At 52.1% G+C, this 115,767-nt stretch overlaps 4 protein-coding genes across 24 annotated transcripts; 1 reads left to right on the plus strand and 3 right to left on the minus strand.

The window, feature by feature from the left end:
- Positions 1-266: 266 nt before the first annotated feature.
- On the plus strand, positions 267-47,271 carry CROCC (ciliary rootlet coiled-coil, rootletin). 9 transcript variants are annotated; one of them, XM_073233267.1, is made up of 38 exons: positions 270-479; positions 6,197-6,332; positions 7,498-7,652; positions 12,313-12,498; positions 12,596-12,679; positions 12,753-12,814; positions 12,898-13,063; positions 13,513-13,619; positions 18,662-18,898; positions 19,369-19,459; positions 20,114-20,197; positions 20,564-20,797; positions 21,420-21,619; positions 23,103-23,285; positions 24,190-24,334; positions 25,022-25,168; positions 25,583-25,813; positions 26,581-26,774; positions 27,050-27,177; positions 28,320-28,489; positions 30,057-30,236; positions 31,005-31,139; positions 31,514-31,657; positions 32,071-32,309; positions 32,874-33,033; positions 34,679-34,846; positions 36,053-36,425; positions 38,580-38,630; positions 39,549-39,718; positions 39,828-39,948; positions 40,248-40,411; positions 41,856-42,071; positions 42,733-42,957; positions 43,403-43,552; positions 43,874-44,074; positions 44,292-44,423; positions 45,101-45,280; positions 46,064-47,271. In XM_073233267.1, exons 1-38 carry the CDS (start codon positions 285-287, stop codon positions 46,148-46,150), a joined length of 6,231 nt encoding a protein of 2,076 aa, XP_073089368.1. In that variant the 5' UTR covers positions 270-284; the 3' UTR covers positions 46,151-47,271. The 9 variants fall into 9 exon arrangements, with proteins under 9 accessions (XP_073089374.1, XP_073089368.1, XP_073089369.1 ...); XM_036999864.2 differs by lacking the exon at positions 270-479 and adding an exon at positions 5,429-5,610; XM_073233268.1 differs by lacking the exon at positions 38,580-38,630.
- Positions 47,272-47,401: 130 nt separating this feature from the next.
- On the minus strand, positions 47,402-54,622 carry MFAP2 (microfibril associated protein 2). 8 transcript variants are annotated; one of them, XM_073233279.1, is made up of 9 exons: positions 54,358-54,622; positions 51,016-51,090; positions 49,901-49,987; positions 49,673-49,699; positions 49,489-49,569; positions 49,321-49,365; positions 48,456-48,543; positions 48,176-48,249; positions 47,402-48,026 (listed from the first exon to the last, which is right to left on the minus strand). In XM_073233279.1, exons 2-9 carry the CDS (start codon positions 51,050-51,052, stop codon positions 47,833-47,835), a joined length of 633 nt encoding a protein of 210 aa, XP_073089380.1. In that variant the 5' UTR covers positions 51,053-51,090; positions 54,358-54,622; the 3' UTR covers positions 47,402-47,832. The 8 variants fall into 8 exon arrangements, with proteins under 8 accessions (XP_073089380.1, XP_036855766.1, XP_036855768.1 ...); XM_036999871.2 differs by having other exon boundaries at positions 49,901-49,990; positions 54,358-54,614; XM_036999873.2 differs by lacking the exon at positions 54,358-54,622 and adding an exon at positions 53,392-53,522.
- Positions 54,623-56,203: 1,581 nt separating this feature from the next.
- On the minus strand, positions 56,204-74,830 carry ATP13A2 (ATPase cation transporting 13A2). Of its 5 annotated transcripts, none has more exons than XM_017655061.3 (29): positions 74,625-74,830; positions 68,664-68,758; positions 68,395-68,577; positions 68,058-68,116; positions 67,808-67,922; positions 67,468-67,547; positions 66,214-66,291; positions 65,935-66,004; positions 64,940-65,047; positions 64,785-64,851; positions 64,573-64,704; positions 63,800-63,955; positions 63,201-63,311; positions 63,071-63,117; positions 62,800-62,988; positions 61,574-61,780; positions 60,975-61,070; positions 60,728-60,887; positions 60,518-60,638; positions 60,223-60,347; positions 59,336-59,496; positions 59,102-59,218; positions 58,901-58,980; positions 58,428-58,580; positions 58,247-58,343; positions 57,198-57,421; positions 56,971-57,122; positions 56,698-56,867; positions 56,204-56,610 (listed from the first exon to the last, which is right to left on the minus strand). In XM_017655061.3, the coding sequence occupies exons 1-29, from the start codon at positions 74,632-74,634 to the stop codon at positions 56,482-56,484; spliced, it is 3,492 nt and encodes a 1,163-aa protein (XP_017510550.2). In that variant the 5' UTR covers positions 74,635-74,830; the 3' UTR covers positions 56,204-56,481. The 5 variants fall into 5 exon arrangements, with proteins under 5 accessions (XP_017510550.2, XP_017510551.2, XP_017510549.2 ...); XM_017655062.3 differs by having other exon boundaries at positions 56,971-57,041; positions 64,940-65,074; XM_017655060.3 differs by having other exon boundaries at positions 64,940-65,074.
- Positions 74,831-79,545: 4,715 nt separating this feature from the next.
- Positions 79,546-103,699, minus strand: SDHB (succinate dehydrogenase complex iron sulfur subunit B). 2 transcript variants are annotated; one of them, XM_017655066.3, is made up of 8 exons: positions 103,541-103,699; positions 93,756-93,883; positions 89,259-89,344; positions 87,073-87,209; positions 86,337-86,453; positions 83,594-83,695; positions 82,222-82,344; positions 79,546-79,774 (listed from the first exon to the last, which is right to left on the minus strand). In XM_017655066.3, the coding sequence occupies exons 1-8, from the start codon at positions 103,610-103,612 to the stop codon at positions 79,697-79,699; spliced, it is 843 nt and encodes a 280-aa protein (XP_017510555.1). In that variant the 5' UTR covers positions 103,613-103,699; the 3' UTR covers positions 79,546-79,696. The 2 variants fall into 2 exon arrangements, with proteins under 2 accessions (XP_017510555.1, XP_036855749.1); XM_036999854.2 differs by lacking the exon at positions 83,594-83,695.
- Between the last annotated feature and the right edge of the window lie 12,068 nt (positions 103,700-115,767).

A 115,767-nucleotide genomic window follows, 5' to 3' on the forward strand; every position in this document is an offset into this window, starting at 1 on the left:
GTATTGCTCTGTGGGCTCCAAAGGCGCGTGGGCAAGGCCCCTCAGTCGGGCTGGGCGCCGGGGCTAGACCAGAGCTTCGGAGTTTACGGCCCTTAAGGCCTGGCCAGTAAACCCAAGCCGAGCTCCCAGTGGGACCGGGCGGCTGGGTCTGGTTCCGATTCTGCTCTGCCACCTTGCAGCTTCGAGACCTTGAGCCACTCGCTTACTCTTCCAATTTTCCGTTAGGCAAAGGAGCTGCCAGTCCCTGTCTGCCGGGCTGTCCGGAGCGGTAAGTAGGACCGCGAATGCAGAGCCTGCAAACCAGCCCCGGCCACCAGCAGAAGCGCCCGAAGCAGGGCCCGCGGCCACCCCGCCCCGGCCCCGAGGGCGCGCCCTCTGCCGGCGACGCTGGAGCGCGGCTCGGCCCCCTGCCCCGCCCGGCCCGGCCGGCTCGGCCTCGGCGGCGGCGGCGGCGGCGGCGGTGGCGGCGGCGCGCAAAGGTAGGAGGCTGGCCCGGGGCGCGGGCGCGCGGGCGCGCTCCGGCCAGGAGGGGGCTGCGGGGCTGCGGTGGCGGCGCGCGCGGGCGGGAAGGCGGGCGCGCCCCAGGGCCGGGCCGGAGCTGCGGTCCCGGGGCCTAGGAGCGCCCGCGGCGCCCTCGCGTTGCTCCCGCCGCTGCCGGGCCTGGCGGCGGGGAGAGCGCGCCACGGGCTGTGGGGACGACCTGCCTGCCGTCCTGCTCCAAATCCTGCCCGGATTCGCGGGCTGGGGGGCCGGACGCGGTGGGGACCTGCCCGACGAGCGCCCTCCGTCCCGGGAGTCCCCTCGCCCCGCCGGGCTGTGCCGCCGTGGGAGGCGCTTCCCAACAGCCACCACAAACAGATCCCGTTCTGCGGCTTCCCGTGGGCCAGGTGCCGTCCCTTCCCTCCTCGTGTGGGGGTGTCATTTCCCCCTCAGGGCCACCCTACAGAGTGGAAAGCAGCTCCATTTTACCGACGAGGAAACTGAGGCCCAAATGGGCAATTGAGTTGCCCAAAATGTCCCGGCCTGAGCAGGAATTTGGGCCCTCCTTGGGTTTCTCAAAATGGACCCCGAGGCCCCCTGTACCCGTCTCTGGAGTTGGCATTTTGAATAGGCCCATTCGTGATTTTTATGCAGACCTGAGAGAACAGTGTCTGCCCGTTGCTGGCCAGTTTCCCCATCTCCTGGGGCAGGACTTTTCTGGGGCATTGGGATGCTGGGGGAGGCCTCCATGAGGGTGCCGTCTGTCTGTTCTCATCTGAGGTGTCTCATATTCTTACACTTACAGCAGGTGCTTAATGCATAAACGAGTTCCGTGGCAGGAGCAGACCTGAGGCTAAGGCCAGGCTGGGCTCCTCAGTCAGGAGCAGGGTTCAGGAAAGACCTCGGGAGTCAGAACCCCTGCATCTTGGGGTTTTTAGAACTTAGCTTCTCCTCTCCCCAGGTCTTCTCTCAAGCCCTGGGGATGGGGGTCAGGTCTTGGAGTCTAGGCACCCTTCCCATCCAGGAATCCCCTGTGGGGTCAACTGCCCGGTTTTTACCCTGAATTCCTGGGATGTGGCAGTTGCTTCATAGATGTTCACTGTGTATCCTTCCTGGATCCCAGTCTGTGGGTATGTCAGCCATGGCCAAGACTTGACCAATGTGACCCCCACCTCCACCAAAGCCCAGGAGCATTGTTTCTTTTTCTTTTCCACTTTTCCCATTTAGTTTCCTATATCATTACTGGTATATTAGCATAATATTAATGCTGTATTAGCCTTCATCCATTCATTCATTCAACAACTGTTCCTGGAGCCTTGGGTCTTGGACACTGTGGAGACGTCAGGGAGCAAGGCTGACTTGCTCCTTACCCATGGAGGAAAGAGACAACATACATGTTGGAGAAACTAGTGAATGATTACTGGCAGGGACAGCTTTAGCCAACCTTCTCCGGTGACATTTTTGAGCTAAGATCTGGTTGACAAACAGGAGTCAGCCATGCAGAAGAAGAGGGAAGAGCATTCCAGGTGGACAAGATGGCAGGTGCAAATACCCTGAGTTAGGATCCTGATGTGTTTGAGAATCAAGAAGGCCAGCATGGCTGGAGTGGAATGAGCAAGGGGGTGGGGGAGGAGAGATGAGGTAGGTGAGGTGGGTCAGGGCCATGGCAGGACCCTGAGCTCTGTTTTGAATGTGATGGCCGAGATTTGAACAGAAGAGGGATGTTATCTCTACTGTGTGAGAATAGACTGGGGTTGGGGGACAAAAGGGGAAGCAGGGAGAACCTGAGGAGCCATCTCAGCTGTCCAGGCAAGAGATGGCAGTGGCTTATATAATACACATCCGAGACCTAGGGTGGTGCTTGGCACACAGTAAGTGGCCCATAATGGTAGCCATGGCTGTTATTGTCTAAGACCTTAGCACCAGGCATACCTGGGTCTTAGCTGGGGCTTCAGCTCTTTATGGCTGGGTAGCTTTGAACAAGTCATTTAACTTCACTGAGTCTTATTGTTGTCATCTGTGAAGTGGGTAGAACAGTGCTGGCATCCCACGGCTGTCAAAAGGGTTATAATGGAGAAGGTACAGATGCAAAGTTTTGGCACAGGGCCTGGCTCATAGTTGGCTAAATATTTTTATTATAATTTCTAGTCAGCAACTGGAAAAGAAAGAAGGGATAAGGGATAAGAGCGCCGGTGTGTCTGAAACTCATGAGTAACCTTGGATGGACTTTTTTGGCAAGTTTCTACAGCTAGACTCGGCAAACAGAGGGCTTGGAGGGTGGGCAAGAGCCAAGCAGGGGTGAGGAGATGTGTGCAAAGGGTATCTCCTCTGCACTTATTCGCCCCACAATGGCTGAGGATCTACTGCACACAAGAACTTTGTGGACTTGGAAGAGCCAATAATACTAGTGATAGTAATGATAACACTGATACTGGCCAGCACTTGTCCACTATTTAACAGCATGTAGTAATTAAGGTAATACTAGCTGATATGATAGTGAAATTTGGAAATCTCAGAGGCCTAACACAACAAAAGTGTGTCATTCATGCAGAGTCCTCTTGGGTGTGGGCAGGTGGCTTTTCTGCATGGTGACCCCACAGACCCAGACCCCTTCCATCATGTGGCTCTGGCATCTGCTAGGACCTCAGCATTATTTCCTTCCAGCCGGTGGACAGAGAAGGAGATAAACAGTTCCTCAGAGAAGGTTTTTATGGGCCAGGTCTGAAGTGGCACACATTCTTTCTGTCTAAATTCTACTGGCCAGAAATTGATCACATTGGCCATACCTGACTGCAAGGGAATCTGGGAAGTGGCTTCTAGTTATTTTCTGAAGAATTGGAAATGTTTTTTGGTGAACACATAGGAATGTCCACCATATCCGGGCACACAGTTAAGCATGGATCATCTTATTTAATCCAGACACCATTATTATACCATTTTACAGATAAGGACACAGGCTTCCTAGCCCAGGGTCACACAGCTGGTGGGGAGGCACAGCCAAGGTTGGAGTCAGAGGCTGAAGCTGTAACACTCATCTTTCCCATGAGGAATTCAGTCATTGTTTTGAGACCTGGATGGATGCTGCTGATGCTGGAGAATGGTACATACACACAGGGTTTAGCGTGATGTCGTGGGATCTATAGAACCCAGTAGAACTGTAGGGGAAGAACTTTGTGGACAGATCCAAGGGTCAGGATCACCCGGTGCCCAGGGTTCTGGAGTCCTGCGTCCTCCCTGCTGTCCTCCAGGGCACTGGCTGGGGAAGCATACAGTAACTCAGTTCCATTTCCAATCACATCTGCTCTCTCTGCCAAGCTGGGCAAGCCGGCTGGAGACCCGGCCTAGGGATGTTTGGAACCTCCCTGCTGCTCTATGGGTGTGCAGCCTGCAGAGGGCAGCCTTCTGGAGGCTGTCTGGGGATGGGCAAATGGGGGTTGCAGGGCTTTGTTGTGGCAGCTCTGCCCTGGCCGGGTTTAGTTTTGCTTAGATCGGCCTTGGTTGCCATGGCAGCTTGGTTGCACTTATCTTTAGGCCTGTTTCCTGGTTTTCCATTTGCAGAGCAGATTCCCTAGTTTGGAGTGAGAGGCCCAGGCTGAACTGATGTGCATTTATGCAGCACCTGCTGCATTCCTGGGCCTGACCTAGACACAGTGGTAGAGTCTTAAAGTGCAATGGCCTGGCCTTGCCCTTGAGGCACTTATTGGGAGGCTACCTGCCTAAGTGGAATGAGCTTTGGCCTAACCACTTTCCTGTGGCTTTGAACTGGTAAGAGCCTCATCTCTCTGAGCCTCAGTTTTCTCATCTGGAAATGGGTTGAGGTAGAGATTTAATGAAATTACATGAAAATGTCTTCTATGGGACAAGATACTTCAGCAGAAGGCATCCTGAGGCTGAGGGTCAAGAGGTAGCAAGCAGGTACTTAGACACATGATGCTAATGATGACAAGAATAGCAGCTGCCATTACTCACTCCATACCAGCCGCAGTTCTAAAGCCCTTACACCTTCCCACCCGCTTAATCCTCACCACAGCTCTATGTAGTAGGTGTTATTACTAGTCCCATTTTAAAGATGAGGAAACCGGTTCAGAGAGGTAACTTGTGCAGAGCTGGAACTGAGATGCAACCTCAGATCTGATAATGACGCCAGAGGTTCTGGCCCAACCATTATGCTGCACAGCCTCCTTGCTGCAGGAAAGGAAAAATGGGAGGTGGGGGGTGGGGCTCTGAGCCCCGGGAGCCCTGGGCTGCAGAGTGTGTACATTTCCGATTTTCAAATGAATGAAATCAATATCAAATGGACACTATGAGCCTGGTACGGAGTCACACACTCTTTACGCACATACAATGTTTTGTTTAATCCTCAGACAGCTCCAATATTCTCTTCATTTTACAGAGGACACTGAGGCTCGGAGAGGCAAAGTTGCCTTCCCTGGGGCACGTGGGAGCAGGGGTGAGGGAGATTCAGTTCCTCGCCTGGTCTTGGCAATTTCACAGCCTGAGTTCTTGGCTGTGCACCTGATGCGGGAAAACATCATCCCAGCACCGTGTAAATTCATTCTTAACAATGCATCTGACCCCTGCTCTGGGTCAGCAAAGATGGTCTTGAAGATTCTGGCCTTTCCGGCCTCCTGAATGCTGACCCCACTACTGGGCTTGGAGGGCTCTAGGACCCAGCAGCTAGGGAGGGGGACAGGGGGAGGGGAGAGGCGGGGGAAGGGTGTGTGTGTGTGTGTGTGTGTGTGTGTGTGTGTGTCTAGGGGGTGGTCCTTACCTCCAGGTCCCGCCTCCCGCCCCTCCCCCCCTCTTTCCCTTCCTTCCCCACCTCCTCCCCTCCCCCTCTTCATCCCTTGTCTTCCCGGTTCCCCTCTGCCTCGCTTCCCTCTCCCCTCCGGCCCGCCCCTCCCCCTCCCTCGGCCCCACCCCCTCCGTGGTCACGTGAGGGCCCCGCCGGATTTAAGCCTAATCTGCCTGGTGCTCAGCACAGCGGTCCTGCTGTGGAGGGGGCAGGCTGAGCCAGTCTCTGGGGCCCTGGAGAAGGGCCTCGAGAGAGGGGCCTGCAGCCTTCCCCCCATGAGCTTGGAACCGGAGGGGTCTTTGGAGGCCCAGCTGGCACTGGAGACAGTGGTCCAGGTGGGTCCTGTGGGCTGTGCCCACCCTGTGCAGGGTAGGGGGAGTGTGGGCCCAGCAGGAGTGGGTGAGGAGTGGGCACATTTTGGGGGTAGAGGAGTGGGAGAGGTGTGGTGGTGGTGCACAGGGCCCCCAACTTACAGCTGCCGACCAGATCGGGGGTGGACGGGGCCACCTGGCTCTTGTGCTGGGCCTCTCTCATCCCAGTGCCCTGCGGGCGGAGGGAAAGGGCCCCTGGATATATTGTTGTGGTCACCTCTGCTGGCACAGTGGGGTCCTCACTCATCTAGGGCCAGAGCTGTATTGGTGCCCCCAACACTCTGTGATGCCCCAATGGGCTTTGCGAGTGGGTTTAGTTTGCTTCTCTGGCCCTTGAGGGGACCTCCTGCCCAGGGTAGGGGGATGAACAAGAATGTCCTCCCATGGGGCTGTTCGCTGTTCTAATTCCCAGGCTTCCTTCCATTTGGTGGATTTCCTGACAGTCTTCTGGGCATCCACATCTGGGGTGGCCCGACTTTGCCCTCTCCCACCCAGACCAGGGAGCCCTGGGTCCCAGGTACCCTGCAGACCCTCTTTTTCCTCCATGCAGACACTGGAGGGCAGCCTCGTGGGCCAGGAGAAGGGCCTGAGCGTGCAGGACCCGGCCCAGGACTCTCAGCCCACCCGCCTGCCTGCCCACATCAGAGAGATTGTCACCCGCAACCTCTCCCAGCCCGAGAGCTCAGGTATGCCGGCCTGTCACCTCCACAAGCACTGCCTACATCTCAGCTCTCTTATACCTGCCTCTCCAACAGTCATAATGACAAGGATCGCAGCTTCCATTTCCTGAATGCTCACTGTCAGGCAGGCACAGCCCCACCGTGCAAGGACCCATTTTACAGATGAAGAAATGGAGGCTCCGAGGTGTAATTTGCCCGGACTTGTTCCCCATGTGATGCCGCTAGAAGGCAGGGATGAGTATCTCTTCTTGCCTGCCTGCAGCCCGCTGTCCCATTCTCTCCCAGGGAAGGTATGAGGTGGCTGACTCTGAGATTACAGGTCAGGGCTTTGCAGAAGTCTGAGGGGTGGTACTGTCCAGTCCCTGCCTAGGCAGGGAGGCTGGCAGCCCCCTGCGCCTCCTGGTGGGCGGCACCCATGACCTCATGTGTGGTTTGAGAGTCTGGGAAGGGCACTCGGTTGCAGCTGGTATGTTTGCAGCTCTCCTTGGTGGTGTTCCTGGCACTCCTGCTACAGTCCTTGTCCAGCCTCAACTGCCTTGAGAGGACCAGGGATTTGAGAACCCTGGGAGCCCTCACCTGAGGCTGGAAAAGCCTAGAAGCCCATGGGGTGTATCTAGCTCTACTGGAGTGGAGGGGAGCCTGCAGGATGGGGGGGACACTTCTCCCTTGGCCTTTCTTTCCCTTCTTCTCTTCTTCCTCCTGCTCCTCCTGACCTACACAGTCTTAAGCCCTGGCCTCAGAGGTTACATGAAGCTCTTGCCTTAAGTGAGGTTTTCCTGCTCTCCTGGCAGGGGCTGGTTACTGTTCTACTCTTATTATAGATCAGCAAAACTGAGTCCCAGAGAATAGTAGCAGTTGGAGAAGGAACGAGCTAGAACCTGGGGTTTAGTGTCCTGACTCCTGGCCCGAGCCTACCCTCCTGCACCCCCTGGGCCTGCCAGGGCCGGCCTCCGGCTCTAGTTGTGTCTCCTCCAAGCCTAGCTCCAGGCCTGGCTCATTGTCCATCTTCCTGTTTCCTGTGAGGTCTGGTGCTGCATCCACTCCCACCCAGGCTCCTCCCGGGGGCCTGATTCACCTTCCTGCCTCCAGTGATGTTTGTAGGGTACCTGTTGAGAGAGGACAGCCCCCTGGACCCAGGTGTGAACTAATCATGTGCCTACTGTCACTCTAGCCCCACCACCAGCCACAGAGATGGCATCAATGCTGTCGCTGCAGGAGGAGAACCAGCTGCTGCAGCAGGAGCTGTCCCGCGTGGAGGACCTGCTGGCCCAGAGCCGTGCTGAGCGTGATGAGCTGGCCATCAAGTATAATGCGGTCAACGAGAGGGTGGGTGCTGCCCCAGGGCTGAGAGCTGGGCTCCCTTGCTTCGAGGACGGGGAGACAGCCAGGCCAGGCCCATGCACTGTAGGTGGATCTGGAGTCAGGCTGGCCTGGGTTCAAAATTATGGCTCTGCCAACTTGAATAGCCTTGAGCAAATCACTCCACTCTCCAACTCTGTTTTCTGTGGTTGGATGGTAATATGATGTGGAGTTGTGAGGAGTCAATGAGGTAATGGAATAAAGTGCCTGTCACCAGGGCTATCTCATTCCCATCTGTCCAGGCCTGCTTGGGGACTCAGAGAATAAGACCCCTAGACACCCCTGCCACCCCTTGAGTCTCTAGGCATCTCCCTGTGCTCCCATTTACATGGGCCTTGGGGTCCACCCAACAGTGCCTGGACACTGGGGCAAACTGGATTAGGCACAGGTCATCTGGCACAGCCACAGGATCTGCCGCCCCTGACCGTGGTGGTGAGGCTCAGCCAAGGAAGGAAGGAGAAACCAGGCCTGCTTCCAAGTCCAGATAGGATTCACATCCCCCAGGACCTGTACTGCAGGCTTGCAGGGGTCCCAGGGCCTGGAGTGGGATGTGGTGTGGGCCAGCGCTGGGGTACAGGTTGTTTTGGTGCACTGTCTCCTTTGGGCCTCTGGGCTCCTGGGAGGTAACCCTGGCTTGTTGATGGTGGCTGAAGGTTGGTGGGAGGGTTGCATGAGGGAGGGAGTCTGTGTGCAGATGGGAGATGTGTGAGTGGTAGTTACAGTCATAATTGCTGCTGCCATTTATTGAGTAGCTGCTGTATGCCAGGCACATGCTGGGTGCTTTACATTTAATGCAGCAAAGTTGGGACCATTTTATGATGCTCCTATAAAAGAGGAGATAACAAAGGGTTCAGAGAGGGAAAACATTATGCTTGAGGTCACACAACTGGTTAAGGCTAGGTCTCTTGACTCCCAGCCCAGGGCTCTGAATTGCAGTTTTGTTTTCTGGACATGGGAAGAGAAAAAACTGAGCTAGGAGTTCCAGGGGGCAGCTGGCCCCTGGAAAGCTGGAAGGACCTCAGACATGACCTTCTGATATTACAAATGGGAGATTGAAGCCCAGAGATTGAAGTTGACCCATAGTCCGCAGGGTGGTATTGGCAGAGCCAGGGTTAGCTGAGGACCCCTGAGCCAGGCTTGTCCATGCAGGGGCTTGCACACCCACGTTGGGATATGCATTTATGCATGTAGTTGTGGAGTGTGCCAGCGTCCTGGTATCTGCCCGCCTGGACAAGCCCCTGACTTGTTGGGACTTGCAGAGGAGCAGCATGGGGAGCCCACAGTGGCCCCTAGCACTGGGGACGGTGCAAAGCTAGCTTTCCCAGGGTTTGCAGGGGGTGTGGAGGGTAGGCTGGCCCGAGTCCCACATGGTTGATGACAGGCCCGTGAGCCAGCCCCCTCCTAGTTTAGACCTCTCATTTTTTGGCCCCTGGCATAATGTCAGGCCCCTGGGGGCTGCCTCTTAAATGCCAGCCTCTGATGGACAATGAGGCTAACACTGTCCGGCTACTGGCAGGGGAAGGAAAGGAGGGGATGAAGAGGTGGGAGGTAGCAGGTCCCTTTTCTGCTAGGACACAGTTGCCAGGGCTGAGGCTGTAGCGTGGGGGTGGGGGGCTGTGTTAGTCAAGAAAATTCCCTCCTGCGTCTGAGGAAGCCCCTGAATAGCAGGTAGGGGAGCCTGGTGTTTGTCCTTTGTCTGCTGTGGTGTGAGTGAGACACCCCTGGAGACAGGGATTGGTTGAGGATAACCTCGAGGCCTTGCTGGGGGTGGGTCCACAGAGAACATCAGAGCCTGGAGATCACAGATGGGAGAATAGGCCCAGAGAGGGGGCACGCAAGGCCCCAGATCAGTGATGGAGCTGGGACAAGATCCCTGGTCCAGGGCTCTGGGGTCCTGCAGCACCATCTCTCCTTGCTGCCCACCTGTCCCCATGCTGCAGGTGGTGCCCGCCCCTGTGGCCAGAACTGTGGCATGTGGGCTGGGCCGAAGGGCAGTCAGCAAAGTTGTTCTGACCCTTTAAACCCCACAGTATCTGTGGGGAAAGGGAGTGGAGGTGAGATCAGCATCGGTGTCCTGTTGACGGCATGCAGGGAAACTGAGGCAGGGGATCTCAGTGGCCACCTCCCAGGTCAAGAGGGAGGACCTCAGGGTCCTGTGGAGGCCTCCTCCTTCCCTGTCCCTGAGGAGCAGGTGTTGGGCATGGCATCTGGGAGTGGAAGGAGGGAGTGGCCACAGGCCCCCTGAGCCCCTGCAGTGTCCATGGCAACCTGGACAGAGTGAATCAAATGGTGGGCACAAGGGCAGTGGTTGCTCGGGGAGACAGTAAACTTTTTTCATCCCTAGTTTGGTGCAGCTTCCTTCCCTTTTAAATTCCAAGTAAAATTGAAAGGCTCTTTTGTGAGCGGCAAGGTTTGTAAAAAGGAGTGAGGTATCGCTGGAGTGGCCTGGGTCCTGCTGTGAGCACTATGGGGCCAGGGTGGACTTCCTGGTGACTGTGGGAACCCCTCTAAATCACAGAAGCAAACGGCACCTGGTTCACACAGATGTGCAAATACAGCACGGGGCACAGTCAGATACCCCCACACCTACATGGATGCACAAAACATGTCACACAGGAACACAAGCCCACCCAAGGGGTGCACTCGGGTTCACGGGTTGGTCGCCCCATAAGCCACACCCACAGCCAGAGACCACATTATCTCACCCAGATGCAGAACTTGTCACCCAGATAGATAGTCACACCATCGAGAAATACCCTTTCTGCAGACAGCACGACACGCCCCACATCTGAGGGATGCACGCAGCTAATGGCATGCGCAGGCACACAAAGCATGGAGATGCTACCATGCATAACAGAGACACATGCAGAATCCAGACATGCTCCCAGCCCACCCACTTCAGGTCATGGGCACAGACTGAAAGCACATGGACACAGGCGTACCCAACGCTTGCACAACGTAGACCTGTGACCACAGATGTCACCTTACCCTGGTCCCTGTGAATGCCTAGACACAGAGACACACAGGGTCCCATGTGGATTCAAATAACAAAACACACCCACACCCAGTGAGGTACCCCACACCAGTGCACAACTCCCAGTATCTTGGTGCCACCACCATCACACTCAGATGTGGACACCCTGCCCATCACTTAACTTGGCTGGACTCTGTGCAGACACTGGTTGTGGGCTGCAGCCCACCCTCCAGGCAGAGACCCCTACCTACTGCTTTCCCCCTACCCTCAGACCATGTTCCCCTTAACAGGAGGTGCGGCCCCCAGGCAGCCCCACCAGCCCCTCTTTATGGGTGGCACCCCACTGGCCACCATCACCCTGCCCAGCACTGACCCTTAGGAATGGGGTCGGTGGGCAGGCATGGGCTTGTTTTCAGCATGGTCAGTGGCTCATGGAGCGTCTGCCAAGCATACTGGGGTGAGGTAGGCCTGTAGGGCTCACGTGACCAGGACCCGTTATTAGCATGAGCTAGAGTGGTTGTCCGTGCTGTTGGCTTCCTTGGGACCTGGTGTGGGTGGGCATGTGAAGGCCCTGCCCGGGCCGTAGCTGGCCAGGCACTGGAGAGGCAGGTGGAGAGTGTGGGCAGGGGTCAGAGCCAGCTCTGCTGGACTGTTCTCCCTGGGGGCTGTCACTCCCGTTAGCCTTGCTCGTCCTCAGCTGTCCACTCCCTATCTCCCTTCCCCAGCAGCTTGAGGAGGCCCCCTTCAAGCTAAGGTACCTAAAGGATTTGGGGGTTGAATGGCTGGTCGGGGGGCAGCAAGAGCCAGGCAGGCATTCTGCCTGTGCCCACCGGATCTGAGAGCGAAGGGTCTACAAACTGCCTGGAGGTGGAGGGAGGCACTAAGCAGAGGCTTCCTATGTGGTAAGGGGGAGTGGGGACCCGAGGCTGGGCTGAGACTAAGAGGGCATTAATAAACCATGCTATCCATTAGAGTATCTGTGTGCCCGTTGCAAATCTCAGCACTCTGAAGTTGAGGGTGGGGCTGGGAGGTCATCTCTGTCACCTTGGGGATGTTGAGACTGCCTGTGTGTGAGTTACGTGTGTGCGTGTCTTTAAGCTCAGGTGTGCATACATGTATTGATGCCTCTCTGTTTGAATGTATTCACATGTGCTTGTGCCATTAATACATGATCTCAACAAACATGCCACTGTCAGTCTTCTAGGTCTAAGATACAATGGGGAACAAAACTCCAGGCTTTCCTGAGCTCACCTTGGGTGGGGGTGGGGAGACACAAGCATGAATCTAGAAATCATCAACCACAGCAGGGTTAGTGTTTCAGAGGAGAGGCTCATGGTACACTAAGAACCTCCGAGGTTTACCCCCAGGTACAACTTTGAGTTCTGCATGCACATGTGTGTGAGCCCACTTACATGTGTCCGTACACACCCCATCTGTGTGTCTATGCAGGCCCTGTATTTGTGTCCATGCATACTAAGTCTGTGTGTCCATGCATGGCTGCATTAGCTCTTGCACAAGTGCACTGCATCCTGAGCTTGTCCATATGTGTCTGTAAGACATCATGGGTTTGGGCCCAGCCTGGCACCCCCTGCAGAGGCCTGTGCCTACCTTCCTGGGAGGCCCAGCACTCTCACCCAGAGCCCTTCCCTGCAGCTGGAGCAGGCTGTGCAGCTGGAGTCTGGGCAACTGGAAACACAGGAGCCCAGGGGGCTGGTACGGCAGAGCGTGGAGCTGCGGAGGCAGCTGCAGGAGGAGCAGGCCTCCTACCGGCGCAAGTTGCAGGCCTACCAGGAGGGCCAGCAGCGGCAGGCCCAGCTTGTGCAGCGGCTGCAGGCCAAGGTCAGGGCTACCCACTCTTACTCCTGCCCACCTATGTGCCCACTGTGCCCTGCCCCCTCCTCCTGGGGCTAATCATCTGCTCCCCACCCCTCCCCAGGTTGTCCAGTATAAGAAGAAGTGCTCTGAGATGGAGCAGCAGCTGCTGGAAAGATCCACAGAGCTGGAGCAGCAGCAGCTGAGGGTGGGTGCCAGGGTGGGGCAGGGCAGGCCCTTCCCTATACTGGCAGACCTGATGCCCCCACTTCTTCTGCCAGGACACAGAACACAGCCAAGATCTGGAGCGCACCCTCATCCGCCTAGAGGAAGAGCAGCAGAGGTGGGGCACAGCAGGGAGGGTGCATGGCTGGCAGGGCAGTCCTCTCTGGCCATGTGCCCACTGGTCCCTCTTGCCCTACCCAGGAGTGCCAGCCTGACCCAGGTGAATGCTATGCTCCGCGAGCAGCTGGACCAGGCAAGCTCAGCCAACCAGGCTCTGAGGGAGGACATACGCAAGGTGACCAGCGACTGGAGCCGCAGCCACAAGGAGCTGGAGCAGCGGGAGGTGGCGTGGAGGCGCGAGGAGGAGGTGGGCACGGGAGGATCGCTGGCCCGAGGGGAAAGGCCTTTGCAGAGTGATGAGGGCTCGGATATGGGGAGAGGGGAGGAGAGGTCCTGCTGGCCAGTGAGTCCTTTAGAAGAAGTAAATCGTCGTCATAGTAAGAGCTGGCCTTGATGAGCACCAACCGTGGGCCAGGCATAAACCTCATAACTGTAGGTGCTCCCATCCTCACTGAAAGGGGTTAAGTAACCTGCCCACAGTTGTGCAGCTGACGGCTGGGACGCGAACCCAGGTCACCCGCACTTCCTGGCCTGTGCGCTGCCTCTTGAAGCCAGTGGGGCATTGAAACCCAGATCTCTGTGGGAGGCTGGGGGTATGAGTGGGGCAGCTTCCACTCCCTGGGCACGGTGCCCGCCGGATGGTCAGGGACTGGGGGAGGAAGCAGCCAGCCCTCACTCAAGCCGCCTTCCTTCCAGTCCTTCAACGCCTACTTCAGCAACGAGCACAGCCGCCTGCTCCTCCTCTGGAGGCAGGTCGTGGGGGTCCGACGGCTGGTCAGTGAGGTGAAGATGTCCACCGAGAGGTGAGGCCCAACTGGTGGAGGGGCCGGCTTGCAACAGTGGGGAGACAACTCCGCTTTTTTTTTTTTTATCTTTAATCTACATTTATATGAAGAATACTATGTTTACTAGGCTCTCCCCTATACCAGGTCCCCCCTATAAACCACTTTACAGTCACTGTCCATCAGCATAGCAAAATGTTGTTGAATCACTACTTGTCTTCTCTGTGTTGTACAGCCCTCCCCTTTCTCCCTCCCCCCCTATGCATGCTAATCTTAATACCCCCTTTCTTCTTCCCCCCCCTTATTCCTCCCTACCCACCCATCCTCCCCAGTCCCTTTCCCTTTGGTATCTGTTAGTCCATTTTTGGGTTCTGTAATTCCGCTGCTGTTTTGTTCCTTCAGTTTTTCCTTTGTTCTTATACTCCACAGATGAGTGAAATCATTTGGTATTTCTCTTTCTCCGCTTGGCTTATTTCACTGAGCATAATACCCTCTAGCTCCATCCATGTTGCTGCAAATGGTAGGATTTGCCCTCTTCTTACGGCTGAGTAGTATTCCATTGTGTATATGTACCACATCTTCTTTATCCATTCATCTACCGATGGACATTTAGGTTGCTTCCAATTCTTGGCTATTGTAAATAGTGCTGCGATAAACATAGGGGTGCATCTCTCTTTCTCAAACTTGATTGCTGTGTTCTTAGGGTAAATTCCTAGGAGTGGAATTCCTGGGTCAAATGGTAAGTCTGTTTTGAGCATTTTGATGAACCTCCATACTGCTTTCCACAATGGTTGAACTAATTTACATTCCCACCAGCAGTGTAGGAGAGTTCCCCTTTCTCCACAGCCTCGCCAACATTTGTTGTTGTTTGTCTTTTGGATGGCAGCCATCCTTACTGGTGTGAGATGATATCTCATTGTAGTTTTAATTTGCATTTCTCTGATAATTAGCGATGTGGAGCATCTTTTCATGTGTCTGTTGGCCATCTGTATTTCTTTTTTGGAGAATTGTCTGTTCAGTTCTTCTGCCCATTTTTTAATTGGATTATTTGTTTTTTGTTTGTTGAGGCGTGTGAGCTCTTTATATATTTTGGACGTCAAGCCTTTATCAGATCTGTCATTTACAAATATATTCTCCCATACTGTAGGGTCCTTTTTGTTCTATTGATGGTGTCTTTTGCTGTACAGAAGCTTTTCAGCTTAATATAGTCCCACTTGTTCATTTTTGCTGTTGTTTTCCTTGCCCGGGGAGATATGTTCAAGAAGAGGTCACTCATGTTTATGTCTAAGAGGTTTTTGCCTATGTTTTTTTCTAAGAGTTTTATGGTTTCATGACTTACATTCAGGTCTTTGATCCATTTTGAATTTACTTTTGTGTATGGGGTTAGACAATGGTCCAGTTTCATTCTCCTACATGTAGCTGTCCAGTTTTGCCAGCACCATCTGTTGAAGAGACTGTCATTTTGCCATTGTATGTCCATGGCTCCTTTATCAAATATTAATTGACCATATATGTTTGGGTTAATGTCTGGAGTCTCTAATCTGTTCCACTGGTCTGTGGCTCTGTTCTTGTGCCAGTACCAAATTGTCTTGATTACCTTGGCTTTGTAGTAGAGCTTGAAGTTGGGGAGTGAGATCCCCCCTACTTTATTCTTCTTTTTCAGGATTGCTTTGGCTATTCAGGGTCTTTGGTGTTTCCATATGAATTTTTGAATTATTTGCTCCAGTTCATTGTAGAATGTTGCTAGTAATTTGATAGGGATTGCATCAAATCTGTATATTGCTTTGGGCAGGATGGCCATTTTGACGATATTAATTCTTCCTAGCCATGAGCATGGGATGAGTTTCCATTTGTTAGTGTCCCCTTTAATTTCTCTTAAGAGTGACTTGTAGTTTTCAGGGTATAGGTCTTTCACTTCTTTGGTTAGGTTTATTCCTAGGTATTTTATTCTTTTTGATGCAGTTGTGAATGGAATTGTTTTCCTGATTTCTCTTTCTATTGGTTCATTGTTAGTGTATAGGAAAGCTACAGATTTCTGTGTGTTAATTTTATATCCTGCAACTTTGCTGTATTCCGATATTAGTTCTAGTAGTTTTGGAGTGGAGTCTTTAGGGTTTTTTATGTACAATATCATATCATCTGCAAATAGTGACAGTTTAACTTCTTCTTTACCAATCTGGATTCCTTGTATTTCTTTGTTTTGTCTGATTGCCGTGGCTAGGACCTCCAGTACTATGTTAAATAATGGTGGGGAGAGTGGGCATCCCTGTCTAGTTCCCGATCTCAGAGGAAAAGCTTTCAGCTTCTCGCTGTTCAGTATAATGTTGGCTGTGGGTTTATCATATATGGCCTTTATTATGTTGAGGTACTTGCCCTCTATTCCCATTTTGCTGAGAGTTTTTATCATGAATGGATGTTGAATTTTGTCAAATGCTTTTTCGGCATCTATGGAGATGATCATGTGGTTTTTGTCTTTCTTTTTGTTGATGTGGTGGATGATGTTGATAGATTTTCGAATGTTGTACCATCCTTGCATCCCTGGGATGAATCCCATTTGGTCATGGTGTATGATCCTTTTGATATGCTGTTGAATTCTGTTTGCTAATATTTTATTGAGTATTTTTGCATCTACATTGATCAGGGATATTGGTCTGTAATTTTCTTTTTTGGTGGGGTCTTTGCCTGGTTTTGGTATTAGGGTGATGTTGGCTTCATAGAATGAGTTTGGGAGTATTCCATCCTCTTCTATTTTTTGGAACACTTTAAGGAGAATGGGTATTATGTCTTCTCTGTGTGTCTGATAAAATTCCGAGGTAAATCTGTCCGGCCCCGGGGTTTTGTTCTTGGGTAGTTTTTTGATTACCGTTTCAATTTCTTTGCTCGTAATTGGTTTGTTTAACTTTTGTGGACAACTCCGCTTTTTAAGTTGAATTCAACCCAACTCATTTGACCTTCAGTCCAGCCCAACACACCTGCTGTGTTCCAGGCCCTGTGGAGATGCAGGGGCAACTAGTGATAATGAACTCTTAGCACGATCATGGCAGTTAGTGTTTACGAGGTGTTTACACGAGGTGTTCACTCTGAGCTGGGCACTATCCTTTCATTTCATCTAATACCCATGGTGTCCCTGGGAGGTAAGAACTATAATAATCCCCATTTTGCAGATGAAGACCCTGAGGCTCAGAGGTGGTGACCTTCCCAAGGTCACACAACAGTAAGTAAGTGGCTGAGGCAGGATTTTCAGCTCCTGCTTTCAGTCCACTAGAACATTCAGCTTCTGCTACCAGGGACCTTGCAGCCTATAGAGATGAAAAGATATAGGCCCCCAAAATTCTATATGGAGGAAGTGAGTGGTCAGTGACATGAAAGTGGAACACAGTGTCTCAGAAGCTCAGAAGGATGGGAGGCATGGGAGGTCAGAAAAACACTTAGAGAGGAAGTGGAATTTACTTTGATCTCAAGGCACGGGCAGGATTTTAGCTGGCAGAGGCAGCATCCTCCAGGCAGAGAGAATAGCACAGGACTGGGCCCTGTGGCTTGGAGGTGGGGAAATGACGGCCTCTGGAGTCGTAACAAAAGGCAGTTGAAGGGAGATTGAACTGGAAAGGACAGCCTAGCTTCCAAGGGCCGTCTCAGGAGGGGAGCTGGTCCTGCTTGATCTTTAAGCAGCTGAGTCTGCAGGGAGAACTCAGAGTCAGGCAGAAGAATTTTTTTCCTTTTGTACATTACAAATGTGTTTAATTAATGATCTGTTGTTAAAATCGCCAAAAATTCAATCAGTGTCCAGATTTCCAGTGGACGCCTCAATGTCACAGATGGTTCTGCTTTGCTGTTTATCTTTGCCTATTTGTTTGAATCAGGATCCATAGACACTCACAAAATGTGGTTGGTTGATTTGTCTTAATCTCTTTTAATGTATTTTTTCGAGAAACTGGGATAGTTTTCCTAGGAGACTTCCACAGTCTGGAGTCTGTGGTTTTGTGTAACATCTTTGTCCCCTGTATTTTGTCTAAGTTGGAGGTTGGCTCTAAGCTTGAGCAGATTCAGGTTTGGGTTTTTGTTTTGTTTTTTTACAAGACTTCGTGAGTACTGTGCACCCTTCCATTAATGCCTGGGTATCTCTTCTTTGTGCTTTGGCATTCCCTGGTGCTCAATGGCAAAATCCAGGCATTCAAGAGAGGTTGCACAGTGGTGATTGTCCCATCCTGTCACTTCTTCGTGTATCAACTGGAATTCTTTTCTAATGAGGCATTTTCTCTCCTTATTATTGATACCCAGTGGTGTGGTTCATTCAGGAAAGTATTTTTTTAAATTAGCATTTTAAGATTTTACATTTTACTTTTGAATGACTCCCATAGTGAAAAGTCTTCTGCCTACTTCTGGCTCAGACACTTCCCTTGCCCCCTAGAGGCCAACAATATGACCAGTTTCCTAAGTGACCTTCCAGGCTTATTTTATACACCCAATTACATGCACACACTTCCCTGCCCCGCCCCCTTTTCCATACAGTCTTGGTGGAATTCCTCTGCAGTTCTTGACTCTTCACCTAACAGTTATAACCAGAATGTGGTTCCCTTTCAGGCTCTAGAAAGCTTCCGCATGTTTTTGGCTACAGAGTATTCCATCGAGTGTACCATATTCCATCCAATGTACCATATTTTATTTAATAGCAGTCTCCCTTTACTGCACATTTAGGTTTTCAGCACTATTTCTTACATGAGCAATGCTGCAGTGGATCACCTTACACACAGGTCATTTTCCTTGTGTTGGGGCATATCCCTAGGATAAAGGCTCAGAGGTGGAGTTGGTTAGTCAAAGGGCCTATCCATTTCTAATTTTCAGAGTTTTTCCTAAGTGTCCTCTGTTGGCATTACACCCACTTACCCCACCACTGGCAGCATAGGGGAAAGCCTGTTTCTCCATAGCCTCACCTACACTGTGTATTATGTGACTTTTTTTTGTCAATCTGATAGTGGCATCCCACCATGGCATCCTGGTGTGGTTTTTGTTTACACTTGGGAGCCCCCCTCCTATCCCACCCCCTTCTTGTGTTCTCTCACCAGAGACCTGCTGCAGCTGGGAGGGGAGCTGGCCCGGACCTCAAGAGCTGTCCAGGAGGCAGGCCTGGAGCTGAGCGCAGGCCTGCAGCTGGCCGAGAGTCGGGCTGAGGCAGCGCTGGAGAAGCAGGCCCTGCTGCAGGCCCAGCTGGAGGAGCAGCTGCGGGACAAGGCTCTCCAGGAGAAGGACTTGGCCCAGCTGCAGGTGCAGAGCAATCTGGACAAGGCCAACCTCAGTGCCAGGTGTGTTCCGGTGGGCCTCATGCATGGCAGGCTTCCCTGCAGAGTGTGCCCTTGAAGGTGTGGAGAGTTGGGGGTGTCTTTTCACGCAGGGATGGGCCCTTCCCCTGTGTGAGCTCAGCGAATCTTCCCAGGTACCCCATTTGGCAGAGGAGAAGGCTGAGGTTCAGAGGGCTCTTGCCTTGGGCACTTCATGAGCAGTTTACCCTCTGGTGCTAGAACTTCCACTCCTAGCTCCTGCAACCCGGACAAGTCCCAGAGTGCTTTCCCATGAGACTGAGTGGGTGGCAGCCTCATTCTCCTTTTACAGATGAGGTGTTGGAAGTCCTAAGAAGAGAAGGGACTTGCTCAAGGTCACACAGCTAGGGAGGTGGATCCCTCAGGTTTGAGGAAGCATGAATGACACAGAGGTGGTAGGTTTGAGGAGAAGCTGGGGTGGGTCTCCATTCACCTCTTTTGCTCCCCACCTCTAGAGTGACAGAGCTGTCCCTGACAGTGGAACAGCTTCAGAACCAGAACTTGGAGAAGGATCGGGTCAACACAGCCCTCACTGAGAAGCTTGATGTGAGATGCAGCCACCATGAGATGTGGCAGGGCAGGATGGGGGTACCAGATCCATGGATATAGGCTGAGGGCTAGGTTGCTTGGGCCACCCCTGAGCATCCCACTCGGTCTCGGTTCACCCCTCATTAATTGAGCACCTAGTGTGTGCTGGGCTTAGTGATAAGCATTCACCTCTTTATCCCATTCATCCTCTCAGCAGCCCTGTAGCATGATCCCCATTATACAGATGAGGACACTGAGGCCCAATGGGAAACACTTGTCCAGAGTCTCAGCCATTACATAAGCTGTGGAGTCAGGACTTGAACTCATGCTTGTGCCCTGCTAGCCTAGGGCTCTTTTTCTTGGAAATCAGCTGCTTTTCCCTCAGATTAACACTCCTCAAGGGCACTGCTGGAGCTTGTGTATGGGGTCTGGCCTGGGTTCTTTGTCCAGCTCTTCTCCTCCAAAAGGCTGTGTGATCCAGGGCAAGACAGTGCACTTCTCTGGGCCTATTCTGTTTCCTGAGGGCACTGGGGCTCTGTGGTGTCTACCAAGAAGCTGGCCTATGGCCATGCCCTTAGAGGCCACCTGATTGAGGGGGCAGGGAGGGAGATGAAGGTGGAGTTTCAGACTAGGGCAGAAACCCCGACCACCCTTTCTTTGTCGTCACTTCAGGAATCCCTGCGGCTCCGGGAACAGGTGGCCCTGGAGACAGAGGATGGAGAGGGGCTGCAGCAGACCCTGAGGGACCTGGCGCAGGTGTGAGGTGGGAGGGAGCTGGGAGATACCAGAAGGGGTGGGAGCCCTGGGGACCCAGGCCGCGGTGCAGCACTGCTGCTAGCTGGGCGGGCCTCTGCCCGGGCGCGTCTAGTGTAAGAGGTGAGGCACTTTGCAGGCCCATCTGTGGAAATGAGAACCGTTGAATGATGTCTTAGCAGTTAAAGGGAGACTTTCCACGGCTGGCTGAGGGCTGTGAGCGAGTGGCCGGCGCAGGGAAGGATCTTAGAATGCTGCAGTTTGGGAGGAAGCTGGATACGGGGACGTCACAGCCTCACTGCCTAGCTAGGGCTTTTCCCAACCAACTCCGAGGCTTGCCTCCTCCTCCTGCCTCTACCTCACCCTCAGGCCGTCCTGTCAGACGTGGAGAGCGGTGTGCAGCTCAGCGGCTCCGAGCGCACTGCAGACACGTCGGACGGCAGCCTGCGGGGGCTCTCCGGTACCCGGACCCCGTCCCCTCCCCGGCGCTCCTCGCCCGGCCGCGGGCGTTCCCCGCGTCGAGGCCCATCCCCGGCCTGCTCCGACTCCTCCACTCTCGCCCTGATCCACTCAGCCCTGCACAAACGCCAGCTGCAGATCCAGGTGGGCGGGGGCTTGAGCATCCTTGGGCGGAACCGGAGCTCTGGGGGAGGAGCCTGAGCACCCCGGGGGCAAATGAGAGAACCAGGCCTGGACCCTTGGAAGTGGCTGAGAGCTCAAAGGCCGAAAGCGCCCACAGTGGGAGGCGCTAGGGTGGCTGAGGAGGGAGGAGCCTGGGGCGGAGCTAGGGTTCTGGTAGAATCCGAGATGAGGTTCCCTGACTGGCAGCCAGGATCCTGGCAAAGGCCTTGGGAGGAGGAGTCTGCCTAGGATCCGAGGCGCTGGGGAACTAGGGGCAGAGAGAAGCCTGGAAGTAGTCAGGTGCAGAGGGAAGGAGTGGGAGCTCTGGGAGAGGAAGGAGTGTGCTTGGTTTGTGTGGCATCATGGAGTTTAGGTCCCAGCTCTTGGGAACCCCAGGGAGATGATGGAGGCTCAGAGCCCTGGAAGAGGCCTTAGAAGGGCGGTGAGGGCACAGTGAGGGAGAGTGGATAGTCTGGGGGCCTTCGTCCCCCTCTCCGGCCCGGGCCTGGGCCACAGAAGGCTGGTACACATCCTGGAACCGCAGAGTAGGGGGCACAGGGAGATCCCTAGGGCTCCCCCAGACTCAGTGATGCCCGTGCCACAGGACATGCGTGGGCGCTATGAGGCCAGCCAGGACCTCCTGGGCACCCTGCGGAAGCAGCTTAGTGACAGCGAGGGTGAGCGCCGTGCCCTAGAGCAACAGCTACAGCGTCTGCGGGACAAGACGGATGCGGCCATCCAGGCCCAGGAGGATGCCCAGCACGAAGCCCAGCGTCTGCGAAGTGCCATTGACCTCCTGAACAGGTGCCTGGGAGGCTGGCAGGGGGGCCTGGAGAATAAATTTGTGTCTGGGCCTAATGCCAGCTCAAACCTATAACCCTGTGGATTTGCAGTAATAAGGTTAAGACTTCCCATCAAACTCATTCAGCCATTGTGTGTGTCTGTTAAAATTTAAATTAATTAAAATTGTTAAAAAGTAAAAATTCAGTCTGTCACTTGCATTAGCCAAATTTCAAGGGCTTGATGGCCACATACGGCCGTAGAACATTTCCACCATCTCAGAGAGTTCTGTCTCTAAGGACTCAGTTCCTTAGAGATTTTGGAGACAAGAAATTAGTCACTTTTAGTTGCCTGCTTGTTCTTGACTTTCTATTGGTGGTTTTTGGTTTTTCTCTCTGTAAATGCACCCGTATAATAAAAAGTTTCAAAAAATGAGGGGAAATAGAAAGGAGGGACCGCCTGACAGCCTCACCTGCCCATCCTACCCCGTTAATGCACTGATTTTGCTTCCCATGCTGTTGCCTGGCAGTGAAGTGGCAAGTGTTTCCTGTACACCTATGGGCGAGGCTCATTGCCAAGTCCTTTGCATGTATTCTCTCAATTAGTCTTCCCATCAAACTCATTCAGTTTGGAACTGTTACTGTCCAAGCTCACACAGTAATGTGGCAGGGGTCGATCGGAATTAGAATTCAGACCCATCTGGTAGCACAAGCAGTGCTTCCCATGCCTTGGAGGGGGAAGGGCTTTTTATATAGCTGTGCTCACAGCAAGCTTTCTCGTCTTGCACTCTGCCATTTTTACTTAATATCCTGTTGCATGCTTTTCCCCCTGGCTGCCAGCCTTTGTATCTTGTATCCTTACGTGCCACCACTTTGAGTGAAGAGGGGAGGCAGTGAAGGGTATGACAGTGATCAGCCATAACCTGAGCCAGAAGCCCTGCTGCTTGGAAGGAGGTGTTACAGATACCCCCCCCCTCCCACTGCTTGTGGCTGCAGAATTCAGGACAGTGGCAAGCTCTGCAAATCTTCAGAGTTCCCGGTTGTTGCCTTCTCCCTCCCCTGCCCTGGCTACCATGTGCTGCTGGCCTGTGTAGCAGGAAGCTATGGCACCTGGACAGACTCAGCTTTACTGGGCCTCCCAGAGCAGGGGAGCGTAGGATGCTGTAGGGGGCGTTTCCTGGTCATATGGACTTGTAGAGGTGGCTGCAAGAGAGCCTGTTTCCCAGGAGCCTAGCCCGGCCTCTTTAGCCTGGTGGGATGGTTGGAAATAATCCAGTGCTTCCATCCAGTTGACTGGGCCTCCAGGTGGGCAGGGTGGCGGTGAAGGGAGCTGGGAAGAGTCAGTTCCAGGGAGATGTGGATGGAATAAATGGGCCACGGGCAGACAGGGAAGGCTTCCTAGAGGCAGGAGCCATAGAGGATGTGGCTTGTGGTTAGGACAGAGCATGGCTGGCTGAGCAGGGGCAGCCCTAGCATCCTCTTCAACTCTCCTTCTCTTCGTCTTACAGTGAGAAGGACAGCCTGGCCCAAGGCCTGCAGGCGGCGCAGCAGCAGGCCGAGGAGCTGCGGCAGGAACGGGAAAAGCTGCAGGTGACTCAGGAGGAGCTGCGGCGGCAGCGAGACCGGCTGGAGGAAGAGCGGGAGGACACAGCGCAGGATGGTGCCCAGACACGCAGGGAGCTGGAGCGCAGGCAAGTAGCTTCTGGCCTCCCCTCCAGAGCCACTCCCATGGACCTTGTGGCTCCCAACAGTGTCCCTGGGGGCTAGGGAGTGCCGGACACCTCCCGTGTCCTGGGCTTCCTACCATCCTTACAGCACCCCTCTAACATAGGGTCTTCTGACCAGCCCCGTTTTGGGAAACTGAGGCTCAGGAAGGTATGGTTACTTACCTAGGATCAGAGAACTGGTAGGAAGTAGAGTGTGGATGATAATAACAACAATAATTAAAATAACAGTAATATTAATATTATTTTTAAAATTTAAAGTTACAGTAAAATATTAATACTAATATTACTAAGTTCCAGATATCATATTAAACACTGAGATTCTCTTATTCAACCCTTGTGTTAACTTTGATGTAGGAGCTATCATCTCCATTTAATGGATGATGAGACTGAGGCACAGAGAGGTCATGTAACTTGCCCAGGATCACACAATTATTCAGTAGAAAAACTCAGATTTGAACCCAAGTTTTGCCCTTCAGAGTTAACCTCCTAACCTCTCTGCTGTTTGTTTTCCTGACACATAAGTAACAGTGATGTTTAGCACATTGAGGTAGTGTACACTATTCTTGTTTCTGAAGGCCCTTGGGGAGATATGTCAGGCACTGTTGTAAATGCTTCATATACAACAGGTCATGTATCCTTATACCAGCTTCCTGAGGCAGGTGTTAGCCCATTTTGCAGATGTGAAAACCGAGGCCCAGAGTCACAGAGCCAGAAGGCAGTGGGCATGGCTGTCCTTGTGAGTGAGGCTCTTGCCTCCAGGGCTCCTGCCTCAGGCCTGGCCCCTGCCTGCTTCAGCATTGTCTGGCTGCAGGGGACTCTGCAGGGCAGAGAAGTGACATGGGGCACCCACCCACCCTCTGTCCCACAGCCATAGACAACTAGAGCAGCTGGAAGTGAAGCGCTCAGGGTTGGCGAAGGAGCTGGTGGAGGTGAGGGAGGCCCTGAGCTGTGCCACACTGCAGCGGGACATGCTGCTGGCTGAGAAGGCTGAGGTGGCCGAGGCGCTGACCAAGGTGGGTCCCCGTTTGCACACAGCCACAAGGAAACCTCTACCCTCAGCCCTAGGCCTTCTCACTCTGGCCACAGGCTGACCCCTATTTCAGGCGGACCTCTGACCCTGGTCACAGACTGGTCCCTTCCTTCTGGACTCAGGCTGACCTTTGACCCAGACCACAGACTGACCTCCAAACCCAGCCATAAGTGAATCAACCTTTATTAGTGGTCATATCCCCACTTTCCCAGGTACTTCTGGGGGTTCACTCTGTCCCGTCTCTGGACACAGGTCCTGGGGTCTGTGAGATTCAGGGACACAGTCTTTGGTGGGTGCCTGCCCCACTCCCTATAGTCTGGTCCCTGAGAAGTGTCGTCCCTAGACCCCACTCTAGGGGCCCTCTCATGTCTGCCCAGCCCTGCAGTGTATTCTTGCATAGCTCTGTTGTGTGACGTCTTCTAAGCAGCTCTGTAGGCAGTAGGCCTTCTGTGCGATGGTTTCTGGGCCATGTTGTGTCTTCCCCGTTACCCCACCCATCCTGTCTCTCTGTGCCTCTTACTTCTCCCCAACCTCCTATCTCTTCCATCTCTCTGCCCATCTCTTCTTATCTCTCTGTGTCTCTTCACATCTTTCCTGGTCTTTCCCCAACCCTTTCCTTCTCCATCTCTCTCTGCCTACTGTCTATGGCCGCCCTGCCCTGACCCTGTAGGCTGAGGCTGGCCGCGTGGAGCTCGAGCTCTCAATGACCAAGCTGAGGGCAGAGGAGGCCTCTCTGCGGGACTCCTTGTCCAAGCTGAGCGCCCTCAACGAGAGCCTTGCCCAGGACAAGCTGGGTCTGAACCGTCTTGTCGCCCAGGTACGCCGTGCCAGCAGGCCCGTCTGCCTCACCCAACAGTCCTCCCCACTCGGAGACCCCACTGAGGGGTCCCTGGTCCAGCCTCGGCCCACACCCCACGCCCTGCCTGGCTGCACATCTCCCTGGACACCCCTGCCTGCCCCTGTGCCTGTCTGTTTGGGTCCCTGCCACTCCTTATGCCCCTGTCATTCATTCTGTCTCTGACTCTGTCTTCTCTCTCATGCTATGACAGAAAAGAAGTTCCATGGCCCTCCTCTCTTCTCCACCCTCCCCCGTAGCCACACGCCCACATGCGCCACCTGTTGTCCCCAGGGAGCCCCCTCTGGGCTGGCTGTGATGGGTGGGTGGGTGGGACCCCTTCCCGGTGGAGGGACTTGGCTGATCTGCTCCTTTACCTGCGCCCGGGCCCTGAAGCTGGAAGAGGAGAAGGCGGCCCTGCTGGGCCGGCAGCGGCAGGTGGAGCAGGAGGCCAGCTGGGCCCGGGAGGAGCAGGAGCGGCTGGAGCAGCTGCAGCTGGAGCGGGAGGTGGAGCGGCAGGGCCTAGAGGGCTCCCTGCGGGTGGCCGAGCATGCCCGGGAAGCCCTGGAGCACCAGCTCCCCACGCTGCGTCAGGAGCGCTGCCGGCTGCAGGAGCAGCTGGCCCAGGTGGGTGTAGGGGAGTGGGGTCAGCTGGGGAAAGGGTCCTGCATCCTGTCCTGGGGTAATTCACAGGCTCAGGAGCCTGATTCTGAGTTTAAATCCAGCCCCACCACTGCTAACTGGGAACTTTGGGCAAGCTACCCAAATGCCCCATGCTTCTGTCCCCCTATCAGTAATGGGTTAATAGCTCTTATCACAAAGGGTTGTTCTGAAGAGTACATCTGTATAAGCATTCAGCCGAGATGAATTACCAGTCCTTAAAGATGAAAGATATGATGATAGGTAGAGACTTTAAGGATTGGGATCTTAGCCTCTTTGGGACATAGCTGGAATGAACCTTAGGGTTTCAGGATCCAGGCATCTGTCTTGGAGAGCCTGAGTTCCTGGGAGGGATCTGGGATCTCTAGGGAATGGCCCACAGGACACGGACGGCAGCAGCACTCCAGGCCCCCCTCCCACTCTGAGACCTGCCAGCAGCTCTCCTTCGGTCTCATTATATATTCAAATTCTCTGAAAGATGTGAGGTACAGAAAGGGGTCTGTTACTATCCAAACTGAGTGAAGACCCTCAGTTTTGCACATCTGTGCATTGCAAGTCCAGAGAAGGCTGTAATATTTCCAAGTACACACAGCATCTCACGGTAGAGCCTGGGCTTGAACCTGGATCTCCTGCCTGCCAGGCCAGGGCTGGTTCAGACTCAGGGTTGGGGCACCTCAGGATGAGCAGTGTGGGAGATTCTGGGACAGTGCTCACAGTGCCTGGGTGGGGGCCAGCTCTCCCGGCAGCTGAGTGGGCGGGAGCAGGAGCTGGAGCAGGCACGGCGGGAGACCCAACGCCAGGTAGAGGCCCTGGAGCGCGCGGCCCGGGAGAAGGAGGCACTGGCCAAGGAGCGGGCTGGCCTGGCTGTGCAGCTGGTGGCAGCTGAGCGGGAAGGCCGGACCCTTTCAGAGGAGGCCACACGCCTGCGGTAAGGCCTTGGGCTCTGCCAAGCCCACCCTGGGGGGGTCTGCCTGGGACCACACCATGACCAGCCACCCCTTGGCATCAGCCCACAAGAGCAGTTACTTAGGAGCTGGGCTTGTCACACCTCCTTAACTGTAGCTCAGGCTTCCCCAGGGAGCATGGGCCCAGCTGGGCAGGTAGACTGGCACCTGGCCAACGGCCGGCCACACCCTGGGATCTGCGTTGTCCTGGGGCCTGGGACGCTGAGTCCCGGGGCCTCAGGGATTGTGTGTGCTGCAGTGTGGAGAAGGCAGCCCTGGAGAGCAGCCTGTTTGAAGTGCAGAGGCAGCTCACCCAGCTCGAGGCCCGCCAGGAGCAGCTGGAAGCTGATGGGCAGGCCCTGCTGCTGGCCAAGGAGACCCTGACTGGTATGGGGGCTGGGGAATGGGAGATGGGGGTGGGGAACACCAAGCTCCAGCCCAGACTCTAACCTGTGGAGTTTTGGGGTCTCACAGAGTCAGGAGCACTGGCTTTGGAGTCTGGCTGACCTGGGTGCCAATCCTGTTGCTGCCACTTAGATTGGGCAAGGCCCCTGTCCTTCTCTGGGCCACAGATTTCTCATTTGACCATTGGAGGCAATAATGCCCACCTTGTTAGGGGTGTTGCTAGGATGAGGTGAGAAACACGAAGGCCTTGGCACAGAGCCTGGCTCAGCTAACAGTGGCTGCTGTTTACTGTTATCAGGGTGCTTAGGGAGTTCACAGTTCTCTGCAGAGCCATTGGCTGCTTCCCTGAAGATTCTCTGGGCCCCACAGTCCCCCCCATTTCTCTCCACATTTCCCACCTAGTCTCTGAACTCAGGGGTTCTTCTCAATCAACAGTCATTTACTAAGCACTCATTTGGCCATGAAAATTAATTTTCCTGTCCACGTCCACCTGAGCCCAACAGACCCAGGAAGGGAAATGCTGACAGTCTCTGGTGGGCTTCCAGCCCCGGAGATGGTTCTTAGATTCTCCACAGTGGGGCTGTCCTCCCCATGGTCACCTTCCTTGGTGCTGACGGGTAATAGTCCACCAAGCATGTTTACGGCACTGTCGCTAGAGGAGATGCCTTATGGAAAGCTGAGCAGCCTTGGGAAATTACCTGTCTCCTCTGAGCCTCCATGTCCTCATCTGTGAATTGGGGATAAGCTAAGCTATCTAGGGGTGTTATGAGGCTGTGATGAGATTAGGTCAGTCACATGCTCAGCCCATGGTAAGCACTTAATCAGTAAAAGGGGTTGGTTGGTACATTTTTGCTATCTTCTCCATTTGGGGGACCCTCCTCATCAGTCATTTCATCCCTTTGATGCCATTCCAGGGAGAGAGGGAGTGGGAGAGGGGCAGTGGGTCCATGCAGCACATGAGGAAACTGAGGCCCTGAGAGGGCAAGACACTTCTGCAAGGGAACCTGGCCTAGATACCTGCTGGACCACCTCTCTCTTGGGTTTGCCCACGTGGCTCACCTGGCCTGAGTCTGCTGGCCCATGGGAGGTTCTGACTCAAGCCCATCCTTTCCTCCCATGTGCAGGGGAGCTGGCAGGGCTGCGGCAGCAGATGACAACTACAGAGGAGAAGGTGGCTTTGGACAAGGAGCTGATGGCCCAGAAACTGATGCAGGCTGAGCGGGAGGCCCAGGCCTCTCTGCGGGAGCAGCGGGCAGCCCACGAGGAAGACTTGCAGCGACTCCAGCAAGAGAAGGTTCGGGCAGCTGGGTCAGCGTGGGTGGGACTCTGAACTACTATTTCCTTTGTGACCTCAAGCAAGTCTTCTTTCTCACTGCCTCAGTCTCCAAACTTCATCTCTGTTCTGGAGGTCCTGGGGGCAACTGAGAGGATCCATCAGGGACTCCTTATCAAGTGTGCAGATTTCCAGGCCCCAAACCTGGTACAACCCTGGTGATCCTGATGCAGGAGGTCCACAACCACATTTGGGAAATGCTGACCTAACACAGAATAAGAAGGCACTTCCATTTGCTAAGAAGTACTGTTTGCATATGAAAGATCACTCTGGGACCTGAGCACAGAGAGGGACAAGGGGCTGGGTGTCTAGAAGATGGGACAGAGCTGTTTAAGAAGAACACTGGCTCTGGAGTTATCTGGGTTTGGACCTGATCTTGGCCACCTACAGTTATGTTACCTAAAGTCTCTGTGCCTTCATTTCCCCATCTGTAACAGTGGGGATAGGGACAATATAGGGTATTGTGAGGATAAGATAAAAATAATCCAGTGCCTGGACTTTGTGGATGCTCCATTAACGCTGGTTGTTATTATTATGATGGCACGGAGATGCTCTCCAGAGCAGGCCTCTGGAGGGGGACCCAAGTCACCCACTTAATGCTGCCTCCACCAAGGTTTACGCTGTTGCTCCAGGGGGCGCCATTCACGCCGCAGTCCTCTTGGATTTGGGGAAATAGCATCACTTCTCCAGCAGGTGGCAGCAAAGCACTTGAAGAAGGGGCTCTTCTGTTTATTTCACGATGTTGCTAGGGACCTGGTGCTGGGTCCAGGTTCCTCCTTCAGGCCCCAGGGGGGCCCTTTTTTGCCTGTGCGATTTACCCACCCATCCAGCCCCCAGGAAGCCAAACTCCTGTGCTCTCCCTCACTCGCAACTTGACCTGCTGATTTCACCAAATCTGCACTCTTCTTTCCAGCTCCTGGGCCACCCCCAGGCCACAGACCCCCTTCATTCCTCAAGCTGACCCACCTCCCTTCTACCCCAAGCCCCAATCCTGATCCCTCATCTGAAATTCAGATTGCCCCTTGTCATCCTGGCATGAGGCTCTCTGTGATGCAGCTGTGCTTGATGAGGCCCACCCCTCCCTACAGCCCGCAAGGCCTGGTCTGGCCTGCTGCTGCCAGAGGCTCTGGCCCGTCGCTCACCATGTGACATAGTCCAGGCTCCAGCGACCTTAAGTGGGATGGTTTCCTGTACGTCATGTTTCCTTGTTCTTCAGGCTGCTTCTGGGGCTGCGCTCTGGGCCTGGGATTCATTTTCACTTCTCTCTTTACCTGACTCACTGCTGCTTGTTGCTTCTCCAAGAAATGTTCTCTGACCCCCAGGCCAGGCTGCTGTGCTCCTTGGGGGCTTGCACAGCCCTGGCATGTCCCTGTCTCAGCCCTTACCACCCACCCTACCTGGTGGTTACCTGGTCACTCGCCCTGTCTCTCAGGGTCTGGGCCCCAAGCAGCGCTTGCTGCCCTGAGGTTGGTGAGGGGCTGCCTGGACCCAGCCTCGTGGGTCACACCTGCCTGTGCCTGGCCCCCAGGAGGCAGCATGGCGGGAGCTGGAGGCAGAGCGGACCCAGCTGCAGAGCCAGCTGCACCGGGAGCGGGAGGAGCTGTTGGCCCGGCTGGAGGCCGAGAAGGAGGAGCTGAGTGAGGAGATCGCTGCCCTGCAGCAGGAGCGTGACGAGGGCCTCCTCCTGGCTGAGAGCGAGAAGCAGCAGGTTGGTGAGCCCTGGCATGGCCTCCACTGCTGCCCGAGGAGTGGTCTGGGGCTGGTCCATGCTCAGCCACCCAGCAGTTAGAGTCCCTCTCTGGGCCTCAGTTTCCTCACCTGCAGGTTGGGGGAATTCAAGTGGTGTTTGTGAAGCATCATCACTGAGCCCATGTTCAGCCAGCCATGCCTGCCTGGCACACAGTGGGAACTTGCCGAGTGGCAGCCATCATTGCGACACCGTGAGCACTGGTTTCAGGAAAGCTGACCCCTGTTCACCAATCCCTCCTCCTCCTCCAGGCTCAGCATGGCATCCCCGTGACTGCCTCTGAGCAGTCCCCACCGTGCCTGCATATATCAGCTGACCCTCCTCAAAAACTTGACTCCTGACTTCCCCTTAAAGTAATGGAGACAGGGCAGACTGTGTCGGTCTCCTCTCCTCACCAGCTGCGTCACCTGGGCAAGTCACTTTCCCTCTTTGAGCCTCAGTTTCCTCATCTTTCAAATGGGAATAATGAAGGGCCCTGCTTCAGGATTGCTGTGGCATGTTATTGAGGTTTATAAGTGTGTGCATGACCAGAATTATCATTACTGCTGTTGTATCCTTTTCTGGAGCTGCAGGGGTAGAGCCTGCACCTCTGCCCTGGGTCCACCTGTGGTGATCCAGTTAAGGCTCAAGCCTCCAGTGGACACATTTCCCAGGGCAGGATGGGGGAAGGCCAGAACATGCCTCAAGACCGACCAGCCCCTGAAGCCCGTGCTTCCTGTCTCTGCCTAGGCCCTGTCCCTGAAGGAATCTGAGAAAACAGCGCTGTCAGAGAAGCTGATGGGTACCCAGCACAGCCTGGCCACCATCTCCCTGGAGATGGAGCGACAGAAGAGAGATGCTCAGAGCCGGCAGGAGCAGGACCGGGTAGGGCAGGCTGGCAGGTGGGCCTCCACTGGAGCCAGGAGGCACAGCTCTGCTTGGAGGAGCCTCCTGTCTGAGGGGGAGGCATGGCTGTGCCCAGGGGAAGCTGCCAGCCTACAGGGGGAGCTTCAGATCATCCTTGGCAGTCCCCATCTGAGGGAGGTGGCACAGCTCTGCCCCGGTAAACCCCTTAGTCTGAGGGAGTGACTGGCTATGTGGACGGCACTCAGTAGGCATGGAGGGACCAGCAGGAGGTCTGGCAGGCTAGCAGGAAGGGCTGTGCTTAGAGCTGAAAGCAGCAGTTCAGCTGGCCCACTTCAGAGCAGCAGGGGCCAGGGTTGCAGCAGTGCCGAGTCTGAGGGGCCCGTCTGTCCTAGAGCACCGTGAACACCCTGACGTCTGAGCTGCGGGACCTACGGGCCCAGCTTGAGGAGGCTGCTACGGCCCATGCCCAGGAGGTGAAGAGGCTCCAAGAACAGGCCCGAGACCTGGGCAGGCAGCGGGAATCCTGTGTGCGTGAGGTGAGCTATCTGTCCCCAACTCTCTGAGCAGGGGCCCAGGAGAGTGTCAGATTTGTCCCTGCATTTGAGAACAAATGAACAGCCAACTTAGGAGGCAGCAAGCATTTATTAAGTACCTATTGTGTACATGTGAGACTAGGGGCACTCAAGGAGGGGCTGGTGGGATCCTGCTCTCTTAATGTTGTGTCTGTCCTTAGGACGATCCTGATTGAACACCATTTCAGGCCAAAACACCACTGGCCTCAGCATGCTTTGCCCCAAGTCATAGCTCAGGGCCGTGGTCTGAGTTGCTGCAGCGTAGTCAGGCAGGCGCCGGCGCCCACGGTCAGGGATATGAGGCTGGGCTGGTTTCCGCCCAGGCCCTGCTTGAACGGGGCCTGACTCTGTCCTGTGACAACCCACCATTCTCACAGGCAGAAGAGCTCCGGAGCCAGCTGCGCCTGCTGGAGGATGCCCGCGACGGGCTGCGGCGGGAGCTGCTGGAGGCCCAGCGCAAAGTGCGCGAGGGCCAGGATGGCCGCGAGGCCCAGCGCCAGGAGGCCGGCGAGCTACGGCGCAGCCTGGGCGAGGGTGCCAAGGAGCGCGAGGCCCTGCGGCGGTCCAACGAGGAGCTGCGGGGGGCCGTGAAGAAGGCTGAGAGCGAGCGGATCAGGTGGGGTGACTTGGGGGACCAGCCTGGAGTGCTTCACCAAGCCCTGTCCTTCACACTGAATCTCACCCCTGGAAGCCAACTTTTCCTCCACTGTTCTGGGGAAATTGCACAGATGGAGAGAGTCTGCCCTCAAACTGTATCCTGCCACTTGGGTCATTTTAAGTAATTTTCCTACTTGAAGGGGAATGGTGGCAGCAGGCAAGGTTGAGTCCAGACGCCAACCCCACCAGCTGGTGTCACCCTGGAGACAAGCCCCCTGCCGGAGTCACTGGTCTACCTATCTCAGGCGAGGGCCTGGCCCCCGGCCCTGGAGGGCTCAGCTCATAGGCCACATGGGCAAGTTGCACTTGGGGCACCAGAACCAGGCAAACTTTTTTTAAGCTCCCAGTAGTAAATACTTCCAGCTTTATGGGCCACACAGTCTCTGCTGCAATTATTCAACTCTGCCAAGAGCTAGCTGGACCCTTTCAGGAATTAAGGGAACAGACTTTTGTGTAGAGCCACGTGCTGTACTCTTCCCAGGACCTGGGGCTGTCGCTGACCTCTTCCCTCTGCACCTTCCAGCCTAAAGCTTGCCAATGAGGACAAGGAGCAGAAGCTGGTGCTCCTTGAGGAGGCACGGGTGGCTATGGGCAAGGAGGCTGGGGAGCTGCGGGCTGGGCTGCAGGAGGTGGAGCGCTCACGGCTGGAGGCTCGGAGGGAGCTGCAGGAGCTGCGGCGGCAGGTACCCTACTACCCAGCGCTACACCCGCCCCGGGCACTCGCTGGGTGCCCCTGGGCCAATGGCAACCCCTTCCTGGAGCTGAAGTTCTCCGTATGTAAAAGCAGAGTTTGAACTATAACAAGACTTCTTACTTAACCTTGGTATTAGTAGATGGACTCTGAGATGTCCTTGAATCCCTGAGACCATGTGTAATACTATGGATGTATACTTGCGCACACAGTGATATTTCTCCGAGGAGAGGGTCTGGAGCCCCTATTCAGTTGTCAGAGGAATCTGTGAACAACAAAAGGTGCAGATCCCGTGAACTAGAAAGAAGCTGGCAAACTTATTTTGTAAGTGCTCAGTAAACGTTTCTAGTTTTATGAGCCATACAGTCTGTTGCAGCTACTTACCTCCGCCCTGGTAGGACCGCCACCTCCATCCTAGAGGGCACATAACTGAGTGGACATGGGTTCCATTAAGACTTTGTTCATGGACACTGAAATTTGGATTTTTTTGTGTGTCAAAAAATATTGTTCTGTTGATTCTCTTTTAACCATTACAAAATTGAACAAATTTCAACTATTTAAAAATGTAAAAACATCTTTAGCTGAAGGCCTTATAGAAACAGGCAACTGGTAGAATTTGGCCTGTAGTTCACTGATCCCTGAACTAGATATCTCCAGACTCATCATCAACAGTAGACATTTAACAAGTGCCTGCTATATACTGGGCACTGCCCTGGACACTGCAGATGCAAGTTTTCCCACTTCAGAAGAGGAAACAGCTCCATTTGGCTCCTGGGCGCTGCCTCACCCAGAGATGTCACAGCCAGAATAATAAATCCTGTCTACCTCCCACCAGTGCCTCTTTACCCAGACCCTTTCCGGTTGGGCTGAAGTCCTGGGGAACCACAGGAGTCCCTGAAAGGAACTTACTCTTGTGTGCCAGGCTCTTGCTGGGTGCGTTGCATGTTACAGCATGATCTCATGTTCCCCTCACTATAACACTGTGGGTAGGTAGGCCTTACCAACCCCACCAACCCCACCTGCTTCTCTGGAGAAATAGGGCCCTAGAACACACTTTTGCATTCCACTTGTCTGACATCAAAACCCAGTGTGTTGCTTGTGGGCTGTGTGACTTTGGACAAGTCACCTTACCTCTATGAGCTTCAGTTTTCTTATCTATTAAACAGGGATAATGTTAGTACCTATCCCATATAGAATTGTGTGAAGATTAAATGAGTTCATTCAATTGAAGTGCTTAGAACAGGTAGACACTAAGTATTCCATAGAACTTAGGCATTACCTTAGAGGTGAAAGGTGCCCAGAGAGCTGTGGGTCCTGCCCCACAGAACTCCTCTTCTGATAGGGGTCCAGCCCTCCTCCTCCCATTCCCCATGATAGGTAGTTTTGATTAGGGGTAAAATGAATAATTGGTGCCCAGGTGTACCAAGTAGAGCTCAGACAAGTTATCTGGAGCAGGCTTCCAGTGATCTGGGGGTGGCGCTCGATGTATATGTCCTTAGAGCAGTGGGTCCTAAGTGCCCCCTGTGCAGGCCTTGTCTGGGGCAGAACTGAACAGGTACTCGCCACCCTGGACTAGATGGGGCTGTGAGTGCTGAGAACGAGTCCTAGGTCCCACCTGTGTCTTTTCTTTCTTACAGATGAAGATGCTAGAAAGTGAGAATACCAGGCTGGGCCGCGAGTTGGTGGAGCTGCAGGGCCGCCTGGCAGTGGGGGAACGGGTGGAAAAGGAGGGCCGGCGGGAGGCCCTGGGCCTACGACAGAAGCTGCTGAAGGGCGAGGCCAGCATGGAGGCCTTGCGGCAGGAGGTAACTAAGCAGGTGGGTGGGCTGCATGAACTTGGGAGGGTCCTAGGAGGCAGTTGGGCTGCCCTGTACCTCTGTCCTCCCTCCAGTGGAAGCAGGTAGGGACTCCAATAATGGAGCCATTCTTCAAGACCACTTCCGAAGACTTGTCCCTGTCCCCCACTCCTTGAGATTCTTCCCCAAGTATAATAGTCGTAGTTGACAACTGTTAAGAACTATGTAGCAGGGTCAGGGTCAGGGTCAGGGAATCTCTAGACAACCCTGTTTGATTTTCCAGGTGCCTCATGATGTAGGTACACTTAGTCCCATTTTACAGAAAGAACCAGACACTGAGGCTCGGAGGGGTCAAGGGATCTACCCAAGGTCACACAACTGTCAGGTCTGACCCCAAAGCCTAAACTATTTCCACTCTGCTTTTCTGGCTGTTTCATTGTGGTAAATCTACTGTGACCTTTACTGAGTCACTCAACCACTCTGTGCTTCAGAGCACTTGTGGATAGGGGCTAGCACAACAGGGGATGTATAAAGAGCTCTGGCACAGGCCCTGGCATCCAGGTGGTGCTCAGAAAATGGTGGTTTCTGGTCAAACTGATGACCATGAGAGGTTGACTCATTCTTTAAACTAGAGGGCTCTGTGTGTTGTACGCACACACGAGATCACTCCCTTGGTAAATAATTTTTCAGTACATGCCCCATTGTGTGAATCTATTGTTAAACTAAAATTAAATATGCACAGAGAGGCATATAGCCTAGTGGTTAAGAGAACAGCCTTTGGAGCTAGAAGGCCTGGCTTTGGATCCTTGTTCTCAGTCTACTAGTTGCATGGCCTTGGGCAAGTTACCTAACTTACTCTAGTATCTCAGTTTCCTCATTTGTAAAATGGAGATGATTCATAGTGGTAATTAGAGTTGATTTTCGGGGGAGGGGGGGGAATTACTTAGTGCCTGGCACTGATAAGTCCTATGTTAGCTGTTAGGTTATTATTAATAACCTGTGTATATTATAAGGCATACACATGGTAGGAAGAGATAAATTGTTTACTCCCACACTCCGTGGATGTTCCTGCACATCCTGCTTGGGTGGAGACCACTAAAGAACCAGGTGTTCTCTCCAGTTTTAGGCGGGTGGGTTCCAGAGGGGCAGGGGGGCAGCGCATCGGGTTGGGGGGTGGCCTCGCTGACCCCCACCCCCCGGCGTCACCCGCCCCAGTTCCAGGGAGCCCAGCGGAAGCTGCAGGAGCAGGAGGGCGAGTTCCGGGCTCGCGAGCGAAGCCTGTTGGGCTCCCTGGAGGAGGCGCGCGGCGCCGAGAAGCAGCAGCTGGACCATGCCCGCAGCCTGGAGCTGAAGCTGGAAGGGGCGCGGGCGGAGGCTGCGGAGCTGGGGTTGCGGCTGAGCGCCGCCGAGGGCCGGGCGCAGGGCTTGGAGACGGAGCTGGCGCGCGTGGAGGCGCAGCGCCGCTCGGCTGAGGCCCAGCTGGGCGGCCTGCGCTCGGCCCTGCGCCGGGGTCTGGGTCTGGGCCGCTCGCCCAGCCCAGCCCCGCGGCCCCCGCCCGGCTTCCCGGCTGGCAGTGCTCCGGCGGGAGGTGAGCTGTGCGCCGCTGGGAAGGGGAGGCCGGTGGGTGCGCCTCGCGGAGTCCCCGCCCCGACGTCCCGTTCTGTTCCGCCTACGAGTCCGCAGTCGGCCCGCCGAGCTCCCACGACAGCAGGCTCAAGCCCCGCCCCTTCGCCGAGTCCCTCCCCCCCCGCCCGGACCCGCCCACCTGGGTCCCGCTCTCTCGTCGCTCTCTGTTCCTTTGGGGATCCCGCCCTTCGACTGTTCTCCGCACCGACCCCTCGCTGAGGCTCCGCCCCTTAGCTGCTCCTCGCTCCCTGGACGCTTTTTAAAGGGCGGGAGCAGTGCCGCTGCTTAATGCCCCTCTGTCCTGCCCAGCGGAGCTTCCACGCTCTGTAATTGGCCCCGCCCTCTCGCCTTCAACTCTGCGTCCTCTACAGTCTCCTCCCATCCCTAGTTCTACATCCCTCCTGCCAGACCTGTGACCCCGATATCCCCAGGCAGATAAATTTCAGAACTCCCAGCCCCACCTGCTCCCAAGGCCGGGTGGGTGATGCTGGGAAAACCAGCCCTGTGCTTCAGGGGGTGCTCACACTCCTTTAGGGAGCACTCAATTTGGCACAGCTTGGCACAATCTCATCTTGATTTATAGGGCCTAGAATAGAACCTGTGGAATCTTAGAACTGAGAAATTCACCGTGGAATATTGAGGAGTTCTCTCTTCAAATCCACAGATTTAGTCCCACGGTTACATTTATCAAGTTAACTCAGTATTTATTAGGCACCTACTCTGTGCGAAATACAATTTAAGTACTGGGGATGGAGTAGCACACTAAACTGACAAGCATTTCTGCTCCTACAGAGCTCTAGGCATAGGAGTAGCAGGGAGTAAATGTGGTATAGAAATGAAATACAGAATGTTTTGGGTGGTAGTAAGGGCTGGAAAATAGGTAAGGAAAAATAAGGAACATTGCTGGTGAGATTGTAAAATGATATGGCCTCTGTGGAAAATAGTTTGGCAGTTCCTCAAAAAGTTAAACTTAGAATTACCATATAACCCAACAGTTCCACCCCTAGGTATACACCAAAGAACTGAAAACGGGGACCCGAACAGATACTTGTACACCAGTGTTCACAGCAGCATTTTTCAAAATAACCAAAAAGTGGAAGCAACCAGTGTCCATTGACAGATGAATAGATAAACAAAAGGTGGTATGTCCATGCACAGGAATATTACTCAGCCTTAAAAAGGAATGGCATTCTGAAATATGCTACAACACGGGTGATGACATTATGCTAAATGAAACAAGCCAGTCACAAAAGGACAAGTGTGGTATGATTCCACTTACATGAAATATCCAGAACAGACAAATTAAAAAAGACAGAAAGCAGATTAGAGGTAACCAGTGGCTTGGGGGAGGAGAGAATTAGGAGTTATTTCTTAATGGTTTACAGGGTTTCTGCTTGAGGTTTTATTAGTTCTCTGGGCTGCTGTAACAAAGTACCATACAGTTAATATTTTAAACAACAGAAAGTTACTGTCTCACAGTCTGGAGGTTAGAAGTCCAAGATCAAGCTGTTGGCCCAGCCTCACTCCCTTGGAAGGTGCTAGGGAAGAATTTATTTCAGGCTTCCTGGCTTTGGGTAGTTCCATGGCTTATGGTGGCAGAACCCTAATCTTCACATGGCCTTCTCCTTGTGTGTGTGTCCAAATTTCCCCTTTTTATAAGAAAACCAGCCATATTGGCTTAGAGGCCTACCTTACTCCAGTATGACCTCATCTTAACTAACTACATCTGCAATAACCCTATTTCCAAATAAGGTCACACCCTGAGGTATGGGAGGGATTAAGACTTCAACATGAATTTTGGAGAGACACAATTCAACCCATAATAGGGGTGATGAAAAAGATGTGGAAACAGATATGATGATGGTCATTCACAACAGTGAATATAATGTCACTAAATTGTATACTTAAAGATGGTTAGAAAGGCATATTTTGTGTAATATATATTTTATCACAATAAAAATTTTTTAAAGATAAAAGCAAGGGTGGGGATAGGGGTGTTTGTGTGGGAGACGGAGCAAGCGTCACTGAGGAGGTGGGAGTTAAGAAGAATGGGTGGGAGGAGACTCCAGGACAAGTGGAAAGGTCCTGAGTGGAAACACCCCTGTCCTGTGAACAGCAAGGGGAACAGAGGAGCCGGAGTACAGAGAACCAGGTGGAGAGGTGGCAGGTGAGGACATGGAGACAAAAGGCCTGCTGAAGCAGCCCTTGCAGGCCACTTACAAAGATGCTGGCTTTACTCTGGGGGGCTGGAGGCCTGGTGGGGAAAATGGGGAGCCATCCTGCCCTGGGTCCTTTGTGTGCTGATGGAGCTGTGGGCCGTGTGGTGCAGGCAGGAGGACACTAAGAGCAGTTGGACACCCTGTCCTGCAGTTCCCGTGTTGACCACCAGGTGCTGTCCTGTCCGCCCTGCCCCTGCCACTTCTTGGTTGCCCGTCATCTCCCAAGCATTTTAAAATCGGCTCTGGATCTACCCAGATTAGAGACAAAGTAAATGACTTAACTGCTGTGAGCATGCTCAGCGTTTAAGGGGGGAAATCGGTCCTTATCTCAGGGAGTGATTGAAATGGAGGGTCCACCCTTAGACCTTGCCCTGGGATTGCAGCCCTCATGGTCATCGTCTGGGTGAGGAGGCAGACCTTGGAGCCCTGTGAGGGTGGGATGAGCTCCCCAGCCCAGCGTGGAGTCAGGGAGACCTGTGGGGAGTAATCTTAAAGGAGTGGGCCAAAGAAAAGCCATGGGGAGAGAAGGGAACAGTGTGTATGAAGGCCATATGCTGGAAGAGGGAATGTACCAGAACACAGGCGCTGAGGGCGAGGTGGGGTGTCTAGCTTGAACAGGGTGAGAGGGTGATGCTGGGGTGAGCATCAGGGCCTCCAAGTAATGGCAAGGAAACTGCCCTTGTCCTGAGGGCTGTGGGGGCTGGTGAGGGTTAAGCAAAAGGGTGAGGAGCCCCAATTAGTGCTGTGGGAAGCCCAGGTGCGTTGCTCGGTGCAGCAGGGAGGGGTAGGGTGCTTAAAGAACCTGCAGGACCCATCCAGGCAGGAGAGGCCAGTGGCTCTATCCCTGAGTACATGTCTTCCTCTAGGAAGCAGGGAAGGGCTCAGGAGTCCCAGCCCCTTGGAACGCAGCCCTGGGTCTGAGCCACCATCCCCAGGACCTGCCCCTTCCCCGGTGTCCCCAGACCTGGACCCGGAAGCAGTGCGGGGAGCCCTCCAGGAATTCCTGCAGGAGCTGCAGAGCACTCAGAGAGAACGGGTGAGGCTGCTGTGAGTGGCTGGGTAGGGCACCAGGTGGCTGAGGCCCTGGGAGGTGCTGCCGGTTGCCAGAGCAGGGATTTCCCTTTCCCCTGATGCTGGGGCTGCAGGATGAGCTCCGGGCCCAGACAAGTGCCCTGAGTCACCAGCTGGCCGAGATGGAGGCTGAGAGGGACAGTGCAGCCTCACGGGCAAGGCAGCTGCAGAAGGCCGTGGCAGAGAAGGAGGAAGGTGAGTCTGGCCCCCGGGGCCCTTTGTTCGCTCCCTTGTGCTCTTAGCAGCTGAGGTGGGAGGCTGTGGGGTTGGTCTGAGGGGCTCCCAAGTCCCTGCTCTGGCCACCATGACCCGAGTCAGGCTGTCTCCTCTGGGAGACCTCTGGTCAGCTCCAGCCCATGTCCAGACCCGCACACCCTCCAAGGCTCACTGAGGAAGACTTACGGTGGATGGAGGGCAGGCTGGGCACTTGTGGTCTGGCTCAGGTCTTGGGGCTGCACCTGGCCACGCCTGATGGGGCTGGGTGTGGGCTGCAGCCCGGCGCAGCATAGATGGGCAACTGAGTGGGGCCCAGGCAGAGCTGGCACTGCAGGAGGAGAGCGTGCGGCGCAGTGAGCGGGAGCGCCGGGCAGCACTGGACCAGGTGGCCGCCTTGGAGAGGAGCCTGCAGGCCACCGAGAGTAAGCTTCAGGCTGGCCAGGTAGGCAGGGGCTGAGAGCGGGCAGGGCCAAGGGGGCATCGGTGTGTGCCCGAGTGGATGATGTCTGTAAGTCCTGCTGTGCATGTCTCTTTGTTTCTGTCTGCCTGGGTCTCTCAGCACCCACGGAAGTGACCGGCCTGTGACTCTCCAAAAGCACGTTCAGGTTCCAGCCTCACATTCCTCATTGAGGTCGGTAGGCTGTGGAAGGAGGAGCCCGGGCTGTTGAGTCTTACAGCCTGGGTTCAGGTCCTCACCTCACTGCTTATTAGCCTGCCTGATGGTTATTTTCCTCACCTGTAACAGAGCAGACCAATCATTGTCCCCCAGAAACAGTGTGCACGCATGCTCTCAACACATAGGTGGTTCTCAGGACCTCTGTTTCCTTCATCTCTGTATGGCCACAAGAGTGGTCTTCTTGGCTTTTTCTGTGTGTGGGGGGGGACATCTGTGAATACCTGTATGCATGCGTGCGTGCGTGCTTGCGTGTGTGTGTGTGTGTGTGTGTGTGTGTGTGTCTGTGTCTAAGGCAGGAGACCAGGCCCTAGTAGTAATAGCCCCGGCTGCCAGAGCCTTGAGCCCGTCTCTGAGACTCAGATCACGATCCCCTCCCTCCCTGCCCGCCTCTCCTCTCCTGGCCCTTCATTACTGCCCCCACAGCCCACCCTCTGCCTCTGGCTCCCAGCCAAGCTGGAGCTGGATTGTTGTGTCTGCGGCTCCAGCTCTGGCCTAAGGCCCAGCCACAGGGGCTGTGGGAGGAGGCCAGGAACAAAGCTGGGCAAGAGCCAGAGTGGGGCTGCTGGGCCCAGACATGGCAGGGTTGGGGCTTTGAGCAGGGTGGAAGAGAGGCCAGGCCTGGGGGCTGTTGTAATAACGCACCCTTGACCTGCCCTGTGTCTAGGAATGGAGGGACTCCAGTCTGTCTTCTCGTCCTATCTCACTTCCCTGAGCCGCCTCCATCATCTGACCTCATTTGGGGAGAGAGGAACATTGTCCCCTAAAACCCAGTAGGGCCTAGGGCTCCTGCCTGACTCAGCTCAGACCACATATGCAGCTTCTGGGCTCACCTCTGGAGAGCAGTGCAGCACAGCAGGGCCCTGGAATCTGCATGTGTACAGTCCCCTGTGAACACCCAGGCTGTAGCACCCCCGGACCAGTGCAGTCCCCCCACTATACAGATGTAAAATAGGGCCAGAGAGCAGGAAGAGATGATCCTGGCTCACACAGCCTGGGAGACTCGGCCAAAACCAGAAAGTGCTCTGGGATCTTCAAGGCAACCCATCTAGGGGAGACAGGCCCCAAGAGGGTCACAGGCTGGCCCAGATCACGCAGTGAATGGTTGGACCAGCTGCTTCAAGGCTGCTTCCCACTTTCTCCTAGGGGTCCTGAGGGATGGTGAGGGTGGGGTGGGGTTGGTGCTTGGGCCTGAGCCCTCCCCTGCCCACAGGATAAGATCAGCAAGATGAAGGCCAATGAGGCGAAGCTGGAGAGTGACAAGCGGCGGCTGAAGGAGGTGCTGGATGCTTCCGAGAGCCGCACCATCAAGCTTGAGCTGCAGCGGCGCTCGCTCGAGGGGGAACTGCAGCGCAGCCGCCTGGGCCTGAGTGACCGCGAGGCCCACGCCCAGGTCCTGCAGGATCGGGTGGACTCCCTGCAGAGACAGGTGGGTCCCCTTCTCCACTTACAGCATGCCCTCATCAGCATGCCCAGTGCCAAGTGCTTTACAGGGGTTATGTCATCTTCCCAGTAACCCTGTGAGGTGATTATTACCATCCCATTTCACAGGGTCCACAGAGGCTCAGGGAGGTGATGTCATTACCGAAATCACATAGCTAAAAAGAGACAAAGCCAAAATTAGAATTTAGGACTCTTTGATCACAGTTCCCTGGATTCACAGGCAGCATGTGGAACAAGTTAGAGATGGAGATTTCACTCATTTTCCCTTTTGCCTTGGCTCCCAGGAAGCTCAGCTCTAACTAGAATGCTCAGTAGCTGTTAGCCCTGCAGTTAAGGACATAGAAAATTATAGTGTTGTGATAGTTACCCTTTCCCCTCCATAGAAGGGAGGAGTGGGAAATGAGAACATGGTGATGATGGGGTCTGAGACAGTCAGGTTGTTGGCATTGGAGGGTGGTTAACCAGCAGTGGGATGGGGCCCAGGTTACAGGAGGCTGAGCCAGTGGGAGTGCATGAGAACTATGAGTATCAGTGATGAAGGCCTAGAATGAGGTAAGAAGGGCCTGACTTGCGATGGGTTGGCCCTCCCTCTGGGAGATCACAGCAAGAGCAGAGCCACTTTATTGTCCTGCCTGTCTTCCTGCCAGGTGGCAGACAGTGAGGTGAAGGCAGGGACTCTGCAGCTTACGGTGGAGCGGCTGAGCGGGGCCCTGGCCAAGGTGGAGGAGAGTGAGGGGGCCCTGCGGGATAAGGTACAGGGCCTCACGGACACCCTGGCCCAGAACAGCGTCAGCCTCACCAGCACCCAGGACAAGAATCTACACCTGCAGAAGACCCTGACTGCCTGTGAACATGACCGCCAAGTGCTCCAAGTATGGAGGTTCCAGGGTCTGGCTGGGGGTGGGCCCTGTGAGAGCTAGCCAACCAGGGCAGGCTTGTGCTGGGAGAGCCAGCCAATGGGGAGGTCAGTTGACAACCCTAAAGAGCCGTCAGTGAGAGCTGGTTTTGAGGGGGGTGGTGAGTCCAATGACAGCTTCAGCCAATGAGAGGAGGCTCTGGCTGGGGTGGGCCCTTAAGAGGACTAGCCCCCTAGTACAGACCTGGGTGGGAGCCCCCGTGCAGGGTTAATGGGGGGAGTTGAGGTCTGAGGGGTCAGTGGATAGGCTTTGGGCCTGGCCTGCTGTCTGGCCGGCCCTCCAGGTGAGATGACTGCCTGTTTCACGGGCTGTGTACCTGGTTCGGAGGTACAGAGTACAGAGGAGCCCTTTGCCTCAGGACTCCCAGGTCGACCTGGCACTCTCATCCCTGGTCCCCTAGGAGCGGCTGGCGGCTGCTCGGCAGGCATTATCTGAGGCTCGGAAGCAGAGCAGCTCCCTGAGCGAGCAGGTGCAGACCACGCGGGGCGAGCTGGCGGACCTGGAGCTGCAGCGGGCAGAGGCGGAGGGACAGCTGCAGCAGCTTCAGGAGGTGAGGGCCAGGATGGGCCCCTTCATTCCCAGGACTCTGAGGGCCCTGGCATGGGGTGGAGACCTTCTCACCCATCTCATCCTCATTCCAAATCCAGGCCCAGCCTCCCACGAGGAAGCATAGTTCATTTGGTCCGTGTTCCATTATACAGATGGAGAAACTGAGGCTCAGAGAGACCTCTCTCCTCTCAGGTGATAGGTCTGTGATGTGGGACTCACAATCTCCCTGCTGAGTGAGTGGGCACAGCAGGTGGCCATTATCATCCCCAAGCTTCAGATACACAGAGGCCCAGAGGGATCAGGGACTTGCTGGCTTCCGCAGGTGCTGCGGCAACGACAAGAGGGTGAGGCCGCGGCCCTGCGCACAGTCCAGAAACTGCAGGATGAGCGGCGGCGGCTGCAGGAACACCTGGGCAGTCTGCAGCGCAGCCTGGCCCAGCTGGAGGCCGAGAAGCGGGAGGTGGAGCGGTCAGCCCTGCGTCTAGAGAAGGACCGAGTGGCCCTCAAGAGGATGCTGGACAAGGTGGGCTGCACCCCCAGGGCCCTCCCCCACCTTCCTCTGTGTCCTAGTCATAGTTGGTCCCAGCTGTGTGTCCCTAGGGCCTGAGGGGCCCCAGGTCCCCCCTGACTGCTCATCCCAGTGCCTCTAACCTGACAGACCTCTCTGAGCCCCTTCCCCCTTCCCGGGACTTCCCTCCTTCCCCTGGCATCCTGACCACTGTCCTGTTTTCTCCACCTAGGTGGAGCGGGAGAAGCTTCGCAGCCATGAGGACTCAGTGCGGCTGAGTGCAGAGAAGGGCCGCCTGGACCGTACGCTCACAGGGGCTGAGCTGGAGCTGGCCGAGGCCCAGAGACAGATCCAGCTACTGGAGGTCCAGCCCCTGCCCACCCAGCCCTGGACACCCTCTCTCTCCCAAGACCTGGACCCCAACGCCACCCCACCTGAGTGCCAGGCAGTCTCAGGAGTTGCTGATGGCTCAGCCAGCCCAGGGCCTTCAACTCCTGCAGGGGTCAGCCCAGAACCAGGTCCTAGAGGGAGGGGCCTTCCCCAAAGTGGAGAGAAAAAGAGAGGCTAAAGGCTGGTTAGCCTGTGCGTTCGTGTGTGTTGTGGACGTGTAGAGGTATGAGTATATGTGGGAGTGTTCTCGTGCATGTAGCATGCATCTTGTGTGCAGATGTGGCAAGTGTAAGAATTAGGAATGTGTTACATGTGTTACATGTGTTGTGTATGCAAATGCACGTGTGAGTACTAGGCTTTTGCACATATGCATGTATTCATGTGAACACGGGTATGTATTTCCATGCTTGCTTTTGCACCTGTAAGAGGCCCTATCTCTGTGTCTGAATATGCGTGTCTGCTTGTCTGAGTGGGGGTCACTAGATACCCTGACCCAGGAGTCACAGGCCAGTGAACACAGGGGGGTAACAAACAAAGATCTTCCCTGTGTCCCTGCCTGCAGTGGCTTTGCCCGGTAACTTCAGGCTCTTGCCTCGCTGCATGCACACACACACACAGGGCCGGACTCCCAACCAGTGGCCCCTCCTGCAGGCCCAGGTAGTGGCGCTGGAGCAGGACCAGAGCCCAGCCCAGCTGGAGGCAGATGAGCAGCAGAGGCTGGAGTTGCAGCAGGAGGTGGAGTGGCTGCACAGTGCCCAGGCACAGACGGAGCGCACCCTGGAGGCACGGGAGCGGGCGCACCGGCAGAGGGTGCGCGGCCTGGAAGAGCAGGTACTCAGGCCTGGCTGGGCTCTAGGCCCTCCCCAGGGGGCTGCAGAACCAACAGGATGCCCCTCTCAGGAAGCAGGGCAAGGATAAAGGTGTGGATGTGGACCTGGAGGGCGAGCAGAGGGTAAGGAGGAGAGGCCCCATCATGACCTCTGGGCTATTAGTAGTCGATGGCACCCAGAACTAGAATGGTCTGGCGGCTTTGTTGGCATTAACCATGGCTGGACACGGGGCCTCAGGTGATGTCACTGTAGCTCAGTCCCCTTGCCAGGGCTCTGCTCCGGCTCCATGCCCAGGGCAGGTCCTCTCACTGGGTGACACAGGTGGGTGGCCTCAACAACTTCAGCCTCGGTTTTCCCAACGATGCTCCATCCCAGAAGGGAGTGGGGGTTGGGCTTTCTCCTGAGCACAACAGCAGAAGTCCCAAAGAGGAGCCTCATCGGCCAGCGTAGATCACAGGCCCCTTTCTGCCCATCCCAGACCCGCTCACGTCTGCAGGGCAAGGCTGCACTGGAAGACTACCCCTGGAGTCGGGCTAGTGCCAGGCCTATCTTACTAGTGAGAGCGGGGCCGGGTGGCCCTGAAAGCGATGCTGAGCTGTCAGAAGCGGCCGTGATGCTGGCTGCTACACAGGCAGAGTGAAAAGGGAACCCTGGTTCTTCATGAGACTTGTTTTTTCTGAAATAGGAAGCACTGGGTCCTTTCTGGGGTCTCAGCCAGTCAACCCCTCCCCCTTCCTCTGAAATTGGGCTGGTGAGCTGTCCCTACCTCCTCTTTCTTGTCCAGGTGTCCACATTGAAGGGACAGTTGCAGCAGGGGCTTCGAAGGAGCTCAGCATCCTTCCCCACCCCCTCCGTCCCTCCAGAGAAATGAGCCCCTTTCTGGTGGACATCCTGGAGAGCAGCCCCTGGCCAGAGCAGGGGAGGGGCCTCCTCTTTAGCACCATCTGCCTGGAACCTGAGCCCCTTGGGGCCACTAGAGCTGGGGCAGCTGGGGCAGCAGTGCGGCGGGGGCAGGGAGCCCGGCACCAGGCCAGACCTGCACAGCAGTGGTGCCCAGCGTCAGACAGCCTCCCTGTCTGAGGCCCCCCTCGGTCCAGCCCTCTGCCCTGGGATTGGCCACTCCAGATAGTAGGAGACCCTCCCTGAGAGTGGCTGAGCTGCAGCCAGGGGTTGGGGAGACCCCGCCTCATCTCTGGCCAGGCCTAGGTCAGGGGTCAGAGACCAGATCCTCACTGGCTTCGCAGAGATGTCTCCGCCTAGTTCAGAGTGTTTGTCAGGAAATTCCTCAGAGTTCAGAGTCCTTGTATTTTTATACCTTTTTACAATGTTATCTGTTCAGAACTGTGTTTTTTTTTTTTTTGTAACAAGACCCTGTTTTCTAAAAACGGTTCATGACGTGTCCCTTTACTGTCAGTGTGCTGCTCCCACTAGGGAGGCGGGAGGGCAGACAGGTGGGGCCTGGGCAAGAGGGATGGGGTAGCCCCAAGCCTGCCATTCTAGCTGTGGACCCTGGCATGGGCTCCTTAATGCCTCTGGACTGTTTCCTATCTGTAACCTGGGGATATTAACGGTACCACCCCAAGGCCTGCTTGGAGGGTTAAACAGGACTGTGCCGATCAGTCATGCACAGCTTGGCCTCCCATGCTGATAAGAGGGAGGTAGAATGGCTTGCCATGTTTGTGCCCTCTGACCTGCACCAGACCCCCAAAAAGCCCTTGATCTAAGAGTCCACCTACCTTGACTTCCTGCCTTACACCCCCCTGTGCACATCCTTATGCTTCCACCCAGGTGGCCTCTCCTCTTGGCTTGCACCCCTCTAACAATGGGGCACTCACACCTTCCCCACACAGCCCTGCCAGCAAGAAAGGTGTACCCCTGAGTCGTCGTCTCCCTGTGCACACTCCTGCCCCCTGGCAGGGCAGTGGTTGTGGTCCGTCTTTCCGGGCAGGTCAGAACACAAGCCAGTAGATGACGAGGCAGAGCTGGGACTACGGAGGCAAGGCCCCAGATCACCTGAACAGTCCCTTCTCCCCGAGGGGCCGGGGAGCCTCTCAGTGAGGGCAGGCAGCGTTAGAGGCCCCTGGCCACCACTGCTGGGCTCTGGACTGAAAAGGTGACAATCTTTTGTAAAAACATGTTTTTAATTTTATATAAAACAAAGGTGGTCTATGCCCGGGGGCTGTATTAAATCCAAGCAGACCAGCTGGGGTGAGGGGCATAGCCTACCTCAAGGGGCTGGGGGTGGGGGGCACTGTCCTCAGAGGGCTGAGAAGGCCCATTGGAGGCCCAGGTTCCTCTGGGATGAGAGCGAGGCCTAGTATGCCCCCTACTGGGAATGAAGACAAGGCGGTGGGGGCCCCCCGTTCTGCCCCAGGGGTGGCCACAGCCTGGAGGAGGGCCCTGAGACAACGCCCAGGGCCACAGTCCACTAACTTTTTACAGAATAAAAGGGATGTCAGGCTGGGTAGAAAAGCACCAGATCAGGCAGGGCCTGAGGGCCCCAGATCCAAGGAGGGTCCGGGGCGGTCCAGGGCTCAGGGTGCTAGCTCCACCCTAGCAGCCCCCGCAGCTTCTAGCACAGGAGGCCGCCACGGATTGGCACAGGCCACTGCTGGCCATCACACCACATTTGGAGAACTTGTCCCGACATAGGTCAGCTGTGGTGGGGCAGGAAGCAGCTAGCATCAGGGGTGAGCAGGGCGATGGGAACTGCTGCCCCCTCCCCAGCCCTGGCGATGGAGGATGTCCTGAGGATGATAAGCAGTGCAGGTCGGGGGGTGGGACCCAGGGTCCCTGGAAGCAGCTGTGGCGCATAACGCGTGTTTGATGAAAATTGGGGGGATGGACAATGAGTGGGTGCAGGGCAGGGGGAGGTCTGGGGTGGAGGCCTTCCTACCTCGGAGGAGCTCCTCGTGGGCACAAACCGTGCGGATACAGATTTCCTTGTTGACGACGTACACTCGGCGAAGGCTGAGGATGGGTCCAGAGATGGTGTCAGCCCCAGCGGGAGGGCCCAGACAAGCTGGCATCAGAGCTCTGGAGCCCTGGGCCCTCGGCCTGGGCTTAACCATGCTTGGCTCACCTTCAGGATTTGCTGTCTTGCCCCAAACTCCCACCTTGGCTGGCTGGAACCGCCCCCGCCCCCACCCTGACTCCCAGTCGCTGTTTGCGCTCACCTGTAGAAGCAGACCTCGTTGAGACACTGTTTGCAAGGCTTGTGTATGGAGTAGAGGCGGGTGCATGGGTACTGCTCCTCACGGCAGTCTGGGTGACAGGTGGAGACCGGGGGCTGCAGCTGGGGGCCCAGGGCTGGGGTGGGGCACTGGAGACTGGCTTTCATCTCAGGGTCTAGGTATACCCTGCACTCCCGGGCCCAGGCCAGACATGCGCACATCGCATACACCCAACAGATACATACATGGCATCGCTGGGCCTTCTGGGGCTGCCCAATATTTTACAATATATTTATGCTTACACGAATTCACAGCCACAGTTAGAAGCATATATCCAACACTTAAGTTCAAACACAACCACGCACATGGTCACAAAAGTCCACACCAGCCTCACAGGCAGGGCTGCGCACACTCACAGGAACACTAACACGGGGAGGCAGGATCCCTCACAATCTCACTGTCAGGCTCTTGGCTGGGGAAGCACAGGGCTGTTCAGCTGGCCCAGGCTTCCAGTCCCCTCCTTGCGTGGCCTGGCCTGCCTGAGCACCACCCAGGCCCACTGGCTGGCAGGAAGCCCCCAGCACGCTCCCGGCCCACCCCACGACCACACCCCCAGTGTCTGGGAGCAGAGGGCCCCTCCCAAGGCTGTAGCCAACTGACTGCCAGCCAAGCCCAGGGGGCAGGGGTGTCCCAGATCTGCCTAGGGGTCCCTGGGGTTGCAGCTGGTGTAAAGCACAGGCATGTGGGCAAGCCGCCCCACCCCACCATCTAGCCCAACGAAAGCAAAAGGTCTGGCTGGCTGTACCCCACTCCACCCCAACTACTGGGGCCGTGTCTTAGTCTCTCCAGCTGTCAGGAAAGCTCTTACCAAGGGGCCCAGGCTCTGTGGGCTCTGTCTCTGCGTTTCCTGGTACTGTGTTGGGAGAGGGGCAGGCAGAGATCACTGAGGGGTCCATTCAGGGCGGGGTGGGGTCACCTCTCCCAGCCCCGGCGCAGGTGGCCCACCCCGGCGGCGCTGGTGGGAGCTATAGCCTACCTACGGTGGGGGCTGCGATGACCTCCTGTTGGACTTGCTGCTGGGACTGGAACTGCTCCTCAGGGGGCCGAGGAGTTGCTTCTGCAACAGGAAGTGCTAAGGGGGATCCGCTCTGTCCCCAGCGCAGTCCCCATGGGTGCCCCACCCAAATGCCCACAAGCCCTGTCCTGCCCCAGCCATTTACCTTGATAATCATAGTAGTCTGGGTGGTCTGAAAACAGAGATGAATGTGGGGTTGGTAGGAGTCAGGCTAGCTGCCAGCCCCAAGGGCAAAGGAGGTCACAGCTGAGCCAGGGACCAACCTCCCTCCCCAGATTCTGATCTCCCCACCCCACCCGGTCCCTGGCTGGGGGGTCAGGACTTGATGATGTGGCCAGGCTGGGAGAGACCTGGGGATAGGCAAGGCCCCTACCAATCTGGTCACTGTAGTGGGTATACTGGACGTGGTCCGGGAACGGAGGCAGTGGGTCCAGGTCATATTGGCCCTGAGCCAGCAGGCCTGCTGTGGGGATGAAAAGCATGAGAAGGTCCCCCATAGGGAAGGACAGCAGGGGGCCCGAGGCACTTCCGGGGAGGGGAGGGGGGAGTCGCAAGGGCAGGTTTGTAAGACCCTAAGATTCTACAGCCAGACTCAGACCCTCAGGATCCAAACCCTTTCCTTGGCCATGAAGGCCCTGACTGCCCCCTGGCCCTGTGTCCCCTCACTGACCTTATCCTGCTCACCTGTCTCTCCCATCATGGCCTCCTGGCTGCTCCTTGGGGCCTTTGCACTTAACTTTCCCTAGGCCTGCTTGGCTGCTCTCACAGATAGATCTCACCTGAAATTTTAGCTCTGCTAAGAGGCCCTCGCTGGTCCACCCACCCTGTGCATCTCATCCTCCTGTTCACTTCAGTCACAACACTCAACACAATCTGACATGTATCACCTCTCCCTCCCTTCCCTGAACTGACAGAGCCAGGAGGTGCAGGTCTGGCTGGTTCATCGCTGTGGCCCCAGGACCTAGCCCAGTGTCTGGAACATACAGGAGCTCAACAAGTATCTGTTGAATGAATGAATGTTAGAGCTGCAGGGCCTTTGTGATTTCCATTGGTAACTCCTCCTCTGACCCATGGGGACCGCCTCCAAGGTCAAGATTGTATAGTGTGGTTGGGTCCCAAATGGGTGTAGAACCCAGGTCTCCAGACTGCCTGGCTTGGGTGCCCCCTTCTCTGCACATCAGCTCCCAGGAGAGTAAGTAAGAGGGGAAACATGAACTCTTGGTGCCTGAGCTTGTGCCCACTCTCCAGATCCCTCCTGTCTGTTGCTGTGGAAGACTGGGGTGAGGGCCCAGGAGACGCCTCAGACTGGGTGGGGTTGGCTAGTCCAGTCTGTGGTCCGGGAGGCAGGAGGCCCTGGGACGCAGGGAGCTGAGTTCTGGCCATAGGGCATGACAAAGGCACACTGCCAGCTGCCTCCCTGCACGAGCCCCATGCCCACCCATATAAGGGGAGTGCCCCTCTCCCCACCCAGTCCCAGGAGCCACTTACCAGGCAGAAATAGCAGGAAGAGGTAGGCAGCTCTCATGGCTACGCAGCGAAGCGGGCTGGGCTCCTGTCAGACAGCTGGGGGAGGAGGAGGAGCAAGCTACATCCCAGGCCTCCTGACCCAGGACTGCAGAGCCCATCTCTGCTCTCCCAAATTCAGCCTGCAGAAGGAGGCACTCAGAATAGAAGCTTGGCATGTGCAGGGTCAGAGAGTCTGGGGCGGTGGGGGGATACTCTGGGGAGACATCTGCTGCCCCTGATGGTACTCCAGGTGTTCCGGGTTCAAGTCCAACCTGGCTCCAGGGCTGATGTTGACAAACGGACAGACCCCACCCTAACCCCACTCACTGGGGGGACATTTCTAATCCTCCACTAGTCCAGACTCTGCTCTCCTTGCTCACACTTATGTCTACCTTCTAGCTCAGCACCTCCTCAGGTGTCCATGTGAATCCCTGACCCCAGGCCCATTCCTGGGACCCCAGCCCTGCTGAGCCAACATCCCAGCCCAGACCCAGCAGCATCTGCCAAACCCACCACATGCTCCCAATTAGCCCCGGGCCTTGAGCATCTTGCTCAGCAGAAACCACATGCATGCACCGGCCCCAGGGGCCCCTAGGGCAGCCAGGCCTGGGCAGGGCTCCCACCCCCAGAAGATTCCTCTCCTGCCAGGCCTCATGGCCTCCTAAGACCTGGCTGTCTTCACAGACTCATGAGACTGAGGTCTATTTGCAGCAGCAGGAGGCACCTCGGGTGGAGACGGAGGGGGGCTTCTCTGCATCCTAGAAGGGCAGCGCTGGGGGTGCCATAATGTCACCCCAACTCAGGGATTCTGAACCCCCAACAGTGTATGATGAGTGCTGTGTGTGTAATTTTTTAGGGTAAGGGCTGTGGTCCATAGCGTTCACCAGGCTCTTGAAATTCAAGAACTCGTCGACAGCCTCCAGTCTTTGGCCACACAGTGGACTTAGCGGAGTCTGGGGGGATCCCCCTGTCCAGGCCCAGCTCAGCTGAGGGCAGCCTCAAGACCGCCAGGGCAGGGAGAGAATCCACAGGCTCATCCATTCAGGAAGGCCCCCTCCCTGCTACAGCAAAGGGTTTCCCGGACAGCTAACTGGACACCTAACTCTGGTATTTCCCCCCTGGGAATCTAGGGAGAGGGAAGGGACAGCAGCAGAAACAGAGGCATCTTTCCTGCCTTCCTCCCAGTCCTGAGACTTCTGTGCCCCGCTGCCCATCTCATACGTCCAGCCTCTGGCTCCCCTCCTTAAGCTGCAGTCCAGTGAGATGAGTGAGGACAGAGAGGTGGGTGGGTGAGGTGGGGTGGGGGGCCAGGGATGAGACTCCCCAGAGGTAGGGCGCATCTGGCTCCTCACGTCCCCACTCTCCTCACAGTTGGGGTGGGGTGGGGTGGGGGTGCGAGAGCCGTGGAGCAGCTTCCTGGCAGCTCCTCACAAGGCCTCACTATCCGGTCCTTGAGCCCACAGGCTGGTGGCGGCCAGGCTAGCTGGAGCTGTCACCACTCAGGAAGAGGCCCTCAGTTGGGACCTACGGGACCTTAAGAGGTGTGTGTCGGGGGTGGTCCTGTCTGACCTCAAGGCCCCTCCTAGGCTAGGCCTCTCAGCCTTTGGATGGAGTCTTCTCCTCCCCAGCGGGCCCCCCGCCAGGCGCAGGCTCACTCGGAGAAGGGGGTCTCCAGGGCAAGGGGGAGGCCATAAGGAGCAGCGGTGGGGCGGGGGGAACAGGTCCCTCCGGAGGATCACGCCTCCAGGCACTTGGAGATTCCGGAGTTTGGGGGTGTGGGGGAGGCCAGGTCCTGCCCAGGCTGCCCCCCACCTCTGGCCCCTTCCACAGCTGTGGCCAGCCCCCCACCCCCACCCCATTCCTGGGGAGGAGGGGGACCACCCAGCAGGGCCTCCTCAGGGCACCACGCGCCCTCGGAGGGAGGCTCTGCCCGCTCAGGAGGCCGCGGGGTCCGGCGGGAGGAAACCAGATGCTGCAGCGCCGCACAGCTGGGAACAATCAGCCAGGGAACCTGGCTCCGCGGCCCCCTCACGCTCTCCCGGTCTCTGATCTCTTTGTCCCTCCACGGCTCCGTCCGCTCAGCCCGACACCCCCGCCCCACCCGCCACATTCCAACCTATCCATCCCCGACGCCCCCATCGCTGGCTCCCCCAAACCCAGGCGCCCCTCAAAGCGACTTCAAACTTTCCAGATGCCGTCGTAGCATCTGCACAGACGGCCCGGCTTCAGGGAACCCCGCAGCCGCCTCCAGGATTGGGGACCGCGAATCCCACACCCCTCCCCTCTGAGGGCCCTCCAACGCCCCTGCCTGCGACCCAGACCCCCGAGCGCCCTCCGCCCCGCCGGGCCCGAGCCTACCTGGCCGGGTCACTCCGCCGCCCGCGCCCGCTCCGAGTCCGCCCGCCCCAGAGCCGCCCCTTTGCCCGCTCCGAGCCCCCCTCCGGGCCCCCGACGGGGCCAGCGCCCGCCCTCCAGCCCCGGATCCGCTGGGTCCTAACGCGAGCGCCGCCGCCACGCCGCGCCCTCGGGTCTCCAACCCCCTTCTGGGGGCAGCCTCAGAAGGAGGCTCACATCTGTTCAGCGCTTCACACTGTGCAAAACGCTTTCTCCTTATCTCGTCTGGCCCGTAGTCAACGTCGTGAGGTGGGTGAGGTGGGGTGCATCACCCCCATTTTACAGAGGAGGGAAGCAAGGCTCATAAGGGTGATTTACCCTCTGCCACTCAGCTACAATAAATAAGCCTCGGCCTCTCCTCTGGCTTCTCCCGGCTTCCGGGACACCCTCCCTAGCGTGGTCTTTCTCCTGCGTTTCTCTTTGTGCCCTCTGGGTCTCCTCAGCCAGATCCCAGTGGGTGCTGGCTTCCATAACCAACATTTCTTTCAGCCCAGGGGTTACAAGCTACCAGGCCTGGCCCCACAAAAGTCCCCAAGGCACATCAGGTTCAACAAGGACCCAAGTTCAAATTCACAACCTCCCTACTGTCCCCCTGACTTAGCCTTCCAAGGTGTTCCTATTCAGGAAATGACCCCACCAATCTTCCATCATCCCGGCTTCCTCTGCTGCCCTCAGACCCTTGCCTCCAATCCAGCGCACAGCCACTAATTCTGTCCTGCAGATATCTTTTGAGTCCGTCCACTGCTCCCACCATCACATAAGCCACTATCTCTTGCCTGGACTCTATAATATCCTCTAATCTGGGTCTTCCCAAGTGAACCTTCTCCCACGTACATCAGACCCTGGTCGCCTTGTGCTTAAAGTCCTTCGAGAATTTCCCATGGTAACTAGGATCAAGACTGAACTCCCTGTGGTCCCCCAGGACCTTACCCGTCATCCCTTCGTTGCAGTCCTCCTCCTCATTCGCAGCCTGATTCCCCAAAGCCATAGGCCTCTTGGCAGTCTCTCACCAAACCCCTTTCTTCACCTGCCACAGGGCCTTTGCTCAAGCTATTCCATCCACCTGGAACACTGGTGAGGTCTACCTCTTGGCTATAGATCAAACCCTCCCCTCCTTGAAGAGCCTTCTCTTTCTTCCTGTTACGCTCTTTCTTAAGCATCTTCTGCTGTGCCGCTCACAGCTGTCATGTTGCCCTCCGTCTGTGACTGTTTGAACCCTGCCCCTCTCTCCAATGTGCCTGTCAGCCACTGAAGACAGGGACAAGGTCTGGTTTTGCTCATTCTATTTTTGTTTATTAGGCACAGTGCCGGGCTCAGAGCAGCTGTTACGTAAACATTTGCTGGATGACTGAATAAATGTACACTCCTCTCTCCTGGGAGAGACTGGCTGTGTGGGGGTTGCAGGTCCCCTGCTTTGGGGGCAGTCCTCAGCTCTGTCTGGTTACAGGAGGCTAGGCCTGAGGCTGGGGGGAGAGCAGGATGCCCCTTGATCCTAGTACTTACATTCACATCCCACCTGGGTAGGAAAGGAAATCACCTGGCAAAAATGCTGTCCCCTCACTTGACAAAAGGGGGAAACTGAGGCCCCCAAACTGGTCACTCTAGCATCCTGTTTCCCAGATCCTCTCTGCAGCTTCTACCCATTCCCTAGGTTCTAAGGGCCCAAGCAGAGGGGCTGCTACTAGGGGGAGGGAGGTAGCTGGTGTGGGTACTTTCACCCCATGTCCCTGATGTGCTCCTTCCCTGCTTGCCTTTCACACCAGGTTACAAGCCGTATACAGGCAGAGGCCCTGGTTTTTGTTCACTACTGTAGCCCTTATGCCTGGCATAGGACTGCCTAGTAAATGGGCAAAGAACTGGCTAAGGATAGAGTAGGAATTTGAACCCAGGCCTCTCCCTGTGTCCTTTGGCCCCCCCTTAAACAGATCCGCCACCCTGAATTGTTGCTGGCTGATGCCTCAGCGCCCAGTGCTGGCCTGTGGCTGTGCCTGACATTGCATGTTACCGCGTCCACTCCACGACCACTCCTTGGTTCGATCACCATTTACTGGGCTCCCACTAGGGCAGGCCTGGGGATGATGCCAGGGCTTCCAGTAATGAGGCTGGTGGGGGCTTTGGGGAGGCAGGAAACAGTCTTTCTTGTTCTCTGCCCAGCACAGATGGGCCAGATGACTGAGTTGCATCTCCAGAGCAGGGCTTGGCCAAGTGACCCACTGGTGGGATGAGGTCAGAAGCGCCCACCCTTCCCCAGGAGACAATGCACGTGGCTCTGGCTGGAAGCCTGGATTTTCATCTGTGGGGGAGGACTGGACCACAAACATGTCCCAGAACGTGGGGGGGCGGGCAGGAAGGGAACTGCCCCAGTGAAATGTCTCCTAGGTGCTGGCACGTGTCTGGGGCAAGTGCATTCTCTTCCTGCCCCCCAGGTGGGTCGGGGGGTTAAGAGAATGGATGCTGGAGTAAAAGAAATCTGGCCCCACTTCTGATTACTTGTATGACCTCTAAGCCTCAGTTTCCATATCTGTAAAATGGGGATAGTACTCTACAGCTGTAAGGATTAAATGATGGTACATATAAAATGCTTATCGGAGCACCAGGCACATGCTTGACCCGGAAATATTACTGTCAGAAGAGGAAATGGGAGCCCAGAGAAAGGAGCTGTCTAATGTGATCCAAAAAATCAGGGGGTGCTGGAAGCAGACACATGCCAGGGCTGCCAGCCGGGCACCTGGGTCAGTGGCACCCAGGTAGAAGATAGGCACAGACTGAGCCAGGAAAATATTATAACTTTATTTGCTACATTGACAGCAGCTCCGAGTGGGTTTGGTGGCCGCTGTCTCTACATGGGGTGTCTAAAGTGGGGACGATAGTCAGCACTTCCCCAGGTAGGGGGCGGGGAAGGCTGGGCCAGGTGAGCTTGGGGTAGGAGCATGACCGCCGCCAGCCTCAGGGCTCTGGGAGGGATGGTGCAGTGTTTCCGGAGGTGGGTCCTAGTGGGTGGCTCAGAGGCAGGGAGATCCAGTGTCCAGTGCGGGGAACAGAGCTCGCACTACCTCACAGGCCCGGTGGGGGCGGCCAGGGCTGCTCGGCCAGTTCACGCTCCAGCTGCTTGAAACGCTTCTTGGAGGCCCGTTTGGGTCGAAGCCGCCTCAGGCAGGCTGGGAGACACTGGTCCAGAATGCTCTGCAGAGGACAGGGAGGTGCCAAGAGGCCATGTGACTGAGTCCCACACCAGAGTCCCCCAAAATCCCAACCCAGGGCGGGGCCCACCTCCAGCATGAAGGCCCCTACGAAGTTGATGGCAACGAGGCCCAGCAACAGCAGCTTGAAAAAGGTGTCAGTGATGTTCCTCAGTGCCAGCGGCCCCCGCAGGAGACCGGGGGCCAGGAGGATGCCCACCAGGACAGAACCCAGGAGCGCCAGGGCCACCAGGAAGGGCGCTGAGGGGAAGGGGAGCCTGTCAGGCCACGGAGCCTTCTCACACTCACGCGTGCCGCGGCGCCACCTCCACGCCCCCCCCAACCCCTCCCGCCCGCCCAGCACCGTTGGTGTAGAGCGGCTGGCGGAAGGGCGCCCCCTTGGACACGGCCACGGCCAGGATGAGGTACTGGAAGCTGGACAGAGAGAAGACCACTGTGTTCTCATAGTTGGGCAGGTTGTCTGGTGCAGACACGGTCCTGTTCAGAGGCACAAACCTGGGGGTACGGGGACTGGGGTCAGGAAACGGGGACAAGGCAGGGGTGCGCCTTGGGGATGGGATCCCTACTCACCAGGGCTGCGTCACGGTCAGGAAGTAGCCCCCCAGCTGCACGCCGGCCACCAGGGCCACCTGCAGCAGCAGGCTGCTCAGCACAGGCACGCTGAGCAGAGCCCCTGGGGGCCGTGCCCGCCCCAGCGCCAGCGCAGGCCCTGTGCGGCTCATGAGCACTGCCACTGTGGTGGTGATGGCCAGGTCGATGACCAGGAACTGCACGTCGCCCAGGTTGGTGTTGATCTGCCGACAGGGGCGGGAGGGCAGAGGGTAGGTAGCCCCTACCCTGATAGGAGGCACAGCCCTGTGCCTAGGGTGTCTGACTGGGTAAGTACTGAGCTTCCTCTGCACGCTGACAGGGAGGCAGCACACTCCTGCCCTGTGGACCCCCCAGTCGGACGGAAGAGACACTGCCCGGCCTAGAGGGGTGCCCCCCTCGGCCGGAGGGAGAGGCTCAGGCTCTGGCTTTCGGAGCCCCCAGGCTCCTGGAGAACACAGGGTCCTCACCCGTAGGAACCTCCTACATTTAATTTACAGGGTCACAGAGACAGACATTAGTAGATCTGCACTGCCCCACGGCATCACCTGCTTTCAGTGGGAGCGAGCAGCACATTGCCAGAGCAGAGGGCCTGGAGGTACCCTCTGAGCAGGCGTGGGGGCACAGCCAAGGTGCGGGCCTGGGCGAGCAGAGACGGGCGGACCCGTGGGAAAGAGGCAGCCTGGGCTCCGTCCAGTCATGCCTTCCCCTCCTTCACCCCTGCCTGGGCTCTGCCTCAGTCTCTCCTGCAGATGGGGGACTCCCAAGGATGGGTGCTCCTGTTTCTGGGGACCTACTGCACACCAGGCGCTGTGCTCAGGGCTCCCATCGTCTCAAACAAGCCTGCCATCTGAGGCCCAGGAGCTGCCCGAGCCGCTCAGCTAGAAGTGGCAGAGCAGGTTTGGAGCCACACCGTGTAGCCCAGAACCTGTGGGCACCTAACCACACGAGAGTGAGCGTCCTCACCCTGGGCCTGGCACGGGGCCTACTCCTGGGCATGGCTTGAGGCAGGGAGCCCTGCAGACACTCACCGTGTAGAGGATCAGGACGGAGATGAACTGGGTCAGGCTGTAGAGGGCCATGTACTTGAAGACGCTGAAGGATGTATCAAGGGAACAACGACCTTCCCTGGTGGTGGGCGGTGGGTGTTAGGGGGCCAGGCTGGCTGATGGGCCCTGCCGAGCCCTCACCCACAGGCCCTGTCTGCCTCACCTGACGACCGTGGGTACACACTCAATGCTGGCCATGCTCGAGGTGAAGGGCGAGACTACTGAGGCCTCAGCCTGGGAGAGCGAGATGCCCACGTCAGCTGCCTTCAGGGCACCACAGTCATTGGCACCGTCCCCACACATGCCCACGCAGTACCTGATGGAGACAGGCAGGCAAGTGTGGCCCAGGTACCTGAGCTGGCTCTGAGCCTGTGAGGCACCTCCGCATCTGTGAAATGGGCCCTCCCCGCTCCTGGGCCTCTGCAGAACCCCGGGGTGGGGGGACTCCCGTGGCCCGCATGGTGTCTGATTGGCAGTAGGTGCTTGGAAATAGGTGCAGCACCTCCTGTCAGCATGCGAAGCCCAGGAGACCTGCTTGGGTTCCCTCTGAGGGTGATGGCACTCTTTGGCCTGAGCTGGGAGGTGGGGACGGATGGCGCAGCTGACCCCACAGGCCCCTCGCCTGCACGCACTTACTGAAGCTTCTGCAGTTGGCACACCAGCTCTGTCTTCTGCTCAGGAGCCATGCGGGCAAAGATGGTGCCCTGGACCAGGACCTGGGGCAACAGGGAGATGGGAGGGGCTGAGGCAGCTGCAGGGTGGGGGTGGGGGAGCCCAGAGGAGGGAGTGGAGCACAGGGAGGCTGGGGGCAGCCAGGGAGGCTGGGGGCAGCCCTACCTTGGGCAGCAGCTTGGGGAAGTGCTTCGTAAGGACACCAAAGGTGGACCCACTGAGGGCCAGGTGGCTCAATCGGGGCTCTGGCTCCATGGTGTAGCTTGCAGCCTGTTCAGGATCCTGGGGGCCCGGGAAGCTCAGCTCAGCGACCCCTGCCCACCCGGGAGAGCTGGGGCCTGGGTCAGGTGATCAGGGTGGGGCCAGGGGTGGGGTGTGGTTAAACTCGGTCAGCCTCACCTTAGCGCTGTTTATGGCTGCAGAGGACTCCGCGGGCAGGAGCTCCAGGCAGGCAGGCTGGCCCTGCTCAGGGGGCGTGGCATGGATGATGACCAGACGCTCCTGGGGACTCACCATGCCACAGCTCTGGGCCACAGTGACTGCCGTCTGCAGGTTGTCCCCTGGGGAGTATGGGGCAAGGTCAGGGTCTAGCTGCTATACAGGGGACCATCCTCACCCTGACACTTCTAGGTGGGACAGAAGCTGTCTGCCATGACTGGCAGCATGAGATCAGGTAGGTTATGGACATCTCTGAATCTCGCTTTCCTCATCTGTAAAATCAGGCCTCAAAGGTCTTAGGAGAAATTGGAGATTGGGGTTCAGGCCCACATGAATTACTGAGCACTGAGACTTGCTGGAGAGAGTGAGCAAGTGAGCGAGAGAGAGAGAGAGAGAGAGAGAGAGAGAGAGAGAGAGAGAGAGAGAGAGTGTGTGTGTGTGTGTGTGTGTGTGTGCGTGCACAGGGGCAGGGAGGGTAAGGAGGAGGACACGGGCCGATCAGGCCACTCCAGGTCACCCAGCTAGAATCTTTCTTTTCTTGCGCCATGAAATTGGCACAGCTTTTGAGGCTGACATGATTTTCCCCATTTCTTCCAAGGTAGAACCTGGAACTTGGAGAAGTCACCCAGCAGGTGCGTGGCCAGGCTGGAACCCGGATGTCTAACACTACCCTTTCCAAGCATCGCCTTCCTCATCTGTCAAAATGGAGTGACAGTGACCACTTGGGAGGGATGCTGTGAAGATCTATGAAATGTCTGAAAGGACTTGGCCTGAAAACAGGCGCCCAAAGAGACGCTCTAAGAAGGACCACAGGTACCCTTCTCTCTGCCTGTGATGGCCACGGGTACCTGTGACCATGACGGTGCGGATGTGGGTCCTCCGCAGGGCCTGGATAACTGGGGTCGTCTGTGGCTTTAACACGTTCCTCATGACTAGCAGCCCCAGGAGGCTCAGCTCCTGCTCCAACGTATCCCTGGATGGTGGGCAGGCATGGGTCAGAGGTCATACAGTGACCAAGGACCCTCCCTCAGCCAATGGGCAAGGGCATCCTCTCTGGGCTCTGCCTGCAGGAGAGCCTCCCTTTGTCCCTCCCTGGGCCTGAGTCACAGTCCCCAAGGGGGCAGGGCAAGGGGATGGGCCTACCTTGTCAGTTGCTGAGCTGCTTCCAGGCTGGGCATGATGGGCAGTGGCTTGCTGGCGAGGGCCACAACGCGATGGCCAGCAGCTGTGTGGCTCTGCAGCACTTGAGCAAAGTTGGTGGGCACTGCCAGGGAGAAGACGAGGAGGTGGGTGCAGGGACAGAGCCTAGATGCCCACCCCGTTCTGTACAGACTCTTGGTCTGCCTCTGTCACCTGTCTCAGGGTTGCAGAGGCCTGCCACCAGCTCAGGGGAGCCCTTGACATAGGCCTCTGGCTGAGCAGCCCCCGGCCACGCCACCACCACGTTCATGCGCTGCAGGGCTGATGAGAAGGGGAAGCGGCAGAGGATGCTGACTGGCACCAGGGGCTCCTCCTACAGGGACGGAGGAGGAACTTAAGGGGCCGGCCTGTGGTGTTCACACCTCCTACCTCACACCCCACAGGCACACCTGTGGCTTACCGTGCCCTGCAGCTGGGGGTCCTGAGGTGGGGGTTTCATCACTGCCAAGACCTGGGAGTCAAATGCCGAGTGTGCAGCCGGCCCCTCCTCCAGGACCTGGGAGGCAGGCAGAGATGGTTGGCATACAGGTGGTTGGGCACTAGCTTGGCTTGGGGCAGCCAATCCTTGGCCCGTGGAGAGAGGCAGCAGGAGAGATTCAAGTTAGACTCATGAAGACTTCCTCCATGGAAGACTGGACAGAACAGAAGTCAAGAAAGTGGGCTTTGGAGTCAAATGGACCCAAGTTTAAACCGTGGCTTTGCCACTTACAGCTGCTGGGTGACCTTGGACAAGTAATTCCAAATCTCCCTCAGCCTCAGTTTTCTCCCTGTAAAGCAGGTTTCAAGCTTCTTTCCTGGGGCTACAGGGAGGAGGACACGAGACAGGGCCTGTGTGGCAGAGTGCTGGCACATAGTAGGTGCTCAGCACATGGCTCTGGCCATTGTTATTATTGATGGTGGGCATAGTAGATACTACCCTGGAGGTCCTAGAATGGACAGGTGGGTTAGTTAGGGCCCAGCTGCCCAGAGGCAGGGGGCTGACCAGCTCGGCCTCCTCACCCAGCCAGTAGATTCCACCATCTTGAGGTCCATGGGATCGCCCACTGGGGTGTCCTGGAGCCGGCTGAGGGCATGGCAGGTGACAAGTGCTCGGAGCAGGGGCCCCATGGGCAGGCGGTGGAGCTCTGGGAACAGTGGCAGGAACGCCTGCCCCTTCAGGGGCACCACACCCATCACATCCAAGCCGTCCTCAGTGAGGGTGCCCGTCTGCAGGGGGCAAGGGTGGGCCAGCGGTGAGTCCTGGGGTGAGCTGTGCCCTGCTGGGTTGGGTGCCCAAGCCCTAGGCCAGGTGGGTCCCCTGGGAGCCCCAGGAGCCAGAGCTAGAGCCAGAAGAGGTCCTCCCTTGCTCACAGACCTTGGTCCATGTGGGCCCCTCAGCCAGGGACAGCCTGCCCGGCACCCAGTTTCTGTCTGCCTTGTCTCCCCCTTCCTCACCCCTTCAGCTGCCTCAGGTGGCCCTTGCCTTGGGCTCCTGCCCACAGCTCTTTGCTACCCCCCATTTGCTGGCTGCAGTACCAGGACAAGGGCCTGGTCACGCACTGAGCTCGAGTAGCCGCTGAGTGGGTGAAGGGATGCCTGCTCCTGCCACTGTACCCGCTGCCCACATGCCTGGCTCCCTCACCAGCCTGGAGCTCTGCATCTGATCACGCCCCACCCTGTCAGTCTGAAAACTCTCTGCGGCCCTCACCGCTCTCACAATGATGTCCAAACTCCCCACGAGGGCCCCCAGCCTCTGCCCAAGTAGGGCCCTGCCTGTCCATCCTGCCCCCTCTCCCCGTGTCCCAGGCAGGCGGTCTGTTCCTCCAGGGAGGCGGCAGGTGCCTGTTTCTTGGGATGGCCCACCCCTCACTGAGGCCACAAGGGGCCTGCCCAGAGGAGTCTTCCTTGACTGCCCTCTCCCTAAGGGAGGACCCCCAGCATGCTCCTGTTTGCTTCCTTCCAAAGCTCCATCACTGTCTGTGGCAGCCAGTGCGGCCCAGGGCACTCGTCTGGCGGTGGCTGGCTCTGTGCGGGTGCTGCTTGCAGTACCAAGAAACCCATAAGTAATTCCGGGTCATTCATCTGCCAGACCATGAGCTTGACATGGTGGGAGCTGGACGGGGCAGCTCCTCCGCGTGTCTTCACCCCAGGGCAGGACCGGGCAGCTGGCCAGCCCTCAGTCGGTGTTGCTGAGTGAAGAATGTGGATATGGAGTGGTGCCCGCTCCCCTGCCCTGTGACGCCCACCTTGTCGAAACACACGAGCTGGAGCTTGCCCGCCAGGTTGATGCGCAGCGGGTGGATGCAGAAGATGCCCTGACTCCTCAGCCGGCTCTGGGCATAGAGCGTGCACACAGTCATGGCGGCCGGCAGGGCAGGCGGCACCACCACCGTCACCAGGTCCAGAGCTCGGACCACAATCTCATTCACAGGCACCTGGCAGGACGCAACATGACTGACAAGTGCCAGGCTGGGTGGCTGCAGGCTCCCCCGCTTCCAGCCAGGCCCCAAGGCTTACCTGCTGGCGGCAGAGGATGAAGATGCTGTAGATGGTGCCAAGGAGAGCTGGGAAGACAGCCAGGGCTCAGCAGGATTGGGCATGGGGCCTTGGGGGTCACTGGCAGAGTGGGGCGCAGGGGGACACTCACCCAGGACAGAGAGGGCAGCCACAAACTTCATGCTGTGTTTGTAGAACTTGAAGTTGATGGGCCGGGGGTGCAAGATGGAGCTCACCAGGCCCCCTTTAGCTGTGCAGAACCCTGGGGGGAGATGGGGAGGCTGTGGCAGGGAAGCTGAGGGTCAGGATGGGCCTCCCTAACCCCTTTCCCACCTGCCTGCACCGGCGGGGCTGTTAATCGCCCAGTTTGGGGTGGCACATGCTGGCCCACCGGCCTTGGCCAGCCCTCATAGGGTTTAATTAACTAAATTAGTGGATATCACCTACAAATTTTGTGCTTTTACTTAAAATCCAGATATACAGTTTTTGCTGAAAAAGTCAGATCTGGTGACCCTGTATCCCACTCCTACGTGGCAAGAACCTGCTGGAGCTCTGCAGCAATGCTCGCTTCCCGAGGGGTGGACTCTTTCCTGCTTGCCGCATCCCTAGCCACTTCAGCCAATCCCAAGTTGGTGTGGACCTGCCCAAGTTCCCATAAAAGGGCAGCGGCGGAGACAGGTCCCACCCTGCCCATGTTACCCCTTCTCTGTGTGCTGGGCCAACACCCCTGCCTGCTGCCCTGACTCTTACCTGTTTGGGTCACCACTGCCAGGACATGGGGTCCTACAAAGCCCCGGGCCTGCAAGACGACTGTCCCGCAGAAGAGCGTGTGCCGCCGGTGGGTCTCAGGATTATAGGGCGCCGGCCCCTTGGGCAGAACTGTCTTCAGCACCGGAACGCTCTCCCCTGGGAGGGACATGCGTGAAACCCGTAACGGTCTCTGTGCCTCTCCCTCCCACCAACAAGACCAAGAGTCTCGCAGAGAATGGTTCCATAAGCCCTCGGTCTCATTTAACTCTTACAACCGTGTGTGAAGAAATCATCGCCCTCATTTTACAGAGAGGGACACTGAGGCTCAGAGAGGCAAAAGACAGAGACGCAGCAGGGCACTCCCGGAGGGATGTGCAGCAGCCAGTTACTAGGAACCATCTACTGGGGAGGTCGGACAGAGTGTGCGCACACGCGCGTGCTCGTTGTGCGGGGGACAGGAGCTGGGGAGAGGCTTTCTTCGGTTGGAATGTGGAAGTATTTTATAGCAAGCTGAACTGCTTTCATACTTCAGATCAATACAGATACTGACCCGGGGTGCTTAACCTCCATAAAGCCCTGAGTATGCTGCCTGGCAAAGAACAGCAATGTTACTGAGTGCCTGAGGGCTGCAGGATTAGGAGGCGCAGAAGCCACGGTTGTCACTTGAGAGCAAAAGGAAAAGAAGAAACTCAGACTCAGACTTCTGATGCCAGGCAGAGGGGCATGGTGGCGGGGAGGAGGGACGGAGCCGCGGGCCCAGGGCTGGGGCTGACCTGTCAGGGAGCTCTCGTTGACCACACACTCGCCAGCCACCAGGGCAGCGTCACAGGGCACCAGCCCGCCTTCCTGGGGCAGCACCAGGCAGTCTCCTGGCACCAGCTCGCTGGAGTCGACCCATTCCTCAGCTGCGGGCAGACGGGAGCCTCAGCAGAGTTAGGGACCCCCAGCTGGCTCCTCCCGCCTCCCTCCCTTCCTCCACTCTCACCTCCCCCAGGCCGGCGGACACACACCCGTAGAGACAGCTTCACCATGTCCCTCAGGGTCTGGCTTTGCTGTGGGCAGGGGGACAAGTGGGGGGGAGTGGGTGGAGGCCCCCTTGGAGGCCTGCCTGCCCCACCCTGTCTGCATTGCACCACCCACCTTTCTGGTCTTGTAGAGTGCCAGGCAGATGGAGACGGTGGAAATGAGGAAGATGCACAGGGCGTACCAGTAGTAGTGGTCGGCCAGCCACAGCCCGATGCTGAAGGCCTGGAACCCATAGTAGGGGTTCAGTGCCTGGGGGCGAGGCGGGGAGGCAGCATCAGGGCCCATGCCCCCCCAGGCAGCCCAGCCACCGGCTGGGCTTCCTGTGCCCATGGGAGCAGAGGGCCCGTGCCAAAAAACTGAAGCCAGGCCCTTCTCCTGGTCAGTCTCATCCAGATGGCCATCAAGTCCCCAGCTTCTCTGTGCTAAAGAGGACACAGGCAATTACATGCCAGGCCCCTGCTAAGCACTTCATCTCAGTGTCATAAACGGTGATGAGTTCCACAAGGCAGATGCTATCAACAGCTCCATTTTGCAGGTGAAGAAACGGGGGCACAAAAGGGGCAAGTCACTTGCCTAAAACGACAAAGCTCCCAAGGAGCTGAGTGGGGTTTGCTCTAGGCCAGACTCCAGGACCTTCTCTCCCTCTCCCAGGCATCTGCCGCAGTCTCAGAGGGCTGGGATGTCAACAGTACTTCCAGTGTGTTCGGGTCACTGGCTTCCCTCTGTACCTGTGTGACCTTGACCAGGCACATCACCTGGGTTCTTCGTGTGTGAACATGGTATACCTAGTTCTAGTCTCTACTCTTGGCGCTGTCAGGAGAGAAGGTGGAAGCTGCACGGAAGGATCGAGACTTTGGAGCGTGGCTCTTAGCACACAGTAGAAGCCCAGGCTGTATGGGCTTGCCTCTTGCCTCTAATCCCCAGCCCAGATCCTCCAATTTCTCACCCTCAGCTGCCTGGGGTTGGGTCTGAGATGACTCTCGTCTATGCAGAAGGGGTCAGCTGGTCTGGTATGCCACTGTAAAGTAGCCCAGAAAGAGCAAACCTCTGGCCAAGGTCACTCAGCCAATTTAGGCCACAGCGGGGGCAAGGACCAGGGACAGCCCTACCTCGTCCACCAGCAGCTGGAGGTAGGACTTGACTGGTACACTGATCTCGTTGGGGCCATAGATGGTCTTCCTGTAAGGACAGAAGGGGTTGGGCCATCAGGTGGAGGGGCTCTGGCAGCTGGACCCTCTGGGGGTAGTAGAGCTTCCCACTCTATAGCCAGGGAAACTGAGGCCCAGAAGATGACTTAAAGAAGGCCACACCTGGGGAAGGACAAGATAGGGGTCCCCGGCTCTAGACAGGGACATGTCTGGACAACTTTGGTCCAGAATAGCACCCACCTCACAACTTGGTCCTGGAGGCCAAGGCCAGAGCAGGCACGGCGGATGTCGTCACAGGTGCGGCCATGGTCCAGCAGGCTGGTGTGGAGAGGGGCACATGTGTGGGTGACAGGGCCTGGGCTCTGCAGCCCCCCTACTTCATGAAGGCCAGGGGCTCAGGCCCAGGCCCCTTCTAAGTTGCACCCTAAGCTCCTGGGAAAATGCAACTCCTTCCCTAACTCTGGGCTTAGCTTTCTCCTTCTTTCTTCTGATTGGGCCCCTACCCACTACTCGGAGCAAGGAGAACAATGAGATGATGATAATAGTCATCTCAGTTTTCCCATCTGCAAAATGGGGCTGGTGACAGCATCCACCTCACAGGGCCACAGGTGGACTAAATGAGATAAGCTATGCAGAGTGCTTGGCACTGACTATGCAATAAATGTGTCTGCGATTTTTGCTGTTCCTATGTAGCAGAGGCTCTTGGTGTCCCATGGCACTCACCTCTGCTTGGTGCAGCAGCTTACTGCAAACACCTGACTTTACTGTAGGGCTCTTCCGGGCTGGGGGAGCATGCTTGGCCCAAGAACTCTGCAGGCCAAAAGTGCCCAAGAGTTCATGCCCCTGGGGGCAGCCTGCTACCCATAATGGGACGAAGGTGATAGGCAAGTACCCCAGCTTCCCCACTCCTTGCATGAGGGAACCCCAAGATGCATGCTCCACATTGGCTCAAAGAGATCCCTGAGGGGACCAAGCTCTAGGTGCCCACAATGCCCCCTCCACTGGCTACCTCCCCTCCCATCTGCCTTCCTCAGCGTTTCCCAGGATCACCTTCCAAACAAATTCCCTGCACTTGAATCCCCATCTTGGGGTCTGCTTCTTGGGGCTCAAACTAAGATGTGTCATGAGCTCACACTTATCAAGTACTTAGTAAGTGACAGAGCAGGGTCTGGACCCCAATCAGATGGTCCATGTCCAGAGCCTGTGGCCTGCTTCACAGCAGTGCTACCACTGTGGCCAGAGACGGGGCACATCTTCACCTGAACTTATGTACTTCATCCTCAAAATAGCCCAAGGACACAGGGTTCCCTTCCTGCCCTAGATACAGAGACCCAGAGGCCTGGGAAGGCTCAGAGACTTGCCCAGGTCGCAGGGGCCAAGGCAGAGCTGACAGGTGAGCCCAGGTTGGGCCACTTTGTGCCACCTCTCTGTCCAACCCAGTGCCACTGTGGGAGCTGGTGGGAGTGTGGGAGCCATGCCGGCCCTGACTCCTACCTGACTTGGCAGAAGGCCTGCTGGGTCTCGATCCAGATATAGCGCCGGCCCTCGAAGAGGTAGTACCGCAGCACACGTGGCTGGGAGGGGGAGAAGAGGGGCTGGGCTGGGGGCTGGAGGTGGCCCGAGAGCGCTGTGTGTTTGGGGAGTCAGGGGCAGGGACCAGTGTAAGGAAAGAGGTGAGGAGGCTTGGAAGTGCGAAGGTGGTCAGCCAGCATCCCAGACGCTGGGGACAGTGGAACCAGAGGTTCCACAGAGGCCAACCAGCACACTGTACAGAGCATGAAACAGAGGTCCAGAGAGGGGGAAGGGCTTGTGCAGAACCCAGCTGTCCACTCACTGACTCTTGGTTCTGGTGGAGCTGGGCAGTATCCTTCCAGGCACCCTCTGGCACTGCCCCTAGGGCCGCCTGGCTCCGGCCATCCTCCCCTGCAACTGGTGGGGGAAGCTCCAGGCTGGGGAGGGACATGGGGGTCAGTGTGGAGCTCTGGGCATTGCTCCTGCAGGGTCACCTTCCCCCACCCAGGATGGGTGGCACCAGGGTCACAGTCTTTGCAGGAAGGGGAGCAGGGGCCTCGGGGCTGCCTCACCTGCCCTCGCTGATGGCCTCCGTCTGCACCTGGACCGTGTAGAGCTGCCATGAACTATCCTGGAGCACAGAGGTGTGGACTCAGTCCTGGAAGAGACCCCACCCCTTGCAGGCCCCACCCCACAGCCTGGTGGCTGCTGCTGGAGAATGCAGGGACTGAGGACAAAGGGGAGCCCCTCAAGCCCAGCCAACCCACCCCTTCCGCCACTGCCCAGATGTCCCAGTGAGAGCTGCCTGCTCAGGCGCCCACAGAAAGTCAGTGGCCAGGCTGGACGAGAACCCAAACCTCCTCTGCCCCTGACTCTGGCCCAGCGCCACCCCTGAGGCCCGACTCGCACCTCTTTGTCTCTTATTTCGATGACGAGTGTTTCGGCGCGGGCCAGGTTGCACGGCCGGAGCCGCAGCCGCACCCCCCACACCGGCCTCCAGCGGAAGAGCAGCAAAGGGAGCCCTGCCATCACCCAGACCACGAAGTGATAGCCGATGACCCTCCATGGACTGCCACAGTAGCCGCTGAGCCTCTGCGGACGAGGGGGGAGACCGAGGTGGGTGGGCCGGAGGGCCAGGACTGGGTCCAGCCTGGGCCCGCCTGGCCGTGCCCACGTACCACGGATGAAACTGAGGAGCTGAGGGGATCTACAGATGTCTCTATCATCAGGGTCCCATAACCGGCCGGCGGGCTGCCGACTAGAGGGCTGCTGTCTGTGGACAGAACAGAGAAAGGCCATTTTGCAGGTGCCCCTCCTCCTTCTCCTCTTATTGATTTATTTAGGCATAAGAAGCACCGTCATTTTCTGGGCAGGTCTGATAGACCCAGTAGCTCAAGTTGCCTGTCTGTGATTGGCTGTTTGGTCGGTGCTCACCCAGTCTTGTCTCCTTGTGTGCCTAGTCATTTCTGGCTGGCTGTGGGCCCAGCGCTGGCAGACAGGGCCTGGTGGGCACCTGAGCTTCCACTCACACATCCCACCACTTGCTTCCTGGAGCTCTGTGTCCCACTTTTCCACCTGGTCCCCACTGAGGGCAGGGATCGGGGCTGCCTCTCTTTGATCAGGCCTGGCAGTGAGGAGATGTGGACAAGTTGAGTCTGTACTGATAAAATGTTGGAGGGGGGTCAGCCTCAGTCCAAAGGTGGAATAGACGAGGGAGGGACCCAGCCACTGGGGGTGGGCTAGAGAGGAGGAGAGAGCTGAGCAAGCCCCCAGGTCTGCGGAGAGAAGCTGCTGTGTGTGAGGGCCCAGCTGAACAGTTACAAAGGTTCCTTATTTGGGCCTCTGCCAGCAAAGGCGTGCTATCACCCCTATTTTAAAGATGGGTAAACAGCCTCAGGGAGTAACACCAGGTGGCTCTATTACAGGAATTCTTATTTATTTATTTATTTTGGTATCATTAATCTACAATTACATGAGGAACATTATGTTTACTAGGCTCCCCCCTTCACCAAGTCCCCCCCACAAACCCCATTACAGTCACTGTCCATCCACATAGTAAGATGCTGTAGAATCACTACTTGTCTTCTCTGTGTTGCACAGCCCTCTCCGTGCCCCCCCGACACTCTACATGCTAATTGTAAGGCCCCCTTTCTTTTTCCCTTCCCTTATCCCTCCCTTCCCACCCATCCTGCCCAGTCCCTTTCCCTTTGGTAACTGTTAGTCCATTCTTGGGTTCCATGATTCTGCTGCTGTTTTGTTCCTTCAGTTTTTCTTTGTTCTTATACTCCACAGATGAGTGAAATCATTTGGTACTTGTCTTTCTCCACCTGGCTTATTTCACTGAGCATAATACTCTCTAGCTCCATCCATGTTGTTGCAAATGGTAGGATTTGTTTCTTATGGCTGAATAGTATTCCATTGTGTATATGTACCACATCTTCTTTATCCATTCATCCACTGATGGACACTTGGGTTGCTTCCATTTCTTGGCTATTGTAAATAGTGCTGCGATAAACATAGGGGTGTATCTGTCTTTTTCAAACTGGGCTGCTGTATTCTTAGGGTAAATTCCTAGAAGTGCAATTCCTGGGTCAAATGGTATTTCTATTTTGAGCTTTTTGAGGAACCTCCATATTGCTTTCCACAATGGTTGAACTAAAGGAATTCTTTTTATCTCCTGCCTCCCCTGCTGTAGAGCTGTGGTCCTGGCAGGGCAGGCAGACAGTGCATATTCTGCAGCCCTGGAGTGGGTGGGCTCACTGTCCCTACCCTTGGGCAGCCTCTGTTAGGGGTTCTCTAACTGTGGCCCCTAGACCACTTTGAGGACCTCTAGACAAGAGGGCACCTGGGTCCCCCCTGGACCTGCTGGAGCAATAGTGGCTCTGCTGGGCGTCTGTATGTTTCTCTTAAGAGCCTCTGGAAAAGTCCAAAAGAGCAATGGGAAAGCTGGGCAGGTGGGGGGACAGGTTGCTGATTTTATGGGCTCCCTCCCTCCATCTCCCCAACCAGAGCCCTGCAGAGCCCTGATCTAAGTTTCCACCCAAGAAGCGCAGTGTCCCAGGCAGCTGCCACTGTCACAACATCCCTGGCCCCTCAGCTGCTCCATCTCCAAACACTTGGGCTTCTTTCTGCAGCTTCCCTGAGCCCAGCAGCAACATCACAGTCAGCGTTTCCTGAAGGCCTGCTCTGCAGGCTCTGCTCCTCTCCCCTCTCCTGGCCCTCTTTACATGGCTAACACAATAACCCTGCCACATAAGCACAATTATTATTCCCTTTTTTATAGACGAAAATGAGGCTCAGTGAGGTTAAATGACTTGCCCAAGATCACACAGCAAGTACATGGCAGTGCCAAGATGCAAGTCCAGGCACTCTGACTCCAGGTGGGTTTTAATCCCTCTACTACACCATCTGGGAACACCCTGAAGCTTGGGGTGTGTGTTCCCACCAGACAGACAGAGTCTGTTCTCCCTTATCCCAGTCCCCCCACATCTCCTCTGTAATGACAGTGATAATAACTACTATGGTAATGGCCATAATAAGAGCAGCCAGCATCCATTAAACCTTCCCAGGTGACCAGAGATGCTCTAAGCTCCATATGAATCACTTCAGTGAGCCCTCCAGCAGCACAATGAGGCGGACTCTATTTTTCTTGTTTTTACAAATGAGTCATCTGAGGTTCAGCGGCACAAAGAACTCCCAGCAGATGGTGGAGCCAGGAAGTTGGAGCCTATATCCTGGGCTTCTGTGGCCCAAGTGGGCACTTTCAGAGAAGAAGGCACAGAGCCTGTACCTCCAGAGACCGTTTGCAGCCTCAAAAACCAAATTACCCCAAGCCCCGCCTACGGCGTCCCTCCCTGTCCACTTGGCTGACTCAGAAAACAAACTGAAGCCACCAGCTCCAGGAAGCACACACGCGCGGCGCGCACACACACACGCACACGCACACGCACACACAGGCAGCCTATAGCCCTCCAGCTAGTGGGTATCCAGCCAGCAGCGGTCTCAGAGCTGGAGGGATAGGAGGCCAGCTCAGCCTTCTTCCCTGGGGCTCACAGAGACCCCAGCCCGGGCCCCCTGGGCAGTCCCTTTTGCTTTCTGGTCCAGCCGGGTCCAGCTCATGAACAGGGCTTGCTGGGGCATCATTCCCTTCCCTTCCTGCCAATAGCCTGCAGACCACACACAGCAGGGGGCTCTGCTCTGGGGTGTAGCCCCAGGAGTGGGAGTTGGGGGCTCCTATGGGACAGAGGAGCAGGCCTCTGGGACTACTGACAGTTTGGCAACTCTGGGTTCTCAGGTTCTGGGCCACAGCCTTTTCTGGCCCCACTTCCAAAGTTGTTAACTGGCATCCCAGAATATTTTTTGCCCTGGAAGACCCGCTTCCTGAGTGGGACAGGGTGGGAAGTTTCTCACCGCTGAGGGCTGTTCTCAGGATGTTTCTGTGGTACCAGGGGAAACCTCAGGGCTATAAAGGGTTGACACAGGCGAGGCACTGTTCCAAGGGCTCTGCATATATTAATTCACTTATTCCTCATCACAATTCTATGTAGGAGGCCCAGAGAGGTGAAGTAAGTTGCCTAAAGGCCACACGCCAGTGAGTGGTGGGATTTGGACCCAGGCAATCCGGCCCTGGGTCCAAGCTCTGAACCGCTACACCACCATCTCCAATACCACTGTCTTCATCAGTAATTGTGTTCCTGGCTCTCTTACAAGCTCAAGCTATTTTTTTTAAGGCAAGTGCCTTAATGTCATTGGGTTTTTGTTTCCCATCTCTAGGACCATAAGCCTGAAGCAGCTGGCACATGAGGAGCGTAAGCAGCAGCTGCCTGGGTGTCTGAAGCTCCTGAGCTCTGGGCCTGTACAGCTGGCGGTTGCCAGGTCCCCTGCCAAGGGGGTGTGGTTCTGTGCTGACCCACTTCTCAGGCTTCCCTGCTTTCCCATTACCCTGTCTGAAAGCCCACAGCTGGGCCCCACACACCAGCTTCTTCCTGTGCCTGAAGCCGCTGGGCTAGGGAGGGGAAAGAAGCCCGCACCATTCAGGCTGACCTGCTCATCCTCATCTGATTTCACCCTGCAATTATCCTGCAACTTACCCTGTTTTGCAAGTGAGAAAACTGAACCTCAGAGAGGCAGTGCGCCCACCGACTTATCTCGCAACTGGAAAGGGCCTATCTTACTCCAAAGTCATCTCTGCCCACCTCACCCACATCCACTGACGTGCATCGCAGCACCAGGCTTGCATGAGTGTCACCACTCATCCTGCTCACAGCGCATGGCACAGGGCTGGAACTCAGGAACCATTTATTGAATGGATGGATGAACACACGCCCACACATCTCCGTGACGTAAGGGAGCATGGGAGCGGTGGAGTCACTGCGTCCGTCTCCTGCCTCTGGGTCAGTCACCTGTGAAGTGCAGGGGTGTGACCCTGTCCTTGAAGGGACTTGCTGGAGCCGTACTTGTGCCACCCTTGCTCATTTCCCTGCTTTCCCCAGGATCTAAACCACATTCCCCTGGGACTCTCACACACCTGTGCTTTCGTGAGGACACTCTCCCGGTCAACCACAGGAAGAGGGAAAGGAGAGGCACTCAAAGGAGGAAGTCACATCTATGGAAAACTCTAGTCTCCTATCAAGGTCAAGCCCAGGGCACTCTCTCCCGTGGACACCTGTCAAAACACTTGCAAGTGTCTGTTTATCTCTGTTTCCGTCTCAGTCTCCCAAGGGATGGCAAAGGAAGGTCAGGGCAGCGTCTGATCTCTCGAGGCCACCAGCTCTGGCCAGCCCAGAGCAGGCACACACAGGCTGCACGGGACGAGATTACTTTCACGATGACTGTGCTGCTCTTCCCAACCACAGCGACTGATCTTCACACACAACCCTCTGAGGGAGGGGCTGTTATCCCATTTTAAAGTCGGGGAAACTGAGGCTCAAATTTTCAAAGCCCTCTGCCCTGGCTCACACAGCTTGAAAGGGGAGAAGCTGGGTCTGAATGAACCCATTCCTCTTGGTTCATCCTCACAGCCACCTCAGAAGTATGGATTAGGGTCTTCATTTAAAACGAGGTGCAGAGAGATTGAGTAACATGTCCAAAGTCACACAGCCGCGACTGTTCATGATTAGCTTGGAACCTAGCCCGATTCCACGGCCTGGGGGCAACACCAGGAGCACTGCCGAGGAGTTGGAGTCAAAGCCATTTGGGAACCTCTAGTTTCCTGCGGAAGCCCCGGCTTCCTGCTGGTGCCTGGCAGCCACCCAGGGCAGTCTGCGGGCTCCTCCCCTGCCTCCCCTGGGGCCGGAGCTCCTCTCCTCTGCCAGGCTGAGGGGCAATCTGCCGGGAGCCTTTGGATTTGGAACCCAGCGGCCATCTTTCCTCAGCCTTCCCCCTCCCTCACCCTGCGGGCACTCTCAACTTCGGGGAGGGGTTGGTGGGGACTGAGGTGGGAGGTGCCGAGGGAGAGACCTGAAAGGAGGGCTCTGCAGCCGTAGAGGGTGCTTAAGCGCTGGTGGGCCCTGTGCTGAGGTCTGGGGTCTGCATGACTGATATGGGGACCAGACCCTTCTGGATAGGTGCGGTCCACTGACCCCCGACCACAGGAGGTGGGATTTGAATTAGACTCTGTAAAGCTTGGGCTCTGGACACACAGCCTGGGATGCATAACATGGAGGGTGTGGTCCTTGGACCTGGATGCTGACAGGCTTCCTGCTGGGCCTGATTAGGGGAGAACCCTCAGACACCGAGACTCAGAAGCCCTGGCTTCTCTAACGCCATTCAGTCATTCATCTCAGAGGAACACCACCGGCGGACCTGGATGCAGCGGCTTCCACGCCTCCACCTCCACCTGGACATCTGTCACTGCGGGGTAAGTCCAGGGGGAGTGAGGCATCGCCCCGCCATCGTGCCGCGCCAGGGGCTTCCTCTTCAGGCTGTGGGAAAGCGGAGGGGACAGCCCCGCGTGGCGCCATCCCCGGGCTCCAGGCCTCTCTGGGAACGGCTCCGGGGCCGACTCCCCGTGACGGAAGGGGACGGCGCGGGGACCCCCGGCCCAAGACCACGCTGTGTGGGAGTCGCCCAGGGCAGGCGCGTGGACGGGCGGCGCGTGAACCCGCCTGGTTCCCCATCGGCCCAGGCTGCACACTCACCTGCGCTCATGCCGGCTCCTCGCGTTCATCGCCGGCTCCAGCGCGAAGGCCCGTGGCCCGGACCAGGGCGTCGGGATGCCCCACGGCGGGGGCGCGGGCAGAATGCCGGGGCGAGGGCGGATGGTCAGGCACCTGCACGAGCGGGCAGCTGGCGCGGCGGGGAGGGTGCCGCAGTCGGGCTCTGCGCGCCGCCAAGCCCCGCCCGACCCACTGCGGTTACGTCGGCGCAGCGCCGCCCGGGACGCCGGGACTTGTAGTCCAGCTCGCCGGCCGCCGCCGCAGGGGCGTAGCGCCCGTACCCGCAGGATGTCCCGGACAGGCGCACACGGCGCGTGGACAGAGGGAGCCTGACAGGACAGCCTCAGACACACACAGACACACTCAGAGACAATAACCCTCAGACACGCAAACACAAGTATACAATACCCCTCCCACTCCACACAGATTGACATGTAGAGATGAGACACTTAAAAGACACAACCACCCTCACACACACATACACACACACACACACGCACGCGCACACACACAGGTGAGACAGGGAAACACAGGAACACAACCTCAGACACTCATAGATACCTATACAGCAGTTCGACGCCCAAGACACAGAGACAACACCCAGATTTACATGAGTGTCACAGAGAGACAACACAAGTACGGTGGTATGACACCGAGAAACAAAGAAATAACTCTCCCACCCCACACCCTGCACATGGACTCAGCCCCAGCTGCCTACCGTAGTGGTTAAGGACTATGCATGCTGGCTCAAACTGGCCTCTATCTCTTCCAGGGCTCAACACATACATTTGATAAAGGAGTAAATGTTGGTGGGACTTGCTGATGGGTGGAATGTGGAGGTGCAGGAATGTGTGGAATGAAAGATGTCTCCCACAGTTTTGGTCTGAGCAGGTGGGGGACAATGGAGCCATTTGCTGAGCTGCCAGAGGCTGCGTGGTGGAGCAGGTTGACCACCTGGGGCATGAGGCTGGCTTCACCCAGTTCAGGTGAGAAGACCTATTTCATCTGCAGATGACATTTTCTATGGGGGCAGCTACTTTTCAGAGTCCCCATTTCCTTCTTCAGGTTTAGCTGGCAGCCTAATAGACCATGTAACCAGGGAAACACAGAACGGCTGGGTTTGGAAAAGTGGCCGCTCAGATGGCCTTTCCAAGAGGCAGTGTGGTACAGCCAAGCAGCTGGACTCTGGCCTTGAGTGGCATCTAGTGCTCTGCACCAATGAGGCCTGGGTTTGGATATGTGTCAGTTGCCTTTTTTTTTTTTTAACGCTGTATGAGTTTAAAAAAGACACTTTCCCCCTCTGAACCTTTCTCCTCATTCATAAAATGAAAGCTGCTGAGGATGAAATGAGGTGGCAGGTGCTTGGTAGAAGCCAGTTGCCTTTTTAGATCCTGGTGCTGGGCTAAAACCTTCATAAAGCTGGGGTTTGGGGAAGCATTGCAAAACTGAGCCCCTCACTCTTCATATTGCCAGAACTGCCTGGCATTGGAGAGGCTCCATCCTCTGAGTAATCTGGGAAGATGCACCTGCTTCTCAGCCTGTCACTGTATCCGGCAGGAGGCCAGAGGAAGCTTCCTTCCAAACCACAGAGGATGTGGGAGGTCCTGCCATTTGCCAGAGGTTACCTCTGGGGAAGTGGTTCTCACTGTGTGGTCATCTGGACGGTCTGTGGGCTGGGCTCCAGTCCCATGGGCCAGGATAGATGGAGCAGCTTCCCTTCCAGGGCTGCTGCTTCCATGGGGGCCCATGAGGACATAATATGCCTGGTCTAAGTGGCAAAAGCCTTGAGAAGTCACTAATTTGGACCGGTTTATTCTAGAGCATTGTCTCACTTCTCAATTTCTCTAGTTTCACTAAATTTTTCCAACAAAAGGGGATTTTCTTATCTAGTGACAAACCCCGTGACAAGATTCTGGCTGTCTAGACATAAAATCGAGTTTCAGCAATTTGTCTTATAGTGTCCTGGGCAAGAAGAAAGGGCCAGAAGAGAAGTTGAGAGGAGGAAGTCAGCCAGTGTGACATGAGAGATGAGACATGGGTATTATTAGCCTTGCATAGACAAGCCACCCTCTGACCAAGGGCCTCTAACTCTGGCCAGTCATGCCAGAAATACAGCAAACTATCAAGTACAGAGGGCTGGGAATGAATCCTTTGTAGTCTCTTTTGTGTTTAGCAGAAGGCCTTTCACACAGTAGGTATTTGGGAAGTTAAATTGAGTTTATGGAGTACTTCTCTACTGCAGGCTAGATGCTTTCATATTTATCTTATTAAAAAAATTTATATATGGTATTTATTTTTAAAAATTCAGCTTGAGATGTAATTGAAAAAATTATATTTAAAGTATGACATGATTTGGTATACCAGTACACTGAAAGGATTCTGCCCCACTGAGTTTATTAACACACCCATCACCTATTTGCTATTTTTTTGTTTTTGGTGCGAACTCATTTTTTCTTCAACCACAATTCTGAAAGGTAAATGCTGTTAATTCCCATCTTATAGATAGGAAAACTGAGGTTCAGCAACTTGCCCAAAGACTGAGTAAGAAGAGATGGCTGGAGAAATGCCAGTATCCAGTATTATTTTTATAAATGAAGGCACATCATCTGGATATAATCAGGGCACAGAATTAGCATAAAGGACAAAATGCTGTCTTTCTCTGCCCAGGTCTGCAGTTTTATTAGAAAAGTCTTTGTGGCGGTCAAAATAGAACACTTGCCTAATCCATTAAAAAAAATCAAAGAAAATGAAACTACCAGTTGAGAATATTCCAGTTTAGCTCCAGTTTAAATGGGGTGAGAATGACCTACATACAGTTGCAAACTTGACAATTGATGAAGCTGGTTTGAAGTGGCACCTCCCTAGGTACCCTCTGCTTCTTATCAGTAGCTGGGGTTGTAGAATTCCTCTTTACAAGCCACTAAGTTATTCATGAGAAAAAAACATCCTTCCCCACAGAGCTAGAGATTAGAAGCAAAGTCAAATTATCCATGAATCCAAGTGGAATGTGACGTTCCCAGGGCACAGAAACCAATTCGTTGTGGACAGACATGGAAGGTGGCAGAGCTTTTGCTCTACTGCCCTCCAAGCCTGTGGTATGGGGCTCTGCCCCAGGGTTTTTCAGTTCTTACACAAATTTTTCAGCTTTAACACCTGAGGGCTGCATTATGCGTGGTCTTACTGAAGTGGTCAAGAATTCTAGATGCTATACTTAAGGGCAAAGACCCTGATCTGAATTTCTGGTCAGTGTTTTGTTCCTTTTTTTCTTGGTGACCTTGGCTCCTAGGTGGCAGGGAACAAGTCTGGTTCATCTTTCTCCCTGGCAACTCTTCTCTCCCAATGCTGGAGAGAGTGCTTTTGCATCATCCCCTTTTTAAAGCCAGAAATGCTCATTAAAGTTCATTCTCTGAGTCAGACATTTTTCTTAGCTGCCTGCCACACGATCTGAGAAGCCATTGTTTCCTGGATGATCTCACTGCTGCAAGTTAAAAAACAGCCTTAGGGTATTCCTAAGAGTGAAACAGGGTCCATTTAAATGTGCACTGGCAGGGGGAATGGTAAAGTTATGGTGCATCAAGCTAGGGCAAGGACATGGGACAAGCATCATGATTAATTTTTCCTGCCTATGGTGAAAAATGTCAAGATATAAACAGTACGGTAAGAACAGGAGGGACCCCATCTCAAGGCTAAAATTCCATTTTAAAAACCAGGGAAAGATTCCTAACATTTTATGGTAATCGGCCAACAAACCACCCCATCCTAAGGCAGGGCAAGAGTCCTAAATGGTCTGTCCCCACTGCTTGAGGGTTACCACTATCTTGGAGTAGAACAGGATCAAGAAATTCCTTGTTAAGTTCATCCTACAGAGTATCTAGAGGACTGATTGTGGATGGTGACAGTCTCAGCAGAGCCAGACAGCATGCGACTTAATGTCAAGCCTGTGTCCCTCTGGCCCTTTGCCCCATCCTTGAAATCTTTAAAAAAAGACAGAATCCTGAACGCTTAAACACACCTCTTCTCTGAGGTCACCTGCACTCCCACGGGAGCATGTACTGTCTTACATCAAGTAAGCTTTCTTGTTGCATAACTTGACTGAACTTGTCTCTGAACTCTTTTCCATGATAAAAACAAGAACTCTCCAAATTCACCTCTGGTGGTAAATGTCTTTGTCATTTTGTTATTTCATTCAGCTTTCTAGACTTCAGCACAAGTCTTCACTCTCTCTGTCCTACTTCAGAGAAGGGAAGGGCTATTGAGATCTCTGATTTGGGCTTCCAAGTTCCTGTCACGTAGGTGACACGGATAGGACTGCAGCTATACGATCATGCTCTTTAATAGCTTGCCTGAAAATCTCAGTTCTTTGCCTCTGGGGAGTTCTCGGGACATAATCTCACTCCATCCAGTGCTCTGCAGCTCCCCCAAATCCTGGGGTGGTAGGGGCTTAGTGCCCATGCTGTGCAGATTCAAGCGGATGCTGGATGCCTAGTGACCCTGGGTTTAAGAGTTGGCAAGGATATGCCCATGCCGAGCAGGAGTTCCGTGAACTTCCCTGCTCTCCCTCTGCTCCTCCATGCTCTCTACTGACTGCATATCTGCTGCCATTTGCTGCTACTCTCACTTTAATGAATTCCCTCTTTACTGACACTCCGACCTTTTTGAAAATTCTTTCTTGATTGGAGTCAAGAACCCTCCCCCATCCAGGCTGAGGTTTCACCTAGTGCGCAGGGAGACCTCCCCAGATGCACCTGTCCAACAACACATCTACACTACACACCACTTAACCAGTTGTTAAAAAGGCTAAGGTAGAAAATAAATTACACACACACACACACACACACACGCACGTATGCTCATTGGAATTGGGCCTGCAAACCCAAAAGGAGTTGTACTATTGCTGTGTATGTGTGAGAAAAACACAGTATAATAACATTTATTCCTTAAAATTTTTATCATACATTTGGCATTCATGGAAAATCAAACCCTTTAAGGAACTCAAATTAGATATAAATTCTGTTCAGCTGAGCTGGTAATAGCCAGGTTTAACCTGGGAATTGTTAGGCTGAAGCTCTCTTCTCCTTGTAGGTTGCCATCATTTTCTTGATTTCAGCAATAGCTTTTCCTGGATTTAGCCCCTTGAAAAAAGACAGGAGAATCAATACCAAGTGGTAAGTGGAACTCAATGGAAGAATCCTGTGACCTTGGGCAAAACTCTACAGCTGGTATAATGTCAAAGGAAGAGGAATGCCAATCAAGCCGTCCGCAGGCCAGGGCTTTAGGCTACGAGCCCTCTTCTGTCTCCACAATCAAAAACACTCAGCTCTCTCTGGAAAGAGCCCTGCCGTGCTGAGTTCCTGGGCGGTGGCTCACAGTCCCAGGCAGACACACCCAGGGCAGAGCGGGGAGAGCCATGTTCTCTAAATGCCCACAGAGATCCTGGAAAGAGCATGTCTTCCCTGACCACAGCCAGCGTCAAAATGGGCCAGACATCTCTGTCTTTTTAACATTACTGTCAACAAAGGCGTGTGGAAGATTGACCCTCTCTGTTAACCCTTCATAGGCACCACCTTAAGTCTGGCCAGTCACACTGGGATTGGCTGCAGTTTGGCCCTTGCTGAAACATCTGCTCTGCAGGAGGCACAATTATTAAACCCAAGAGATACCAGCCCTGCAGAAGCAGGAAGGGAGACAAGCAAGTATTTGGCAAAATCAGATAGGGGCTCATATGAGATTAGTGAAGGGTCCCCTCATTTTAGGCAACCCAGAAATTAAAGTGTGTGGAAAGAAAAAAAAAAAGAAAAAGATCTTTAGGGAGTAAAAAAGGGAGCTAGAAGATACTCTTCAAAGACTGGTATGCAATGATCTCCAAAATATATTAAATGAAAACAGATGACTGTGACATCAAAGAGGCAGAAAAGGACACGGACACACGTGCATTTGTGAGAAGGCTAAAATACTTCTGGAAGGGCCCATAAGAAACTGGTAGCACCAGCTGCTTCCAGGGAGGGGGCAGGGGCTGGGGCAGGATAAAGGCCCTTCGGTTTACTACAGGGTTTGGAACTTAGTCAGTACCCGAGGGTACACCTATCTGGACGCTGGAAGGATGAGCACCACCCTGGGAGGCAGGTGGCCCGCTCCAGTCCTGCCCTGCCCTGCCCTGCCCTGAGGGGAACCTTGGCAGGTTGCTGCCCTCCCCACCCTGCCTACGGGCTCTGCTTCCGCATCTGGAAAATGGGTTGCATTTGGTGATTTTCCACATCCCTTCAGCTCAAATGATCTGGGCTTTGTCTGGTCTCACAGTGTCCATCCCTACCTCACTGCAGGGGAGGGCAGGCACAGAGAAGGTAAGGGCCTCCATGCTCCACAGCCTTCTTGGCTGTCTGCTGCCCCATCACACGCAGGTCCGTGCCCAGGAATGCACCTCAGAATCCCCTGCAGAGCTTCTGAAGGAACACCCACACCAGGCCTCATCACTCAGATGCTGTCCCTGACAGGCTCCAACAGGCCCAGCGCCCATTTGGGCGCTGGTTTTCTAAACAACAAAAGGCCCCACTTACTGAGTGCTTACCGTGTGCCAGGCACTGTCAAGACCATTAGAGGTTCAGCGTGCCTCCCAAGTCAGAGTTCACTGGGGAAGAGCTGGGCAGAGACTGAGCCCTGGAACACTGGAGCCCGTGCTCTCCCTCACATGCTGGGGACCCCCACGGGCCCCACAGCAGATCCAGATGCCAAAAGCATGAGAAGCACCTGGCAGAGGGCACCGCCTCTAGAAACACCAGGTTTTCAGGCAAAACCCAGGCAATTACCCAGTTTAATTTCCTATTTTTAATGTGCTGCCTCTGCCCCGCTAACTGGGCATCCTGGAGTTTTCTATCTTGCTGCCTGCTTACTCACTCAACCGTCAAAGTGAAACTGGGCTTTGCCCAGTCTCTGCTCAAATGACAGCCAACCCGTAGCTGGCCAGCCACCTCTGATGTGGGCTGCTGTGGAAAGCTGGGCTGGGCCAGTGAGATTCTCTCTGAGGAATCTGAGCTAAGAAATGCTGAGAGAAGACAGGCAGGTGGCTGAAGCCAAAAGCTAGGGCAAGCCCAGCAAGCAGGGAGTATGAGCAAGAAGAGGGGCTGAAAACCCGGTAAGCAGAAGACACACGAGCAAAAAGAACAGGCTGGCTGCTTGAGAGCAGAACAGACTGGCAGTGCTGCTGACACAGACACTGTGACGTGGAGACATGGCGACAAGCGAGGGTACCTAGTCCTCAAAGCTGCCTGCCTCTTGTGGTTCCTACAAAGTCAGGGTGAACGCAGGCTCCTGTCCACGCATTCCTCTGGCATGCTCCACTCCCTTGACGGCTGTGTGTACCGTACAAATAAACCCTTCTCCTGAGGGGGCCTAAGCCAAGTCTGTTCTTGCAACTGAGCATGAGATGAGCGCCCTGCCCCCCACTAAGATGGCAGGTGCACTCTGGTCTCTCTACCTCAAATCACCAGGTTTGCTCTCTGCCAACGGCCTCTTCATGAGCACATGCCACTTCTGACACGCCAGCTCTGAGATGGCGCTGAGGGCTGCCAGCCCCACCACGTACCTTGGGACAGGTTCTTGTGCAATTCATGATGGTGTGGCAGCGATACAGGGAGAATGGGTCCTGCAGCTTGGCCAGCCGCTCCTCTGTGAAGTCGTCTCTGGAGTCGATCATCCAGCGATAGGCCTGGGAGAACAGGGACTGATTAGCTGAGCTGCCATCTTAACTGGCCAGGGCCGCCCTCTGGTGCATCTCCAAGCTCCAGCAGTGCAGACGGCAACCTCTCAGCTTAGATGCCTTGTCTCCGCACTCTTCTTGCCATCGTTCAAGCAAAGGTTCCCCCTCTTTTGTAGCTCTCCTTGATTAGTGATCCCCACAAACCTTGGAACCACACTGCACTTGGTATCCTGGTGCTTAATTATGTTTGGTCAGGCACCATCTTCTAACGATTTCAAGTTGCCCATTAGCTTCCTACCCAGATTATGAATTAGTGAAGGCAGGGAATATATCATATGACTCTCTTTATCTGTCTTCATAGCACCTACCCACTGTTTTGAGTTAACTGATGACTTAACAGAACTGTCTAGGGGTGATACTTGTCTCACTACTGATTTTTAAAATTAGTCTGTCCATCTCTGAAGCCTGAGATCAGCCAGGTGAAAAGTGATCAACATGCTGGTGACCGGCCTGTTCTAGCAGTGATACTGAGAGGACATCTCCGCTTCCCAACAATTCAGGTCGTGGGTTCTGGTGCCAACTTCGAATGTACCATATTATCTAGTCCTTAATGTGGTTGAGAATCAATACTGCTAAGTGGTCACAACCATGGAACTTCTCTTTTTGTGGGCAAGTGAGAAATGAGAAGTTTGGTTTTTTTTTTGTCGTTGTTGCCTCAGAGTTTGTGAAAAGCACTGACCACAAATCTAAAAAGTACAAGCTTTCTGGGAACAAAGACAGTGACTTTCTTTGCACTGAACTGTAAGGTGAAAGGCAATGAAAAACAATGCTTTCATTAGCTGAGAAAGATTCCCAATTTTACAACCGGGTAGTTGCCCCTCCTCTACCTGCACATTAAAAATCCTTGTGAGAAGTAGGTGGGGAGCCCTCTAGTAGATTCAGCCTGCAGAGAGCGCGTGAGTGGGTAGGGAAGAGCTAGCTGCACAGGGAATGTGTTTCAAATATCAAGGCAGGTTTTGCCAAAAACAAGCCGCCCCCCTTTGGGGTGCCCTTCATCACACTTCAATGAAGGCATTTTGCCAATGAAGCCCCAAATTTATTGAAAGCCAAATAAAGATGGTACAACCAAGACCCTGTTTATAATGGATGCCAATGAAGGAAAACATCGCTCCTTGGAATGTCTGGTTTCCAACAATACATTGTCCTTTGGATGTCTGGATGCTTGAGTTTCTCTTAAAAGAACTAAGGAGCACCTTACCTGCATAAGAACTGCAGGTCCCAAATATTTATCTCCATTCCACCAGTAGCTAGGGCAGCTGGTGCTGCAGCAGGCACAGAGGATGCACTCGTAGAGGCCGTCCTGCGGGGAGAGACTGCCTATCAGGAGCACGTGACAGAGGCTGTCATGTCCTCAGTGGATTAAATGTGATGTGTGGGGTCAGTGCATGAACAAAGCACCTACTTGCATGTGAGATTTTGGCAAAATCCTAGGGGTGGTTTGCAGAGATTTATCAGATTCATAAAAGAAAGATCTTGGAATTGAAATGTAGACATTTGCTGGATTAGTGCCCAGAGTTCGTAAGTCCAAGTACAACGCACTTATCCTTTCATAAACAATAACCCCCACAGCAAAAGAAAAAATTAACAGAAACATAGAGAAACCTCACCATCTAGACTGCAGTCCAGGAGAAATTAAAAAGGCCCCAGGTGCTGGGGCATCTAGTGGTGCCACCAGCTTCTGCCCGGGTACAGCAGAGGACACCTCAGGTTTTCAATGGGAACATCAACATCATCCTAAATAATATGTAAGGACTGTGCTTTACCTCACTTGATCATCAAATAATTCTATGGGGCGAGTACTAATTAGACTCTCATTTTATGGGTAAGGAACTGAGCCTCAGAGAGATTAAGAGAGTTACACAGCTGCAAGTAGCAGAGCTGGGATGGGACCCCAGAGAGTGTGATTCAGCAACCCCTGCTCTCTAACACTTCGCACATTGACTTCATCTGCCAACCAGTTCTAGCAAACTGGACTTTCTGATTTTGGGAATAATAGAAACCAATTAAAAGCATCAGAACAGAAGGGCACACTGACAGTTGATGTGACAGCTGGTAACAGATGACACAGAGTTGGTCATAATCTTCAACAAAATCTATGTTCTGTTCAGGCAGCAGATGGGAGTACAAACTGCTCCCATGGGTCCAGAATGCATAAGGTCATAGGATTAATAGGCTTAGTTAATTATACTCATTCTTTAGTTCACTTATAGAAAAATCTTAACAAGAAATCAACTAACTTTTTGGATAGAACTTGAAAGTTAAAGATGTTTATCTAGCCTTATTTTTAACAGTAAAAATTGAAAACAATCTCGTTCATCAATACTGGAATGGTTAAATAATACACAGTGCATACACTTGGAATAGTAGAATGCAAAGTGTAAGCTAATCCTTATGAAGGATTTTTAAGAACATGGGGAAATGCTCACAATAACATAAGTGAAAACGGCAGGATACAAAAGCATATTTATTTACATTTTGATCCCAGCTACATAAAAATGCAAGGCAATATAAAAAAGGAAAAACAAAGGTAGTTCTCAACAGAGGTTACCTTTGGGTGATGGAATTCACCGATTATTTACAAAATAGATCTCTGTATTTTCCAATTATATACAGTGAGCATTATGACTTCTAAAATCATGAAAGTTATGTTCAGCACATTAATTTAAGGAAGTAAAAAATGCTTAGCAAATGTTTTGTATTTAAATGAGTAAATGGATTCTGGAAAACATGCAGGGAAGCCCTTCATTTCTTCACAAGAGCACACGGAGGACACGGTTACTAGCTATGAGCATGTCAAGCTGAGGAATGAGACGACTAGTGAGGCCAGAGCAGCCAGCTCCAACCTGGACCCTGGCATCTGCCAGACTCCCTGGGAGTTAGAAGTGTGGCGGCAGAGCTATGACTCTTCAAAAAGCAGCAGAAACTCCTGGAAGAGGAGTCAGCTGCTCACTGACTTAGAACACCACTGCGTGGGCCTTCATCATCTCCAGGACGACGAGCTGGGAGTTCTCACTAGGTGCAGAGGGAGCTAAACATCCCCCAAGGTTTCTAAAAGGTAGAATTCATTCATTCATTCACACAATATTTATTGATAAATTACATATGCCAGGGCCTAGGGATCCAGAAAGGAGTAAGACAGCCGCTGCCCTTGAGGCGTACTCCGTCTGCTAGCAGACTGGTGTGTAAATGATTCTCTCAGGGTAAGTGCTGTATTGAAAGAATGCATGAAGTGGAGGCCACGTGGGCATGTCCTTGGCCCTGTGCAAGCAAGTTGTTTGGACCCATCTCTGGTCCCCTTGCCACCTCTTCCTCTCCACAAGGACAGTGAGTGTGCAGGGAGGAAGCACGTATATCAGCTTCTTAGAGGAGGTAAAGGCAGCGCAAGAGGAGACTAGCACACACTGGTGGTGTCCATCACGTGAGCAGACTACACAGCCTGTACGGAGGAACAGCAACTCCAAGAGAGTGAGAGGGCCCGGCAGGACCCCACATGAAGTTAGGAAAGAAGATCAAGGTTCTAGTCCCAGCTCTGCCACTGCTTTGTTCCCATCTGTCAAATGGGATGTGTTTTACTTGTCCTGTGTTAAAGAGTTGAGTTAGCCATCAGCCATTAATGACCAAACAGTCTGCACACTGGCTTTTTTTTAAAAAAAAGGGACATCCTGGCAGCACAGCTAAGGACCTGCAGCCCTAGGCAGGGCAGGCGCTCCAGCGACCTCGCCCACTCGGGTCCCCCAGGGATTCACCCTACCCTCCCGGCCCTGAGATGGTGGGTGACCAACCCCTGGACAGATGCTCTTGAAATTCCTTTCCAGAATCCACTAAATGGTCTGCATTACCTCATAAGGCTACCCTCCCCACTGTCCCCTCAAACCACACTTCCTGGCAAACATCTTTGTCACAAATTCCTCAAATCAAGACAATAGATGGGGACTAATGACCAGTTTCTCACGATCTTCTATGGACTGGAGATACTGCTGCCTGCCTTCCTGGGATTCATCCTTCTTCTTCAAGTAAGGCTCAATGGATTTGTACTGGGCATAGAAGTTGCTCAAATCCTAAGGTTAAGAGGAAGAAGAAAAAAGGGTCAGATTCTACCAACAGCCCTTAGCATTCTTATTTATGCCATTTCTTGGACACTGACTACTTCTCTGTCTTGTGACGTAAGTCAGACTCTCTGCCTTTGGCATGGATATGTGCCAAGATTACAAAAGCTCAATGTTAAGTATGGTTAGCACATCTCTTCCTCACCACTCGGAGAACTTTTCAGTCCCACAGTCCTTTGTCCCCACTTGCCCGGTCAGTGAAGGTGGTCAACTATAAGGAGGGAATTTAAAGTAAAACACAGAACAACTGTTACTTTCCCAATTGGTACTTTCCACATGAATTCTTTGTAGTTATGGCCAAATTCTTCATTTTGGGGACTGTTCCAACTCTAAAATTCTGTGCCCTGTTAATTCCTAAACAATCCTCATCAAATGAGCTGCTGGAGAATCTGCTAGGCCTGTTTATCTTCCGCTGCTCCAATTCCTTAATTAAATTCAGGCAGAAAAAAGCCCCAAAGAACTAATAGCATTACACACATATTCCTCTTCCTTCCTCCCCTAAAAAAAACAAATAAATGAGAGAGGGAGAGAGAGGTTGCTGGGAAAGGGAGGGAGGGGCACAGAAACTCACAGGAACAAGATCCTTTATCACATACATATGCGGAAGAGGGTAGATCTTGGAGACTTTGTTGAGGTTGGTGTCAATCCTCCGGGTACAAGCCAGAGTGTTGCCTCCGTTGATGTTCATTGCACAAGAGCCACAAATACCTGGGAGAAAGCACATTGCACGCCTCCTTACCCGGGCCCCGCGCCAGCCCAGCTCCCAGGTCTCTCTCCTGCGCTGCTTGCGCTCTCCCACGTTGAGGAGCAGCACTGGCTGGACCCCACCTGTGAGAGAAGCGCTCTGCTGCCCGTCTTCCTTGTCCTCCTCCTTCCTGCCTAGAATGGAGGTCTAACCGCTGTCGTTCTGAAGACCATTGGTGACCACAAGGCAACCCTGAGGTTGGAAGCTACGTGCTCAGAATGGCGCTGGAGGACAGAAGGAGCCTGAGGCGCTGGGAGCATCACAGGGTTCCCACACCAGTCCTAGCTCAACGCGTCATGTATTTTGAGGGAAAAACCAGCTTGTTTTTTTAAGCCACTGTAATTTGAATTCACTTTAACAGATACAATACCCCAGAGCAAATCAACACTGTCTTGGCCGTTTTAAGGCTGACGCCTGGGTAGATGATCTAGACAGAGCTCTCGTTCTACTGTCTCCCTTGTCCCACCCTCCGGCTGAGAGACCCACACTAGCTGCCCGAGCACTCACTTTCCAAGAAGAATGAGCTAATGTGAAAACAAAACCAACCAAACCAAGCAAAAATAAGGTGCTGATCAAGGACCTAAATGAGAATTTTCTTAGGTTGGGCTCATTTCCTGTGTATGCAAATTTTAGTTTAAAAATGATTTTGCAACCGAACTCCTCTGAAGCTGTTTTGAAGATCATCAGGCCAAAGAGTGTAATGACTTGTAGATTTGCACTGGGTTATCACTTTTATAAGACTATATACTCTCCGTCTCCTGTAGATCTTAGAGTATAAAGGAACACAAAGGTCTGTCTTAAGCAAATATTCCTAAAGTTCTCCAAGAGACTAAATATTACTGATACATTTATGTATGCCTAGCCTCCAACCAAACCAGTAAGCTTTTGTAAGAAATGGTATATGATTTAATAAATAAACCTCTTAAAAAGGTCCCCTGGACATTCTCTTAATAAGCAATAAGAAAAAGGAGTGGCAATTAATATCATTCTGCCTCATTTTTTTTTTCAGTCCAGATGGGCCACACCTTATGTTCTTGGCTCTGAAAGAGTCTTGTGGGGAAAGGTTACTGAAAAGCATCTAAATTTCCTATGTTGCCAAGACTTACATGGGGCAGGATGGTATTTAGTTATAGCAGAATGTTCCCTGAACAGCAGGACACAGCCAAACTATCATAGAATCTGTCAGCATTTGCTACATTAAATCTAATCCTGTAAGATTAGCTGAATCAACACAGATGTCTTAGAAGACTTTAAATGTTTGAAATGTATAGCAGAAGGTAAGAAGCAATGGGCCAGTATCTATAGTGACTTTTCCTTTTATGGAAGGTTATTTTATGAAGAAAGTTGTATCACAGTCCTTGGTCTTAGCTCAGGCTACCCTGTTTTGGTTTTATCCCAGGTTTCCCGGCTCATCCAGTGGGGTGCATTCCTGAGAGCACAGCTCTGGAATCAGCAACTGGCTGACTCCTTAGTCCCCAACTCATGATTTGTGTCCTTTTGGAAGTTTCTTAACCTCATTGGGCCTCAGTTTCTTCGTCTGTACACCGAATGTAAATAATACTAGCACCTGTCTATCTCATGAAGAGTACGCAGAATAGGGCCTTGCACACAAAGACTGTTCCATGGCCATTAGGGCCAGGGGTGCCATAAAGACAGTAGTAACTTTCCACTGCTCCCCCACCACCACCCATGAGCAGAGCAGTGCAGAGGTGGCCAGCTAGCATATATATCTGAGACAATCCCTGATGGATGCAGCAGCTCACAGGGACTGCCACATATAGTAACCACATGACAGGAAGCTCCTGAAGGGAAGGAAACTCAGACACCCCAACTTGTAGCACAGTTCAAATTTCTGACACATTTACTCAAGTCCAGGAAGTATGGTGCACAGCAAGGTCACCTGGCGGAGCACCGCAGCTGTTCTTCAGGTATCTCCAGTTTTGGCCAGCCCAGGCATCTTTTGGGGACCAGAACATAAGCAGCTGAGACCTAACAGGGAAGGAAATGCTTACCTTCTCTGCATGACCTTCGGAAGGTCAAGGTAGAATCAATTTCATTCTTAATCTTGATTAAAGCATCTAACACCATAGGACCACATCTGATAAAAAAATAAAAACAAAAAACCCCAGTCGAATTTATGTGAAGTTCAAACTCCCTACACTTTACCATGATATAATCCAAGACATCTGCATATATTAGCTGCTCTTATCCATTTGCCCTTCTCAGGTCACACTCAGAATTTTTCCCCGTTTTATTTTCTCACATTCTTATACACTTTAAGTACTGCAGAGGTCTATGTGGATGATCACACCCCATACACATTTCTAGGAAATGGGAAGCTAAAGAAGTAGAAAGATATTTAGGTTAGGAAACTTTTATACACTGGCAACTTTTGTTTTTTTCCTCTAAAGCTTCTTGCAATGTTTTCCCAAATATTTCATATTTGAGTTTCATTTGTAGGATCCAGACAATAGGTAGCTTTAAATGGTCAGTTAATAATACACAACCACAACAGAAAATGTGAGACAGAGACAGAGGAAAGTACAGAGAATGAAAGAAAGTGAATCACCCACCATCCCCTAATCCACAGCAGAGTGTCCCATGCACGTGGAGGCAGAGGTGTAGTGCTAAGGGCAGCAGCAGTGGACCTGGAGTCTGGAGCACAGGCCTGGTGTCCAAAAGCCTGGCCTGAATCCTGCTGTGTAGGTTATAGGCAAACCACTTCATCACTTCCCAACTACAAAGCTACATCTCACACAGCTGTTGTAGGTGAGTTAATACACAGGAAAATGAACCCCTTACAGCAGGGTCTGCCATATGCATTTAGTCTAACTACAGTTAACATGATGCAGAGACCATGACTCTATGGAAATACCTACTCTCTCTGAGCCTCAGTTTCTTTATCTGTAAAATGGAGCTAATACTTATACCACAGTATTATTATGAGGAATAAATAAAAATATGCAGTTTTCATACTCAGTACCTGGCCCACAGGTATGTGCTCAACAAATGTATTTCCTAGATGCCACCCCACCCCGATTCCTGTCAGTATTTTTCTATGTATGGGATTTTAAAAAATATGCCTCCTCCCCCAATATCCTTTAGCATTATCTGTATTTCTTTCCCCCCCAGCTTTATAGAGATATAATTAACAAATAACATTATGTGAATTTTAGGTAACATGGTATTTGATATATGTATACATTGTGAAATGCCTGCCACAATAAAATTAGTTAACCATCCGCATTAACTGTGTCTCTGTCAGCAATATACATTCTTTTCACTGTGCTCTTGTTAACACTGGGAACTATTAAAAACCCCTGCTATTCTGAGAGTGCAGAAGTGTTACTGTCGGTGTTCTACTACAATGGTTGAATATTTGTCATAAACTGATTTTTTCTTCACTTACTATTTATTTATTGAAAGTTTGCTCTATGCCAGGTTTCGTCTGGGTTCAGGAGATACACCAGGGAACAAAACATGAAAATTCTTGCTTGCATGGAGCATTTATTCTAGTCGACCAATTCTATACACTAATTCTGTCCAGGTTCTTTGTATCTTTGTTTACTGAGATCTTGGATTTTTTTTTTTTTAAGATCTGGGCCTATCATTCTGTAAAGGAAAAATTTTGTTTTTCTGTACTACTACTCCCAAGGCTTCACTTCTGACACTTCTGGCCACCAAACATGTGGGTGTTTTTCCCCTACCAAGCAATTCTGCAACACCTGCTGCGTGTCTCACAATGTAACTCAATTCTGACACTACCCACCTGGCAACAGCACCTGATCTCACAGGTTAAGGGCTCAGTCCCGCAAGACTATTTCTCCCTCCCCAGATGCCAACTACAAGTCCAGGGTGGCACCTATGCAAACCAGGTGATCACCTGGCTATAAATTGGAGCTTCTCATGACCTCTTCCTTGGGTTCAGTAATTAGCTAGAGTGGCTAACAGAACTCAGAAAAACAGTTTACTTATTACTTGTTTACATGGGGCAAGGTATGTGGGAAGCGCCGCAGAGAGTTTCTGTGTGCTTCGTGCCCTTCCGGGCAGGCCACCCTCCCAACATCTCCAACCCAAGCTCTGACCCCCAACTTCAGGGAGTCATGGAGGCTGCATTACCTGAAGGCACACATCATCAAATAACTGGCCATTAGACCCTCTCCCCTCCCAGGTCAGGGGCTGGGGCTGACAGTGCCCACCCTCTAATCACTGTGGCTGGTTCCCCTAGCAACCAACCCACAAATTTGTGGTTATCTAGGAGCTCAATGAAAATAACCTCATTAACATAAACTCCAGTGTGGTTGAAAGAGGTCTGTTAGGAATAACAAGAGATACCCATTTTACTTTTATTATTTATCTGAAGTTATTTTAAGAACCCAGAACAAAAATGAAAGTATTATAACAAAGGATGACCCTATAGCTCTTAACATTCAGGATTACAAGGGTTCTAGGAGGCGGAAACCTTGGAGGAGACCAAACTGTGTGTCACAATAGCATGCATCTATTCCACCTGTGCTGATCCTGCTCCCTCCCCAACCTCCTACCCTCAACTAGCAAATGGTTATTTGACTTCTAATTTTGTTAACAGAATTTTTTAAACATAAACACACAACTTAAATGTTTACACTGTTAAAACTGACCACCTTTTCCCTTCTAATACTGCCCGCCATGCCTCTTCCTGACGTTTCACGAGTATTTTGGATTTTCTTCTAGTTTTTACAATTTTAAATTATTCCCCCCAAATTGCAAAAATTGTTAATTAATTGCTCCAAATCACTGACTTAACAAAATCTTTTGCTTCTAATGTTTGATGCTTCCTCCCAGTTTCTGGTACCAGAACCTCATTAAAGTGAAGTCTATTTTGTTTGGAACTATTTTTTTATTCTAATAATCTGTTTATTCTTATCCTGGCACGTTTTAAATTACAACAGTTCTCTTTATTAATTTTTTAAGTTACAAAAGCTAGTATCTGCATCTTAGAAAAATTTCAATTACAAAGTTAAAAAGCCAGAGCCCTCCCTTTGAATTGTTTCACTCTAAATTTCATAATAGGTAGGCACTATTAAGAGTTTGGTATGAATTTTCTCAGGCTTAAAAAAAAAAGGGCAACAAATAGAATAGCATCTTGCTTTCTTTACTCAGTGACTCTACGAAAGGACTGTAATCACTTAAACCATTTTCCTATGGAAGGATGCTTAGGTTGCTTAAAATCCTTCCCTATTACATAAAACACTGCATATAACATTTTTATACACAGAAATCAAGATTGTTTTGACTATTCAGTATCCTTTGAATTTCCCTAAGAATTTTAGGATCAGTTTGTCAATTTCCGCAAAAAATGGTTGGTGGGCACATAAAAAAATGATAGTGCTTGTGCTGAATCCATAAATCACCTTAAAAATATTAACTCTTTCAACCCACAAACATGGGATGTCCTTCCATTTATTAGATCTTCTTTAACTTCTTTTAACAATGTTTTATCACTTTCAGTGTATAAGTCTTGGATTTCTTTTGCTACGTTTTTTCCTAAGCATTTTATTCTTTTTTGGATTGCAAATGGAATCTTTTTTAAAATTTAGGATTGTATATTGCTAGTGTACAGAAACACAACTGATTTTTATATACTGACCTTGTATCCTACAGCCTTATTGAACTAATTTATTAGTTCAAATAGTTTTTTGGTGTTAGCATTTTCTGTATATAAGGTCATGTCATCTGGGAAGTGGCCTTCCTCCTCTCCAATTTTATTTCTTCTTCTTGCCTAACTTTCCTGATTAGAACCTCCAGTAAAATTCTGAAGGGGAAGAATTCATCTATGTATATTAACCTTAATCCTGCAACCTGGCTAAATTTACTTATTATGTTCTTGTAGATTTCTTGGAATTTTCTTTGTATACAATCATATTATTTGCAGTTTTACTTCCTTCATTCCACTCTTCATGCCTTTTATTTCTATTACTTGCCTTTAATGCACTGGCTGAAATGTCCAGTCCAGTGCTGAACAGAAGTGAAGGATGGACCTGCTTGCTTTGTTCCTGATCTTATTCAATATTCCACAATTAGGTATGCTGTTAGCTGTAGGTTGTTCCATAGATACTGTGTCTAGTTGAGGAAGTTCTCTTCTTTTCCTAGTTTGCAGTTACAGTTTTTCTCCTTTATCCTGTTAATATGGTGAATTACAATGATAGCTTTTCCAGGGTTAAACCAACTTTATATTCCTGGGATAAACCCTAACTTGGTCATTAAGGCATTATCCTTTTAATAGATTGCTGACCCACTAAAATTTTGTTGAGGATTTTTCTGTCTATGTCATGAAAGATATGAATCTGTAACTTTCTTTTTTGTAATGACTTTGTTAGATTTTAGTATCAGGTTACTATGGCCTCATAAAACAAACTGGGAAATCATTACTCCTTATTTTCTGAAAGACTGTAATACTGGTGTTCGATTTTTCCTTAAATGTGTGCTGACCTTTGTTTATCAAATACCTAGCTCTCACAGATACTCACTTATTCAAATCAATTTCATAAGTTTGCATATGAGGTTTATCTCCAGTCTTGTCTGGGTCCCATCGGTAGATGGCAAATTTCTTAATGCGGGGAGCTGTGGCTGCAGCTGTCTGGGCCCCTCGGCATGCCTGAAATTTAAAAAGTTCACAGAAAGGAAAAAAAAAAGTTTTAAATACCAGATAAATCCTTCTACTTAACTGGCACTATAAACTACAATACTGGATACAAACCCACCCATTACTGACATCCAGTCTCCAACAAATACTATACACACCAATCACACACCAGACATGGTCATGTGGGCTGGTAAAAGCCTCTGCCCTCAAAGAATCTACTTTGTAGTGAGCAAGGAAAAATTAAATATTCACACACACACACACACACACAGTATAACAGGGAAGAATATAGCAGGGACTTACACTAGTAAAAGTCAGGGATAGCCCCAGAAGTTATATTTAAGCTGGGGCTTGATGAACAGGAATTGAGGGCAGTAGGAGTGTTCTTAGCTGAGGGAACAATGTGAGGAGAGCCGGATGGGGGACAGCATGCCTCATCTGCGTGGAACTGCAAGAGTCTACTGTGAGGTAGGGTGGCTTAAGGAGGTATAGAGTGGAAGATGTAAGGAAGTCAAGAAAGACTTTTATAAGTTTTGATTTTATCCTAAGAGCAGTAAGAACTAACAAAAATTTGTTATCAGGTAGGTGACATAATCATTTTTATTTTTGTGAAGAATATCACTTTTCACATTTTGAGAATTATCAGACAACATCAGGGAAAACAATGAGAAAGCTACTGAAGTTGTTCAAAACAAGATGCTGGTGTTTTTAGATTAGGTGTCTTAGTTTGGGCTGCTGTAACAAAAACCCAGACTGGGCGGCTTTGACAACAAACATTTATTTCTCACAGTTCTGGAGGCTAGGAAGTCCAAAATCAAGGTGTTGACAGATTTGGTGTCTGGTGAGGGCCCTTTTCTTGGTTTGCAGATGGCTGCCCTCTTGCTATATCCTTACATGGCAGAGAGAGAGAGAGATCTCATGTCTCCTCTTTTCATAAGGGCCCTACTCTCATGACCTAATCTAACCCCAGTTCCCTCTCGAAGGCCCAATCTTCAAATATCATCACACTGGGGATGAGAGCTTCCACATATGAATTTTGGGGGAATACAAACACTCAGTTCACAGCACTATGGCAGGAAATAAGATAAAGAATACTGTATATTAAAATAAATTTAGGAGAACTGGCAAACAGCTGAGTCCTGCTCTCTATGATGATTCTATTACATCTCCTGGGCATTACATTCTCTTTCGGTGGGCTTGACGTAGTAGGCCAAGGAATCCTGGCTGCCGCTTCAGGGGTTGCTGTGATAGGGTCTGGTTAAGAGGGTGGGCCTCCTTCAGTAAGAACAGTTCCCCATAAGAACATATTTGCAAAAAGAGTGCTACTGCTCAAAAAAAGTTTTATATTTAAATTCATAATCATTTTTAATGTCACTATTTATTATTGCCAGCACTGTATTAAATGCTTTCTATTAATGACTCCAATAAATCGACATTTTAAAAATGAGAAAATGAAGCTCAGAGATCATCAAGTGATGGGCATACCATTCCAGAGCTAATGAGAGGAGCCAGGACTGGAACCCAGGTCTGTCTGACACTAGAACCCATGCTCCCAAACACTGTACTATCACATTTGTTTGTGAATATTCTCAGGTCTCTCTTGGTGCTGTCTTCTCTTTATGTCCTAAATTCCTTGAGGGAGTGTATATTAGTCAGAGTCCTTCAGAGAAACAACCAATAACATGTACACATAAAAACACACATATAAACAAATATACATGTATATACATATACATATATACAAGAAGCGGTTTATTATAAGGAATTGGCTTACATGATAATGGATACTAACAAGCCCTAGGAGCTGCAAGTGGCCATCTGGAGAACTAGGAGAGCCAATGATGTAAATCCAGTCTAAGCCCAAAGGCTTATGAACCATGAGAGCCAATGACAGTTCTAGTCCAAAGGTCACCAGGCTCAAGACCCAGGATCTGCTGATGTTCTAGTTTGAATTCAAAGCCCGGAAAAGAAATCAATGTCCCAGTTTGAAAAGCACTCTGGGAGAGGGGATTCCCTCTTATATGGAGGAGAGTCAGCCTTTTGTTCTCCCAGGCCTTCGTCTCATTGGATGAGGCTTATTCACGTTAGGGAGGGCAATCCGCATTACTCCGTCTATTGATTTAAATGTTAAATTCATCCAAAAACACCCTCACAAAAATACCCAGAATAATCTGTCAACTGTCTGTGGCCAAACTGTGGCCCAGTCAAGCTGACACAGAAAACTGACAGATAAAATTAACCACTACCAGCATGGAAGAGGGTAAATTTATTCTACATCTCCCGGCATACCTGGTCCATGCCTTTGCACATAGCAGTTCAACCCATGGTTAAGAAAGACTGAAGAAAAGAGCAAAAACTGAGCATTAAGCTAATGTAAAAATGTGGCTTATTTTAAATGTTTCTTAAAAGGCTGAATAGTGCAAGTGAAATCAAACCATTAATAAAACAAAAACACTCCTCTGCACATGTCATTAACTTATAATGTAAGTCAACAAGCTGTCCCCATCCCATAGTCCTTGAAGCCCTTTTCCGCTTAGGCACAGTGAACAACGCAGAGACCACACCAAGTCCTGCTGAGCTATGGTGATACAGACGGGAGGATCCTGGCAGTCCAAAGAGCAACTTTAAGTACCTCCAACATACATACAGAAAAATTCAGACTCTATTCCAGGAAAGTTAATTCTCTTATAAACTGTTAAAGAAAGTAAAAACTCTAAAGGTTAGTTGAGTGATTACAAGATATGCAATGGTGTTTGCTATTTGCTGGCAAAAAGTGCCCCAAATTAAGTAAAGCTGAAAATATAAATATCAGCTGTCAGTATGAAAGAAGAAAATACTTAAAAAAAAAATGAAAGTGAAGGTGAAGATGAAAGCCTTATTTTACCTTATCACCAAGCTGGCTAACATCATCAATAAGAAAGTCATTTCTACAAATGAACATTTTTCCACTAGGGACTCCATTTTGTAAAATGAGGGACATTTGGCTAATGCCACCTTGTGGTATTTAAGAGCAAGTGGAGGGAGTGAAAAGAAAAAGATTTCTGAAGATATTTGCTCCAGCAGCCTTTTGCTTAATGTCCCACCTTTATTTTTAGTTAGTTTTAATGAGATATAATTCATTACAGTAAAATTTGCCCATTTTAAATGTATAATTTGATGACTTTTGATAAGTGGTGTAACTACTATAATTTCCATCCAGAAAGTTCTCTAGTGTTCTTTTACAATGTCCTCTCCTTACCTCTTACAACTGCTCTATCACTAGATTTGCCTTTTATAGACTTTCATATAAATGCAATCAGACAGTATGAAATCAGACAGTACATCTTATGTCTAGCTTCTTTTACTCAGCATAATGCTTCCCAGTTCATTCATGTTGTTCTGTTTATCCAGGTTTTCAAAAAATTAAACTTTCAGTTTGGAGTAATTGTAGAATCACATGCATGTTAAAGAACTAATACTAAGATCCCATATACCCTTTGTTCAACTTCTAATGGTAACACTGTATAAAAATATAGGACAATTTCACAACCATATTAACATTGAACCACATTAACATTGACACAATTAAGACAGAGTTTCTATCACCACAAAGATTCCTAGCTGCTCTTTTAGTGACAAACCCAGGTCCCTTATGACTCCCTCCCCGTACTCCTTAACCTATTTCCATTTCTGTAATTTGGAATCGTCTAGAATGTAACCTTTCAGAATTGGCTTTTCTTCTTTTTTCATGCAGTTATTCTCTGGAGAGTCATCGAAGCTGTTGTATTCCTCAATAGTTATTTATTTTTATTACTGAGCAGCATTTCATGGTATGATATACCATAGTTTGTTTAGCTATTCACCCACTGAAGGATATCTAGGTTGTTCCCAGTTTTGACTATTATAAGTAAGGTTGTAACAAATGCTGTGTGCAGTTTTCTCTGTGAACAGGAGTCCATTTCTCTGAGATAAATGCCCAGGAGTACAACTGCTGGGCTGTATGGTAGCTGCACATTTAGTTTTTTAAGAAACTGCCGAACTACTGCTTAAGGTGGGTGGCCGCTGTGCCTGAGGCAGGAGGTAGGGGGGCAGGGACAAAATGCCTTTTAAAAAATATACCTCCTTCATAATGTGTGTGGGGGGGGGCAGGGGGAGGGCTGTACAACACAGAGAAGTAGTGATTCTACAGCATCTTACTATGCTGATGGACAGTGACTGTAATGGGGTATGTGGTGGGGGGACTTGATGATGGGGGGAGTCTAGTAAACATAATATTGCTCATGTAATTATAGATTAATGGTACCTATATATATATATATATATATGTGTGTGTGTGTGTGTGTGTATATATATATATAGATACATATACACATACCTCCTTGACATTTTTTACCAAACATCAATGAAACTCAGACTTTAAACAGAACGTAGGCATTGGATTTGTTAGCTTTAACTCCATGGTTCTTAAGCTTGACTTAACAGTACTGTCAGTGGGCAACAGACTTCTAGCTCAATTAAAGCTCAGTTCACTCCGAAAAAGGCACATCCTATCAAAGATGACAATGGTTACTTGCGATGGGTCCTCACTTTAACACCTCTTTCTAGTACTTCAGTTGGCTTCATATCCACTCTACAAAGATAAAAAGTCTAGACTTGATCATGCAGCTCTTCCAAAATAGGGATTAGGCTTAGAAATCATTTTAAAAGTTTTATATATGAATGATGTGAGATAAAAGCAATGCAAGGATGCATGGCAACAGAGTATCATAAGGCAATAAACCCCAACATAAAATTTGGGGTACCACAAAGTGTTACTAATATTTTTTTTTTCAAAATTAATTTAAATTCATTTTGAGTTAAAAATACTTTTTATACCACACTTGGTGGGGTAACAGGATGCTAACAAGAATGTGGAGAAGAGAGACTGAAATCAAAATGACCAGAAGTGGCTGTGGCTCTAAAACGGATGCAGCTTGGCTCATCTTGAGGGCTGCAGGAAGAGTTAAACCACAGTACAACGGCAGCTGTGATTATAAAAAAAAGCCCCACAACAGAGAAATCTAAAAATTTGTTTTGTAGGTGTTCATAGTAAAAGTAAAAGTAATACTAATGGCTTTCTTTCACTGAGCCCTTACCACGTGCCAGATGTTGTACTAAATTATCTTTCACCTTTACAATATCTCTTCGAGGAAAGTTTTATTATTCTCGGTTTAAAAAAAGAACAAGATCTTGTTATGCTTCAGAAGATTGGAGACTGTTGAGAATTAGGCTTGGGGTTGATTAATGATTGTGTAACAACCATTTGATCAATAAATATGAGAGATGCCCTCTCAAAAAAAAAAAAAAGAATAAGATCAGATTACAAAAGAGCCAGGATTCAAACACAGGTGACCTGACTCCAAAGCCCAACCTTTGGCCTCTATACCTGTGAAATGCAAAGGCAAAACAGAATAGTACAAAAAGATAATTTCTTCTCCCAAACAAATCTAAGGAATGATGAAATTGTTGCTCAACTCATACAGTTAACAAGAACTACTGGCCCAGACACGGTCATTCATTTGTTTATTCCCTAAGCAATGACACAGTGGCTACCATGTTCCAAGGGGTGTTCTAGGCCCTGGGGATCAAGAGCAAAACACATATTCCAACTCTGCTGGAGCTTACACAGTGGCTGGAGGAGATCCACACAAATAAAATCTATACGATGTCAGGTGGAGCTAAGTGCAATGGCAGCGAGCAGAGGGGATGGGGATGAGGATCCCAGTTAAAATTCGACAGTTCTAAAAGGGGTGGCCCCGGAAGACTTCACTGGAAAGGTGACAGCTGAGCAAAGACCTGAAAGAGGTGGGTAAGCAAGCCATACATGTACCTAGGGGAGGAGCAAATCAGGCAGAGGGAACACTTGACACAAATACCCTGAGGCGGAAATGAGTTTGAGGAGCAAAAAAGCAGCCAGTGTTACTTGAAAATGGAGTGAGAGGGAGGGAATCAGGAAGTCAAAGGTAGACACAGATCACATAGTGCCTTCTAAGGATTTCTGCTTTTACCCTAAGGTACAAGATTATCGGAGTGTTTGGGGCAGAGGAGTGACAAAGTCAGACTTAAGTTCTGAAAGGATCGTTTTGGCTTCTGTTTCGAGAATCAACTGCAGAGATGCAAAGATGAATGCAAGAAGACCAGGTTAAGAAGCGATTTCAATAACCAGCTATGGGATGATGATGGCTTGAATCAGGCTGGTAGCTGTGGAAATGGTGAAGGGAGGGAAGTAGTTAGTTTATGAATACATTTTAAGAAAGAACTGGCAGGATTTGCTCACAGATGGGATGTGAGAGTGAGGCAAAGTGCAAGGACGACTCCAAAGCTTTTGGCCCAAGCCACACAAAGGATGGAGTTGCCATCAACTGAAATGGGAGAAGGGTGGTGTATGGTTGGCAAGAGGGAGTGACAGGATTTTGGTTTTGGGCAAAGTTTATGATGTGTTAGTAGACATCATGTGGAGATTTTGAGAATGTAATTGGGTGGCCATCTGAGTCTGCGGATCTGGGGTGAGGTCTGGGCTATAGACATAAATTTAGGAGTTATCAGTATATACAGATAGGTGTATCTAAAGCTCAAGGGAGTGTCTATAAAGCAGAAGCCTAGGGACTGAGCCCTGATGTTTAGCATTTGGGGTGATCAGAAATCAGCAAAAGGAGACAGAAAGAATAGCCAATGTGCAGAAGAGGAAACCTGGAGCCCGGGATGTCCTGGGAGTCAGGCGAGAAAGTGTTCCGACAAGGGAGTGAACAACAGTGACAAATGCTTCCGAGAGAGAAGTATCATGAGAACTGAGATGAGTACTGAATTTAACAAAGTCAAGGTCACTGGTGACCTGGACACAAGCAATTTCAGTGAAGTGGTGAGGGAGAAAAACTTGCAGTAGGTTAAAAAGAAGATGGGAGGAGATGAATTTTTGGACAGCAAGTTTAGACATCTCTTGAGAAGTTTTTCTACAGAAGAATAGAGAAACAGGGTGGTGGCTGGATATGGCTTTAAGAAGGGAGAAATCACAGCATGGTGTTGCTGCTCTGATGCAGAAGGAAAACTGGTAAGAGTAGAGAGAATTCCTGGCAGCGCTCTTTCAGTAAGTGACGGGATCTAGAGCATGAGTGAAGGGTTAACATTAGGAGTACTGCCAAATCTCCCATGGTAACAGGAAAGAGAGAATATATGGGCAGAAGTAGGAAGGTGGGCAAAAATCTGAGTTTTTCTTTGTTGCCTGTCCAGCAATTTTTATTAACCCACAATGGAGAAGAATCCCTCAAAAACTTTCTCCTCAATCTGCAAACTAGTAAGTATTCAAGGCTGGCGCTCCTTTCTAGGAAATCTTGGATAAGATTAACTTTATAATTTAAGTTCAGGAAGCAAGATAATCAATAACTGGATTGAACTCAACTGAGGATGAGAAGGGTGAATTCTGGATCATGCTGAAGGCTGCATGTCATCCTTTAGGAAAGCTTCCTTAAGAGCAGGCTTGGGGCTCGATAGAATAGATGCAGATTTGGGGGAAAGGTATGGAAATGGAGAGAAGGAAGGCAAGGAGATCTTATAAACCTGAGTAAAGTAGAAGGTTGCAGGTTTGTGTCTGAAACGTATAGGTGGCACTGCCTCAAATCCAAGCACTACCTCTTAGTAGCTGCGTGCTTTTTGGCAAGTTACTTAACCTCTTTGGTCCTACTTCCTCTTTTGGAAAGGGGTAGGGAGTATCAAAATCTACTTCATGAGATTAACTGGAGGGGCCAAGTTCTAGGACAGTCCAGAAAATAATTTCTGCTTTTCAATGCTGGCAACATGAGCAGTTCTCATATTATTCTGATCAGCAGATAGGCAGCCTAAGCCTGGCCAATGGTACAAGCAATGAGATATAAAAGTGAAAGTCGGTGGTACTTGCCCTAAAGGAGTCCATAGTTTAGATGAAGAAATAAAGGCAACACAAACAACAGTTAATACATTACAGTTAAATACAAGTGGAACTGTGGTTCAGGGTGCAGACTAATGCATAAAAGGAATTCAGAAGAGAAATCCTGCTGTGTCCTAGAGTTTGAGAAAACTGAAATTAACCATACGTAATATATCAAGTTCATTACTGGAGTCTTCTGAGGTGGTTTTTGTGCGTACGAACGCACATTCCTGCAAGTGAGATGAGGAGGGCCTCTCTGTTTCTCTGCCCTCAGAAGGCCCTCCAATGGCCTCACCTGGAATTAAACACTGACCTATGAAACTCGCCTTCTCTACAATTCATTCTTGGAAGAGGGACCTGAGCTTTAGAATTCCCTCTCATTGGTGGAGCTCTCACAACATAATGCTTGCTCAGCAACTATAAAAGGAACTGGCAAACAAGGTCATTATCAGTCATCAATATAATGTTCAGAGGACACCAGCTTGATCTGGTAGGTAGTGGTCTTCCCCTAACTCCCTTTTTCAGAAAGACTGTATGACTCGTCCAAGTTCACATACAGCATTATTGGGAAGAGTTAGCATTAGAAGACAGGCTATATGTACTGTGTTACGCAGTCGGAGCAGGTACTTAAAATGAGAGAGATTCTCTTAAGTGCCAAGAAGGGGAAAGGAACTAAATATTTCTTGTTCACGTACCATGTGCCCGTATCTGTGCTGGGAGTTTGTCACGTGCTACGTTTAAAAAACTGGATTTAGGTCTTGGATCTACCAGTTCTTGGCCATATTTTCGGCAAGTATAACATTTTCTGGGACCTATTTTCAAGTCTCTAAAAAGGAGGGAAGAATTCTTGCTCGCCCACCTTACCGGGGTTGCTGAGGAGCCCAGAGTAGGAAAAAAAGAAAGAGATCTGAAAATTCATATTCCTTTGTGCATGAAATAGCAATTCCCCTTCCCTCTTCCCCTTCCAAACGTTCCCATTTAGATCAGAAGTGTGTAGTTTCCTGCCAATACAAAGCGGGTGGGGAAACTTATCACGCACGATGTATAATGTACACAAGTCAAGCTCTGCACCTATGTGAAGCACGCCAAAACGCTTTGAGGTCGGTATTATTATATGCCCTTTACCAACAGGGACACAGAGGGGATGACAGGAGAGGAAGGAACAGTCTTCCCCGCAGGCCCCACTAGAGGAAGGGTTCAGATCCTTCAGGGGACTGAGCGGATTTTCCTTCCCCTTTCCTTCCGCTGCCCTGTCCCCTACACTTCACCCGCCCTTTCCTTGCCAGTCCCAGTCCAGTCCCTCTTTCGAGCTCTCAACGCCGGAGGAGACACACCTCGCTTCCCAGTTCCCATCGCTCACGCTTCCTCCGGGCTGTCTTTTCCACATAGGCGGTAGTAAGGTAACAGAAAACGGACTTGGAACCCAAATATTGGGATTCGAATTTTGCTTCCACCAGACAGTCACTTGCCATGTGACCTTGGGCAATTTAAGTCCTCTCTCTGAACTTTTTTGTTGTTATCTTAATAAAATCACCTTCGTCCTGACTAAGTGACAGGCTGCGGCGGCGGGCAGAAAGGTGACCGACAGGGATGCTCCAGGCCCAAATCAGAGCACTACGCGGTGGGGAGTGGGTTCTCAGCCTCCCCGAGGCCCTGCCCAGCCCTCCCTCAGCCTCCCCCGCCGCGCCCTCAGCTCCAGGCCGTCTCCGTGACTTCCACGCCTGCCCTCTCCCTCCGGCTCCGGAGCTCACCTGCAGGCAGGCTCCGCCAAGGGCTGTGGCCGGGAACCAGCGCCTCAAGGAGACTCCGACCGCCGCCGCCATCTTGGCTCTTGACGTCGAGCCCCGCCCCGTAACCCCGAGGTCGCTCTCCGCCGGCTTCCCGCCGGGCACTGCGGCGCCGAGCCAGCGCCCCCAGAGGGCCAGCTAGCCACGCAGAAGCCACCGAGTGGAGTGGGAGGCGGCTTCCGGTGTCTCAGGGGACAGCAGGGAAAGCGGAGAAAGCCGACTTGAGCGTGCGCAGTTGCGGTGGACCGGCGCATGCCCAATCGGCCTACTGCATTGGTAAAGTAACGGTCCCAGAAGGGGGCGAAGTCTGAAAGGGAAAGTGGCCGAAGGGGCGTGGCTAAGCGCATGAGGGGCGGAGCCATCCACTCCGAGTTCAGTTGCGATTTAAACCTGTTTCTTTGTGGGTTCCTGGCGCTGGGATCCTCCAGTGAAGCAGCCAGCCCGGCGCAGTTACTCTCAGTTTACTCTCTGCAGGCAAATAGCTGGACGTTGCAATTACAGTAAGCTCTGGCCTGTAAATTAGGGGTGAGAAGGGAACCCAAACCTTGTTTGCTCAGCTGTTTAGGATCAGAAACCATTTCTTGAACACCTACTATATGCCAACGATTATGATCTATCATTTTACTTAATCCCCACAACAGCCCTGTGAGAGAGTTGTGCGTGTTTTTAAGTCTCCCTGTTAATCATCTCAGCTGCTTTTTCCAGACCCGTGGGTCATCTCAGGGCCCACCTCACTCGGGCTTGATTCCCTTGCTCAGGGAGTGACCTCAGTCTTCCACATCACTGGGTCTCTTTGTGTCACCTCAGGCGTTTAGGTAGGAAGTTAGTGTTGCAGGTATCTGTGTCTCTCAAAAATGTTTTTCCTTCTTTAATCACTTTACATATGAAGGGCACCTTTTTACAGTCTTTGGTTTCCACACTCATGGCTCACTTAGATGTTCTGGAGAAATTAAGAAGGCCAAATGAATGGGTTGGATGGGATAAGTTTCTGTAGTCTTGGTTTGGAATCCGGCTACAGCACCGTGTGGTCTCATTAAAGGAGGTGTGTAGTGAGGCCACAGGAAACAGCCTGGACCCCTGAGTCTGACCTTGAGTCTTCTCCTAGAGGCTGTGTGACCTTGGACAAGCTCCTCCCCATCTTTGGCCTATTGTTTCCTTGCCTGTATCTTCAAGGTGTTGGGACAGCAGATTTAAGATTCTGTGATTCAGAATCTTGGCTGGCTGCCTCAGGGGTAACTAGTGGCAAGACTGAGGTCACCTTGACTTTTCAATGGGGCTGACCCAGCACTGGAATAGGGCTCCTCTAAGTCTGCCCCAAGGGCCTCTTGGGCCACCCAAATTGGTTGAAATCATGAGAAGACTGTCACTCTCTTTCTAATTCCTCCTGGCTAAATTGTCTTTTGAGATGAAGGAAGAGTATCCCCTCCTCCCGAGGGACATGTTTCTAGAGAACTAGTCTTCTTGACATTTTCAGGGTTCTTTCATCTTAAAGGCAAATGCCACTCCTAGATAAGTGACTACTCTTTTATTTGGCCTAGGTCACCTTGGAAAAAGCAGTCTAGGGCCAGCAGAAGTGAGATCTTGATTTATGAAGGGGACTCCTGGTGCCAGTGGGCCCACATGCCCTTCAGTCACATCATTCCTGGGCTTCATGGGGATTTTGGGAGCTCAAAGTTATGGAGGTATAAATTCCTGGGCGGCTGCACCTCCGCCCTGAACTTTGGGATTCCAGAAAGGCACAGCTGCAGAAGGACTTAAAGGTTTTCATGGCCTGCTCCTGACATATATTCCCAAGGTGTCCTCGTAATAAGATCCAAGGTTTTTTCTGTTTGTTCCATGTGTCTATTGAGTGAAGTATTGCTTTTCAGCAGTCTGCTGGAAGCTTTTAAGTTTATACTGAACTCACCACTTACAAAAATGTTTACATAAACCATCTCCTTTAGTTCTCCTAACAACCCTTTGGGGTTGGAATAACTATCCCCATTTTGCAGACTTTCTTAGTCTTTGGATAATGAGAAAGCTGAGTAATCTTAGGTGGGAATCTTGCTTCAGAAGCTCTCCTTGCCCTGGAAATCAAGACCAGAATGAAAAATTAAAACCAAAAAGCACTTTGTTGCATCTATTGTCATTTGTATAATCAACTGTATTTCTAATGTCCTGTGATTAAGGGCAACCTGGATGGATTCCCCCCCAGCCACAGGGCTAAGGAGGGCTAAACATCCTTTGCATCTGCCATGAATTTACGTAACACCTGGTTTAACAATTACCCATTTATATACCGGTCTCCCCAGAATATGGGCATTTCAAGGGCATGGCACGTTCGCTTGCCTTCTTCATAGAATTTATTGCTCTCTGCAAGTTTGTTTTTAATTCTTGATGAATATATTTATCGTCTGAACATCCCACACCAGAGATCAAGAACTCTGCCTTATTCATTGGTGTGTTCCCAGAGCCTGGCACAGTGATTAGCTGTCAGCAGGTGGCCAAAAATATCTAATGAATGAACAAATTCATCTTTGTTTCTAAAGTGCCTGGCTTGGGACCTAGCACAGAGTAGGTATGCAGTCATTATTAGTTAGTTGGACGAATGAATAAATAAAAACAGGACAAGCTGTCCATGTTCTTTGAAGAAGGTGAAAGGGGTGGTGGTGGGTGGCTAAGGGAAGAGGGAGCCCAGTGGAGACTCAGGCAGCTATAATCTCCAGCTTAGGACTAGGTGAGTACACAGAATTTAAGAGAGTCATTAAGATAAATAATATTTTAATACAATATTTAAAAAAAAGTAAAAGTGCAAAAATCTGCAATGAATATGAGATCAAAATTTAAAGACAGTATTGTCCATGAAAAACCAGAGGACGGAGTCATTCAAGGGAACTGGGAGCAATCACCCTGGGTCCTTTTTTTCCTGGTGAGACTAGAGACTACGCTTGATTATTTTTTTGTCACTTCTTCTTATCTTAGTCTTGCTAACCCTTGTTTGTTTTCCTAGAGTTACTGGCATTAAAGAACTTCTAGAATACATCAAGAGGGTGGGTGCATTTTCAGGGAGCAGAGTGAGAAAGGAGTGAACTGGGGTGAGCAGGCATGAGGAGGCAGAGAGTGGTGGTGATCACAGACAAGACCTTCACCTGGTCCAGCCCTCTGGCCTACAGGGAGGGAGAAAGCTGGAGACCCTCGTGAGGCTGGGAGCTGAGCACTGGCAGGATTCAAAACCACTTCCCTCCCTGCAGCTGCGGAAGGAGTTCCTGCTGTGCATCAGTGCCAGCAGGCCCCTACCAGGGCCAGATTTGCAAACACTGGGGCTCTTCCATGTATCTCCCCGCTCTCTGGCTGGGGTGTTTTTCTTGCAGAGAGCATTGTAATAAGGTACTGTGGGGCCCTAGGGAGAAGAGGAGAGAAAAGCAGTCTCCCAGAATTGGAAAAAATATAGTTGGCAAGCCAAAATTCTATCTGGCCACCTGGCCCAGGTCCCGTCCTGCCCCTGCCCCAGCTCTGCCTATGCTTGCTCTTAGAGAAGCTCTTCCCCCTCAGCTAGGTCCCTGGTGCATCTTTACTACTGTTCAGGATGTCTATGACAGTGATGAGAGGACTGCTGCCACCCCTGGAGGACTTACTAGGTACCAGGCCCTCTGCCGAGCACTTGGGGGTACATTTTCTCTCTCTAATCATTACAGCAACATGTTCTCATTTATAGTTGAGGCATCTGAGCCTCAGAGAGGGTTGACAACTCATCTTAAGTCACACAGGGAGATGGCTGGGCTGTGGGCATACACCCAAGGCTCTTGGGAACGCAGTGGTTTCAGCCACTCTGGTTCACCTGCAGAGGGTGCCCCTGCCTCACGGGACTGCCCGGGGCTCCCTAACAGCCCTTGCAACCTACTCTTAGAAAGGGCTTATCTAAATCCTCTCTCCTCCAAACCCCACCATATAATTATACTTCTCAAAATATTCTTTCTGAGTGGGATGGGGACAATCATATGCTACAGCCTTCTCCAATTTCACGAGCACCCTCAATAGAACTCTAGGAGCAGAAGTCACAAGTTGCCCCCACTCCAAACGGGGCTGCATTTCACACAGCTGAAGTCAGCTCAGCTGCTGGGACTTAGCAAGTGGTCCAGGGCCTTCTGGGGACTGTCACGTTGCTGGACCCTATAGCATAGCACACACACACACACACACACACACACACACACACACACACACACACAATTAGAGATCACCCACCCTGCTAACCTCTGTCTCACTCCCATCTGTCTGCCACATCACCAGCATACTCTCAAATTAGCAGTTAATTTGGTTCTCTGCATGTGTGTGGGTGTGTGCTTTGTAAACACAGAACATGATAAAACTCCCTTTCCAGCTGTCTCTGAATTTTGAGCACCCCTCTCTATGAGAGACAGAGATGTGCAAGTGAAATGCAAAAAGGACTAGTGGTAAATATTCATTTGTAGTGCTTAGATACTGGCTCACTGAAAACAAAACAAATCACAGGGATGCAGAATGTTAAAAGCAAGTCAACCTTCTAGAGAGACAGGGAGGTGGAGTGGATAAGTGTGCAGGCCTGTCTTGCCAATGGGTTTCAGCCCTGGGCAAGTTCACTATGGATTCAATGTGACCAAAGAAATGACAATAGAACATTCTTGGGGCAAAGGGTTTATTACCCAGCTTGTTCTCCCGGGGGTAGGTCGAGCACTAGCATCTCTGCCTCTGCCCAGAGCACTGGGTCGAGCTCTCTATATAGTACAATACTAGCTTATTGCCTATGGGTGTGGAAACAGTATCTTAGCAACAGGCCAGCTACATCATCAAGTGGTTTAAGTTCAGTGAAGATCCTGGCCATAGGAGCCCCACCTTCCCCACACATCACCCCTCCAGGATTCTCACCTTAGAATCTACACGCTTTCAAGCTTCTGCAATGGTCCCTGTGTGAGAAAGCTGGAGCACTGTAACCAGATTCCACAATAGCAACAGAGGATAACAATAACTTAGAGATAATAACAAAAATTAACATACAAGATTTTGATACAGGTAACAAAAATTATAATAATCCTCAAGCCAGAGGAAGTTCTCAATCCACAAAGACCTTAGGGGTGATAAGACACATGTTTTAATGACACCAACATAGGCAAATCTTGTCCATCGGGTAGGATGCATGCAAGAGAGTGGTCCTGCGATAGGACTGTGGCAGGAAGGGGATCTGGTCCAGATCTAGCATACCATACTTTTACTCCTCTCCCTGTGGGAGAGGGATCTATTTATAGTGCTACTGGAGGTGCATGCACTGGCCATAATGATAAAACATAACTCCCTGGTAAGATGCTCCTACCTCCTGGCCATTCAGGATAATATGCTACTGTGACCTTTGGGGGCCACTCTGCTGTTATTCCAGGCATACACAGGAGACCAGCTTCCAGGCCTTGTCCCCAGGGTGCCAGGAGAGCCAGCCATCATTGCTCCATGTGTTGAAATGTCCAAGGCCACATCTCACTCAATGGAGTCTCCAGGGTTCAGTGCAGTTGGTGCTGGCAGCAAGATATTATTCTGGTGGCTGAACCTCAGCTTCAGTGATTCTTCCTTGGTTTGTATTTGCAGCTGTATAGGGCAAGCAGCCAAATGTGTTAACATGTCTATAGGACTCAGGGTTCCCTTGCGGGGTTTCTCATTCAAATGCCATAGCACAGTCCTTAAGCGGACTGATCATCCCTGCAGACTATTGATATCTGACTTTAGTCTGGATTTTAACAAGCCATTGTGCCTCTCTATCATGCCTGCTGCAGTAGGATTGTATGGCACATGAAACTTCCATTTGATTCCCAACTGTTACACCCATTCTTTCAATGCATGTCTAGTAAAATGGGTGCCCTGATCACTCTCAATTATCTGTGGTCAGCCATAGGTGGCAAAGAGATGCTCCAGGCCTCTTTTGGTCATCTGCTGGTCTGTACAAGGTGTAGGAAAAGCAACCAGAAGTCCAGTAGCTGTGTCCACACAAGTCATGGCATACAGATATCCTTCTATCTGCCCAATATAGTCTATCTACCACCTACGAGGGTTATTGGCCCCTTAGCTATTGTTCCATGTTGCTGTGGAACTCTGTGTAAGTCCCTTTTAGAGCATATGACACACTCCTGACTCCTGCCGGGCTCTACTAACTTCTTCAAAGGTCAAAGGCAAGCCCCACCGATGGGCTACAGCCCACATTGTCTTTTGCCTCACATGCAACAAATGCTGATGTAACCATTGGGCTATATCAGAGGCAGGCTTTCTTTCTAACCAACATATCTGGGCCAATTTATCTACTTCATCATTTCCTGGGGATGCCAGTGGCAAATGACCTGTCACATGGTATACTGTAATTGTTTTAGTCTGACCACAGGCCCATAAATCTTGCCACAATTCTTGACCCCGAAGGGGTCGGTGACCGACCAGCCAGTTGGCATGGTACCAGGTTGGTAGCCACAGGGTCAAGCCCCGATAGACAGCCCAGTTGTCAGTATGGACAACTATAGGGGTGGGCTCCTGGTTCACAATCCACACTGCCCGCAACTCTGCCCATTGGCTGCTCTTCCCCTCACCATCTTCCATCCATATTGTCTCAGTCTTAGAATGAAAAGCTATGGCCCTCCATTTTGGGGGCTGCCCACAGCTGGAGTTGTCTGTGTACCATGCATCCTCGGGTATAGGGGCTCTTCCCTCCTGATAGGGACTCTCTGCTACTAATGGTTCTGAAGTAAATTCTTCCTGATTTTCATTAGCATATGACACTGGCCCCAATAAGCGTTGGAGTTCTTCACTCAAGGGGCTACTAAAGATGGTACTACACTGCTGTAGGTAAGCACCCCACTTGGCCAGTGTGGGTCTTTGTGCCACACCACTCCTTGGCTTTTGGGTCCAGTCTCGTACCCACCCCAAGATGGGATAGGTGGTTATTACCTTTATCAGGGCCATTCCAGTGATGGGTTCTGTAGCCAGCAAGGTGTGATACATGGCAGCCAGTTGTTTTTCTATCAACGTGTATTGTACCTCTGCCCCTTTCCAGAGTTGTGACCAGAATCCAATAGGTTGGCAAGTTCGTTCAAGCCACTGCCAGAGACCCCAGCCATAACCGTCTTCAGTCACATAAACATCACATAAACATCCAGCTCACATAAACATCAAGACAGGGCCTTGATGGGTCTACCACACTCAAGGCCTGCATGGCCTTGACTGCCCGTTTTGCTGTAGTAAAGGCAGATGCACATGTCTCATCCCAGTCCCATCTGTCGCCCTTTCATACCAACTGGTATAAGGGCTTCAGAATTTGTGCCAAGTGTGGAATAAACACTCTCTAGTAGCCTAGAAGACCCAAAAACTCCTGTAGCAATGCTACAGTTGTAGGGGTAGGAAACAGTCTATGATTGTTTCTGGTATGACTTTAGTCTTACCTGACCAGATGATCCCCAAAAATTTGACTGACAAACCAATCCCTGGACTAGAATGTACTGTTCACAGCCCATTCTTTCTCCATAGACATTGCAGCAGTTTAGGTGCTGCACCTTCTAGATCTGAAAGAGAATTAGATGTGAGCATGACATCATTGATATAATGGTACAGCTGCATCATTGGCAGTTTCTCCCACATAGCCAAGTCCTGGGCTACAAGTCCATGACAGATGGTGGGGCTGTTTAGGTATCCCTGTGGGAGGATGGTGAAAGTCCACTGCTGTCCTTCCCACATGAAGGCAAACTGTTCCTGACTTTCCTGCTCAATGTCAATGGAAAAGAAGGCATTACTAAGATCTACCACATAATGGTATGTTCCTAGTTTGTGGCTGAGGGTATCCATCAGGTCTGCAATAGAGGGGACAGCAGCATGCATAGGGGGTATGACTTTATGCAGTTCTTTGTAATCCACGGTCATATGCCAGGAGCCATCCATCTATATCCATCTATGAATGATAGTGGGGGGTCCCAGGAAACTGCTCAGGGTTACCATGAATCAGTGAATATTCAGCCCCTGTGCCTACAATAGCCAGGACGCACTGTTTGTTCACTGGGGACCAATGGATAGCTATTTCAACATGTGGCCTCCAGTCCCCCCTGGTCTCTCAGGGCAGGTACCTTGACAATTCCATTCACAATTGCATCAAAAAGAATAAAATACCTAGGAATAAACCTAACCAAGGAAGTGAAGGACCTATACTCTGAAAACTTCAAGACACTCATGAGAGAAATTAAAGAAGATATCAATAAATGGAAACACATCCCATGCTCATGGATAGGAAGAATTAATATTGTCAAAATGGCCATCCTGCCTAAAGGAATCTACAGATTCAATGCAATCCCTATCAAAATACCAACAGTATTCTTCAATGAACTAGAGCAAATAGTTTTAAAATTCACATGGACCACAAAAGACCCCAAATAGCCAAAGCAATCCTGAGAAGGAAGAATAAAGCAGGGGAATTATGCTCCCCAACTTCAAGCTATACTACAAAGCCACAGTAATCAAGACAATTTGATACTGCCACAAGAATAGACCCATAGACCAATGGAACAGACTAGAGAGCCCAGATATAAACCCAAGCATATATGGTCAATTAATGTACGATAAAGGAGCCATGGATATACAATGGGGAAATGAAAACCTCTTCAACAGCTGGTGTTGGCAAAACTGGACAGCTACATGTAAGCGAATGAAATTGGATTATTGTCTAACCCCATACACAAAAGTAAACTCAAAATGGATCAAAGACCTGAATGTAAGTCATGAAACCATAAAACTCTTAGAAAGAAACATAGGTAATAATCTCTTGGACATAAACATGAGTGACTTCTTCATGAACATATCTCCCCAGGCAAGGGAAAGAAAAGCAAAAATGAACAAGTGGGACTATATCAAACTAAAAAGCTTCTGTACAGCAAAGGACACCATCAGTAGAACAAAAAGGTACCCTAAAGTATGGGAGAATATATTCATAAATTACATATCTCCTAAGGGGTTGACATTCAAATTATATAAAGAGCTCACACACCTCAACAAAAAAGCAAATAAGCCAATTAAAAAATGGGCAGAGGAGCTGAACAGACACTTCTCCAAAGAAGAAATTCAGATGGCCAACAGGGACATGAAAAGATGCTCCACATTGCTAATCATCAGAGAAATGCAAATTAAAACCACAATGAGATATAACCTCCCACCAGTTAGGATGGCCACCATCCAAAAGACAAACAACAACAAATGTTGGTGAGGATGTGGAGAAAGGGGAACCCTCTTACACTGCTGGTAGGAATGTAAAATAGTTCAACCATTGTGGAAAGCAGTATGGAGGTTCCTCAAAAAACTGAAAATAGAATACCATTTGACTCAGGAATTCCACTCCTAGGAATTTACCCCAAGAATGCAGGAGCCCAGTTTGAAAAAGACAGATGCACCCCTATGTTTATCGCAGCACTATTTACAGTAGCCAAGAAATGGAAGCAACCTAAGTGTCCATCAATAGATGAATGGATAAAGATGATGTGGTACATATACACAATGGAATATTATTCAGCCATAAGAAGAAAACAAATCCTACCATTTGCAACAACATGGATGGAGCTAGAGGATATTATGCTCAGTGAAATAAGCCAGGAAGAGAAAGACAAGTACCAAATGATTTCACTCATCTGTGGAGTATAAGAACAAAGCAAAACTGAAGGAACAAAACAGCAGCAGACTCACAGAACCCAAGAATGGACTAACAGTTACCAAACGGAAGGGGATTGGGTAGGATGGGTGGGAAGGGAGGGATAAGGGGGAAAAAGGGGCATTACGATTAGCACGTATAATGTAGGGAAGGGGACACATGGGGAAGGTAGTATAACACAGAGAAGACAAGTAGTGATTCTATAGCATCTTCCTACGATGAGGGACAGTGACTGTAATGGGGTATGTGGTGGGGACTTGATAATAAGGGGAGTCTAGTAATCATAATGTTGTTCATGTAATTGTACATTAATGATAAAAAAAAATGAAGCAAAACTAAAGGAACAAAACAGCAGCAGATTCAGACTCCAAGAAGGGACTAGCAGTTACCAAAGGGGAGGGGTGGGGGATGGGTGGGGAGGGAGGGAGAAGGTGATTAAGGGGCACTATAAGCATGCATAATGTAAGTAGGTCACGGGGAAGGCAGTACAGCACAGAGAAGACAAGTAGTGACTCTATAGCATTTTACTACTCTGATGGACAGTGATTGCAATGGGGTGTTGGGGGGACTTGATAATATGGGTGAATGTTAAAACCACAATGTTGCTCATGTGAAACCTTCATAAGATTGTATATTGATGATACCTTAAAAAATATATATCACCAAGAAAAAATGTGGGAAAAAAAAGTATCTCTGGGGGTGGGATTATGAGTAATTTTTATTTATTTTTTGCTTCTCTGTATTTCTAAAATTCCTCCATCAACATATAGCACTTATGCCATTAAAAAATATACAGGGAATAAACCAAAAAGAAAAAAATATATGTTGCTGAGCTGTTTCTCAAATAAAAGATTGATCATGTGACTGCAGCTGCCCCAAACCATCAAGGGGTTCCCATTGCCCAAACCCTATTTCTAGCATCATGTTAATCTATATTATAGCCACTCTTTATGATCACCGTTTCTCAAACATGCCACACACTTACACCCCTTTGTGTCTGCTCAGCTTTGCAGCTGCCCTCCCTTTTCTCCTCAGTCATCCATTCCTGCATTCATTCAACACCCTCCCTAGCCCAAATGAACAGCAAGCCCACCCTGGGTCACTCTCCCAGCTGGAAGTAATTGTGTGTGTAGGGACGTATGTTTCCACAGCTGTTGGTACCTTATTCATTCCCCCATCAGTCTGCCTCTGCTCTCCTGTCTGTCTCCCTGACTTGGCTATTAGTTCCAGGAGGGATGAGATCCTGTCTCCTGCATAGGATTTTCCAGGGGGAACAGACATCTTGGTTTGCCCAGCATAGTTCCAGTTTTCACCTTTTTATTACTTAAAAATTTATGATTATTTCACCTTTAAGGCTTGCTATTGCCTGTTTTCCCTCTGGTTTAGATGAAAAAGTATATGATCACTCTAGTGTTATACACAAAAGATGCTTAACTGTTAAAGGGAAAAAAGAATGAGTGGGTGGGTGAATGTATGTAATTTGCTTCTCATGATTTTGAGATGCCATCTTATTCTGAGCTGAAGACTAGAGAGCACATACTGTGATCCACAGAGGGCATTTCACTATGGGCTCTATTGCCTTTGAGGGGTTTGTAGGAATCCTGTAATCTTCAGACATCTTGCTTGCAGGCAGTGGAGTTTTCTTGTAAGATTCTAACAGGATGTCTAGTGTGCTAAAACATGACTGGCATAAAGGCAACATTTATGAATAAAAGAATGATGATTCCTTGAACTTGGGTTAGGAAGCAGGGGTTCAGCAGCTGGACTCTGGAGTCACACCACCAGGTGGTGGGCAGTGGATCCCAATTCTGCTACTTCCTGCTGTGCAACCTTGAGCAAGTCACTTCCTGTCTGAGTCTCAGCTTCCTCATCTATAAAGTGGGGATAAAAACCTCACAGCTTTGCTGTGAGAATTAGATAAGATAATGAATGTAAAATATTTGGTTGAACCTTGTGAAATCATCTCTCTTTGACCATTTTGAACTTCAGAATGACATTTCATATAGTTCAGCCTGTCGGGTGCCTGGCATGTAGTCCGTGTTTAAGAAATGGTGGTGGAAACACCACCAGGATTGATTTAACACACCAGCATCCCTTGGGGAATCTTAGATACAGGTGGGTCAGGAGATCCCATTGAAGATTGGCCTTGCTGTGGCTTGGGCCCCAGTAGTTGGGTATACGAGGGAGGGGTGACTTCAGAGGGCTGGACCCATGGGTTGAATAGTGAGATAACTAGTGATTTTCATTTTGCAGCAGCCCCTTGAGTTGACAACACCAAACATCTGCCCAGAAGCCCAAGATGGGGCTGAAGGGTCAGAAGCCCTCAGGTGTATCCCAAAGAGCTTGGAAGTGGCTTCTAGGCTTGGCAACCGACTAGGTAATCTATTGTAGGGCCTCAGGAGTTTGTTCACAAAGACCCTGTTAGACCTAGGCTACCTTGTATGGATTTTTATACCATGGTCCAAATCACAAATACTTACATTTAACAATTCCACATCATAAGAACCTGATATTACCCAGAGCA

Source organism: Manis javanica, chromosome 4, assembly GCF_040802235.1.
Source record: "Manis javanica isolate MJ-LG chromosome 4, MJ_LKY, whole genome shotgun sequence".
In the NCBI taxonomy this organism is placed as follows: Eukaryota; Metazoa; Chordata; class Mammalia; order Pholidota; family Manidae; genus Manis; species Manis javanica.

Bases quoted from the DNA above. Each gene is read 5' to 3' on its own strand.
- CROCC (XM_073233267.1), top strand. From the start codon at position 285: ATGCAGAGCCTGCAAACCAGCCCCGGCCACCAGCAGAAGCGCCCGAAG. The intron at 21,620-23,102 runs GTGCCTGGGAGG...TTCGTCTTACAG, and splicing joins GCCATTGACCTCCTGAACAG to TGAGAAGGACAGCCTGGCCC. The intron at 39,719-39,827 runs GTGAGGCTGCTG...CTGGGGCTGCAG, and splicing joins AGAGCACTCAGAGAGAACGG to GATGAGCTCCGGGCCCAGAC.
- MFAP2 (XM_036999871.2), bottom strand. From the start codon at position 51,052: ATGAGAGCTGCCTACCTCTTCCTGCTATTTCTGCCTG. The intron at 49,700-49,900 runs GTAGGGGCCTTG...CTCTGTTTTCAG, and splicing joins CCACTACAGTGACCAGATTG to ACCACCCAGACTACTATGAT. The intron at 49,570-49,672 runs GTAAATGGCTGG...TTCCTGTTGCAG, and splicing joins AGACTACTATGATTATCAAG to AAGCAACTCCTCGGCCCCCT.
- ATP13A2 (XM_017655060.3), bottom strand. The intron at 66,005-66,213 runs GTGGGTGCTATT...CTGTCCTTACAG, and splicing joins CTCCAGGACCAAGTTGTGAG to GAAGACCATCTATGGCCCCA. The intron at 58,981-59,101 runs GTAGGGCTGCCC...CTGTTGCCCCAG, and splicing joins TCCCCAAGCTGCTGCCCAAG to GTCCTGGTCCAGGGCACCAT.
- SDHB (XM_017655066.3), bottom strand. From the start codon at position 103,612: ATGGCGGCGGCGGTCGGAGTCTCCTTGAGGCGCTGGTTCCCGGCCACA. The intron at 82,345-83,593 runs GTAAGGTGCTCC...CTGTTCTCCCAG, and splicing joins GACCTGCAGTTCTTATGCAG to GCCTATCGCTGGATGATCGA. The intron at 79,775-82,221 runs GTACGTGGTGGG...TCTTTTTTCAAG, and splicing joins GCACAAGAACCTGTCCCAAG to GGGCTAAATCCAGGAAAAGC.